General features: G+C 40.1%; 2 pseudogenes; both read left to right on the plus strand.

Annotated features, from left to right (window-relative positions):
• Positions 1-68,134: 68,134 nt before the first annotated feature.
• On the plus strand, positions 68,135-121,665 carry LOC137758481 (large ribosomal subunit protein eL15-like; annotated as a pseudogene).
• A 2,031-nt stretch (positions 121,666-123,696) lies between these two features.
• LOC137752544 (nuclear cap-binding protein subunit 2 pseudogene) lies at positions 123,697-124,101 on the plus strand (annotated as a pseudogene).
• The last annotated feature ends 8,082 nt before the right edge of the window (positions 124,102-132,183 follow it).

Consider the following 132,183-nt stretch of genomic DNA (forward strand, 5'->3'; position numbering starts at 1 on the left):
AGAGTTCAAAATGGGAAGGATAAGCAACTATACTTCCCATCTAAAATGCGTGTGGGGTGGGAGAGTGGGGTGAGCTGACATCCACACTATCAGTGCTATGGCCAAGCATCATCATGGTTTGAAATGTGCACATTGCCCGTTAGTGTACAATGTTGCAAGGTGCAAATTCCCAAATGTAGCCAATGTGGGAATCTGGGCTTCAATCTGACATGTTAGCATGTAGTTGGAGTATCTCCAATCTCCATAACTTCTTACCCTGACATCTTTCATCACACTCATTAAGGAAGAGGAGGAGAGTACATGTGGTCACCAGATTCATTTTTATTTCTGAAAGAAAGCCGCATCCTTTAATTACCCCTTACCATCTTATTGCTCCAATTTTTACTGCAACTTTGAAATAATTCTTATTTGACATAGGCTTTTTAATCAAGAATAAACAAGACCACACACCCTCCTGATGGATACATTAAAAACATATGTCTATTGTGATAAATACCCTCATGGAAAAACAAGTTTTAGTTAAAAACGAAGAACCAAACTTAGTGATGGAACCAGGCTCAACTGTAGCCCATTTATCACCTTTTCTAAGGTTGCCCCTCTTTGGAAATTGAACCCCTAATGTGCTGAATAAGATGTGTGAGTGTGCTTTCTGTCAGAATATCACAGTTTGGCCTAGAGGGTTCAGAGTATGATTCAGATCTCTAATTTACCATACTCTAAGAGTGAGAACCATAGAAGGAGAGAAGAGAAGAGAAACTGAGTTGTGACATAAAACTTGTAAAATTTAGGACATGACAAGCAAGTCTGAAGCTAGGTATCATTGACCATTTTAACCATTCATCTGAAAATTTTCAAGCTTCACCAGATGGTATTGAAGAGCAGTTGGATAAAAAAAAAATTCTAGATACTGAGTGGAGAATTTCAATGTCTGACATTAAATTATCAACATGTGAAATATGTCTAAAACAATAGGAAGATTGATATCTATTGGGCATAGTCCACACATATATTTGTACAAAAGCATACAAGGGAGAGCTATGTGAGATCCAACAGCACAGATTAAGGACACAGAAGAACCTAAAATACAAGAAGCAAAAAGGAAGAAAAGAAGAGGGAAAAAAACAAGAAAAAAGAAAAATAATGGAAGACAGAAAAATAGCAGGACTAAAAGGGGAATCACAACAGTTACAAGAGAGAATAAAGATCAATCGATGAGTTTGAAAACAATGTTTTGTGACTCTAACAAGGTTGCAGAGTTTTCATCAGAGTTCTGGTTGAGAATTTGTGTTTTGTTTTGTTCGTCTCTTCAGACGTTATCAAAGATTGACGAGATCCCAGACTTCTAGGCCAAGTAACTGAAAATTAATGAGGCCATGGATTGGCATGGAGAACTCAAATTGTAAGAAAGCCAGTTAGAAGGGGAAGAAGAGCGTGACATCGCAAAGTGACATGGTTGGCAGCCGTGGGAACTGTGAGCTGGAAGAATAATTTGAAGGCATAAATCTTCACAAAGAGAGAATTTTTGCAGTTATGAGAATTAATAAGTGCACCAGAGCCCACACTCAGTAAATATTTGCTAGAATAAACTGAATGAAAAGAAATGGGTAAAAAATAAACAAGGGCAGGGAGCTAAGAACAGGGCCTTCGAAGATGCCCTCAGCTATGAAATGAATCAACCGAAGAGACCTAGAAACAATCACAAAAGAGGAAGGAGGCAAAAAGGGAAGGCACTGTGTCAGGGAAGCCAGAATTAAGGAGTATTTTTTAAAAGACATGGTCACTAGTGTCAAATGAAAAGAAGCGATGAAACTGGGTTAGATCTATTGGGAGGAAATATGTTTCAAAATGTCTCTGGAAGGGATATGATCCTTAAATTTTTCTGAAAATTTTAAGGGCTGAGGCTTACAAGTTGAGGTAATTTATGGTAACAAAAATCAACAACTATGCAAATTAAGCTAAAGCCAATTTCAGCTAAGAAAAAATTTTTTAAGCTATTGAGAAAGGGACAATGGAAAAAAAGGAAAGAAAAAGCTCCCTCTAATGGAAAAAAAAATCATCTGGGCTTTGATAAACTTAATGACATCATGCTACTGCATAACATTTATTCTTGTTCAGCTTTCTCAGAAGTAAATAAAGCAGCATTTCCCCCAAAGTACAGGGAGATTAAGACCTTCCCTGTGAATATTTAGAAGTAGTTTATTATTTAAAAGTAGTTTTACAAAATGCCAGGAGTCTTACCCTGGGATTCTTGGATGATGGGCTTCAGAAAGTCTATGACCCTCCCCCCGGATACTGCATTCCATTCCTGCTACTTGTGTAGAAGAGGGTCTAAAGCTTCCATCAGAGTCTTAAAGAACTTGTTACCCTGTAAAAGTTAAGAACCACTGTTCTAGAGAAAGTAATACTTTGGGCCACTGGGGGAAAAGGTTTAAAGGCATTTTGATGGCAAGTTGGGCTGACATCTGCACATTCTCATTCATCCTCACCACTTTCCCTTCCATCTCCATGGAAGTATTGCTCTCCTCTTGGGCTTTCTCTTTGCTTTAAATCTCACCTCCTGTCTGTTTCTTCTCAGTCTCCTTTGCCCCATAAATATTGTAGTTCCCAGGACTCCATGTCCCGTCCCTTTCTCTTCTTACTTTATATATCCTATCTGGTTGATCTGTATTCTATCTGGCTCTAACAAATTTCTACAGGATGGTCATAAAGTCTGGAAACATAGGTGGATACAGAAGAAATGATTTACTGATACTGTATTATAAAACATGACAAAATATTATTATCTCGGTTTTCAGAATTTATGGTCACCTTGTATATATTTATGGTTTCTAAATCAATCTCAAGCCAAGTAGTCTTTCTTGAGCTGGATGTGATTTTCAGACTGTGGACCATCTATGGAACATCTCCACTTGGCATCCCCCAGACCCTTCTCACATAACATGTTCAACATCACCTCCCCTTGCATTCCCCATTTTAGGGGATGGTATCCTCCCTCCTTACTCAACTCCCAAAGCAGGAACCTGGGAGTTACCCTCTGTCACTCCCAGGTTTCTGAGAGTTATACTCAGCAGCACCCTCCTCTTTACTACTTCTCTTTCCAACGGATCACCAATCCTGTCTATTCTATTCACAGACACTTTTCATATCTTCCACCACCCCTATCTATCGGTCTATCTCTACCGATATTGTCTTAGTTTAAGCACTTATCATTTCTTGCCTCAACTATTATAGTAGAGCCTCTTCGTGGTCTTCTTACTCCTAATCTCACCTCCTTGCAACAAATTCCTCCTCCAAAGAAACTTTCTAAGATGCAAATGTGATTGTGATAATCCACTACTTCAAACTCTCCCATAGCTCTAATTGTTGAACAGTATCACTCAAACTCCTTGGCCTGGAATACACAGCCTTCATCTTCTACCTTTTCCCCCTCATTTCTTTGGTGCTAGAGCCATGCCCACTAACTTGACCTTCCCCAAACATGTCTTCATCCTTCTCCTTGATTCGCACCAGTGATGAGCTTCTATTTCTCCTTCAAGGCTCAGCTCAAGATTCCCTAGAACTATCCCTTCCCCCACCACTATCGCCACCTCTCAGAATTTCAACTTCTTTTTTCTGTGCTCTGGGAGCGACTTACATCATTATCATAATATATTACAATTGTTTGTTTAAAATCTCTTCCCTACCAAACTAGGAGCTCCCAGGGACCGTTTCTTTATTAATCTTTGTATCCCTAGCACCTAGCATTCCATAATTATGTGTTCAGTGGAAGAGGGAAATATACTGCTTAGAACCGGAAAAGAATTTGTATTTTGTGATGGGCAAAGGGCCTCATGTAACAAATACTAGCTCCTGACCCAGATTAGGCATGTAAGGTTTAACTGGTCTAGAACCATAGAGACCATAATGAGACAGGACTTAGAACCGAGCACAGGTAATGAAGAAAAAGACCACCTTTGGGGAGTGAGAGGAAGTCCGGACTGGTCAGCTTTTCAGAGTATCCAAAAGGATAACAAACACCTGATTTCTTTAAGAAAGAAGTCCATCAGGGGATGAGTTGTCATCAAGATCTAACAGAGTGGCTGGCAGTGGGAGAGTCCACAGCAATGCCTGAATCAGGCCATATTTTGAGATTCTGATTGAGGGTAACCAGCTGTAAGAGGTCATTGAGCAGGAAGTAGTGCCCAGCCGGAGGGAAGAACTGGCAAGGAGGATCTGGGCCGGGCTGGGACTCTCAGCAGGTTATCAGGACTGGAAACCAGGCACAGGGAAACAAGGTAAATTTTGCTTCAGTATCAAGGTTAAGGGGAGTTTGGTGTCAGGGACACAGCTAAACTAGGAGCAAAGCCAAAAGCAGAGTTCCAGCAAGTGATTGAGGCTGTCATGGGAGTATTGAGTTAGAGCCCCTGAAAGTCCCACCAAGGACAGGATTGATGGAGGGTTGGAGAAAGAGCGGAGTGAGGCTAAGATGTTGTCTCAGCCTGAGGAGAAGCACAGTGGCAGGGAGTCAGGCAGGCCCTGACGATGTCTGAGGGACACTGCACCCAGGAAACTTGAACATCCTCTTAGAAATGCACTCCCAATTTTATTTCTTCTAATAAGATACTTTTCTGTTGGCACTTTTCCCATTAAAACCTTAGCTATTCCAAGGACACATGGGTTTTTCTCCTTCAGAGTAAGATACGTAAAGATAAGTAAAATCAGGCTAAAAAAGTTTGCTTTTCACATCTTAGTTTTAAAACTGAGAAACAAAATTCTGATAAAACAGGATCACTGGATTCTTTCAAAAAGCATAAAATCAAACTCTGTTAGAGCAGAACCGAGCACCCTTTATTCAGTTATTTTACACTCCAGGGTTGGGCAGTGGCGATTCAGGCCACTATAGACAACAAGGGGAGGTCATCTGGAGGTCAAGGAGGTGAGCCTAGAGTCTCCCACTTTATATGTTGAGGTTCAGATCAGATTATATTTGAAAAACCAAAAAGAGTTTTGAGGCTGGATTAAAGTTTTTAAGTGACCCATCAGATATAACTTTCTTCTTTTATAGATGAAGAAATTGAGGCCTAGAGAAATTCAACAAAATTCTAAAACCATGCTCTGAGGACTTCCCTGGTGGCGCAGTGGTTAAGAATCTGCCTGCCAATGCAGGGGACATGGGTTCGAGCCCTGGGCAGGGAAGATCCCACATGCCGCAGAGTAACTAAGCCCATGCACCACAACTACTGAGCCTGCGCTCTAGAGCCCGCGAGCCACAGCTACTGAAGCCCGCACACCTAGAGCCCGTGCTCCGCAACAAGAGAAGCCACCACAATGAGAAGCCCACGCACCGCAACAAAGACCCAACACAGCCACAAATAAATAAATAAATAAATAAATTTTTTAAAATAAGTAATAAATAAATAAAGCCATGCTCTGGTTGTGGTGGACATCTGATGACACAGTGGAGACTAGTAAAAAGCTCTTCACACATTTTCCAGTAGCTTCCAGTCTACAACAGAGAGTCAATGTCGTACTGCACATGTTCAGGAAACCGACAATGTGGTATAAATTTTAAACAAAGACATGACTGGAAAGGTATATACATCTATACTGATCAAAGTCAATATTTTCAGCTTACACAATAAAAAAAAAATCTCAAATACAAAATGACAGTGGTCCTATCTTTATAAAATTTAAAGAACGGTTTGAGCTGAGCAGACCAGTGAGGGTGCAGTCAAGAAAACAAAAGCAATTCTGTATCTCTCAAACAAAAGGAAATTGCTATAGAGATTAGTTACTAGGATAATGGAAAAGCTGAGAATCCAAACAAAGGAGAGCGAGACTTCACCAAGACAAACAAACCAGGAAGATACCACCACTCCTTGGGCTGCAGGGTCAACAGTGGGAGGGGGTGTTCCCAGAGTCCATCCAATGGGAGCTGGGCCAGGGAGGGGGTTTCCAGGAAGGGATGGGCCCACAGAGGGAGAAGCTTCCCATGGGGCCTAAAATCCTGGAGCAGATTTGGTTGCTACTCCTTCCACAAAAGCACAAAAGACTTTCTTTCAGGATAAGGGAAAGTCAAGTTCAATTACAAAGTGACTCTTCCCAACCTCACCTCATCTCTCTTTTTCTGGTTTTTGCTTGCAATCTGATTCATCTTCCTCACCCCCAGAGACACCTGTGAGAGGAGAGTTTTCCAGCCCACTCTCCAAAGGAAGGAAGCAATCCAACAATGCTGATCTGAGCCAATGGCCCGTATCCTTTGGGGTTAGGAATAATGGCATGAGGAGTGAGCCATCACAAGACAAAGTGACCCAGAGAAACGTGCTTCCTGAGCATAATGAAAACACAAAGGTTAAAGATGATGACTAACTGCATTTGAATCGCCTTCCAAGTTCTACTTAGCTTAATTAACCCTTTTCTTCATTCTCTGACATAAAGTGGACTCTTAAAGGAACACTTTAAACCTACACAGTCAATCGCCTCCTTCAAGCTGGCAAAAGCATGATCCAGAAAGACAGGAAACAGAGATGTCAACTCTGCTTTACCACTGACATGTTTCTGGAAACCAACCATTTTTCATATCTGTTTCTTGAGACCTGAGGGGAATCCTAGAGAAGTTCTCTGGTCTAAGTTAGTTGATGGAATATGCAACAAGGGATCATGGATCCCCATTTTTGAGGTCACCCTGACCTGTGGAGGATTTTCAGCATTCTGGAACCTGATTCATTCCAGCGCATTGCTTTGTTATGGTGTCAGCTGTCAGTGGGCCAGGTGACAGGAGTCAAGCCACCTCTGAGCCAGCCAAGGCTGAGGTCACAGAAGCAGATGTTGGATTCTAAATTTGCTCCCTCTTCCTTCCAGTTCACACTCCCACCTGGACACCCAGCCCACCTCTAATCCATCCCACTTCCCTTATTCACTCATCAATTCATTTAGTAAACATTCACTGATCACCTAGTATTATGTGCTAGGCACTGGGAGCAGAGCAGAGAATAAAATAGGCAAAAATCCCCATCATCATGGAGCTTATATTCTAATCTGCATTGATAAACAAATAAGTTAAAATATATAGTTTGTCCAACAATGATATGGGATTGTAAAAAATAAGAATAATAAAGTAGGGAAAGGTCATTTATCTTCCAGGGTGGGAGCATCAAAATTTATAAAAAGAGGTCCAAGGAAGACCTTTATGTAAGAATGACCTTTGAGCAAAAATCTGAAATGAGAGTGCGAGTGCTATAAATATTTTAGGAAAGAGCATTTCAGTCAGAGGAAACAGCAAGTGCAAGGGTCCTGAAGCTGGACCATGCCTGCTGACATGCTCTAGGAACAGCAAGAAGCCCGTTGGAGTCAGAGTGGAATGAGTATAGGGGAGAAATAGGAGTAGGAGACGAGCTCAGAAATGAGAGAGAAATGACATTTTGCAGGACTTTGTGGGCTTTTTGAAGAACTCTGACATTTACTCTAATTTAGATGGAAAACCAGCGGAGCAGAAGAGTGACATGCTCTAACTTGCTTTTTCATAAGGATCGTTCTGTCTGTAGGACAGAGGATAAAATGTAGGGGACACAATGGCAAAAGCAAGGAAACCAATTGCATTAATCCAGGGGCAAAGGTGGAGGCAGTAATAGTTGGATTCTGAATATATTTAGACATATTTTTAAGATCCTACAAAGGATGGATTTGTGGCTATTCATCCTCTTTACTTGAGACTTTGGGTTAAGTCTAAGATTTCCATTAATCTAGGATACTGGAACTGCAAAGCTTGGGTCAGTACCTGGCACTGAACGTAAAGAGGGAAGTACAATGAGGAGGAAAGGAAATAAGAGGTTAATATTGGTTAGGACGAGAAACAACAACATCAATACATTGAGATCCTAATGTGGTTAAGTTTCTATATTAAGAGGTTTATAGATGTTATCTCATTTAATCCTTAAAATAACCATATGAAAATAGAATTTTTATCCTCTTAGGAAGAAGTGATACCTCGGGAAGGCTTAATAACTTTGCCTAAGTCACACGACTAATACAAGGCCAAGCTAGAAACTGAGCCCAGCTCACTTTCTCTGAAGTCTGTGGTATTTCCTCTACACTACAGTTATTCATTCACTCAACAAATATGTATTGGGTGCAGCTGCATAAGACACAGAGATGAGCAAGATAAGGTACCTGGTCTCAATAAACTTCTAATTGGAAATATGACACTGTGCTTAGAAGATTATTGCTGGGAAATACAGCTCTTTCATTCGTTCATTCTACAAATATTTATTGAGGACCTATTCAGATCTGACATAAAAAAAGTCATTTTCTTTTGTTGTTGTTGTTGTTTTTCTCTTTTACTTTTTAAAAAAATCTTATTGGAGTAGAGTTGATTTACAATGTTGTGTTATTTTCAGGTGTACAGCAAAGTGAATCAGTTATACATATACACATATATTCACTCTTCTTTAGATTCTTTTCCTATATAGGCCATTACAGAGTATTGAGTAGAGTTCCCTGTGCTATACAGTAGGTCCTTATTAGTTATCTATTTTATATATAGTAGTGTGTATGTGTCAATCCCAATCTTCCAATTTTTCCCTCCTCCCCCCCTTACACCCTGGTAACCATAAGTTTGTTTTCTACATCTGTAATGCTATTTCTGTTTTCTAGATAAGTTCATTTGTACCCTAAAAAAGTCATTCTCTTTTGAAGCTTATATTTTGATGGGAGGATCCAGACAATAAACAAATAAAAATGTACATCCTCTCAGGTGAGGATGCATATTATGGAGAGAAATAAAGTCAGGCTACACAGCTGTCACTATCCTATGCGGGTTGCTCCGGGATACTGTCTCTGCTAAATCACATTTAAGCAAAGACCTGGCTGGGTTTGTCTGTTCATTGTTCCATCACACAAGTTGATCAAAAGAATCCTAGCTTGCTTCTGTGTGCCTATTAAGCAATGCAGCAGATGACAAAAAAAAAATAAATAAACATTAAGAGCTACTTTTATGCAGGTGAGAGTTATCCAGGAAAGTACCAATAGCAGACACCCCAAAAAGGGACACTGATAGGTGGTACACATCACTCAGCTTGACAAAGTCATGAATCTGATGGTAGAATCAACAAAAGGGAACTCAAAATCTAAAGGCCAGCAAAAGCAAAATAGCCCCAAGAGAGTTACGGCAGCTGACTCTACATTTCTATACATGGATATATTGCTTGTCACAGCAATAGCTACACATATTAGGATTGAAATTCTAAGTGGATGAAAAAGAGCAACAGAAGATAAACTGATCGAGGGAAACAGAGCTAAGTTAAGGCTTCATAAATCTACAGTGTTTAGGACTGCTGAAAGATAAAATGATCAGAAACGTCCACCTGGGGATTCCGAGAGAAAAAAAAATAGCTAGATTTGCTGAAAGGCCCAGTAAATGTTTGGAGAATTGAATCCCTACAGAACTTCGTGTATAACTTGGGATGAAGTTATACTTGGGTTCTCGATTCAAATACCAGCAGCATGGGAATCGCCTGAAAGCTTGATAGAAATGCAGAATAGCAGGTCAACCCCAGACCTCCTGAATCAGAATCAACAATTTAATAAAGACCCCAAGTGGTTTGTCTGCACATTAAAGTTTGAAAAGCTCTAATGTGGGCTTCTGTTGCCCTTAAAACTGTCACTGATGAAGTCGGTAAAAGGAAAGGAAATGGTGGCCGGCTCACCACCAGGCTATGGTAGAGAGTGCACAGACACCTAAACTCTCTTCTTAGATTTCAACCAAAAAAACCAGGAAGCCCCTTAGTTTGTTAGGCAAATGAAGATTGGTGAAGGAGGAATTTGGACCAACGGTATGAGCCCTTAATTAAGAGCAGTCCCAGACTCGCTACCAACTAAAGCAACGGAAATTATAGTCAAAGAGCGACGATTCAATTTTGGTAACTGGAATTTCCAGTTGCGTGGAAAATACGAACTTTTAGAGGATTTCACAAACATTAACCTTTCTGCAAAGTCTTCAGTGGCCACGAATCGCACTTGCTTGCAGAGCACTGAATTCTAACCATTTCCTATAGTGAACCTCAGCCCAACAGGCCTGACCAAGTCCACCAGGAGCAGAATCCAGGAATTCTGTATTCTAAGACAAACCAACACATGTGCTCTTGCTGTTCTGAAAGTGCTTTCTGGAGAGACCTCTTCCTTCTGCACCACAGTATTGAGCAAGGGGTGGGGAAAAGTCATATCATTATCCCATATATTCTTTTCATCCAACCACAATTACAGGGAGCCTTGCAGCATGTTACACAAACCTGTCATCAAGGTTGAAGCGGAAAAATTCAAGTCACACAACAGTAAGAATGGGCCTGTGCAGTCACTTAAGCAAGGAAGTTCAACCTCAAACCAACTTGCTTAAGGCTCTTGCACCAGCCATGCTAACTGCAGTGACACTGCAGAGTGTGAACTCACATCAACGCTGATGACCTGCAAAGAGACCAGGAAAAAAATATTCTTAAAGCACTGAATAGTGTTAACTTCACGCCAGGTGCTGTGTTAAGGACATTTTATGCATTTTTACATTTGATCTTCAAATGTAGTACTCTCAAAGATTATCTGTGTTATTTATATATCATTCTATTATCGTCTATATTATTACTGTATGCTATCATGATTATCTCTATTATTATTATATTATTATTATCTATAGTATTTCTAGTAAGTATAGAAATAGGATTCAAACTCTGACCACTTGGTTCCGAAGCCTTACACTTCTCTACTAAAGGGCTAGACTTCCTATTATTTTCTGCCCAGTCTCCCAACATAAAGTATAATGATGGTAGAAGTTATGAAACAGCTTTATTTACCATCTACTTAAAGGGGACCTTCTTGCCTGACTAAGTGCCTATGTGCAAAGGAACTTGATAAGTATACCTCTTCTGAGTACCTACTAAGCACGGGGAGTCGCTGTAATTGAGGTGAAAAACTCAGACTGTTCATGCTGATTTGGACTTCACAGGGGCCAGTGTAGACCATTTAGCACAACCTGTACCAAAAATGAAGTAAAGCCATCTCCCTGCCCACAGCCACTTAGCTGGTGGACTCAAGCTCCAACTGTTCCCATCTCAAGGCAGAGACAGGGGAGCATTGGCTCTGATTTGGAGGACCTTTCTGCATGAGAGGATGGGAAGGCACCAAGAGAAGAATCAAGGTTGTCCCAGTAGACAGAGCAGTCACCTGAAGGAGCAGGCATTCAGCCTCAGAAAGTCTCTCCAATCCTAGAAAATCCTACCGCACAGTTACTACGGCCCAGGGAAGGGTCGGGGTGGTCCACTCGCTTCCCTGGAGGTTAGCAGCCAGACCTAGTCCAGGCTTCCAGGAATGCTCCAAGGGGCTGTGGCAGATTTATGTGTCAGCAGGAAGCCAGCTTGCCACCCAGACACTGCTGTTGGAACCGGATAGAACTTGGCGTCTGACTGGTCGAGCCACCAAGCACACCTTGCCAGTGACTGCAGATGCTGGCTGCAGTGGGGAACAGGAGAGTGCAAGAAAATACTACGTGGGTGTATTTGCAGCTTAGGGCAGAGGGTATACCACTGTGCCAGGGTGTGTTGTCATCGTGTTGCTATATGGAAGAGCAGGGGTATGATATCGTGAGCCCATTTTAAGCACCGACGCATCATCAGGGTTGAGGGAGGCCTTTCTCATGATGGTTCTCAGTCAGGAGAACTTTATCACTGAGCACACACGTGCACAGCCCCCAAATTAATATATTTTAGAATCAGCAGAAAAGTTACTCTATGACTTTAAGGAGGACGTCCATGCAGGATCGCGGGGGAAGGATAAAGCATTAGGTTGTTATGGAAAGAAAAGATGGTGTCTTTTATCACCCAGCTGAAACAGCGCTTCCCTCCTGGCTGGGAATTTGCAGTTTTACACCAAGCAGAGCAGCATGTGGCAGAGGAAGAGGTAGCAGGGAGATACAGGAGTCTAAATAGAGCACAGTGTAGGTTTTTGGAGTCTCCAGGATGAAGAAAAGTTACTAGAAAACTATTATTAAAGAGAACAGGGAGTTCATAAGCAGAGGTTCATTCCCAAATAAAGCCAGTAAAAGGAAAGAAGACAGGGGAAAAATATCTTTCAATTCAGTAAGTTGAAAAAGAAGATAAAGGCTAAGTTTCATGTAAGAAAATGTCTGCTCTTCAAAAGCTGGCTGTTTGTAATTGCATACAAGAAGTCATCTATTTGTCAAGGAAGGTTTCTGGCCTCCACTCTGCTACCAATGTACCATGGAACGTGGTCTCACAGCCTCTTAAACCAGAGATTCTCCACCAACTCAGAGAAACTAACCATGCTTCTGGGCCCAGCATCATCCATGCCTGAAGACAACATGACTGCCAGGAGAGGGTACCTAAGCCTCTCCAGGGCATGATTAGCTGCCCTTCCCCAGAACAATAAATACTATGGAGATGTTAGGAGACAATATCATTACATTTAATTCACCAGTGTTCACTGAGCTGTGTACATGGCCAGCACTGCACACTAACCAGCTAACCAGCTAACCAGCACCAGAAATGTGCACAGGTTAATTCATCCATTCCGCAGATAATTATTAAGCACTTATACAATGTAAAACATTGTATTAGGTACCAACTATTAGGTATAAAATAAGTTAAAAGGATGTCTTGTACAACACAGGGAATGTAGCCAATATTTTACAATAACTATAAATAGAGTATAACTTTTAAAAATTGTGAATCACTATATTGTAAACGTGTAGCTTAAATAATATTGTATAGCAACCATACTTCAATTTTTTTTTAAGTTTTTAAGTTAATAAAAAATAAAACATCGTGTTAGGTGCTGAGAAGAATATCTGTCCCATATCCTCAAGATGCTAACTTCCTAGTAGGGAATCTTAAGAAATATACACAAATCACTATGACTCACAGTAAGTAGACTGTGAAAAGGACCAAATGGCATTAGCTGGATTTTTTGACTGCTTGCCTTATAAAGACATTATTCTTTTTAAAGTTGATTTCGCCGGTTAAAAAGCTAAAGAATTTCTGAGTGGTTGGCAGGGCAGGTTTAGTAGTTAGTTCTGTGGGAATCCTATCATTTAGAAACCAAGGACGAGGACTGAATGTAGGACAGGGGTAAAAGGAGCTCAAGCTCTAAAAAAAGGCTTTGCACTCACTTAGCTGGAAATTATCCTCTTTATTCTTGGGCTAGAAGAGTCACCATGGGTGCTGAAGAGTTTTCACAACAATTGCGTAACAATGGTCAGTTCCATAAACACTAGGAAGCTTCGCTATTTGTCCTAGTTCTTCATCTTTTGCGTATACACTGACAAAACTATATTTCAGTTGCATCCACACACAAAAAAAGTTGAGGTAAGATAATATTACCAAAGATTTCCAGCTCCTTGTGCAAATGAGACCAAGTTTTTCCTGCAGCAGTATATCATTAACTTGCCAACATCCAAGCTGAGAGGTGTGTGATGTTTTGAATCAAACTTCAAAGGTCAAGGGTAAGCAGGGACCTAGAATTACTATTGCATCTAAAATTATTTTACAGCCTTCAAAAGAACATGGAAAAAATGACTGCAGTTCTCAAAATTATATACTGCCTTTGGGGAAAACATACATGTGAGTCTTGGGGAGTGCATAGGTAATGTAAGCAGGGCTGGGCCATTTTCCACATCGTAGTCAGTGCCAGACAGGAGGTTGGGCACCGTCTTAGAGTCCCCACCTGTTGTCTGAAATTAGTGTGTGAGTGTTCATCATTTTCTCCCACAAATAGACACCCCTTCCCATTTTTTCCATTACCTCCTTGTTCCCTAAGTTTGCAATCCTGAGTCATTTTTCACTCTTCCTGTTCTCACGTCATTTATTCACTTACTTGGCAATTCCCTAATGACTATCTGTACCATATCAGACCCTGTGCTGGGTGTCAGGACTGTAATGGTCTCTGCCCTCCTAGACCCACAGTCCAGTCAGCCTAATGATACACAGTCCAGTATGCTAACAGGTAAACAAGCAATTACAATAGAGCAGTGTTTCTAAAAGTGTGGGCTCAACCAACTTCTACTAAACCAGAGCCTTCAGTCTGAGTTCTGGAAGTATGCATTTAAGAAATACTGGAGGTGATTTCTGTGCCTACCAAAATTTGGAGGGTCATTCAGTATGGAAGAGTTTGTGCTCACATAGGAAGCCACTGTGCTAGGCAGGGGGATGAAGAGATACAGAGTGGTAGATGGAAGAGAGGGTTGTCGGGAGAGATTTTCTGCAGAGAGCGATGTCTACATTGAGGTCTCAAGTATGCAAAATAATTACCCCTATTTAGGCGGAAGAGGTGGAGGGTAGGTACAAAACGAAGGAATACCCCAGGAAGAGGCATTCTTTACAAACCCCAGAAGTGTTCAGGGTGACTGGAACAGTGAGTTCAAGGTCAGCAGGAAGGAGAGATGGATTGAAAAGGTAAGCAGGAAGCAGACTGTAAAGAAGTACATAACATGATTGTGGAATTTGGACCTTATGTTGAAGGCATTGAGGAACTGTTGAAGGATTTTTAAGGAGAGGGGTCCGTGGGAGGAGAGAATTAAATGAGCAGAGTGATTCCTTTTCCCAATTACCATGGGTTCTTGCTACTCTTAGAGAGAAGCACCTTCAAGGTGGAGGTTCTTTTTCCACCATCTCTTCTAAATGTGTCCCTCTCTTTCCACTTATGCAGACACAACCCTATTCTAACATTTCAAATCCCCTCCTGTCTGGATTATGGCCACGTCTTTCAAAGTGTTTGCCTTGTCATTGTGCCCAATCTTTCCTGTTGAATACACTCTCAAAATGACCTCGGCCATTAATTTCATCATGTACTAAGCTGCTCAAGAATCTTCTTTTCTTATCTGTGACTAAACTTCTCATCCTAACACTCAAGGCCTGTCACCATCTACTCTTCCCACCTTTGCACCCCCCCAGCACTTAGGATCTTCATGCTTTCCCAATACTTCAGGCACAGTGAAAAGGAATAGCTGTACCACCTGGTACCCGTTGTTGAACACATTTATTCTTGAAAATTAACTCCCAATTACATCACATATTCAAGTCTACTATCTTTAATCATGGAGTGAAAGACTCTTATTTCTTATCAAAGGACTGTCAGGCAACAGCAAACTAGGTAGGAAAGATTTTTGTGAGAGCAAATCTTCTCTCTGATTTCCTGACCTTGTATGTGGTATAAAAAATTGCCTAGTGAAGCACAATCTAAGCCGTAGTGGTAGGATATGACACTTTGTATTTAGTGTCTGTTCTGCACCATGCCCCCCGTGTCATTTTGCATTTCATAATTTACAGAGGTTTTTGTTTTTTTTTTTCATGAACCATCAGGCTTTATGTTCTGTTGTATTTTAAGTAGTTACTAAAAGGCTTTCTCCCATTTCTGGAACACCAGGGCATCATTTGGAACATTTCATTGCAGTATTGGGGATTGACATGCCGCAATACTAAATTCCCTCCTGACCCTCCCCCTGGCAGAAAGGAATTCAGAATCTATTCTTGATAGGGGTGCCAATGTCTCTTTCCCAATCTCTGGACCAGTGCCCCAGTGAGCCTCCCACCCCACTTCAATGTGATGAAGCCTGCTATTACCCCTCCTCCTCATCCCACCCACTGGAATAGGTGAGTGGTTTATCCAGTCCAGTTTCAAATGAATTCAGGTATCAAGACTTCTGCCACTTCGCTTGGCATATTTATGGAAGTTGTGTAAGAAATATTTTTCCTGACTTCTAGGTTGAGTTTTCCTTTCTCAGTTTCATCAAGTTAGTCATCTAAAAGTTAGTCACTTGTGAGTCATAAATTATGTCTTTCATAGAATAAGTCAAAGAACAGACAGAAGAAGAGAGAGAGAAAGAGATTGAGAGAGACAGAGAGAGGAAGAGAGGATGGAAGAAAAGGAGTGAAAAGTTCTTTCATTTTAAGATAAAAAGAATAACATTTTCATAATTAGCTTTATTGATGCCCGGTATCATGGAGTCCTTTTTTCTTTTAACAGCTTTAATGAGATACAATTCACATTCCATGCAATTCACCATGTAAAGTGTACAACTCAACAGTTTGTTGTATATTCACAGGGTTGTGCAACCATAATCTAATTTTAGAACATTCTCATACCTCCAATCCCCCATCCACTGGCCACCACTAATCTACTTTTGTCTCTATAGTTTTGTCTATTTGGTGTATTTTACATAAATGGAATTATACAATAGGTGATATTTCACGAGTGATTTCTTTCACTTAGCATAATGTTTTCAAGTTTCATCCATATTTAGCCTGCATCACTATCTCAATTATTTTTATTGCCAAATAATGTTTCACTGTATCTATATACCACATTTTATTTATCTGTTCATCAACTGATGAACACTTGTGTTTTTTTCACTTTGAGCTATTATAAAATATGCTGCTATGAATATTGTTTACAAGTTTTTTTGTGGATGTATGTTTTTAATTCTCTAAAGTATATACCTATAAGTGGAATTGCTGAGTCATATGCTAACTCTATATTTAACATTTAAGGAAGTGCCAAACTGTTTCCACAGCAGCTGCACCATTTTACCTTTCTACTAACAATGTGTGAGAACTCCAATTTCTCCATATCCTCACCAACAGTTATTATCTTTTTTATTATAGCCATCTGAGTGAGTCAAAGAAGTAACTCATTATGATTTTTTTTTTCATCCTAGAATTTATCCCTGCCTCATTTCTTTTTTTTTTAAATTTTGGGTTTGTTTATTTATTTATTTATTTATTTATTTATTTATTTATGGCTGTGTTGGGTCTTCGTTTCTGTGCGAGGGCTTTCTCTAGTTGCGGCAAGTGAGGGCCACTCCTCATCGCGGTGCGGTGCGCGGGCCTCTCATTATCGTGGCCTCTCTTGTTGCGGAGCACAGGCTCCAGAGGCGCAGGCTCAGTAATTGTGGCTCACAGGCCTAGTTGCTCCACGGCATGTGGGATCTTCCCAGACCAGGGCTCGAACCGGTGTCCCCTGCATTGGCAGGCAGATTCTCAACCACTGCGCCACCAGGGAAGCCCCTCATTATGATTTTGATTTTAATTTCCTTGATAACTAATGATGTTGAGCATCTTTTCATGTGCTCACTGCCAAGTTGTATATCTTCTTTGGAGAAATATCTATTTGGATCCTTTGCTCATTTTTTAATAGAGTTATTTGCCTTTTTATAATTTAATTGTAAGAATGCTTTATATATCCTGGATGCCAGTCCATCATCAGATATATGACTTGCAAATATTTTCTCCCATTCTGTGGATTGTCTTTTAATTTTCTTGATAGCATTGTTTGGAACACAAAAGTTTTAATCTTAATGTAGTTCAATTTATCTATTTTTTTCTTTAGTTGCTTTTTGTGTCACATCTTAAAAACCATTGCCTAACTCAAGGTCATGAAGATTTACTTCTGTGTTTTCTTCTAATAGTTTTACAGTTTTAGCTCTTAAATTCTGTCATTTTGAGTTAATTTTTGTATATGGTATGAGGTAGGCATCCAGCTTCATTCTTTTGCATGTGGATATCCAGATGTGTCAGTGTTATTTGCTGAAATGACTATTATTTCCCCATCAAATTGTCTTGGCACCTTATCAAAGATCATTTGACCATAAATGTAAGGGCATATTTCTGGACTCTCAATTCGATCCCATTGATCTATATGTCTATCCAGTACCACACTGTCTAGGTTATTATACTTTAGAGCAAGTTTTGAAATTGGAAAGTGTGAGTTCTCCAGTTTTGCTCTCTTTTTTTCAAGATCGTTTTGGTTATTCAGGGTCTCTTGCATTTCCATATGAATTTTAGGATCAGCTTATCAATTTCTGCCTAAAAAAAAAAGCGAGCTACCATTTTGATACAAACTGCATTGAATCTGTAGACCAGTTGATAAGCTGATCCCTGTTCTTCTGTTTTTTGAAAGTGTTTGTGAAGGATTTGTGTTAATTATTCTTTAAATGTTTGGTAGAATTCACCAATAAAGCCATCTGGTTCGGGGCTTTTCTTTGTGGGAAGTTTTTTTTTTGTTACTAATTCAATCTCCTTACTTATTATAGGTTTATTCAAATTTCTATTTCTTCTTGAGGCAGGTTCAGTAACTTGTGTCTTTCAGGAAGTCTGTCCATTTCATCTAAATGATCTAGTTTGTTGGCATTCGGTTGTTCATAGTATTCTTTTACACCCTCCTCATTTCTGTAAAGTCAGTGCTTTCCCTCTTTTGTTCCTGATTTCAGTAATTTGAGTCTTCTCTCTTTTTTTCCTTAGCCAATCAATCTAAATGTTTATCACTTTTGTGGATCTTTTTGAACATCCAACTTTTGCTTTCATTGATTTTTCTGTTGTTTTTCTATTCTAACTTATTTCCACTCAACCTTTGTTATTTCCTTTCTTCTGCTTACTTTAGATTCAGTTTGCTCTTCTTTTTTAGGTTTCTTAAGGGAGCAGTTAGATTACTGACTTGAAATTTTTTTTTTTTAATATAGACATTTACAGGTATAAATCTTCCCTGAGCACTGTGTTAGCTGCATACTATAAGATTTGCTTTCATTCTGCTGTTTTCACTTTTATTTATTTCAAGGTATTTTCTGATTTCTCTTGAGATTTCTTTTTTGGCCCCATTGATTATTTAGGAGTAACTTGTTTAATTTCCACATATTGGTGAATTTTCCAAGTTCCCTTCTGTTATGGATTCCTGATTTAATTCCATGACAGTCCTTTTATTTTATTTATTTTTTTTAACTCATTTGCATTTTATTTATTTATTTATTTATTTTTGGCTGTGTTGGGTCTTCGTTTCTGTGTGAGGGCTTTCTCTAGTTGCGGCAAGCAGGGGCCACTCTTCATCGCGGTGCACGGGCCTCTCACTATCGTGGCCTCTCTTGTTGCGGAGCACAAGCTCCAGATGCACAGGCTCAGTAGTTGTGGCTCACGGGCCTAGTTGCTCCGCGGCATATGGGATCTTCCCAGACCAGGGCTTGAACCCGTGTCCCCTGCATCAGCAGGCAGATTCTCAACCACTGCGCCACCAGGGAAGCCCCCAGTCCTTTTATTTTTAAGTACTTCAAGGTGTCCAGACAAAATTACTCTTGTTGCAATGCAATTCCATTCTAAATGTAAAAACAAACGAAAAAGCCTGTACCCAAATAAGCTTCAACAAAGCAGTTTAAGGAATGAACTCTGGAAGGAGGAAAAATGTAATAAGCATCCTGGTGATTTTTTTTTCAGTGAATCTAACTCTTATTATTTATTTTAAAATTAAAAAGAGATTTAAAAAAATACCTTCAAGAATTTCACAGGGAACATCTAATTTAGAGAACTGGCAAATATCAGTGTGAACAAAGAAATCATAGATTTTTAGATAGAGAAAAAGTGGGGTGGGGGACTAAAAAATATGAGTCGTTTCTCCAATCTAGTTTTAAGTGATTTCAAATAACAAGACGTCTACCACTTCCCTTGGCAAATTTGTAGAACTTGTATAAGAAATATTTTCTTGACATTCAGGCTGAGTTTTCCTTTTCTCAATTTCATCATGTCAGGCATAGCTGTGCCTCTGTACACCACCCCAAACAATTCCTCTCCTTATTTAGTTCGAGTTTCATCTCCTCAAGGACCTACAGAAGGCTATTATATCCCCTCTTTTCATTCTTATTCCAAGTCAAACATATTTAGGCCTCTTAATCTGTCTTCTTAAGCCAGCTATTCTACTTTTGAATTTATGTTCTTTGAATTTAGTCCAGTACATTCACTCTTTCTAATTCATAGGGACCCTGAACTGTGTATGAGTCATAAGGACTCACACTTCATGTCACATAAGCAACTGTCCACTTCTGTGCCCCTGGCATTTTATTTGAGGTATGAAGCCCAAAATAGTACTTAAAAATAAAAATTAAGACGTTTGCTTTCCATTACCAACCACAGGTGGTTTTCAGTCTCACTGCTTTCCAAGTACTGAACCACCATCCAGTTGGATGTCTGTCATTTGGATTATTTTTTCCCTCTTTCAGGAGGCAGAAATAAGCAAGTTCTTTCCCTGGCTCTCTCAACATTCTCAACAGTTCATCTGCTCTGCTTCAACCATTCACAGCTAAGGCCTGCCAAGTTTACAAGTGCACAAGTTCTTTCAGAGTCCTGCTAGTGTACTCTGGCTATTTCTGAAACCCTGGGGCTAATCTATAACTTTATATGCCTCCCAGTGCCTTGGCAGATTCCCAAGCACAAACCTAAGTCTGATTATTTTGTATGCTTTTAAAAATCTAACTAAAAGTATAAGATCTTCTCTATCTAATTTTTAGAATTGCATTCTCTAAAAGGTTCAATGGCTCCTGGATTCCAATGGTATGTAAGTTCTAGTACAAGAAAGTACTAGTACACAGTACTTGCACAGGATATAAGATTCACACATGCACACTCTTAAGACTATTGATCACTGAGCGTTTTGTACTGGTTTCCACCTACTGATTTTTATGAGCAAAATGCACTGACTCCTTATTCATTTGAAGTCCACTAATTGAGGAAGTGATGTTGCCAGGGCTGAAATTTATCTTTGCCCTAGGGATAAAGATTCCCTAAGCAAATACACACTATGTGGGCAGGATTGGTATGTTTGGCACGTCTAAAGGAATAATGGTGCCTGAGAACTGTAACATACAAAGTATTGGGTATTTTCTCCATGAGTGTGTCTTATGTGTTCATTAAAGCAGGCTTGGTAGCATCCTTACTTGAAAGAGTATGTTAAAAAATTAATTTGAGTTACATATGGAACAGAGAAGACTGAATTTCTTTTCAAATGGGAATTCAGGTCTTTTTAACTTCCCACAGCACTGGAAAAATTATATGTGTGTCATTCATTTAGGCCCCAACCACAGATGCAAAGCCAGGATCCCAGAATGGAATCCATCTCCTGCCATACTGGTTTACTTTCATCTGACATTGTGCCTTTAGTGGTCACTCCATTGCTCAAAAATTACTCTAGAGGTGTTATCATTGTGTGACTTCTTTCAGATAATGTATTTGTCAGATTGTAAGCTCCTAAGAGCAGCTATTGGGTCTATGCATCCTCACACAAAGCATTTTATATAATATGTCCCCCAGAAAGTAAATTAATGTACGGGCAAGATTTGAATGCCTCAAACCAAAGAAGTAAATAATAGAAATGTCAGACATTCTGGGTGACCTTTTGAAATGAGTGGGACTTTTCATTTATTTTAAATTATACCATGAAGACTTTTTATGTGCTCTCCCAACAGGTAGGGTTTCACACAGCAGTGTCTAAGAAAATATGGAGCCAGACATTGGCTCAGATGACTGGACCTAAAGAACAAACATTTCCTGACAAAAAGAGAAAGTAGAACCAGCAGCAAGACTATACTCTCAACCCAATAAGTCGTCAGATAAATGCCAAACCCAGATACACAACCAATATTCTAGAACTAGAAGGGACCTCATAGAGTACTTTGCTCAATCCCTTTATTTCCTAGATCCAGATATTGAGACCAAGAAAGATTAAGGGACTTGCCCAAGAGCACAAAAGTAGTGCTAATGCCAAAACTAAAAAACACTTTTCCTGTCCCCCAATCCTTTGCTTCTCCAGCTATATCCAAGGTTCATTATTTATACTGCCAGTTGAGTGGATGACCTTCCATATAAACCTAAAGACTCAACAGTAACTCAGATTTTTTTAAGTTTGAATAGCAAAACCATTTGTTCATATCTAACTCACAGGAAGCCTAAACCTTATGCTTTACAAAACATCATTTGCTTCTTTCTCATGCCAGGTGTCACAGTTAATTGCTCTTCAAGATATCCTCTAAGATTTTTGCTTTAAAATGGTCATTATACTACCACAGAGCAAAAAATATGTAAAATAACTTAACTCCCCTGACTAGGATGGTGAGTAGGATAACAGGTTGTCTATGAAGGAATACCACTCAGTGAGCCAATTCAACTGTTTATATAAGTGGAGGAACACACAAAGCTTCCCGGGTACAGAACTGTCTGCTGTGTCTTGGGGAGCCCAGAGGACCTGCAAGAGAACAGTTACTATTGCTCCTGGCCACAATCTCATTTGGATGCTATGTCTGTACAGCAGGCAAAACAAAAGGCCAAAAGTAGACTCCAGAAGAGAACAGCAGACCCTAATGATACAATTTCTCACATTGCTAATGAGCAATAGCAGGTTTTTCCTCTCTTTTCTTAAACCCCAAGGTTTCTTACATTTCCTAGAACTTTGCCAAGGTGTGGGTATGCATGTTGGTGTCAACTATAAGGAACATACATTAGAAGCCAACATGGTAGGCCCTACAAAAAATTGTGAGATGCTTTCCCACACCTTGCCAGCTCCTCAACACTTTCTTCTTTCTCTAGGCTTCTATTCCCTCCAAAAGTATCTTGTGTCTTGGGGATCCTGATAAAGGCTTATGGCAGGGATGGTAAATACATGATAATGTGTGCCTCTACTCCTTGCCTGCCGTGCCTCTGGCAGACATTGCTAATCATGATTCTTTCCCCAGTGCATGTGACCTCCTAGTTTATCTCAATACAGAATTCCCAACGATCATTCCTAATCAAACATAGCGCACAAGAGAAAAATTCTTGAACCCCAAAAGTCTCCAATGACTCAACAGACTTGGACAATAATATGCAAAATAACAAGCTGCAAGGTTGACATTTCTCCCCTTAAATCATCCTCAGTGGAGAGGCAGCCTTTGTTTGCCAAGATAAATAAGAAAGCTTTAGAAAATTCTGTACCCTAGATCTAGAGACACTGCAACAATTAGACTTAACACTTGGAGGTTCTAGGGCTCAACAGTCTCACTATGCATTCCCATAACGCAGTAGTTCTCAAACTTCAGCAGCCATCAGAATCTCCTGGAGGACTTGATAAAACACAGAATGCTGGGTCCCACCCTCATAGCTCCTGATTCAATTGTCCTGGGGAAGAGCCCAAGAATTTGCAGAAATCAATTCCCAGATGATACTGACACTGCTGGTCAAGGGACCACACTTTGAGAACCACTGTTGTAATCCTTTGTCCTGGAGATTCCATCCTTATCCTTATCCCTAACCCCACTCACCTGAACCCACATTTCTAAGATCACAGAGGTCTAAAAAAAACAACTCCAATGATCTTCTCTCCATCTCTCTTCTCCCTGACTTCCCAGCAGTATTTGTTTTGATACCCACTCCTCTCTTATCTGCCTTAATGCTGAACCACCCAGAGTTTCCTCCTAAATATATTACTGAATAAATTTTCAGTATCTCCTTACACCCAGAGAAATCTAGACTTGGTCCTTAGTTCTTTTCTCTTTCTGAACATACTTTATCTCACATTAAATCCAGTTTAATCTGCATCTCCCAAATACATGCCTTCATTTCATCTTTGCATTCCCAGCACACGGTACAGTGACAAATCTTCCATTCAACATGATCCACAAGACAGAGGAATCTACCTTTACAGTCTTGCCTTATCCCATTCCCCCAAATGAATTATGTATTGATAGTTGTACTTACTACAAGTTTTCTTTCTTTGTTTCCAAACTTGTGGGTTCCATTCATCCTGTGCCTCCGCCTGAAAGGCCCTAGTATAGCTCCTTGTTCAAAACCTATTCAACCACCAAGACCCAATTATGTGCTGCCACCTTTATGAAGTCTTCCCTGATTACCCCAATTAGACAAGCCCTCTCCCTTTCCTGAACTCTTCTCATGAGCACCTATCCCATGCAGCCTCTGTTACTTTCCTGTATGCAAACTCTCTCCCTCCTATTCTGAGGTAAGCCCTCTAACAGCAAGGCATATCTTGGTGATCACATGGTCTCCTATTTTCCAAAACAATCCTGATTGCAAGTATCTTATGCAATTATCTTCCTCAGTATGCTCATATCCGTCACACTATGTATTCTAATTTTTGGTTCAGAGTGTATGTTTCCCAAAAAAAAATAACCCATGATTTATTCTGGGACATTATTATACTTCTCCTCGTGTAAGAGTCACCCAGAAATATCACAAATATTCCCTTAATAACAGTCTAATTCTTTCCACATTAAAACTACCTATTCTATGTCACAAAGACCTTTTATCACCTCCAAGGAGAGAGTGCCCACCCCAGTTACCTCCAGCTAAAGGTGTTAAAGATTTAAACTGCACATTGAGCCCCAGCTAGATCCTGAGCCAGTTCTAACCCCCCAGTATGAAGGTCTATCAGCAGCCCCACTCCCACCAGTATGTAGGGCCTAGGATTAGATATGCTGTTGCCAGCATAATATCCTGTGCCCCTGAAGGGAGCCACTGGGTCCCACAAGTCTGCTGACTGCAGTCTCCTTCCCAGGCACTGCTGAAACTCTACCCGATCCATGTGACTTTGTTTCTTCCCCAGTTCCCAGTTTGCATTCTAGTTCTTTATGCTTGAGCCTCGTCTTGACTGGGTGACTACAGCTGATCTAGCCTTTACCAGGCACCTCTCCACAGAGGCCCAGACCCTGTCACTCTTCCTCCAGGCCTCCATATAGGCCCTCCTTCATAAGGGTGCTAGCTTCTAACTACAAGTATGCTGCTTCTCAGGGATCTCTGCCATTGATATTTACTCACCAAATTAGAGTCTACCCAGCATTTCTGAGGACTCAGATGAAGTGACTTGGGCAGCTTCAGGGCCACGCTGTTGCGGCTAATGATAACGGTCCACATGACACTGCCCTTCCAAGAGCCCCAAGGCCTGGATGGCTGCCAGGGACTCATTTCCCATGTCATCATCTGGCCCTGGGTCACTGCTTCTCATGGGGCTCCCCCTTCATAAACGTGTGGGATTGAGAAAGGCCTCACTAATGCTACTCCTGGCTGCCATATGCTCTTCCCATGGGGTACATGAGTTTGGGCCTTAGCTCAAACCCTCTGAGCTAAACTTAACTCACTGACTCATCCCCTCCAGTTCTAGCCTACCATCTCGTGAGGAATGAGACACACCACAAGTAACAGAAGGCGAGCTCTCCTCGAGAGTTTCCTCCTGCCAGACTCATCCTCTTGTCAAGGTGATGTAGCTCTCCCCATGACCCTACTCTCCTCCCAACTAGTTTTAGAAAACTGGAAGGATTGGGCTGACCAAGGGGAAAATCTTGGTCCTACCTTCTTGGGGGACCTCAAGGCCTGAGAATTCTTGCCCTGAAACTCTCACCGACCCTCCAGGTACCAGTTATTGAATCCCTACCAATGACCATCAACCCTGCCGAGGGTTGGACCAGATGACTGAACAGATATAGGGAGGATGGTTTTGGTCTTCAGTTCAGAATTCTTATGTTTATACACTAGATTTGCATGATTTTCAGATTCTCCCAGAGACAACTTCAACAGCTGCTCAAAATAATGGAACTCTTAATGCAAGTTTAGTGCACATAGAAAGCAAAGACATGCTCACTCTATAATCACCAGGAGTGACATTCAAATTCAATACCTGGCAGCCATTCATTAATCTGACTGCTTGCCAACAACACCCTTAAAAGAATAAAACCTCAGAATACATGAGGTTTTACCATGTTGCTAGAATACACTGCTCTTGTATCTAGCAAATCTTTTTCCATTCTGCTGCCAATGAAAATAAGCCATCTGCTGACCCAAAACTGTCAATAGGAAGTTCTAGATGGAGAACACTAGTTGTCAACCTTCTCAACCTTCTACTTATATTTATGACTTGTTATTGTCCAACTACTCTTTCATTTGGTTTAATATAATTAGGCAAACACTGATTTGAAGGCTATTGCATTACAGAGGCTGCTTCCGATGCTGTAATAATTAATAATAGTAGAGATTTAAGAATTTACAAAGCACTTTTTCATTTAATTATATATACCTAATTACCACATAGATCAGATCAGTAAAAACTAGAAGTCTTGCTTCTCACCTCCTTCCACCCAGCAAGCTATTTTAGTTCCCTCTCAAGTCAGCTCTCTACCAAAAAATGGAAATGAGAAAACTCAGTGGCCCAGGGATTTCTGACAACCAGTTTTTATAACCAATTTATCTAACTGCTCCATTTGTCCCAATACAGGCCCCCAAGGCTTCTACTCCCAACCCACCACCTCTGAATAAACAAATTAATTTATTAAAATTTCCCTCAAATAAAAATGCCTTGAATCATGACTCTCACTAAATTTGAGAGCTAGCTTTAATGTTGGCATTAAACAAAATAAATAGAGTAAAATTTTGTTTCTATACTCTCACTATTTGGACTATTAGTCATGAGCAACCCATACAAACAATTGGAAACAATTTCAAATTGACCTTTCCTACTCCTATCACCTCCATGTAAGTCATCCATGACTTCCGGTCATCCTACACACTTTGTACTGACAAACATTTGCAAATGGAGAATAGGATGACTTGGGTAATTTTTCATTAAAGTAGTAATATTTTTATTAAGTGCTGATTGTCTAAGTTAGCAACCAAAGTTAAATCCACAGGGTATAAAAAGTTTTGTTTACAAAAAAAAAAAGAGAGCGAGAAAAATCTTTGCCCACGTCATTCTTCTACAATGCATCTGAATAATAGCTGAGCTATAAATATAAGATGCAAGAATGACTAATTCTGTTTTGATTCCATCTCTTCAATGACAAAGGAAATCCCTCTGTACAGACATTAAGCTAAATCAGAACAGCTGGATTTGTGGAATTTTATCTAGAACATCTACATCAAACAAGAGTGCCAACCTTGAAGATGGACAAATAATTCCCAAAGGAACCCAGTTTTATAACTATCAACTCGGGGACTTGTGATTTGAAAGAAAAAAAAATACAGCATTCCTTTAAGAGAATACTCACTTAAAATCGTCACTGCTAATAAAATGCAAGAGAAATTTACCCCCAATTACTTTATCCTAGAAAAATCTTTCTGTCGTTTGTGACTGAGACCATATGCATCATTTATAGTTAGATCTTTCTTTTAGAAACTTAGTTATATCTTCAGAAATTTGTCAGCTAAATTAGGCCCCTAGCCACATAGAGAGAAGTATTCTGGCAATGCACTGGGAAGGGAATGAATGAAAGACTGGATTGAATTTTCCATGGAAGCCGACAATTAAAATTGTTTTCTTTGGTATATCCCTTTCTGTCAGTTGTTTTTGAGCCCTCTAAGAGAAGAAAAAAGTTAAGAAGCCTGATTCAGTCATTTCCAAATCTCACTTCCAGTTTCCATCTTATTAAAGACATGACAACTTTAATGTGTATAACATAAACAGAATCATAAAAGGGAAAGAATTAGAACAGTCTGGAAGAGTCAGTGTCCAAGGCAAGAAAATGCCACAGCTGATTTGCTCCTTTTATTTTTGTTGTCCTTTCTCCTTGTTTACTGCGAGGAGAAATTCTCCGTCCCTCTACTGCTGATTCCTCACCCTCCGTTACAATCGCTGAGAATTCCAATTTCACGAAGTTATTACAATACAGCCACAAATAATCCATCTTGTCAAGTCCATCTTCGGGACTGAAGATAAAGTTGGAGCTGAGTTGCTACACACATCTGGAGAAGGTTCGTTACTTGTAATCGTGAGCCGCTCTGTTAATGCACCCATGAGAAAGGGGCTGACAGGCTGCATATTTCTGCAGACTGTTCCCAGAAAGAACCAATTTCCTGACTTCCATGTGGTGTCAATAATGGAGGCATGAGATGGAGCAGTGCTTATGGAATATTGAATCTGCTTACAGGACCAGCAAGAAGCAAATTCAGACCACCTGTGAGAGGGAGCCTTGCCGTGGGTACCCCTTCTTTGGCACACACATGGCACATGTGAATGATATGCTCTAATGGATGTATTTGGGCTTATTTGACACAAAACTTCCTGACAGTAGTACCAGAGAGAGAGGGAAAGAAAGAGAGACTGAGAGAGCGAAAGAGAAAGAAAGAGAGGCAATAAAACACATTTCTGTACATTTAGAATTGAAACAGTTCAAATCACTGACATTATTAAATTTACTATCATAAGCAGCCAAAGTTCATCTTATTCATCAGGAAAAAAGTGACTGATGTTTCATGGCATTAGTATTAGATCATTTTGGTTCTTGCCAATAAAAACAAAGCATTAGTGTTTCAGTGTTTTAATATCATGATTTAATTCTCTCAATGATATTAGGACCAAGAAGCTCAACCAACGTGAAGACCCCATCAAAATTCTTGAGTCAAAACTATGGTTCTAAAATGAGTTCACCATCCTGACCTCCCATTTCACAGCATATATTTTATGCTTGTGACTTTCCAAATATGGATTCTTAACATTGCAAATGTAAAGTTTTATATCACTAACTTGTGTTTCAAGGGTCTGCCTAAGTAAATAGAAAAACATCTGGGCTCTTTTTGCTGGCAAAAGCAAGAGATATTTGACCTCAGATCAGATTCTGAGACTTGAACGTTAACTTGGTCTTTCCACAGAATGTCTCTAATTTTCCACAACTCTCTGCTGAAAGGGTTCAGCCCAGTACTTTGAGGGGAAGGACAGGACTAAGCACGTGTCCCAGTAAGACTTATGTCCCAGTTGGCTTCCCTTACCCCCAAGCTTTACCCACAGGTCTAACCCATTCTTGTCTAAACAAAGGGATACGATTCTAAGGCAAGAACAAACTTTCAAGGTCTCATCCAGCCAGAGGGAGTCTAGCTCACGACCTCCCCACACAGGACGATGTGCAGGATACTGCTTCAGCCGTGAATCTGTCAGAGCTTTCAGTCTGTCCTATCAGCAGTTCCAGGGCACCATCTGCAATTCTAGTCTGAGATTTCCTTGCCTTCAAACAAACCGCCTGCCTAGGACTCCCTAGCGTCCAGAGCTACCCCTGTCTGCAGAGTGGCACCTGGGCCTCAGCTCCATTCCCGACTTGACACTGCCCTCCACAAACAGAACAGGCCCTGCATACAGCGACAGAGTGGAGACTATCCACGCGCAAGAGAACAAGCAGTATGGCCACCTGTCCTGGCACAGCTCTGGGCAGCACCATTCTCACTGTTCCCCAGGTGAATGGCACACCTGGACCCCCAACGTCAATGAAAGGATGCCCCCTGCAGTCATGCAGCATGGCAGCCCTTGGACTCTAGTCTAATTCTTCTTGAAATTTTAATTGAAATGCAAGAATGACAAACCTAAATCCTGATCAGCTTTTGACTAAATCTTTGATCAAAATTAACCTTTTTCTTTTATCTTTTTTAATTGGAAGTTTAAACTTTTATGTTGGACATAAACAATTGTGTATCTTAAAAATATTCTGGCAAAAATACAGTTATTGAACAAGTATAAGAACCAAGGCCTCTTTCAAAAGTCATCCTCTTCACAAGTTCAAGCTTTCTTAGAATTTTAGACTTTTAGACATGGAAGATTATATATTAATGTGTCCACCCAAAGACTTATACACGAATGTTCATAGCTGCGTTATTATTCGCAATAGCCAAAAAAGTGGAAACAATCCAAATGTACGCAGACTGATGAGTGAATAGATAAGATGTGGTATGCCCATACAATGGACTACTATTTCTACAACAAAAAAAAAACAAAGTAACAATCCATGCTACAACATGGATGAACCTCAGAGACATTGTACTCAATGAAGGAAGCTGAACATGAAAGACTGCATACTGTATGACTCTATTTATATAAAATGTTTAGAAAACACAAGTCTATAGAAACAGAAAGTAGATAAATGGTTGCCCAGCGTTGAGTGGGAAGAGAGTTTAACTATAAATGGGCACATCTTTTTGAGGTGATGAAAATGTTCCAAATTTGGATTGTGGTGATACTTGCCCAACTCTGTAAATTTACTTTAAAAATCACTGAACTGCGACTTCCCTCGTGGTGCAGTGGTTGAGAATCCACCTGCCAAAACAGGGGACACGGGTTCGAGCCCTGGTCTGGGAAGATACCACATGCCGCGGAGCAACTAAGCCCGTGCGCTACAACTACTGAGACTGCACTCTAGAGCCCACGAGCCATAGCTACTGACCCCACGTGCCACAGCTACTGAAGCCTGTGTGCCTAGAGCCCGTGCTCTGCAACAAAGAGAAGCCACTGCAATGAGAAGCCCGTGCACTACAATGAAGAGTAGCCCCCGCTGGCCACAGCTAGAGAAAGCCCGCGTGCAGCAGCGAAGACCCAACACAGCCAAAAATAAAATAAATAAACTTATTTTTAAAAAAATCACAGAACTGTACACTTTAAAGAAACAGTTGTATAAAAACAATAATGGCTGACTTACTCTGTATTCAAGAACTCTAATAAGTTCTTATATACAATTTCTTATTTAATCTTCACAACAACGTGTTGAATAGGTACTAGTATTAGTCCCATTTTACAGATGAGAACACTGAGGCTTAGAATCATTAAATCATTCTCTGAGTCACACAGCTAGTAAATGGTGGAATGAGGACTCCAGTCTAGACTACCTGACTCAAGAGTTTAACCACTATGCCAGAGCATCCCAAAAGTTGTTCTTCAGCGTACTGGTATGCCCTGAATTTGTTAGAGGTGTGGGAAAATAGGGATTCTCGCCACTCTCTGGTATAATCAGAAAGACCTAGAGCAGGCAGAAGCCCAGGCCAGTCTGTTTAGGCTATAAGTAGCCTCAGCAGTTTACCCTAAGTGCCATGTAAATGTGTTTATTTCGAATACGTGTCATAACTCAAAACCCCACTGCAGTTTAGAATCACATTCTCTTATATTGCAGCTGTTCACACTCCCTGCAAGCAGAAAAAATAATTGGCCAGGGTCACAGTTGGGGGTCGTGACAGACCTGTATCTGACCTCCTGAAAGGACCTCCTGTCCTTTCCCTGGAGCACAGTGCCTCCTATGTCATGATAGAATATTTGACTAGATGACATGACAGCAATTGCTCTTAAAGGCAAAATAATTTTAGATTAAAAAGCTTCATTTTCAAGAACATGAAAATATAGAAGAACCCTGGCTTTACCCTTAACTGCTCTCTCGCCCACACGCCTGACTGATAATCAAGCTCCAGCTCTCTTGTTTTCTAAACACCTATTGATTCCATCCATTTTTCTCCATCTGCACTGCTGTTACTCAGCATCTCTCACCTGGATTATGCAATGGTGATGTACTGGTCTCCATGCAAACAGTCTGGCCCTAAGCCTTGATTCTCTAGGCTGTACCCTAAGTGGTTTTCCTAAAGTATGGAGCATATCATGTCACTCCTCTCCTTAAAACATGTCAGTGGCTCCACTGATCACAGGGTGAAGTCCAAACTCCTTCATATGGACCCCTTTCACCTGCATACTCTTCCTACAGCCAGAATAGACTATATTTAGCTCCTCAAAGTGTAGTGTGTAGACAGTGGGCCTTTGCACATGCTGTTCCCATGGCCTTACCTGAGGTTCATAGGTTTGCCTAAATAAACAGGGAAAAAAATCTGGACTCCATTTTCTGGCAAAATTAATTTTTTTCTGCTACCAAAGGAATGGCCTCAACCCCCTCTCACCTCTTCACCTGGATAACTCCTAGTCATCCTACAAAGCTCCAGCTCAGAACACCCTCCAGGACTCCTTCCCCTACCTCCGCCACTCCCAGCCCCAAGCCTGAGTTAGAAGTTACACCTTGTGGCCTTTTCATATCTCCTCATCATCTGTCTCACCTTCTAGTCCGCAACTCTGGGAAAGCAGATCGATCTGTGGTCTGCTTTGTGCTTGGATATATCCCTGGTGTCTGGCACACAGCACACTGAAGGAAGTCTACATATTTTAAATGGATGAAAGAATGACAAAAATAAAAACCATCATAGTGCAAAACTGGATTAACTTTTTCTTAAGTTTAGTGCATCACACCTACAATCCATTCATGGGCTTTTGTCCTTCAGCTGCCCTTTTTGTGGGAAAACAGTGGGGTACAAAACATCTAGACAGTTTGTCTGCCAAGCTGGCACATTGAGAGAACACACTGCCCCAGCAGCTCAGGCTCCTTGATGGGATGAGAGAAGATAACGGCAATTTTTAAACAACATACAATTAACTTGACTGGTTTGATATCTTAGCATCTATTGTGTTCACTGGAAAATAGCAAAATGCAAAAATTGATCCACCCTAAATGTAGCTCTTAGAAAATGTGTTTATGCATGAATGGGTAAGGACTGGCAGAGACAATGGAAAAATGAAAATAGCTTTGTCAGGGTTATAAGATCTTAGATGATGTTTTTATTCTTCTGTTAGTTTACCTTTATTGTTATCATACTATCATTTGTGCTAATGAGTACATATATATATATATATATATATATATAAACATTAAGCAATGTCTATATACCAACTTAAACATTGGGTCTGATGTCAAATCAATAAACATAATAAACAGAGCTAGTTGCTCTATTTGATTTCCAGTAATAGTGCTCCCATGGGACCCATGATATAAATTTACTTGAGAATTTGCAGGAATCATAATAATATAGCCAACATGCTTTGACCACTTAGTATGTCCAGGCTCTTTATCTTATTATTATCTTCTTTATCTTACTATCTTATTTGAGCTTTGTCCTATTATCTTCATTTTACAAAAGGGAAAAACTCAGTTTAAAGAAGTTAAGTAACTTGCTTGTAAGTTAAAAGCTACAGTGATTGTTGATTTTATGTGTCAATTTGGCTAGACCATGGTGACCAGTTGTTTGGTCAAACACTAGTCTAGATGTTGCTTTGCGGTATTTTTAAAATTAACATTTATAATCAGTTAACTTTAGGTAAAGCAGATTACCCCTCCATAACATGGGTGGGCCTCATCCAATCAGTTGAAGGCCTTAAAAGCAAAGACTGAGGTTTACTGAAGAAGAAAGAATTCTTCCTCTAGACTAAAACATAGAAATTCTGCCTGAGTTTCCAGCCTTCTGATTCAAGACTGCAACAACTCTTACCTGAATCTCCAGCCTGCCAGCCTGCCCTACAGATTTCAAATTTGCCAGTCCCCCCAATTATATGAATCAATTCCTTAAAGTAAAACTCTTGATCATTAGATATATATAGATATAGAGACTGGTATTCTGATTAGGGATAGAGATAGAGATAGGTAGAAATAGGGACAGAGACAGAAACAGAGATACAGATATCCTACTGGTTCTGTTTCTCTGGACAAGCCTAATACTGCTAGTAATTAGTGTTACCAGGATTTGAACCCTGTAAAGCCACTGCTTGTAACCATTACAAAAATAAGATAATTACCAAGTGGCTTCTATGCTCGTCTACAGAGTGGCCACCTGGCAGGAGAAGTACAGGCCAGCCGTGCTATGTGCACTGTTGAACAGCAGAAAGCTCAGCTGGCCTTCCCGTGGCCTCCCTAAGCACAACAGTGCTTCCCTGTGGCTTTTCCCTGGGTTCCTAATCCCCTTCCAGTACCCTTCTTTACAAGGGATAAGGACTGTGGAGGAACTCTGCATGTCATCGCCCTGAGACCTCAGTCATCCACACTTTTCTCCTCTTGTCTTCTCAATAGATTGTCTTACTCAAAAGCCCTAGGTCTCAAACACAACAGTGAGACAGAAACACCACCTGTGGCCCTCAGAAAATATATGCCATTGAGGACGAAAAGAGGAAAGAGAATTAATTAAATCGCTGCAGGGAAGATTTAGATTCCTGTCATTAAAAAAGAATTTTGTAAAAAAATTTTCAAAATGTGCAGTTCCATCACATAACAAAAAAAAAAAAAAGAATTTTGCGAAGAAAAAGTATTGCTGAGTAAAATCATGAATGTTCCTACCCTGGGGGGAAAAAAGCAAAAAAACTGAAGAACTCAGGGCTATTTTTTAAATGGCTTCCTGAGACATTTCAGGTGTGGCTCATCATCACAGCACAAAGATGTAGGTGACGTCTTTGCAAGGTTCGTTTCAGCCCTCCGGCACTGCGGGGGGAGCCGGCGCCGCGGTCGCCTGCGAGCATGCGCAGGCCGACCCCCCACCCCCACCCCCACCCCCACCCCCCACCGCCGCTCCCAGCCCCGTGGGCGCGGGCCGGGCTCAGGGCACCTCTTCCCGTGATTTCAGAGCAGCACTCGCACTTTGAGAGTCCTGGCGCTTAGCAAGCTTCCTGCTGAGCTGTAAAGTCTTTCCAGACAAATCCCTCTGTTTACAGAGATTCCAGAGCAGCAGGGAACATCTCAGAATACCAGTCTGGACGTGGAAATTCTCGGGATCTGTGCTAAACTGCTCTCCACACCTGCCCTCGCCCTCAGCGCCCCCTTCCTTCCACACCCACGCTTCCGCTTCCTTCTCTGCATCTGCTGCGGTTTCCTTCACACTGAATCATTCTGGGGTGTTAGTAGTAAAGTCCTTTTAAAATCAAGTTAAGCCAGAGGGAGTGAAGTGGAAAGAAAGCAATTATTTGAGGAATAAATGAAAGAGAAAGGAGAAAGAAGAGAAAGCAAGTGGGGAAAAGAAACGAAGTTTGGGTAGGAACCGTGGTCGAGAGCCTTGTCTCAGTGTCTTATGAAGACGGAGTCAGAAATGACCTATCATAATAAACTGGTGGTTCCACAGACCAGGTAGGCAGCTCAGGTGTGTTACCTGATCCACCTGTACCCTTCACTGGAACGCAAACATTTTCTTAACCAGACATAGGGGATTGAATTGAGAGTCAAGAGACAGGTTTGAGACTTGACTTCACTACTTCCCAGTCACTTAACTTCTCTGGGCTCTAGATCCTTAAAATGGGAATAATAACACCTCCTTCATATAAATCCAGGGCTGATAGGATAAAGTGACATAATGTATGTGGAAATCCCTTTTAGCTTATACAAATATAAGGTGTTTTTACTAAGTTCAATAAACAGCAAGTGTTTCTTATTCGTTGTTCTTTCTGCTTTGCAACCCCTAGAAAATCTTTCACAGAAAAACTGCCTTCCAGCCAGCATAACTGGTTTATTTTTAAAACACATACAAGAGCTCTAAAACGGAAAAGAAAATCTAAAATTTGCCATTCGGTAGGGTTTCCAAGGCAGCATTCAGCAATCCAAAGTCATTCTAGAAGCTCTGTTCAGATATATCAGCAATAGCCAAGCTCTTTAGAAGAGGTCAGGATATATGAAATTCAAAAGTGGCAAATAGTCTTTCTAATACTTTTTGTTTAGAGAGATTAGGAGAAAATTTCACCCCACTTACTATTATCCATGTCTCAGCCAGTTCTCCTTAGTCACAACTTTTCCTCCTTAGATCTTTATGCAAATGTATCAACTGTTCTCAATGAGCTTTAAACAACATGTCAAGTGAATTTTTATATAACCAGGTAACCCAGGATGAGGCTAGACTCCCAAGTTTCAGAACCTTGACGAGAAGAAACTGAAAAGAACGTTGCCAGGGCTGTTCATATCCCACATGTGGTGTTATTTAAGACCAAATAACCTGAACTTTGGAGCATGTGCTTATGTCAAACTGTTATATGTCAGACCACGCCCCTATGGGTGGGGTGGGGTTTCCCCTGAAGGGAATGGATGTTAGCACTGTCAGTCTTCTGGGACAAGGGTCAGTACTGGGTCAGGGAATGAGGGCTTGGACAAGCAGTCCAGAGAATGAAGTCAGGGGAAAATTTTCTCCTCTCTCTGCATCCAGAAGTTGGTTTGGTCAGCATTCTGGGGCAGGGAGTTGCCTGGAACTGTTCCAGTGATAGGCATTGAGCCATACCAGGGCACGGTGGAGGCAGACGGAGAGACGGGCAGTAAGGGTCTATGATATTCTAATATCCCCAAATCAACAGGTTTTGCTGAAGGTTACCATTTGGATTCTACTGAGTTACTTTCCAACCATGAAATGACTTGGATTAGGGAGAGGTGTGGCCCTGTCCCTGAGTCTCATCTGGCCAGTGATGTAACCTTCACCATCAGGAGTCAGCCTTGCTGCATGGGGCCGAGATCTCTCGAGGATCCTCAGAGCTGACGGCCGCACCAAAAACAACCACCTGGAGCCACCTTCCAGATCAACCAGCCTCCAGGCCTGGATGTGACATAAGATTCACCTGGGTACTTGTTAAATCACAGAGTAAGCATCCAAGATTCTGCATTTCTGGAAAGCTCCCAGGTGGTGGGAATGCTATTAGTCCTCACACCAACACCTGGAAGCAGAGAGGACAACCGGGACTAAAGGTAAGACCCCATTCCACACGCCCAAGGCTCTCGTTCACATTCAGGGAGAGGGGCCCCAGGGGAAGGCTACCTGGGGTCCTTGTTGATTAGGGAAATAGTAACTCTAACTCGCCGTATCTTGCAGAACAAATGTAAGGGCGAAGAGTTTGCATCCTCAAGCTGGTGAACAATGGGCATAACTACCCTTATGAAAGCAGAGTGTGAAAATGATCATCTTTTAATGCTCAGTTGCTGGAGTGTAGTAAGGCTGGTCTAGGAAAAACTCGCTGTGTTTTCATTTACACTCACACAACTACCACACTCACAACATCTCTGACACCCGCAGACGGGTGGGCTTTGCACACCAAGCAGTTCTGACGTTAACTACGTGGAGTTTGTGCAGACCCTACAGGTTAAGGGCTCAGTCCCACAGGAATGAACTTTTCAAGGTATTCCAGGCAAAGTCTGCAGCAAGCAAAAAAATCCCTGAGGAAGGGAAGGCTCTGTTGTATTTGAGAAAGAGAGGCAAGGATGGTTGAAGAAACAGAAGCCGGAGCACTCACGGCCTGGAATCTTGTGAGGTGTGTGTGTGTGTGGAAGAGATGATGTTGGGTAGGGGTCGGCAAGCTTTTTCTGTAAAGGACCAAGAAACAAAATCAAGGATATTATGTAACAAGAGAGGGAAGAGTTCCACAAATTTTTTATTGATGAAATTCAAAGTATAATAATTGAGAATAATTTTTGTAACGGGTCTAATGAGAAGAATAGAATTATTTGGGGGAGGATAACATTTTGCTTAATTTGGGTTCAAAATGTGTGTTTCGTATCGAAATCGGTTGATATGTTCATGTTAGTGCTGACCTGTAATAAGATTTTACATATTTCATCTTTGAAAATGTCTTTCACGAAGATAGATACTGACAAATATTGATATCAATCCATGAGCATATGATTTTCATTGAGCATTTTCATCACTCAGAAGGCATTTATGGAATTGTATTAGAGTCTTCTCTTGATATTTGACGTGCCATTGCGGATTAATCACTCCCAATTGAAGTTTAGGTGGAAGCTCCTCAATTGCACAGTTAAATAGATTTCAGAATATGGAAATTTCCTCCACACTTACATGGAGGTCTGACAAATGCTGCTGGAACTGCAGTTTGAGTTCAGAAAATATATCTGCGGCAAATTTGTGTGGGAATGGAGATCTTATTTTAGCTTTTGATGGCATGAAAAGTGTATCTGAGCCTGACGTTACTTTTTTTTTTTTTAACTTTATTGAAGTATAGCTGATTTACAATGTTTAATTTTTACTGTAAACAAAGTGACTCAGTTATACATGTGTATACATATATATATGTATATATATATGCTTTTTCATATTCTTTTCCATTATGGTTTATCACAGGATAGTGAATATTGTTCCCTGTGCTACACAGTAAAACCTTGTTGTTTACCATTCTGTATATAGTAGTTTGCATCTGCTAATCCCAAACTCCCAATCCTTCCTTCCCCAAATCCCCTCTCCCCTTGGTAACCATAAGTTTGTTTTCTATGTCTGTGAGTCTATTTCTGTTTTGTAAATAAGTTCATTTGTATCATATTTTAGATTCTGCATATAAGTGATATCATATAATATGTCTTTCTCTGTCTGACTTACTTAGTGTCATAATCTCTTGGTCCATCCATGTTGCTGCGAATGGCATTATTTCATTCTTTTTAATGGCTGAGTAATATTCTATTGTCTATATTACCACATCTTCTTTATCCATTCATCTGTCGATGGACATTTAGATTGTTTCCATGTCTTGGCTATTGTGAATAGTGCTGCTATGAACATAGGGGTGCATGTATCTTTTCGAATTATAGTTTTGTCTGGGTATATGCCCAGGAATGGGATTGCTGGATCATATGGCAACTCTATTTTTAGTTTTTTGAGGAACCTCCATACCGTTTTCCATAGTGGCTGCACCAATTTACATTCCCACCAACAGTGTAAGAGGGTTCCCTTTTCCCCACACCCTCTCCAGCACTTATTATTTGTAGACTTTTTAATGATGGCCATTCTGACAGGTGTGAAGTGGTACCTCATTGTTGTTTTGATTTGTATTTCTCTAGTAATTAGCAATGCTGAGCATCTTTTCATGTGCCTGTTGTCCATCTGTATGTCTTCTTTGGAGAAATGTCTGTGTAGGTCTTCTGCCCATTTTTCGACTGGGTTGTTTGTTTTTTTGTTATTGAATTGTAGGAGCTGTTTGTATATTTTGGAAATTAAGCCCTTGTCAATCGCATCATTTGCAAATATTTTCTCCCAGTCCATAGGGCGTCTTTTTGTTTTGTTTATGGTTTTCCTTTGCTGTGCAAAAGCTTGTAAGTTTGATTAGGTCCCATTTGTGTATTTTAGCTTTTATTTCTATTGCCTTGGGAGACTGACCTAAGAACACATTGGTACGATTTAGAGCTTGACATTTCTTGTGAGTCAAACAACATTAGTTGTCATCACAATGACTTTTCCAAAGAAAAGTTTCTGTGTATAAGTTTCACAGGTAAGCACTGTTTTGTACTGTACATTTAGGTTGAATTAATTAAACACTATCACGTCTGCAACAAAATTTCCAAAGCCATTCAACATTCGAAAATAGTGGTTGAAGATGGTTCTTCTCCATCTCGTTCAGAAAATTTCAATTGCAATTTGAAAAATTACAGTGAAACTGTGCCACTGCTAAGCCATTGAACTGCTGTGTGGTAGGGCAAGTCAAGATATTCAGCTTTTAATTCTAACAAAAATTCAGAGAACCAACATCCAGGGTAGTACCCCCAAAACATTCCAACATTTAGTCACCAGGTTGAGAAGGAAAAGCCAGCAAAAGAGATTTAGTAGAGCAGGCAGTGGTAGGAGGAAAACCAGAAGAGAGAAGAGTGTTAAAGTTAAAAGTTGCTGGCTGAACTGATAGATGAACTGACACAAAGTATCTATTGCTAATGACCTTGCAAGTGCAGTTTCCATTTTGTGGTAGGAAAGAAGCCAGATTAAAGTGAGCAAAACAATGAGTGGAAAATAGGAAGGGCAGAAATTGCAGTTGAGATGTTTTTCTGTGAAGGGGGCAGAGAAATGGAGCCACAGGTAGAGGAGGTCATGATGGCAAGAAAGAAGTTTCTGGTTCATTTTCTTATTTGTGGTTTTTTTTAATCTGCATCCTTTAACAAGAAATCATAAAGCCTCATAACATACCAGACTACTTAAAATGTGAAAGTGACCACAATTAAACTCCACGGACCAGGCATCCATGAAGCAGGAGGTATTCCACATATGTGGCTTTGCCAGACAACTGATTTATCCCATTAAGCATCAAATCATTTTGAAATTTTTAATGCATTTTTGTGTAAATCTTACTAAAATATACTAACCAAATCTCTACTTGTGGAATTATATTACGGCCAGCAATTACATTCTGGACTACATGGTGTAATGATGTCCTCTCAAGGACAATCAAAGTCCTTGAGAATATTTTGCTACTTCACAAGATGATCCCCGATGATTAGAGATTTTTAATTTGCTTCTCCCTCACTTTATCAGATGTTCCTAACAGTTGTAGATGCAAGAGAACGCCAGGCCCAGTGGATCTCCACATGACTGTATAATAGAATTACCTGGTGGGGAGTGAGGGCAGGGGGCTTTTAAAAACCTCTGCCTAAACACCAGAGATTCTCATCCACGCAGTGTGCGCTAGGGCCTGGGCATTAGAGATCGTTAAATTCTGCAGATGGCTCTAAGCTAATGCAACTAGGGCTGAAAACCATTGACATGGCCCAAACTTTTCCTTTTAAAACTTTTCATTTTAAAATAAGGAAACATATCCACAGAGGTTGGGTAAACTAAGATCACTTAATTTCCAGTCGTCAGTGTACTGTGCCTCTTTAAAAGACCCCCGACCCCAGCTTTTGTACAGGCTGGGAAATTTCTTCATCCACTGGAACATTTGTTGAGTTCTTGATATGTGCTAGAACCTGGTGATGGCCCCTGGAGACAAAGGTGAATAGATACAGTGTTTTGTTGTGAGTAGTTCAGAGTTGATTGGGTTAAACTGCAAAAATAAAATTATAGTTAAATATGTGAAAATAATCATTTATACAGTGGAGTATAGACTAGCGAGTGACTAAAGACTGTCTAAAATAAAATAAAATTAGTTCTGGGTGAGAGCCTGAATAAAGAGGATGAGCTTTAGTGGGAACACATAATTCCTAGAGAAACCACAACATAATAGGCAGTAATCAGCCTGTTCCATTGCATACTAACCAATCCCGAACTAGACTTGCCTAAGTCAACTGATTCCTTTTTCTTGTGAAATGTTGAGGCTTTAACTTTTTATAAACCCTGGCTTTGCCTTTGTTCAAGGAGGCAATCTTCACAGAGGCTGTTCTGCCTTGTGCATACCAGGAAATCCTCAGTGCTTTAAACGATTGTCTCTGATTATCTTTGACCCATCTGTTTTATATGCTTATGTGGTTCTCATTTTCAAGGTCTTCACTTGGGTTTTACATGCTTATTGTCACTTCACAAGTAACTTCTGGATAAGATAGCTACAGATAGGGAAAGAGTACTTAACTTGAACTTTATAGTGTACTCAGTGCATGCCAGAAATGTTCCAAGTGCTTTGCATGTACTAATTTATTTATTTATTAAGTGTCTCTATGAGGTAGGTACTATTGGTACCATTCCCATTTTAGAGAAAAGTAAACTGAAGCAAGTAAGGTTGAGCAACTTTTTCAAAGTCTCCTAGTTGGTAAGAGGAGGTGGGCTTCAAACCCAGGCATTGGACGTCAGAGACCGCATGCTTTACCATGCTCCTATAATGCTTCTGTACTGAGCACTTTACAAGAAATGTACAGATCCCATAGGAAGGCAATAACAAAGCTTAACTGAGGGACATAAAAGAATACTGATTACACTGAAAACCATACTATTTTCCTAGACGGGAGTACTGAATACTCAATGCCAATTTTTCTTCCTTCCCACCTCTACCAGATTAATTTATAAATTGAATGAAATTCTAATTAAGATGTCAGAGTTTTCTAGAACCAAGCAAAAATTATTCTTTTAAATATAAAAGTTAACATATGAAAAAAATATTCAAAGAGAAGAGTAACAAGAAACAAACTGCTCTGCCAGATAATGTGCTGTGTTATAAAGGTATCATAATTAAGAAAGAATGATAGCAGGAGAAGAATAGCCACTATATCAAGGGAAAAAGACACCCAGAAATCGATTCAGGCAGGTATGTGGTATATGATAAAGGCTGCATTTCAAATCTGTGGCAAAATAGTTTATTTTAATAAATATTGCTAATATAAATTGGTAAACTATTTGGGATAAGAACTAAGATGGATCCTTACCTTATACCTAATAAAAAAAAAAATCCTAGATGGTCTTTTAAATGTGAAAAAAGGAAGCCACAACAAAGCTAGAAAAGAATATAAGTGAGTCTGGGGGGAGGCTTGCTTGCTTGTTTATTTTTGGAATCACGGGTTGGGAAAGACTTTCAATCATGATACAGAAAGAGGTGTTTGGTAGATTTGGATCATTAGATGTGGGTAGAAAGATTTCCTCAAATAAAATTTTACCAGATGCTTAATTATAAAACAGATAAGTGCAAAGATATTTTGATTGACACTAGGAGGACTGGGGAGCCCCCTCCCTGAGTGCAGTGCCTAGAGCATCTCTGCAGAACTCTGGGGGCAGAACAGAATCCTCTTAGACACTTGATTAAAATGCAGATTCCTGGGTCCCACGCCATACTACTGAAGTAGAATCACTGGAGCTAGGACTCAGAACTCTGCATTTTAACAAAACCCCCAATTAATATTCATGCACACTAAAGTTTGAGGGTCACTATACTGCCCTGAGCTCAGGGGAGCCACGTTGGACAAGGAGAACAGCAATCTAGATCAAAGAATTAACATAACTTCATGAGAAAGGGGGTCCTTACAGTCCTTAAAAGTCCTCTTGGAGCACGTTCTGGGGAGAGGAGAGCCTGGCGGCCAGAAGTAGGTAGCTGAGACAGAGAAGTTGAGCGCTAACTGAAGAGCATGTCTGTGGAGAGTGAGTCTCCAAAAAAAAGCCATAATGTGGTATTTAACAGCTGTATCCTAGAAGCTGAGGAGAAACTGAAACAGAAAAGCTGGTAATAAGCAGTATAAATTGAAGTAGCCAGAATACTGGAAACAGTAAACCAAGTGGCAGATGAACTGACCTAAACTTCAGTTAAAAAAAAAAAACAAAAAAAAACCCTAGTTGTGCTTAATCACCTTGCATACTTTATAAGATTTGCTTCAAATAGATTCTCTTGCACGTTTTCACTTTTTAATATTTGTTATCTTTATAACTTCAAAATATTTCCAAATAATTCCAAAATGTCAAAATCTGTTCATTGTAAAAAGTTAACCATACTCAAATATTTTAATGCAAAGTGGACATCCGCCATAATGCCCTCAGAGAAAATCCCCATGAAGTTTGTGTACTTTTCTGATTATTTTTCTGTGTACAAATTATGTATTTTATTATACTTATTACAATTTCATAAAAAAGGGAACATACTATAAAACTGTTAGATAATTTGCTTTTTTAACTTAACAATACTTCGTGGACATCTTTCCATGTCAACACATAGCAGTTACACCTTGAAGGGACTCAGACCTTCCCACTTTGGAATAAGGATTATTTTGAGCTGAGGGCAATTGAGGAATAGCAAGCACAGGAGTTGCTCTCTGCCCACCCCTGTCTGCCTAAAGCAGGGCATAAATTTCCCTTTCTAAAGGTGACATAAATTTCCCTTGTGAAGGTGTCCCCCTCCCTCATACCAAAAAGAGAACAACGTTTACCACAGTAGGTGGTACCAAGATGAGTTTGCATAAACAAAGCTTACTAAATAAACCTTATTCACCATTAGTTTCCCCCATGTATTTACCTCCCCACAAGTTACTACCCCTAGGAGCCCAAACCCCTTTTCCTTTTTCTAGTCACTTTTCCACAGTGTATCAGATCTAACTGCCTCTTGGGTTTTCACTTTTTTTCTATGGGGACCCAGTGCATGTAAAATTAAAAATAATCTTTGAATACCTTTTCTCTCGTTAAACTGTCTTTTGTCACTTTAATTCACAAGCCTCAGTAATTGAACCTAAGAAGGTAGAGGAAAAGATTTTATTCCTTCCCCACAACTTCATTTCTTTAAATAGCCACACGGTATTATGCATTTTGCAATTTCAAAGTAGAAATTGAGGTTGATTTATGCTCAATTTTTCTGATAAAACAAAGTGTGTTTATCTCAGTTGTATTCAAGTTTGCACATACTATCTCTGCTTAAAATAATTTACTGAGGCCTCACTAACCATACTTTACTGGAAGCTTCCAGCAATAAAGGCAAAGTACCTAAGGGCAACTGAAGAGCTTTTAGAATGTGAATATTCTTCCTTTGGATATTGGATAATTATTTCTCAATGATAAGAGAAAGTGTACTTTTTCATGGCAGAAATTGACCAAGTAAAACAATGAAAACGGAAAAACGGAACCACTCAAGGATAAATGTTTTCAGAATTTCAAGACTTTTGATTCCACAAGGAATAATAATCACCATCATGTATTGATCATCTATTAAATGCCAGATGCATTATATGGGTTGCTTCATTTAATCACCATGATAACCCCCATGAGACTACTCTTATTATCCCTAAAATGTGGAATTTCTTAACTCTGATACCATTCCCGTTCAACAGTCCACATTCTTAAAATACTAAAAGGCTGATTGAGTCTGCTTCCCCTTATAGGATTTCTGCATACCTAACAGAGGTCTGGAATTTATGTCTAAATCTCCTCTGAAGTCAATAAATACATGCAAAATCAAGAAAGATCATCTTCAACTAAATTAAGATCTTACAGAACTGCATAAAACTTTCAAGGCAGACTCTTAATAAGTAGTTTCTTCATGACACAATGGAATGCCTTTCTGTGGGAACTGCTCATATCATTAGAAGTGTCCAGCTTCCTCTTCTAAGCTAATACTGCCCTTCCTTTGGCCTGTGCTCAGAGAAATGACAGGATGGGGTCAGGGGGACAGGTATGCAATCCTTGGCCAGGTGATCTCTGACCCAAAGGCAGTTAATCCATGGGGGAGTTAATAAGCATAGCCTGACTTAGCCTGGCACATGAAGATGAGCCAGTTTCCCTCTTAAGATTTTGAACTTATTCAAATACTGAAAGATTGAGGCTGTTAGCAAGAGAAGATGAAGCTAAATGTTCATGAGTAACAGAGAGACTAAAGGATGCAGCAGGGTCATGAAAAAGCCTAAGAAAGTAACAGGATGAAGTTAAGGAAAAAGGAGGGGGCTTCAGCATAAAGGACAAACCCTAAGTCTAAAAGGTAGCATAACACCTGGGCTGCCATCCATCTCCTGCCCCCTGGGCTGTGGAGAGGATCAGAATATGCTACCCCAAAACCTGCTGCATTGACATGGGGATTATTTGAAGCTGAGGGCAGTTGAGAAACAGCACGCACACACACACACACACACACACACACACGCGCACACACACACACACACACACACACACACACACACACACACAAAAACCACCCAAAAGCTTTCTACCCTCCCCCTGTTTGCCTAAAACTGAGTAGAAATTTCACTTTGTGAATGGGCTCCCCCTCCCCTCTCTTGTACCTGGAAGGGCAAAACTCTTAATCACCAGAGACTCTAGACTCTTATCAGCCCAGAGACAGCACTGAGAGGAATCTACATAAGAAACCTTACTAAACAACTCTTATATTCCATTAGTTTCCCCCATATGTTTACCTTCCCATAGTTTGTCACCCCTGAGAGCCTAAACCCCTTTTCCTTCATCTTATCCCTTTTCCACAATTTTACTGCTCTTTGTTAAAATGGTATATAAGCTCCTGTGTCTAACCATCCCTGAGTGAAATACTCATCACTGAGTTTCTCCTGCATGTATGTACGCTGCATGTGTAAATAAATTCAGTTTTCTTTTCTCCCATTAATCCATCTTTTGTCAGTTTGGCTTGCAGGGGCCCAGTTACTGAACCTCCAAGGGGAGAGGAAGTTTTTTTACTCTCCTACAGCTGCAGTCTGAGGCATTTGGGGCCTTAGTGCAGGGAAACAGTAGTGGAGCCCTAACACTGAGTTCTAGGAGAGGCACCCACAACAGAGGCACCAGGGCAAATGAGCACTAAAGCAGAACTCTTGTTTAAATCAGCATCATCCCACCCCCTACCCAATTCTTGAGCTCGACAAGAGGCATAAATAAAGTTCTATGTTATAGTAGGATCTTTATTACTTCCTAATCTGGATTTACATAGCTATTTGAAATAACTAGACACAACTATTGTACCAATGTGTACTGACATGTCTAAGTTAGAGACAGTAAACAAAGTTATAGGCTATAAAATTTTAGCCAAATGTCACCTACCTATAAATATTTTACTTAAGTACCCAGTGAATCTTTGGCCAAAATGAGAGGGTTACCTAATGTACCTACCATGTCTGCTTACAATATGACCTTCCTATCACCTGAATCTCTCTGAGAAATTTTAGACTTCAAACACAGGTTTAACATATATCTATTAATATATCTGTTAAAAGCAAGTGGTAGAGTTCTACCTAACTTTGCTCTTACCTTTTCTTTACCTCTTAGATACTCACAAATCTGCTGAGCTTTATATGTTTATGTCCTGGGAACATAAACCTGCCTTCTGAGTTCTCACGAGGGGCTGTTAGCACTGCAATTAAAAAAGAAGAAGAAAAATTCCATAGTATATATCTCCAACCCCAGGAATTTTGTTTAGTTATTCAAAAGACATTTATTGAGTTCCTGCTCTGTGCTTTCTATATGAGGCAAGGTGACACATCAGAGTTTCATACACTACCCTAAGTTTTCAAAACATCTACCTGAAATATACTCCATCCCAAGGGTATATTATAATCTCTGTAGAGGAAAGAGCTGAATATATATATTTCTGAAACAAGTCTTTAGGGGATTCTGATATACTTACCCTCACTCCCAATTTTACTCTCTGTTATTGGATAAAACTACTATGTAGACATAGGATTCAATCATAAAATTATGTGGTTATTTTGAGACTGTAAATTTAAAATGTGATTAATGAAACATCACTAAAAATAATACATCTTTTTAAGGCCTTTATTATCATCATTTTATTATGCTAAGGATGTATATAGCTTACATACAGGCAGACCTCATTTTATTGCACTTTATTGTGCTTCACAGATACTGCCTTTCTTATAAATTGAAGGTTTGTGGCAACCCTGCATCAAGCAGGTCTGTTGGCAACATTTCTGGAGCAGCTATTCCTCACTTGGTGTCTCTGTGTCACCTTCTTGTAATTCATATAATATTTCAAACTTTTTCATTATTAGATTTGTTATGGTGATCTGTGACTAATGATCTTTGATGTTACTGTTATAATTGTTTGGGGGCATTAGGAACATTGTCGTCTTAAGAAATTGACACAGCTACTGCGACCTTCAGCAGCCACTGCCCTGATCAGTCAGCAGCCGTCAACATCAGGGCAGGCAAAAGCAAATCTCCGCCAGCAAAAAGATTATGACTTGCTGAAAACTCAGATGAGGTTTAGCACTTTTTTTTTTTTTTTGGTAATTCTTTATTTTATTTATTTATTTTTGGCTGTGTTGGGTCTTCGTTTCTGTGCGAGGGCTTTCTCTAGTTGCGGCAAGCGGGGGCCACTCTTCATCGCGGTGCGCGGGCCTCTCACTATCGCGGCCTCTCTTGTTGCGGAGCACAGGCTCCAGACGCGCAGGCTCAGTAATTGTGGCTCACGGGCCCAGCCGCTCCACGGCATGTGGGATCTTCCCAGACCAGGGCTCGAACCCGTGTCCCCTGCATTAGCAGGCAGACTCTCAATCACTGCGCCACCAGGGAAGCCCGCTACTTGATTCTTTATTGTAGGAAGCCGCCCGGAGCACTGTACATTGTTGAGCAGCATCTGCAGCCTCTACCCACTAGACGCCCGTCCCATCCCACTCCTCCGTTATGACAACCAAAAATGTCTCCAGACACTACCAAATGCCCTGGGAGACCAAATTGTCCCCATTAAGAACCACTGCTTTAGGCCAAAGGCAATGCTTACAGATGGATACAGCTGTGAGCCATCAGCTGCCAATGCCCCCAGCAGTTAGGGGACCGGAGCCTCAGTCCTGAGGGGGGGGGGCATCTGGGGGATGCATCACAGTTTTCACTACAGTGATGACAAGATCACACAAGTGGAGACGATGCTGGAGCTCCAGCCTCCCAGTCCAGTGCTCTTTCCTCCGGAAGGTTATTTATAATTTATACACTTGAAAAGCAAGAATAACTGATCTGGTCTAATCTTGATGACGAGCTTAGGAAGGAGTCAAAGGAAAGGGCCCAGAGACTCTGAACTGCTATTGAAACCCATTAACTGAGCAAAACTACAAGGAAGGCCCAAGGACTTGCATTTCCAGAAATAGATGCAGGAAGAGGAACAGGAGAATAAGAGAAGACCCGTTGGAATTGGGCCGCATTCCAGCATCACGAAGCTCCAGAGCTGACTCTTCCCCACTTCCTCTTGCCCGTCCTTTCCTGGAAGCAGTGCTCTCCTAGCCTGTGAGCAACCTAACATTTCACCCACCTCTCAGACAAAGCCCTGCGGCCCCATCACTCACTTCCCTGTTCCTTGCTTCTCCCACCAGCCTCTCAGCTTGTCTGACCTGCTGGTTCCTGCCTTCAGCTTCTCAGGCCCACTGAGCACCCCGTTTCCCGGAGACTCTCACAGCCTGGAGCCATATTCCTCTGGGGCAGCCATGGGATAAGAGACCAGTTGGGAGGAGAGGGAGGTGGGCACAGAGCTTGTTCTTTCTTTGCCTTGAGAAGCAGCTGGTTTCCCCCACTAACTAGATATTGAATGGACTAGCCTGACACCCCCAATCCCCACCCCCGTAAAAAAAAAAAACCCCTTGGTGAAATCAAAATGACGACAGCAGGATTTTTTTTTTTAATTCTGAGCAGAAAAACATGAGAATGAGAAGAAAAAAAGGAAAAGTTAGTGTGAAACATTCCCCAAGAGCCACCTGTTGGCTTTTTTCCAGAATGAGGGAAGGGTAGTCGTAACTACATTTTAATGAGCTGTCCCATCCAAGGATCCTGCTGCTTCCCAGGAGCTCTGAAGCCAAATTCTGCATCTTAGACTTGGACCTGTTTCTTCAAAACCTATTGCTGACTTGTTCCTTCAAACCAGTGTTGCTAGGCCAAATCCAGTGTTAGAAGACACTGGTGAAGATATGACTAGACGATTCACAACAGACAAGAAGACTATGTTGTTCTTCTTAGACACTCTGTCCTTTTCAGACATTTTCCTTTACAACTATAACTAAATTTTACTGAGCACTTAGTGTGAATCATTTCAAAGCCTATGCCCTTGACATGCATTATGTTGTCTATACACATAAAGCAAAACCCTTATTCCCCATTGCAATGGACTGAATGTTTGCATTTCCCCAAAATTCATTTGTTAAAATCTTAACCCCCAATGTGACGGTACTAGAAGGCGGGGCCTTGGAGAGGTAATTAGGTCATAAGGTGGAAGCCTCATGAATGAGATTAGTGCCCTTATAAAAGAGACCCCAGAGAGCTCTCCCTCTTTCTGCCCTGTGAGGATACAATGAGAAGACGGCAGTCTGCAACCCAGAAGAGGGTCCTCACCAGGACCTGACATGCTGGCACCCTAATCTTGGACTTCCAGCCTCTAGAACTGTGAGAAATAAATTTCTGTTGTGTATAAGCCACCCAGTTTATGGTACTTTGTCATAGCGGCCCAAAATGACTAAGATACCCCTTTTACAGATGAGGAAACTAAGGCATAGAGTCCAAGGTCACTTACCAGAGCATGATGCAGATGGGACTTGAACTCAGGAAGTGTGACTTTGGAGCTCTGCTAACCATTGTGTGGTCCAGCCCCCCTTGGCTCCTCTCCTCCTGACTGCACTTCTGTTGTGTCAGAATGGAGATAGATGGGATGTGGGCGTACCGACATCAAAACTGGCCTTAACCTCCCAGCAAGAGTTAGACACAAAACTAACCACACAGATGCTTTCTTGCCAGCCAAAATTTGCCAAATACCAAGCAATTTTGTACATCAGACTCAGAAGGCAGCAAGCCCAGGGAGATAATCTACAAAATTTGCTTTTAAAAGGGCTGGAACAGGAGCAAAAGGGGTTTGCTCTCCCTGAATCACCCACAGAAAGATCCAGCACCATGGGAATTTTCCCAATTTGAGTGATTCTTTTTGAAATAGGAATGTAAAACTACCTTCAGTTTGCTCTTTTGCCAGGCCAAAATTACTTCCTTTCTATAAACACTCTAAAAATATTGACTGTCTGCCCCATAACCAAGTTAGTGTTTGCTTTAATTTATGGTATTCCAAGTTGAAAGAGTACTCAAGTCAGAGTCAGAAAATCTGACTCTGACAAACCCTGGCAGTTCAGACCAAGCTACACATTTCAACTCTCTGGGCCATAACAGCTTCATCCACAAGTGGCGACCACACGGGCACAAGGGGGAAGTCGGCATGACATGGAGGTAGAGGGAACAGCCTTCACAGTCAGCCTCAGGTTAGGTTCCTGACTTTACCACTTACTAGGATGTGACATTTAACTTGACCTTTAACATCCCTAGGTCTCAATTTTCTCATTTTTAAAATAGGGATAATTATAGTGCCAATCTCTGGTGGTGGTGTCATAATTAAATAAGATACACATGTAAAGCTCTTAACACAGAGCCTGGAATAGAGCACTCAAAACCTTCACCGTTATTTTTTTATAATCATCATTATTGCCACATGACTTTCCAGAATTACCGTTAAGTGTTAAATAAATTGAGGAAAAGAAAAATACTTTAAAATTATGAAGCACTATGGAAATGAAAGTTATTTTTCTGTCTATTGGTTTACACTCTCAAATTCTACCTGCTTTTCTTTGAAATTATGAAATATTTAAATGCTAGTTTTCCAAGAAAAAAAATGGTTACTTTCATTTTCCTTTGCTGTGATTTCTAAAACTTGGCCTTGTATCCATCTAAAATGGAACTCTTTCCAACTTGCCTCTTTTGCTACCAAATTTTCTGTTGTTAAGAAAACTAACATAAAATTTTAGAATTTAATAGTGCAAAATAGTCTTCCTTATTAGTTAGAGTAATCCTAGCTGCTGTAAGAGGTAAACCCAGAAATCTCAGTGGTTAAAACATTTGTTTATTTATGTGAGTTTATGTCATGTATAAAATAAAGCAGGTATTCCTGTTCAGTGTGCAGGGGTACATGTGGAGTGGAAGGGCGTGGGAAGCGGGGGTCTCTGCTCTACACAAGAGTTTTTCAGAAACTTGGGCTTCAGAAGCTCTGCCATCTTCAGTACAGGGCTCCCAAGTCACCTTGGGCATCAAGATCCAGTGCGTAGACAGGGAGAGAGAGGATAGAGAAAATACACATGCTTTTTAACCATGCCAATTTGAAAGTGACCTATGTCACTTCCACTCATGTTGCATTGGACACATCGCCCCACCCCGATACAAAGTGGTCTAGGAAATATAGCTGGACCATGGCTGAGCAGCCGCTCCTAGCAACTGTGGACAGCTCACCATCTCTGCCCCACCCTCCCAATGGCGGTCATGGTCATAGAATCAGATGTTTCATTTCTTTGCCCTTGGTCCAATGCTTTTACCACACCAATAAATAGTAAGCCCTAGAGTTCAAGTCTCTTAGGCAATAAAGTTGATAAACAACCTCAGACCTGAACAATTCACGACCTGAAGTTTGATCTCATTGTTCACCCCATTTTCTCCATGTGCTAATCAATGGAGAAAAGACCCTATATGAATTTAGAGTTTGTCATCAATTACTATTTAACTAGTCCACATCTTAATAGCCTAATATCTTATTTGAGAAAAATAAGTAAAACATTTAGAACGGTGTCAGATGTATGATAAATGCTCACCAACAAGTAGTTATTATAATTTTTCTCCTCGTCACTGGTGAAAATATGAGGTGAAAGAAGATTAACAGAGTGAAGAGTAGGAGCCAGTGGTACCACAGTGCTCTGAGACCACATAGTTTCACATCTAACTGAATGACTCTAACTCCTAGCCACTGTGGGCTAGAATATACCCTGTCCCTTCCTCAGACCTGGTCACTGAGACCTTATCCCTCTCTCTCCTCTGTATAACCCTGATGTGGATTTCATGGTATGAAGTAAAATTCAGAATTTTTTCATACCTTCTGTATTTTTCCATTGAGCTATATAATAGATTCTGACCTTACTCCCTCTGCCTCTTAAGCTTTTCCAAAGGAAAATTGGGTTGATTTTTTTTCTTTTATGGTTTAATACATGACTACATGGAACAGCCTTTGGGGTGCAAATCATTATTTGTCTTATTGCCATGGTGTTTATCATTTCTTCATAAACACTCTGAATAACACTGTCTGCTCCAAGGAAAGAAAGTTTTTTCCCTTCCTTCTTAAAGCCTTCATCTTTTTATCCAATATTTTCTTTATCTTCTTCAACATGATTTCAACTCTGAAAATTAAAGTCTTTAAGGGAAATATCAAAAAGGAAAACTGAATTCATATGCAGCAGAACTGGATTGAGCTTGGACTTGGCAAGAAATAAACATGACAGGAAGTTAATAAAACTGCTTACCGCTTTTTTTTTTTATTCTCACAAGTAGAAATGATTCAGGTGATTCATCTACTAAGAAGTGTTCCAGTAGCAGTACTTACTTTATTAAGAGATTAAGCCTACTGTATTTTAGTAATTAATTAAAAGACTAATTCCTAAGAGACATTTCCATTGTAGGTCTGAGAGGGAAGGAATCCATAACAGGTTTCCACTTCAGTTTTTTTTACATCTTCCATTTAGACTTAGGCAGCCAATTTGATGGGGCAGCAGAATTGAGTTTTCTTAAGTACAGAGCAGTATTTACCTGTCTCATTGCTTTTGCTTATTGTTAGGCGTTCCTAATGTGCTAGGGACTTTCTGGATCAATTATTACAAAATCCCTGTTCTCTGCAGTTTTTGAAATAATAAGGCAATGTCCATAGAATTGATCTAGATGTTCATGGTGAGGATACCATTCTTAACAAACCACCACAAGATGTGCAAGGAAGATCGAAGCACGACCCCTGGAGGGATGGTTTCAGATTTGCACATGGAAATTACCATTGTAGGAACAACCAGAAAGTAACCAAAACTTTCACCTATATTAGGAAAAGTTCCCTGATATGTAAAGCAGATTCACTAGCAATCCTAAGATGTCAAGCTCACCTTGAAAACTGTAAAGCAAATCAGTACAAAATACCCACCAGTGCCACAGGAATATGCAGCATACTGTTAGAATTATATCAGTTCATTCGGATGTCAAGAACCACATATCATCATATCCCAGGGAACTGCAAGAAATTTTCTTAAATTGGAAAAAGATACAGAGTCCTCGTTACCACAGATACCGCAACAATCTGCAAATTGAGGGCTGTGTTTGCCAGACTTGCATTCCCTGCTGGTATCATCTGTTTGACAATGGATCACCCTCTCCTAAGTAATTTGCTGAATCAGCGAACGCCAGGCCAAAGGAATTCCAACTGGTGCACTTAAGTGTGCGGTTCCAGGACAGAGCAACGTGGTGCCCACGTGGCTCTCACTCCCCAAGGCAGGGCCTGAGGTATGGGGTTGTTTAGTAATGTGTTGGGGTCCACATGTACACACTACGACTAAAATGTACCGTCCTTTATTTTCCATGATCAATCTCAAACTACTCCTGCAGTTTCATTCCCTGATTCCTTGGGGTTGGTGGTGGAGTGGTGGTGGTGTTGGAAAAAGGAGAAGGCAAAGAGAGGATTTTTAATTTAAAAGATGCTGTGATCAACTCAATTTCTTTGGGCTCAATAGCTTTTCTAAGTCTGAACACCCTAACAGAATGGATTCTTCATGCCTTAAGAGGATTTCCCTCACCCTGTCCCATCCACATCAAGGTGATATCTTGGGGCAGGGCTAAACTTAAATATCCTCATGGGGCTGGATAAAGGATCCCCTAATACACACATTGCCCTCTGCTCGGTGTCTTAGCCCCAGCGGCTCTGGGCCTGGGTTCTGTCTGCACTCTTGCTGCTGTGCGGGGAGCCTCAGATGCTGTGACTCTGGACCTGGACTCTCAGCGTGCCGGGAAGTGGTACCTAGGGTACCACTCCTAGGGTGCTTGCTCACAGGCCCCCTCTCAGCTCTCCCTGGTGCCATGGCTTCCCTGAGGTATGGCTGCCACTCTTGCTCTGTCCCCACCCTGGGAAGGCTGCCTGCTGTCCTCACCTGCAAAGTCCCTTTTCCTTTGCTCCAGTCGTCCAGTTGGCAAAGGTTACCAGCAAGCACTTTCAGTTCCTTGCCACATGCCTCAGGAGGAGGCGGGGGCACAACGGAAGGACATCAGAACATCTGTGTCCCTATGTGCCACCTACAAGCCATAGAGAACAGGGGGCTTGGTCTCGGACCTCCTTCTGCCTGAGCATGCCGTAGTGCCATCACTACTCTACTACACTTGCCATGAGGATGCAGGGGGAGCCCTAACGTGTAAGCTCCTCTTAAAGTTATAAATGGGAAGCCGAGCACAGGTAACCTCTGCTTCTAGCTATTCCCTCAACTATCTGATGCTTCTCCTTCTTTCCAACAGGCTTCCCCAGGCTGAGGCCTAGGGCAGCATCTTCACTCCATTCTCCATCCTTTTACAACTCCTTCCTCCCTATAGAAGAAGGCTTTCCACTTTCTCTTCCTATTTGGCAGGAACATCCCTTACATACCATCAACTGTCTCCTCTACACTTTGACATAGTCTACCAAGCTAGGCTATTCATAGTTTAAGGGAGTATTTGGAATTTAGAAAACACTGCTCTCCTGATAAAGCCAAGGTTTAAAGATTCGTTGTGTTACTGTGGGCTCAAAATTTCTCATATTGGAAGTCAAAGGCTGAATATGGACTTGTTTTTAACTCTTTGCATTCCCGACTTAACAATCTGAATTTTTCCTAAGGTAATGGATACCTCTGGCGGAATAAGGGTGAGATCGAAAACAAGGAAGTGTGAAAAGGAAAAGAACTTGCAATTATTTCAAACTAACATCCTTCCTTCCCATCCACTTTTCTCATCCTCCCTTCCAATTCCCTATTTCATTTCTTCCCCTTCCCTTCTGTGTGCAGAGACCTCAGCATGCAAGGAAGAGTCAGTGAGGCGTGCAGCCGCTTGTCCAGCAACCTGGGAATCTAGACAGTGAGGAGGAGAGGGCAAGTGGGGGTGGATGGAGTGCGTGGAGATTGGTTATTGCGATCAGATAAGTCAGTTGATTGAACAGATAAATATATTGAGGGTAATAAGAGCCATATTTCTTTTTTTTTTTTTTCTTTTAAGTGAAAACAGATCCTAATTTAATGAAAAAGGTTTTTTTGGTTACCTACTTTTTTTTTTAACATCATTATTGGAGTATAATTGCTTTACAATGGTGTGTTTGTTTCTGCTGTATAACAAAGTGAATCAGCTATACTTATACATATATCTGCATATCTCCTCCCTCTTGCATCTCCCTCCCACCCTCCCTATCCCACCCCTTTAGGTGGTCACAAAGCACTGGAGCTGATCTCCCTGTGCTATGCGGCTGCTTCCCACTAGCTATCTATTTTACATTTGGTAGTGTATATATGTCCATGCCACTCTCTCACTTCGTCCCAGCTTACCTTTCCACCTCCCCGTGTTCTCAAGTTGAGCCATGTTTCTTAATGTCTGGGAAGAAATTTTTAAATATGGGAAGGAGGAAGGCTAAAATGAATCCTGAGGCATAAGATTGGAATTGGAAGTATAGGTATGAATTAATGAATTTTGATTGATTGATAGAACGATAATTGATAGATGGAGAAATTGTCAAAGATGTATATGTCTGATGAGTTTTTTTTTCATTGTAAAGTCTCAGTTTAATTTTATGAAAACAGAATATCCAAAATATCATGATACAAGAGTTAACTGCCCTGTCCTGAGCACCTTACCCGCTTCAAGTCTGATGACTTTTGATGGGTCAACTAACTACACCTGACTACAGTCAGAGAAGTCCCTTTCTAGCATGTTTCTGGCTAGGATGGGTTGCAAGGAATATTCTCTCAGGAAAACTGGAAGACAGAAGGGAAGAAGAGCCATTTTGTAGCTTGCACACATCTTTTCCCAGTTAGTCAATCAAACACTAATATAAGTGCTGCTGTGAAGGAATTTTGCAAAATGTGATTAAAGTCCCTCCTCAGTTGCCTTTAAGTCCATCGAAAAGGAGAATATCCAGGGAAGACCTGAGTTAATCAGTTGGAAGACTCTTAAAAGAGGGCTTAGGATATTACTAAGTGAAAGAAGCCAATCTGAAAAGGCTAATACTGTATGATTCCAACTATATGGCATTCTGGAAAAGGCAAAACTATGGAGCTGGTAAATGGATCCATGGTTGCCAGAGGTGGGGTTTGGAAAGAGATGAAAAGACCAAGCACAGAGGATTTTGGGGGCAGTGAAACCCTGCTGTATCATACTGCAATGTTGGATCCATGTCATTACACATTTGCCCAAACCCATAGAATATACACCAGTAAGGGTGAACCCTAATGTAAACTATGGACTCTGGGTGATAGTGATGTGTGAATGTAGGTTCATCAGTTGTAACAAATGGACCACTCTAGTGCCGAATGTGGGGAACGTTACACATGTGTGGGAATAGGGGTATATGGGAACTCTCTGTACTTTCCACTCAATTTTGCTTTGAGCCTAAAAATGCTCTAAAAAAAGTTTGTTAATTTTAAAAGTTTATTAATTAAGGTCTGTCTTGATACAAAAAAGCACATAGCCTGCAATTGTCCTCCCTTCCCCCTGGATCTTCCTTCTAGACGGCTTGCTGCCTGTGGACAAAAAGCTTCAAGTCCATGCCATCTGGTGTCCAGCCTGCTTGCGATATTCTCTTTCTGACTGATTGCCCTTCAGATTTGCTTAGCCAGCTCCCAACAATTGCATAAGGCAATTCCTTGTATGTGTGTGTATATATGTATAATCTATTTACCTACCTATCCATCTAATTTATATATTCCTCATATATAGATTTTATATATATACACACAGAATATATACGTATATATGTATATATTCCCAAATTATCTTTGTAGTTAGTAATTAAATGAGAAATGCAGAACTTTGGTGAGTTCTTCAAAGATAAACAAGATATTATTCTTTTTTTAAAGTATATTATTTTTCGCATTATGTCACAAGTGTAGTATTGTTTTAATTAATTAATTTTTTATTTTTGGCTGTGTTGGGTCTTCGTTGCTGCGCACAGGCTTTCTCTAGTCATGGCGACGGGGGGCTACTCTTTGTTGCGGTGCGCGGGCTCTAGGCGCGCGGGCTTCAGTAGTTGTGGCGCGCGGGCTTCAGTAGTTGTGGCTCGCAGGCTCTAGAGCGCAGGCTCAGTAGTTGTGGCGCACGGGCTTAGTTGCTCCACGGCATGTGGATCTTCCTGGACCAGGGATCAAATCCGTGTCCCCTCCATTGGCAGGCGGATTCTTAACCACTGCCCCAACCAGGGAAGTTCCACAAGTATAGTATTGAGAGTGAAATGACCTATAGCCCTATATGAATCAAATGCTGATTTCCCAGACTTAAAAAAAAGAAGTTTGCTGATAACAGAGTGTATCAGTTTTCTATTGCTGGCTAACACTTTGCCACAAACTTATTAGCTAAAAACAACACCCATTTATTATCTCAGTTTCTGAGCCTGAGATCTGGGTACATTTCATGAGGCTGAATTCAAGGTGTGACTGGCTCTGCATCCTCATCTGGGGCGCAAGGTCCTCTTCAGGCTCATCCAAGTTGTTGACAGGAAGTTCCCTACTTTCTTGCCGGCTGCTGGCCAGAGCCACTCTCATCTCCTGGAGGCTGCTCCCTGGGAGGGTCCTGACCATGTGGACTCCATGGGTAGTTCACAACCTGCTTCCTCCAGCCATCAGGGGAAGGTCTCGATGCTCTATCTTCATTTCAGGGCACATCTGATTAGTTCAGACCTACACAGGATAATCTCCCTTTTGATTAACTCAACCTCAACTGATTAGAAACCTAATCACAAGGGTGATATCCTATCATATTCACAGGTCTCCCCCACACTCAAGGGGAGGGTATTGTACAAAAGTGTGGTCTTTAGGGGTCATCGGAGAATTCTGCCTTCCACACAGAATCAGCTACCTGCCAGGCCATGAGTCTCACAGTGGGTCAAGATGACTTACTAGAGAGAAAAATCCAAAGCAGAACCATTTTGTCATTGTTATTCAGCCATGACACACCACAGTATTCAAGTGCCTTGCACTTCTGGTTAATTCCTGAATATCCCCTGATACTTTTTTACTTCTTCCTGGTCATGTAAATCAAAAGAGCTGACAATAATTGTTTTCTAAAAGGACTGAAAGGGGTTTTGTTCCTCACCATCTCACTTGGTGTCCATAAGTGAAGGCTGCATTAAGAAGGACCTTGAGGAGAGATGATAAATGAGAGGAAGGGGTTTAAAAAGAGTTTACTTCGGGGCTTCCTTGGTGGTCCAGTGGCTAAGACTCTGCGCTCCCAATGCAGGGAGCCCGGGTTTGATCCCTGGTCAGGGAACTAGAACGCACATGCCACAACTAAGGGTTCACACGCCGCAACTAAAAGATCCCACTTGTGGCAAAAAAGATCCCGCGTGCTGCAACTAAGATCCAGTGCAGCCAAATAAATAAATAAATATTTTTTAAAAAAAGAGTTTACTTCTACCAGACATCTAAAATCACTGACTGCCCACTACCAGCCCAGTTTAAGATTTAGATTCTGGTTAAGACTGTGGTGCAGGACTTGAAACTATAAAAATAACACTTGCCTTCAGGTTGGATCAAGTGATAGAGTTGGCTTTTCTGACATTCATGCCTCAGGAGTCTTGAGTCAGGGCATCACAGTGCACTGCCTGATTCTTCAATCTTCCAAGATCCACCACTTTTAAAACACTCTACCCTCTTCTAATTGACTACACTTAGACCCACCCAGAACAGTGGGAGCCCATGTGCATGATTCCCGTGCCATTGCTTCCCTCTCATCCAGCTATATGGCTTTGCCATTAAGACTAGCATCACAGGACCCCAAGGAGAAAACCAAAAGTTTGAGAAGATATGGGGAAAAGTGATGGGAAGATGCAGAACAAGTAACAATCAAGCCTGAAAACAGTCCAATCCCCACAGCCATGCCACAGTTCTTTGGCACAGTTTCAGGCATTCCCTTTCTTAACACCCACTCCCCACATCCTCACCACCATTTTCCAAATAAAGACTAGGGAATGACACCCACTCCTACCTAGAGAACAATTTCAGTTTGTTCTGCTATGTAAAGCAGACTACCCAAGAAGATAGTTTGATACTTGACTCTATGAAGTGGCCTGTGCTTTGGGTGGTTTAGGATTTTTTTTTTTTTCTCAAAAAATAATGAGGAGAGAACAGCTGTTACAAATAACAAGAGAGGGAAAGCAATACATCACTTTGAATGGCTTGGACTTCCCAGCCCAGTTTTCCTTGAGATAATCTAACCTGGCTAGATCCTAGATATGGAATCTGAACACCCAACATTTTTAAAAGTTGCTCAGTTTTTGAAATAACTTGAACCCTCAGTAGAGTAGCAGAAAGAACTGTGGTGCCCTGGGATTAAACCAGCCAAAGAAGAGTCCAAGAATCAAAGTCTCCCTGGCATTAGCCACTAAAAATGAATGCTCCAACACCCAAGGAAATTGGGTTTTCTCCTGCAAAGGCCATGGCCTCTCCCTCACGACCCTCTGCTGAGGTTTGTCTGTAGTGAGAGATTCTCCAGACAAACATCCAGTCAGCAGTTTAGGACACAGTGTAAAGAAATCTCATGACAAAACACTGAATGTGATGAGTATTTTTAAAGTATAAAGATCAGCCATAATTTGTTTTCTGAGCTGAGCCACAGCGCCTTTCTTTGCCATTTTGGTCACTGGCAATGTAAGATTCTTCCTGGATGGTTTCTCCAAGACTTATTCTTGAGCTCAGACTTGATCAGACTACTGCAATCCTGAGCCATAATGATGCCATTTGTGTTGTTAAGGTAACACTAACTGCCTAACAGATAAACCCTGAAATCTTTGTTCCATATGGTCATTCAGGAACCAGACTAACAAAGGATCTTTCATCGTCAACATACGGTTTCCAAGGTCACACTGGCCACTGACATATAGCCTGCAGAGGGAGAAAGCGTGAAGGCAGATCACCTAGGAAGTGTTTATGGGCCCACGTGGAAGTGATGTACATGACTTCACCTGGCATTCCATTGGCCAGAACTTGGTCACATGGTCCCACTTGAATGCAAGGGTGGTTGGGAAATGTAGTCCCTGTTTGGGCAGCCACTTCCCAGAAACAATTTCCTATGGAAAAGAAGCATGAAGCATTTGTGGACAGCAACCCAGATCTGCTACAATGAAGATAATAGTTTTGGTGGCGGCAGCAGCTACCGTTTATTATGTACCAGGCACCTGCTAAGTGCTTAACAAATAATTTCTCATTGAATCCTCAGAATAACCCTATGAAATACCTTTCGTCATCCCATGTTTAAAGAGGCCCATGTTAAACCTGAGGCTCAGAAAAAAATAAGTTACTTGCCTCAAATCACATGACCAGCCAGGGAGAAGCAAGGACCCAAATCCCAGAACACCTGACCAGAAAGTCTATGTTCTCAAGTACTAACCCTATATTGCTTCCCTTAAATTTAGCTATAGTTATTTGATTAGTTTTTCCCTCTTTGAGTTGTCTTATTGCCAGAGAAGTTCTCACTCTTCACAAAACTTGGAACTCCCCATGAGCTGGTGAATTATCTAGGATCTATAAAATTCCTTTGTACATTTAAGCTAATTCTTCCTTTTCATTTAATGATCACTGGATCTCTCAGTCACCAAACTCCTCTTGAACCGGGCTTTCTCATTTCTTGGTTGCACAGCTCCAGGGAGCTGGCCTCACACCCTAGTCCTTCCTAATGAACTTGCCTCAAGTCATTAAATGTACTTTTGTTGCCCTTGGAGTTCACCCAACAAGAAGGTTTCTCCAGAAGTGCCCTGTTACTTTTCATACTCCCCTTCCCAACTCTCAGATGTCACAAATCTCTCCAACTCACTGTTTCCCTGAAACTCTTGTTTTTAGGCTTGGTTTTGCAATCCACTGCTTTTGTTCCTCCCTCAAGAAATGACACCTTCAATATTTAATTTTAAAATTGCTCTGGTCCAATTTAGGGCCAGATAGCTTTCATGTTGAAGAAGAGGCTAGAGTCAAATCAGGGAAAAAATTAATAACAGAGAGGGCTGCAAATGTCTTCAGTTTGGTGGATTTGATTTTTATTGTGAGGTAGTTCAACCAGACAATCTCAAGTATTTTCTGACATAAATTCAATGGAAGTTTCAGCCTTGCCTTTTGGAGTGTTTAAAAAAAAAAAAAAGGTTTTATATTTTTGGTTGTTTATTATAATAAAAGCCATTTCTCAGTTTGCTATAGCCTTGTGGATCTCAGGATGCCAGCCCCATTGGTTTTGAAAGCTAGATGTTTTGGGGGCTCATCTCTCAGGTGCAGATCTTAAAAACTGGGTTGCCTGATGTGAGGCTCAAGCCGTTCACTCCTCAAGGAGAAGATCCAGGTTTTGAGTTCCCTCCTGATTGAAGGTCACAGCACTGAGGATGGGATTTATTGTGTCTCAGCCTCTCCTACCTGCACTGATGTAATTTTTTCGCATATGCCCAATGTGTAGAAGTCATTTTTAGGTTTTCATCAGAAATTGTTCCATATGGAGCTGTAGATTTGGAGTGTCCATGAGAGAAGGTGAGTTTAGGATCTTCCTCCTTCAATCATCATCTTGAATTGGAGCCTCCTAAAAGCCTGGTTCGTCTGTTTCCTCTCAGAACTTTAACTCACATTGCCAGAGAAGTTTTCAGATCCTCACCTGAGAACTTGGAACTCTCCAAGCAGCAAAGCTTTTCTTTTTTTTCTATGACCTACAAAATCCCATTTTACTTTTTCTCTTTTTTTCTCCTCTTTTAGTTAAGAATGACTTTTCTATAGAAACATTTAATATGCCATGTCACCTTCCCTTTTAGTGAGCTAACACTCGAATGGTAAGTGATACTGATACTAGAAAGTCTCATCATACTGTTTGCTTCTTCAAGAATCTTCATGAACTTACCAATTGCAAACACATAATGGGATGTATATGTCCTTTCTTCCCTTGACAACCAAGAGCCTATTTCCCAGAACCAGCTGTAGCACCTAGTATGTCCCCATAGTAATCACACCCACAGCAGTGTTCCTGACCAGAATCAGAATCAAGCTTGGTCCCTGAATCAGCCCTACTCCCTTCCCATCTTTTATGGAGGAATCAGAGAAAAATTACCCTGGGCCAAAAAGACTCCCCAAAACTATTACTTCCCTTTGCCAAAAGCCCCAAGCCACCATTGTCATTTTAAGTACTTAGGAAAACTTGTAGGGGACATTCAGTTAAATGTGGCAGATTGAATGTATATATTGACCTCCACTGTCTGCCAAATGCCACAAAAACTATAGTGAGGAGAGAACAAAACAGGTAAACCTGCAAGGAAGAAGACAATACGAGAAATTAGAATAATTAAATTTTGGAAGCTGAAAAGCAAATGGACTGGTAACAACTGACTTAGCAGACCTGAGAAAAAGAAAACCTATAAAAAGCCAGAAGCAGGCTGATCTGGACGACAGAAGGCTCGAGAACAGGAGACACCTCGCACCTCTCAAAGGAGGAATCAGCACAAGCCTGAAAGCAAAGTCTCCATAGCACAGCATCTCTGTTATTTACTGCTGCATTAAAACCTACCCCACACTTAGTGGTTTAAAACAGTCATTTTGCTTCGCTCACAGTTTTATGGGTCAGGAATTAAGGAAGGGCTCAGCTGACCGTGTCATCTCTGACCCTTACAGTATCAGCTGAGGTAGCTGAAGCGGGAGGATCCACTGCCAAGATGGCTCCATCATTTACATTCTGGCACCTAAGTGATCCTTGGCCTCTCTCTTACTCTTGCTCTCACTCGTGTCTGTGTGTGTGTGTGTGTGTGTGTGTCTGTCTGTCTGTCTGTCTCTCTGTCCGTCCGTCCGTCTGTCTGTCTGTCTGTCTCTCTGTCTCTGTCTTTCTTCCCAAGGAGTCTCATTCTCCAGAGTCTGCCCATGGCTTGGGCTTCTCAGGGCAGAGCTGTACTTCGTACATAGAGAGTAGCTTCCAGACACAGCAAGCAGAGCTGCCAGGCTAGTTAAAGACCAAGCCCAGAGCTCGCCCAGCATCACTTCCACTTATTCTATTGATCAGAGCAGTCCCGAGGCCTAACAGGTTCAGGGGAGTGAAAACAGGGGCTCAGCTCTTGATGAGAGGCAGTAAGGTCACACTGGGAAAAGATGAGTCCAAGGGGAAAAAAAACCCTACAGATGCTGTCATTTGGGAACCCCAATGAAGAAGCCCATTCCAGTCACTCGACAGTTCAGGCTACCTCTCCGTAAGCCCCTCCCCCCGACGCAGAGCTTACAATCAGCTTTTTTTTTTGACAGTCAGTGTCACATGCTTCAATATGAGCTAGTAACCATGGATATCACATATTTGAGGAAAGCTACTAACATGAGAGAGTGAAATCAAAAAGAAATTAGGACTTTGAGACTATATATATATATATATATAATATATATATATATAAAATCCATGGAGACAAACTTTGTGTCCATTAAAGTTAAAAAAAAAAAAGATGCTCTTTTTTTAAAAAGTTAATTTTCCTCAAAGTCAAGAAGCTATAAGTTTCAAAACTAAAATAATTCTACCAAGACATATAACAATACTGTTCAGAAGCAAACATTTTCATCTCTTTTAGCTATATTTATGACAGTTACCTCCATATTTCTAACTAATATGATTATACCAATATTTCCTGATATTTCTATTTTAGATATCATTTATTGGCCTCCTTATATGAAAGAGAGGATCTAGCTCTTTTATGTGAAACTAGACATGTGTGTTATAGGAAACTGTATCATCGAATTTTGTAGTGGAGAATGGTTTGTTCATTTAATGCTGTAATGCACTGGTATAACAGGACTTTTTGATCCATCCTAGGGCATGGATGCTGCTGGGGGAAGTTTAGCAGGGCTGTGCCACCTAGGTTGCAGTTTGCACCGAAGAATGTACGTAGGAACAGAGGGGTCTTTTGAAAGAGAAAAGAAATAGAGATTCCAATCCCTTCACTCTGAGGCTTAAAGCGATTAAAATCTCTCTAGGGTACCCAAATGGCTCCTTATTGAAGCTAGAGGGCAGTAAAGGACACCAAGCTCCCTGAAAAAAAAAAAAATCTATGAAAGCAGGAAGTTCAACTGCGAATCGGAAGGCTAAATGGGCTATCAGAGCTCAACCCCGCTCACCAAACATCTACCCTGGTGGCAGCTCATTTCTACCCCGAATCCTGACCCTCCTCCCCTGGGGCAGCCGATGTTTTTACTATACTTCCTGAACTTTTCAGGACTGACTCAAGAACTGAGCACCAGTAGATCACACTCTAGGCAGCTGAGAAAGACAAGGGCAAGTTGACACCAGTCCTAGATTTGGGGTAAGAGGGAAATATATATTTTTAAAGGATGGAGGGAGTTGGGGGGACAGGGAGGAAAGTATCTCAGAGAAAAAATCCTGCTACTTTCAAAGGGCTCAGTACACATAGCCATGCTTTCCCAGAAATTGTTCTTTTGGTCTCAAAACTCCAGGGGCAGGATAAATGATCCCTCCAAGCACTCTGAAGGCAGAAAGCAGAGGAATCATTGAGATCTTTGACCATGAAACTCAAAGAGAAAATAATGGAAGGAAAAGCCCAAGATCAGGTTGAAGATTAGAGTCAGTCCTTTGAGGTTAGAGTCTCTAAACAGCAGTAGGAAGATTTTACCAGTCCTTAACTGAGTGGGGCTGGCGACAGGTAATTAAGTATGAATACTCCCAACACTAATTAGTTCTAGTAACCCCTCATTAATTATTAAGTGTAAAGTACATAATTCACTCATTGTAATTTGATATCTTTTTAACAAATTGGAAGTTTTCACCATCCCTTCTAAAAGAATCCTTTTGACTATTGCTAACATGGAAACTCCTGAGATAGACAGGCTGAATCGACCATCTGTGACATCTTCTTGCTGGTGGGTGGAAATAAGCACATGCCCCATCAGCCCACCGATTACCCAAATACCAAATATACAGGCGGCCTTGGGAATGGAGCCTTGAATATTGCCAGAAGTATAACCTAGGACGTTCTGTTACAAGCAGCAGGAACCAGGTCTGGCTAACTTAAGGCCAAAAGAGATTTGTGGGGACGATGTGGTAAGAGCTCAGAGAACTGTGAGAACAGACGGACAATCAGGCCTCAGGAAGAACAGACACCTGGGAGATCCTGCAGGCGCTCCTGGGCTTCTCTGTGTGGTACTTCCCACGGATGACCACGCCGCCCACTCTGCCTGCAGGAGCTGCAGATTCCAGACGGGGTTGGGGGCAGGAATCTGACTGGCAGCTGAGCCACATGGCGAGGGATTGGGGGAGGGCTGTTAGCAGAAAAGAGGAGAGGTGTTGGGCGCACAGAAAGAGTAGCCCCTGTACCAAACAACCGAAGTCTCATTCTTTCTGAAATACTTCACTTTTAATATTCTAGATTTAGTCCCCAAGTAGAGAGTCAACCAATGTTAAATGGCTGACGTCTGAATTACACAGTAGTTTTCTCAAAGAGAAAAACTAATGTAGCCGTTCAGTGCATAGACTTTGGAGTCAGACAACCTGGGTCTGAATCCCAGCTTGGCCCTCACTAGCTGTGTGACCTTGGATGTTTTCTAAATGATCGGTGTCTCTAGCCACCCTCGACCTTTCTGAGCTTCGGTTTCTTCATCAGTAAAACGGGGAGAATGTTTACCTGTGTAAGTTAGGATGCCCTTGGTGATGAATCATAAAACCCAAATAAATAAGAGAATTTATTGTCTTGTATTACTGAAAAGTCCAGCGGTAGAGAGGACTTCAGTGACTCAACGATTTCATAAAATACCCACTTCTTTCCATTGTCTTCTCTGTTCTTTGGAGAATCCACATCATTCCAAGGCTGGATGCAATCTGATAGCACGATGGCTGCCAGATGCTTCTGGAATTTAATGTTTTCTCATTTATATTCAATAAATAGGGGAGTCTCTTCCCAAGCCATCTAACAAAAATCCTGGGCTTTCCTTTAATTGGACCATCTTTGTCCGTATGCCACCAGTCACTTTGGCAAAACGGATGGATCTGAGAAGCAAAACATAATGGGAGAGGGACAGAGAGAATGCTGAGGGGACAACCACAACCCCCAAATCCATCATATTATATCCTAAAGTTAATCTGAGGATTCAATGTATATAAAGTGCTCAGTAGGTGCCTTGCAGATAAGTGTCAAATAAGTGTGTGTGTGTGTGTGTGTGTGTAGTGGAAAATCAAGAGATAGAGACAGAACTCAAGATAGAGATATAATCTTCCAACTAAGACCTAAAGAAGCCTTAAAAACCTTAAAAGTTTTTTTAAATAAATTTATTTATTTTTATTTATTTATTTTTGGCCACGATGGGTCTTCGTCGCTGTGCGTGGGCTTTCTCTAGTTGCGGCGAGCGGGGGCTACTCTTCGTTGCAGTGCATGGGCTTCTCATTGTGGTGGCTTCTCCTGTTGCGGAGCATGGGCTCTGGGCATGCAGGCTTCAGTAGTTGTGGCACACGGGCTCAGTAGTTGTGGCTCGCGGGCTCTAGAGCGCAGGCTCTTTAGTTGTGGCGCACGGGCTTAGTTGCTCCACGGCATGTGGGATCTTCCCAGACCAGGGCTCAAACCTGTGTCCCCTGCATTGGCAGGTGGATTCTTAACCACTGCACCACCAGGGAGGTCCCAAACCTTAAAAGTTATAGGACCAACATATACAGTATTAACCCTTAAAATAAATGTAAGAAAATCTAATAAAGCTAATTTTTCTCAAGATGATCATTTGGATCAGGTTTTTCATATATCAAATGTTGAATTATTTCTGAAACACTTTGGGTACTGTGCTCGAGAACAGCTTAATCTGCCTACTTGATAACCTAACATAATGTATATGTGTGGGTATATAGAAGAATGGAAAGATAGATAGATGAAAGATAGATACATAAATTGATAGAGGATACATTTTAACTGCTCATGTATGTATTTCAAAGCCTATTTAAATGCAGATACAAGATTAATTTGTTAGAATGTTGTCTACGTGCTGAAAGTGCCTCAAAAATGACTCATCTTCTTCTGAAGGCAGATTACAGAATTCTAAAAGTGGAAGAGACAACTGAAATCATTATGCCAATCACTTTCCAGATGAGGGAATTTAGACTAAAGAGATCCCTTAGCCAGAACCACGTAGTTGGTGAGTAGCAGAATGAAACCAGACCTCCAATAAACTGACATGCAGCAAAGCTCTATCCACAATAGGATCTCACATCCCTTGAGAATATTAGATTTCTTAGCAAACAAGAGCTTCATAAACGGTACAAAGGTAGACTTCCTCTCAATCTGCCACAAGCAAATAATGACTATTTTGGAATTAGTAAAACTCAGATAATGTAGACATTGTCACCCAAGGTAGGACAGGCAACTTGGAAGAAATTTTACTTGATACAAGTTTCCCAGGTCTGAGAAACATGTGGGATGTATTATTATTGGTGTTGTTGCTTGTCAGTAATACTGAGAAATGGAACATTAATCAGCAAGGGACAAATTATGCTATCATTTTTTTCCCTAAAAGGTAAATAGTTAACATGTAAATCGTGTCTACAAGAACTTTCCATTTTTCACCGTCCTACCCATAAGTTGGCTCTCTAAGTGAGGACCCAGCTTTAAAATGGCTCTGAAATGAAAGACTAATCTAGATATGAAATATTCCATGGAGCAAATGCAATATCCCACTTTTCTTGAGTGCTCTATTATTCTCATTTCCAGATGGCCACAAAAAGCTTTGGGAAAGTGGACCAGGTACAGAAACTAGTCAAAGAAAACAAGAGTAGAGGATAAAATTTGGATAAGCCTGTCACCAATTTTAGCTTCTAAGCACAGCACCAAAACTTTAATATTCAACAACTTAAGCAGACCTTCTCAACAACTTAAGTTGACTTCAACAAATCCTACTTCAGTTGACTTGCCACAGAACGAGGGAGGGATCTCACAGAGAAGAACCTCTTCTATAGCCATACTCTACCAGCTTAGGTCTGAGATCCTAATATCAAACCTAAAAATCAACAGAAAAGAATTCGTGTGCTTCTGGAGCCTTTTTTTTTTTTCAGGACAAGATGCTTTACTTCTACCCAAGCAAGGTGGCAGTATCCACTGAATGTTGCCTTGCACGTTCCTTGTCGTCAGCCTGCCCTTTAGCAGAACACTGAATGCCCTTTTTCTGCTGTAAGACAGATACTGAATCGCCGCATTATACTGTCTGACCCTGCGGGGCCAGGGTACAATATCATAATGTCAAACTGGGTCTGAAAAGAACTTTGTGTGGGATGAGACAAGACTCTAAAGATAGCAGAGCTACTGAATCACTTAGGGTGATGACCACAAATAGTAGTGCACTCAACTCGCTGGGGAAAGCTGGTGTCAGAAGCCCCTGGTAAATCTCTGGGCTAATTATGGTGGGTGGGAGGTGGACCTTGGAAGCAAGTCATACTTAACCCAGAGATCAGGAAGCCTAAGGGAAGAAACCCAAGTTGTAAACCCTAATAAATAAAATTTTAAATTCACTGACAATAAAAGCATGCTATCGTATGACAGGTAGTTCTCCTTAGAAGCAGGTGCATTGCAATTTTTTTTTTTAATATTAAATCTTCATAGAGTTACACGATAGATGGCAGCCTGGAAATACGCTGATGTGTCCTGGCAGAATTTCAGACATAATGATTTTTTTCTCTTTGTAAACCTTCCATCAGTGGGAAGGCAAGCCCTGCCAAAACTGAGGAACCCAAGCTGGAGGCAGCGAGACTCCATCACGCAGACCGTGGCGACCGGCCAGGACTCCAAAGCCAAATCGGAAACAACCACGCTGAGTTCATTAAAACAACGGAATGATCAAAGGCGTGCAAGCCTTCACAAAGGCAAAAATTAATCTGTTTAATACTTGGCTAAGTTCTCATCTGTTGAAGTAAATTTGAAACGAAATTCATCAAACGCCCCCTCTTCCTGTGGAAAAATCCTTTGAGTTCCTTAGAATGTCCAGAAGGTGGCAGAAGTGTTCTTTGTTTCAGTTCATGGGACCCAGCAGCCGTTCCATCCCCAAAATTAAAGTGAAAATGTGTATCTGGGTATAATACATTGAATGTAAATACACATTTGCAGGATATCATGATATCATGTTTATATTGAAACATGAATAAGCCAAACCTCAGGTGGCGGTATCTTTTTGAGGGAGGAAATGTCCTAGGGAAATGGTAAGTTAAAAAAAAAAAAATCGTGGCCATCAAGGAAGTGGCCAATGGAAGGACTTACAGCCCAACACTAGGACCATATTCCTGTACCTCTCCTGGCCTTCGTGAGCCTCACTATTCCCCGGACCTACCCCTCGTTTCCCTTCCCTTCATTAATCCTTAAAGACTTCTACACACTTCCAAGTCATCAGAAACCCGTAGCCTCACCATTAAGTTGATGAAGCTGTAAGATGTACAGGGAAATTTTCCTTCTGTGAAGACTCCTACCCTCCCCTCAGCCTGCCTCCGTGTGGAAGTCAACCTCCGTAACCAGAGGTTTACCAACTGCCCTAAATGTTATGAATATTGATTCCTGTTGGATAAACTGAAGCTGGTGTAGGATCTCAATACCTCAATTTCCTGGGCAGACAAAATGTAAAAATATTAATACAGTCCATCAGGAGTAACAAAACTCATTAAAAATTCATAGAAATTCATGAAAAGTCTTTTGCTGTTTATTTCATGAGCTGAAAACATTTATTCCAACCAGATCAAGGGAGGGGAAAAAAATGTTTTCTATGGCTCCAATTTCACAGACTCTAGTATGAAATGAATCAATAGTAGCTAGGAGGAGTGAAATCAAAGATTTCCTTTTCAACAGTAATAAATCCAGTCAAACCCTATTTGGTATGGCACTTGACATGGCTTGTAAATTCTGAAGTTACTCAATTATGTATTTAAATAGTAATCCCTTACAAAATTAATAGGAAGTGCTGAATTAGGACAAATGGCCTCCAATGGGATCCAGATGCGTAAGCCTAGACTAGGTAGAAAGTGTGAAAAATTAAGAACTATACTGATTCTCTCTCTGAGTTTCTTGGAGGAACCAGAGTTCTTCAAGCATGGAATGTAAATACTTGGGAAGCATGTGTTACGGAGCAGCCGGAGTCCCAGCTGTGTTTATACTCAGATTCCAAAATATCTGGGCCTGGAAGGAGAACTGGTAGCGTGAGGAGGGACACGGGAGCCTGCTGGGACAGACTGATTTCAAGGGGAAGGAGAGAAGCTGTTTCAAGACAGATGAACGGTGTGACTGTTGACAGAGCATGGTGCCTGCCTGTCACTCAGCCCCCCTCCTGGACTTGCATCTGATTCCCAAGGGGGTGGAGAAAATGCTGAAACATGGCGACATTGTTGGTCTCTTTCGCAGTGGTGGCTGTGTGGCAACAAGAAGGGCAGCAGTGCATCATTAAAAAATCTACAGAGAACAAATGCTGGAGAGGGTGTGGAGGAAAGGGGACCCTCCTGCACTATTGGTGGGAATGTAAATTGATACAGTCACTATGGAGAACAGTATGGAGGTTCCTCAAAAAACTAAAAATAGAGTTGCCATATGATCCAGCAACCCCACTCCTGGGCATATACGCAGACAAAACTATAATTCGAAAAGATACATGCACCCCTATGTTCATAGCAGCACTATTCACAATAGCCAAGACATGGAAACAACCTAAATGTCCATCGACAGAGGAATGGATAAAGAAGATGTGGTATATGTATACAATGGAATACTATTCAGCCAAAAAAAAGAACAAAATAATGCCATTTACAGCAACATGCGTGGACCAAGAGATTATCATACTAAGTGAAGTGAGTCAGACAGAGAAAGACAAACATCATATGATATCACTTATATGCAGAATCTAAAATATGATACAAATGAACTTATTTACAAAACAGAAATAGACCCACAGACATAGAGAGCAGACTTGTGGTTGCCAAGGGGGGAGGGGATTGGAGGAGGGAGGAATTGGAAGTTTGGATTTAGCAGATGCAAATTAGTATCTATAAGATGGATAAACAGCAAAGTCCTACTGTATAGCACAGGAAACTATACTCAATATCCTGTGATAAACCATAATGGAAAAGAATATGTAAAAGATGGTATACATACGTATAACCGAATCACTTTTCTGTACAGCAGAAATTAATACATTGTAAATCAACTATACTTCAATAAAATAAATTTTTTAAAAAAAGGGCAACAGTGGCCTTGGGCAGTGTCAGGGCTGACACCACCACCCTCAGTCTGAGGGTCGGCAGTACCCACAGGGACACCGTGCCTTCGGAGTAGGAGGGGAACCTGTGGCACCACTGCTGCCGTTGCCATTGCTGGGAAAGAGCCATCATCACTATTCCAGTGACCCAGTGTAGCAAGAAGAGAATAGCAGACCTCATGTTGTGACCAGAGACTTAGTCCTCAGAGAACTTGAATACCACAGGCCGAAAAATGACCCCTCCAAAGATGCCTGTGAATACATTACCTTACATAGTAAAAGAGACTTTGCAGATGTGATTAAGGATCTTGAGATGGAAAGATTATCCTGGATTATTTGGGTGGGCCCAATGTAATCACAAGGGTACTTGAGAGAGGAAGGCAGGAGAGTCAGAATCAGAGAAGATGTGACAACAGAAGTAGAGGTCATAGAGAGAGATCTGAAGGTGCCACACTGCTGGCTTTAAAGATGGAGAATGGGACCCCCCAAGCCAAGGAATGCAGGTAGCCTTTAGAAGCTAGAAAAAGGCAAGGAAACTGGTTCTCCCTTAGAGCCTCTGGAGGGAGTATGGCCCTGCTGACCCGTTTTAGACTTCTGACCTCCAGAACTATAAGAAAATAAATGTATGTGGATTAACTGTGTGGTAATTTGTTACAGCAGCAATAGGAAATAATACACTGGTGACACACTCCTTTAAGAGCTTTCAGAATCATTTGTGAGAATAAGGAGGTTCAGATACCCACAGAACAAGGAGAAGCAGAGCCAGAATGTTTGGGGGTCTTTCTCATTCCATCTGTGTGAATAGTGGATGCAGGTTAGGGTAGGGTAGACTAGGTCCACAGGTTTGCTTTACACTCCAAATTTTCTCAGCAGAACACTTCATCTTAGATCTCACCTGGAATCTTCATTCAAATCATCAGCATCTGTCTTCTGCCACACTTAAGATTCCAGACCAAAACATGCATTACTTTGCTCTCTTCCCTTCCCTTTAAGAAGTTCTGAGAGGAAAGTCGTGCCGTGTGTCCCTCAAAAGATACCGCTTATATCCATAAATGAGTTCCAAAGTCATTTGAAACCCTGGGACCAAAGCCCATCCCTATATTTTGGATACTAACAATGTAGCATTTCTCAACCAGTTGCTCTAGATTTTAGCTCAACCCTTAAAAGCATTCTGCTGATGAGACATTCTAGAAATGTCTTCAGAGGTTTGTTCTAAGACTACAGAGGAAATCCAACCCACCCACCTGAGGCTCAAGACTCTTCAGCCAGGTCATCATCATTAAAGATGGAGGACTATTTTTCAGGGCCCAGAAAAGCATTTGAGTTGGCTGTACTCATTCAGTACTTTCTGCCAAATGAACCAGTTGTTTCTTCCCAAAATACAAATGTGTCCTAGATCTGAAAAATATATACAGTCCTCTTATTAGTAGCCATTACAGTATATTTTACTAATATCCAACTCTATTATCTCTCATAACAATAGAGACCAGGGAACACACAAGAGATTGCAATTGACAAATGATTTCCAAACTTCATTTTATCATTCATAAAATTGATCTTAATTCTTATACAAGAGCTATCAACAAGAAGGAAAAAAAATTATTAGCTTGTTCAAATTCCTTTTATTATTTTCCCTGACCATCTTTTGGCAAAACTGTTAGATAATACAAAAATAAATAATGGTAGGGCAAAAGCAAAGTAAACATTTGACCATGACTTTCAAGGACTGGAAACAACCTGCTCTGTGGTTCATCCCAGCTGTATTTATCCTCTGAACAAGTTAGACAACCTTGGACGAGTCATAATCTCTTTGAATTTCTTTCTCCTCCATACTTGAGGTTTGTTTTAATATTGAACATTTAATTTACCTGCCAGGTAAATTGTTTACCATTTCTTCTTCACATTTTCAAGTTGAAATTGGCACTGGAGGAAAATGCTTCCCATTTATAGTGTGGGCTCAAGGAACTCCACTGGGGAGACAAGTGCCCTAGTTTGAGAAGCATGGGCCATTATATCTGTTACCATGCCTGCTACCTCTAAAACCACAGGTACCCATATGCCGTATATTCCCATCTGCATTGCTTTGGTTCACTTCATTTGTTCATCTTCTACTTTCTTCACCATTTGGAAGTGCCCTCTTCTTCCACCAATTTCCCCACCTTTGAAGGCCAGCTTATGTCCCACCTCCTCCAGAAAGCCTTCCCTGATCACAGCTGTTCAAAGAAATCCCTCTCTCCTTCAAATTCATGGCACTCATTCTATGTAGCATTCAGTTGGAATATAAATTTATCTTCCTTGTGATGCCTTTTACTGTTACTTAACTCTTAAGTTATTTCCCTTGTTTTTTTACACCTCTGGTCTTCCAGAGATCAGAGACCATGGAAGCTATTGTTTTGTAGTCCCTACAACACCTAGATCTGTGCCTTGCACATGAAAAGTACTCATTCATTTATTATTTATCCATTCAACATTTATGTATTAAACTATGTGCCGGGACTTCCCTGGTGGTCCAGTGGTTAAGAATCCACCTTCCAATGCAGGGGATGCGGGTTAGATCCCCGGTCGGGGAAATAAGATCCCACATGCCATGGGGCAACTAAGCCCATGTGCCACAACTACTGAGCTCACGCTCCACAACTAGAGAGCCTGTGTGCCGCAAATATTGAGCCCACGTGCTCTAGAGCCTGTGCACCACAACTAGAGAACCCATGTGCTGCAACTACTGAGCCTGCACACCACAACTAGAGAGAAGCCCGAGCGCCACAACAAAAGATCCTGCATGGAGGGGGCTACTCTAAGGGGTCTAGGCCAGAGATGGGTTTAAATGCAGTTTCTGGTTCATCAGGTCTGGGGCCAGGCCTGGGAATCTGCATTTTCACCATTTCCCAGATAAGGCTGGAGCTCTGGCCAGATGTCTGGGCAGGAGAGCCACTAATATTCTCCCTGATCCACACATCTTAACCCCAGTCATCCCACCAGAGAAAAATCGGTTCTAATATTCATCATGCTAATTAATTAGTGTGTCTAGGATTGACTGGTGATTTAAATAAATAAATAAATAAATAAAGATCCTATATGCCGCAACAATGACCCCATGTGCCACAACTAAGACCAGATGCAGCCAAAATAAATAAAATAAATTTTTTAAAAAAGAAAGCAACCATTAAAGTTTCTTTAAAAATTTTTTTAAAAAAATAAACTATGTGCCAATGAATGAGAAGCAAAATAACTCATGTGATCTAAAAACTGAATAATTCAATTCTTAACTCAGAATTTATCCTTCTCATTTCAGATTTACTCTTTGTTAACATTATAGGGTAATTTCTCTGTTGGCAAATTTAAACTGCAAATATTCTAAACAGATTTCAAATATGGGATGGTTGTACATGTTCTTGTAATGACAATTGACACAAAGTGCTTCAGGTTAACTAAGTGCCTAGTTGAACAGATTTTGTAGATTTATAAACTGCAGAAATTGCCAAGACTAACAGGGAGAAAATAACACTCCCTACAAGTAATTGGTAAACTGTATGTTAAATGACAACATACTTGCTTTTATTTAATCACATTTTGTCTTTATGGAACATAAGTGTATGCTTGTTCAATTCCTTCAGGGGCAATAAAATAGATGCCCTTGCTCCACTTTGTAACCAGAATTAATGGCTACCTGCCATTTCTACCATAAATCTCGAGTTTCAAGTATTGTAAGTACATAAAAATCATATTAAACTAAAATTTACCATCAAAATTATTAAATCAGATTCTAGTGATTCCATTTTAATAAATATCAAGGTGGATTACATTGATTAAATAAATTGTATACCTAAGGCCAGAAGTCCCAAAATAGTCCAAAGAGTTTTTCCCATATTTTGTCTCATAAACTACATAAAATAGCCTCCATTTCAAAAATAAACGTATTTATGTCATTTTATGAACTGCTGCCTTTTGCAATTTCACCCATGTAGAAGCTGGCAAATTATTTCACTTTAGAATGAAACTGTGTGAGGGTTCTGAGCTGTCAGTGTAATTGGAGAAACTTGATCAAGTGCCACCTGGTGGTCAGATGAATATTTTTCCTACCATAGTGAAGGAGAGTTTTGGTGAGAAGCTAGTCAAATATATTTTTAGTAATTACCAAAAATAAATCATTATAATCACTAATACTTTTTAAAAATATTTATTTATTTATTTGGCTGCATCAGGTCTTAGTTGTGGCACGTGGGACCTATCATTGCAGCTCAAGGGCTTCTCTCCAGTTGTGGCACACAGGCTCCAGGGAGCATGGGCTCAGTAGTTGTGGCACGCTGGCTCTCTATTTGTGGTGCATGGGCTCTAGAGCATGCAGGCTCAGTAGTTGCAGCACACTGGCTTAGCTGCCCTGTGGCACGTGGGACCCTAGTTCCCCCGCCAGGGATAGAACCCACATCCCCTGCACTGGAAGGCAGACTCTTAACCACTGGACCGCCAGGGAAGTCCCATAATCACTAATACTTTATCAACCTTTAATTTTGTGGAGTATTGAGCTACTGGAGGAAATATTCAAATCAGATTGATACTGGTTCAAATCTCAGCTCTAGCAATTTTTGTTACCAGTTTACCTTGGGCCAGTAACTCAAACTCTCTAGGGCTCAGTTTTCTCATGCATGTCATAAAGTTGATGTAAGGAATAAGTAAGAAAAGACATAAAGGGAATAACATAATGCCTTGGATATAATAGGTATCAATAAGTGGTACCAACAATTGCTATCATCATTTTATCAGCAAAATGTAACTATTGAATCCTTATTATATATCATATATATATACATTCTTTACTTACATTATCTCAGTTAATCCCCACAAGAACTCTATCAAATTGGTATTATTATCTATCAGTTTAAAAATTAGGAAGCTCACAATAAGTTAAATGATTGACGCAGCATCCTAAGTGGAGAACAGCCAGGATTCAAACTTGACTGTCCCGTACCAACGCCGTGAGCCTCAACATTATGCTTATACTGCTATTACTGTGATGAATAATGATCATGATGGTAATGCTGATCATGATAAAAAATATTTCATGGGATTCCCCTCAGAAAAATACCTTTTCCTTGCACAAAGGTCATTTGAAATGTCAGGAGAACATTTCTGTCTTTTTTCTCCCAGTGTACAAAAAACATGGTGAAAAGCTACCCATTCTATCGAGGATGATAACTCTATTTCTTTGACAAATATTATCACCTCCTGATCTTTCCCCTCAGGGGGATATCTGAGATGCCTCATACACTTTTCTATTAGAACTTTTTAGCAATAGAATTCATTTAGATAAGCATTTGTTTTCAAGTCACTTTGTTTCCAAGAACTACCCAGAGGAACTCAATGTTCTGCGCTCTATTTGCCTCCTTGTAATTAAAATAAAATATAATAAAATAAAATTTTTTGAGATATTGTATTTAACATTTTGTTACAAAATAATATCTACCCATTGTTACAATTTTAGGAAACGATAAATAACCCCAAAAAAGATAAACATTAACCGTAATCATACCATGCAGGAAACATTATTAATATTCGTGCTACATGTCCTTTAGACCTTCTTTCTCTTTGCAAATACATTTTTTAAATGGGATCATGCTATACACCCTGTTTTAAACCTCAATTTTCATTTAATATCAATTGTTAAGAACTTGCTCTGCCATATGTGAGTGCCAGCCAACCTCCATCTTTCTAATCCAGAAAACATTGTTACTTAGGTGACTTAGAAGCCCCTCAAGCATTTTAAGTTAGAGACTGAATAGTTCTGTCTGAAGGCACAGATTGAAAACTTGTGAAATCCAACCTCAACTTTGCTATATACAACTTTCTTCCTTGTCTTTAAAACATTCCTTTATTCCATCAAGTATTATTCATTCAATTAAAAGATAAATTAAACACCAGTTAGGACAAGATCCTGTGCCAGGCACGTAGGGGGCACCAATATGAATCAGATACATCATTGTGGCCTGTTGGGGGAGCCAGGTGCTATGCTAAGTACTTCATGAATATCAAAGGCGTGCTGTCTGGAGTGAGGCTGGGATATAAATGTGTTTCAGGTCTATAGAAGTAAGGCTAGGCAGTTCTTCTTCCCCATATCTGTTGCATTCTCCAGTTTTTAATGGAAGCTGAGAAGTTTCCTGGGGGGAAAGTTAAAAACCACAAGCTGGGCTTCTGAAATACAAGAACATGTGGGAACCAAGAAGTAGAGCAAGAAGATCCAAGAGAATCAAATTGAAAAGTTTTCCCCTTTAGGGCTTCTGAAAGAAAATCATCATAAAGGAAGCCAGACTCCACCACAGGGCCAACACACAGAAGGGGGCACTGGTTTCAAGATGCAGAAGTGGCCTGTTACTGTCTCGTCAACCTGCCCTCACAGTCCTGTGGCTGGGTCAGGGTGCACCTCGGGTGAGAGCCTACAGAGCTCGCACCAGATTATGCAGTGATCAGGGCCCACCGAGCTTTAGTGCAAGACCCATCGAACAGAGCGTGACACTCTCTGGGGAGAGACTGTGTCCCTGCATGGACAGCAGAGGTAGAACCATCATCACAACACTGAGCACATTGCCAGCCCTGGTGGCTGGGGTCATTGGTAGAGAGCTACATCCCAGAGAGCAGTAGTAACAGCCGCTGTGGTGGCAGCACCTGGCTCAGAGTGACAAACACAAGGACAGCCACAGCTTAGTAAATGTGAGATACTGTCCTGGGGACTCAGGAACATGCAGGTGGGCAGACAGCCTGTGCAGGCATGCAGCTGGAGGCTAAAGAGGTTGCTCAAGCGCTGTGAACTTAAATGCCTGTGGGCCAAACCAGTAACCTAAACGAGCCATGTGGACTGAGCAGTGCCCGCGGTGAATGGGCCAGCACATGTCCTGTCCAGCAAGGGCCAATGCTCCTCAGCTCCAGCTGATGGAAGCTGGGCCCACCCAAGGGAAATGCTGGCCATATCGGCAACAGCATCAGGGTGGGAAGAACTTGGACACGGCTGAAATACGAGAGGTGTTTACCCAGAAGCAATGTAGCCAGACTAGAGGAACACAATCACCTCCCTGGTGAGCCAAAGCCATAGCCGAGGGAAAAGGGGTGAAGCATCAATTTTCAAAGAAGAGGCAAGAAACAGCATATCGGCATACCAGATGTGATGAGATATTCACCAGTGTCTCTTCTGCGTCTAATTATTGTCTTGTGACCATTGCCCGGAGGGATCAGAGAACACAAGACCTCCAAGGGCTCAATGAGAAGTGGAACTAGAGGGTAAAGGTATCAAACTCTTGGGTTTTGAGTACAAAACACAGAGCAAGCAGCCAATGGAGAGGGTAGGAGCAGCTGATCTGCAATTGCGCAGTTGTGAGTAGCCGTTGAAGCCACACCCATCAGCGGAGAGGGGTGTTCAGCTTAAGATGAAGCACGGACAGCATGTAGCACTACCTTCACATGGTATAAAATAAAGGAGCAACCAAATACCCACACTCAAAATATATCCCTGAGGAATCTGATACTGCACCGGATATTCCAAGGCTTCAAGTCGCTGATTAACATCTTTTTTTTTTTTAATTTTTATTGGAGTATAGTTGATTTACAATGTTGTGTTAGTTTCAGGTGTACAGTAAAGTGATTCAGTTATACATATACATACATCCACTCTTTTTTAGACTCTTTTCCCATATAGGCCATTACAGAATATTGAGTAGAGTTCCCTGTGCTATACAGTAGGTCCTTATTAGTCATCTATTTTATATAGAGTAGTGTGTATATGTCAGTCCCAATCTTCCAATTTATCCCTCCCCCTCTTATCCCTTGGTAACCATAAGTTTGTTTTCTACATCTGTAACTCTGTTTCCACTTTGTAGATAAGTTCATTTGTACCCTTTTTTTAGATCCCACATATAAGCAATATCATGATATTTGTCTGTCTTTGTCTGACTTACTTCACTCAGTATGACAATCTCTAGGTGCATCCATGCTGATTAACGTCTTCAGTTTGGTACCTCTAAAACTATAGTTTGTCATGAAATACTGGCTTCATTCCCCACCAAGAGCTTAGTGACACATGCTTTCCCTAAGGAACCAGGAGTTGCCTGTCGAGGTTCTGGAACAAGGGGATAAGTGATGAGAGATGTCAGGGTCTCAGTGTGGGCCATGACCACAGCACCATGGGAGGGCAGCTCACTTTGGGGTGCTGCATCTGGGTTTAAAACCTGCTGGCTAAGCTGAAGAAGGGCAGGAGGAAAAATAACAAGGTAGATAGGACTTTCCAATTAAATCCAGGGGAGGTTTGGATAACTCAGCACATTTATAGCTAACAGCAGTGTAAGCTATCCAAATTCCCTGGACATGACTTTAGTACATCACAGATAGCTCACTTAGTGCCCACCCATGCAGCCCTCATAGATTAGTGCAATGGTCAGCAGCAGGTAGGGTGGGCACCGTGGAACAAAGATCACAAGCAGGCCATGCACCTTCCCTTTGTCTGTGCCTCTTCTGTTATTCTGCCATTTGATCCAATTTTGTCCTCTCAAATTTTTTGAATGCTACCAAATGATTATTTTCCATTAGAATAAATAGACCTATGATTATTTCATTGATTCAAATGCACAGTGAACATTAGAGCAACTCAGGGAGCATAAATCTCAGATAGATGTGGGGTCATGCACCGGAGCTAACCACGTTGACCAGTAGAACAACCATGGCAAAGGCCAAGAAGTTAAGACATTAGGCAAATAAACCTCTAATTAACATCAATTGTAAGCAATACATTGATATTTCAGGAAGATATCTCCATAGAGATCATGCTGTGATGACCTCATGTTGTTCCAGATTTAGTCAGCACTTCCATTTCTAAGCAGGCATCTGATTTGAAACAGTATCAGAAACTGTAGAAATGATGACCCATTGGCCTAGTAATTTCCCCCCAAGGAATTTAACTTGAGCAGACAGCAGAATCACCCAGAGAGCTTGTTAAAACCAGATTCCAAGGCCCCATCACCACCAATTCCAATTCAGTAGGCCTGAGAATTTGCATTTCAAATAAGCTCTCTGGTGATGCTAATGTGCCTTTCTGCAGATCACATTTTGAGAACGTTTTTAAAGGATCTGCCAATCTCTTTTACTTTTGCCCTACATGTTGCCTTCAGAATCTAATGCTAGTATAGTACTAGGTTCTAAAGATGAGGTATAAAGTAAGTGCCCAGAACATGCCAGGCCAAAACAGGGCCATTATCATATATTGGACAATAAAATTAAACCATGTACACAGCAACAGTCAGCTCTACCCACCACCAGAGCCTCCCATCAAGCCTCTTAGATAGCCTCAACCACCAGAGGGCAGACAGCAGAAGCAAGAAAAACTACAATCCTGCAGCCTGTGGACCAAAAACCACAGTTACAGAAAGATAGACAAGATGAAAAGGCAGAGGGCTATGTACCAGATGAAGGAACAAGAAAAAACCCCAGAAAAACAACTAAATGAAGTGGAGATAGGCAACCTTCCAGAGAAAGAATTCAGAATAATGATAGTGAAGATGATCCAGGACCTTGGAATAAGAATGGAGGCAAAGATTGAGAAGATGCAAGAAATGATTAACAAAGACCTAGAAGAATTAAAGAACAAACAAACAGAGATGACCAATACAATAACTGAAATGAAAACTACACTAGAAGGAATCAATAGCAGAATAACTGAGGCAGAAGAACGGATAAGTGACCTGGAAGACAGAATGGTGGAATTCACTGCTGCGGAACAGACTAAAGAAAAAAGAATGAAAAGAAATGAAGACAGCCTAAGACACCTCTGGGACAACATTAAACGCAACAACATTCGCATTATAGGGGTCCCAGAAGGAGAAGAGAGAGAGAAAGGACCAGAGAAAATATTTGAAGAGATTATAGTCGAAAACTTCCTTAACATGGGAAAGGAAATAGCCACCCAAGTCCAGGAAGCGCAGAGAGTCCCATACAGGATAAACCCAAGGAGAAACACGCCGAGACACATAGTAATCAAATTGGTAAAAATTAAAGACAAAGAAAAATTATTGAAAGCGCAAGGGAAAAACGACAAATAACATACAAGGGAACTCCCATAAGGTTAACAGCTGATTTCTCAGCAGAAACTCTGCAAGCCAGAAGGGAGTGGCATGATATACTTAAAGTGATGAAAGGGAAGAACCTACAACCAAGATTACTCTACCCGGCAAGGATCTCATTTAGATTTGATGGAGAAATCAAAAGCTTTAGAGACAAGCAAAAGCTAAGAGAATTCAGCACCACCAAACCAGCTCTACAACAAATGCTAAAGGAACTTCTCTAAGTGGGAAACACAAGAGAAGAAAAGGACCTACAAAAACAAACCCAAAACAATTAAGAAAATGGTCATAGGAACATACATATCGATAATTACCTTAAACGTGAATGGATTAAATGCCCCAACCAAAAGACATAGACTGGCTGAATGGATACAAAAACAAGACCCATATATATGCTGTCTACAAGAGACCCACTTTAGACCTAGGGACACATACAGACTGAAAGTGAGGGGATGGAAAAAGATATTCCATGCAAATGGAAATCAAAAGAAAGCTGGAGTAGCTATACTCATATCAGATAAAATAGACTTTAAAATAAAGAATGTTACAAGAGACAAGGAAGGACACTATATAATGATCAAGGGATCAATCCAAGAAGAAGATATAACAATTATAAATATATATGCACCCAACATAGGAGCACCTCAATACATAAGGCAACTGCTAACAACTATAAAAGAGGAAATTGACAGTAACACAATCATAGTGGGGGACTTTAACACCTCACTTACACCAATGGACAGATCATCCAAAATGAAAATAAATAAGGAAACAGAAGCTTTAAATGACACAATAGACCAGATAGATTTAATTGATATATATAGGACATTGCATCCAAATACAGCAGATTACACGTTCTTCTCAAGTGCGCACGGAACATTCTCCAGGATAGGTCACATCTTGGGTCACAAATCAAGCCCCAGTAAATTTAAGAAAATTGAAATCATATCAAGCATCTTTTCTGACCACAACGCTATGAGATTAGAAATGAATTACAGGGAAAAAAACGTAAAAAAGACAAACACATGGAGGCTAAACAATACGTTACTAAATAACCAAGAGATCACTGAAGAAATCAAAGAGGAAATCAAAAAATACCTAGAGACAAATGACAATGAAGACACGACGACCCAAAGCCTATGGGATGCAGCGAAAGCAGTTCTAAGAGGGAAGTTTATAGCTATACAAGCCTACCTAAAGAAACAAGAAAAATCTCAAGTAAACAATCTAACCTTACACCTAAAGAAACTAGAGAAAGAAGAACAAACAAAACCCAAAGTTAGCAGAAGGAAAGAAATCATAAAGATCAGAGCAGAAATAAATGAAATAGAAACAAAGAAAACAATAGCAAAGATCAATAAAACTAAAAGTTGGTTCTTTGAGAAGATAAACAAAATTGATAAGCCATTAGCCAGACTCATCAAGAAAAAGAGGGAGAGGACTCAAATCAATAAAATCAGAAATGAAAAAGGAGAAGTTACAACAGACACCGCAGAAATACAAAGCATCCTAAGAGACTACTACAAGCAACTTTATGCCAATAAAATGGACAACCTGGAAGAAATGGACAAATTTTTAGAAAGGTATAAACTTCCAAGACTGAACCAGGAAGAAACAGAAAATATGAACAGACCAATCACAAGTAATGAAATTGAAACTGTGATTAAAAATCTTCCAACAAACAAAAGTCCAGGACCAGATGGCTTCACAGGTGAATTCTATCAAACATTTAGAGAAGAGCTAACACCTATCCTTCTCAAACTCTTCCAAAAAATTGCAGAGGAAGGAACACTCCCAAGCTCGTTCTATGAGGCCACCATCAGCCTGATACCAAAACCAGACAAAGATACTACAAAAAAAGAAAATTACAGACCAATATCACTGATGAATATAGATGCAAAAATCCTCAACAAAATACTAGCAAACAGAATCCAACAACACATTAAAAGGATCATACACCACGATGAAGTGGGATTTATCCCAGGGATGCAAGGATTCTTCAATATATGCAAATCAATCAATGTGATACACCATATTAACAAATTGAAGAATAAAAACCATATGATCATCTCAATAGATGCAGAAAAAGCTTTTGACAAAATTCAACACCCATTTCTGATAAAAACTCTCCAGAAAGTGGGCATAGAGGGAACCTACCTCAACATCATAAAGGCCATATATGACAAACCCACAGCAAACATCATTCTCAATGGTGAAAAACTGAAAGCATTTCCTCTAAGATCAGGAACGAGACAAGGATGTCCACTCTCACCACTATTATTCAACATAGCTCTGGAAGTCCTAGCCGTGGCAATCAGAGAAGAAAAAGAAATAAAAGGAATACAAATTGGAAAAGAAGAAGTAAAACTGTCACTGTTTGCGGATGACATGATACTATACATAGAGAATCCTAAAACTGCCACCAGAAAACTGCTAGAGCTAATTAATGAGTATGGTAAAGTTGCAGGATACAAAATGAATGCACGGAAATCTCTTGCATTCCTATACACTAATGATGAAAAATCTGAAAGAGAAATTATGGAAACACTCCCATTTACCATTGCAACAAAAAGAATAAAATACCTAGGAATAAACCTACCTAGGGAGACAAAAGACCTGTATGCAGAAAACTATAAGACACTGATGAAAGAAATTAAAGATGATACCAACAGATGGAGAGATATACCATGTTCTTGGATTGGAAGAATCAACATTGTGAAAATGAGTATACTACCCAAAGCAATCTACAGATTCAATGCAATCCCTATCAAATTACCAATGGCATTTTTTACGGAGCTAGAACAAATCATCTTAAAATTTGTATGGAGACACAAAAGACCCCGAATAGCCAAAGCAGTCTTGAGGCAAAAAAATGGAGCTGGAGGAATCAGACTCCCTGACTTCAGACTCTACTACAAAGCTACAGTAATCAAGACAATATGGTACTGGCACAAAAACAGAAACATAGATCAATGGAACAAGATAGAAAGCCCAGAGATTAACCCACGCACCTATGGTCAACTAATCTATGACAAAGGAGGCAAAGATATACAATGGAGAAAAGACAGTCTCTTCAATAAGTGGTGCTGGGAAAACTGGACAGCTACATGTAAAAGAATGAAATTAGAATACTCCCTAACACCATACACAAAAATAAACTCAAAATGGATTAGAGACCTAAATATAAGACTGGACACTATAAAACTCTTAGAGGAAAACATAGGAAGAACACTCTTTGACATAAATCACAGCAAGATCTTTTTTGATCCACAACCTAGAGTAATGGAAATAAAAACAAAAATAAACAAATGGGACCTAATGAAACTTCAAAGCTTTTGCACAGCAAAGGAAACCATAAACAAGACGAAAAGACAACCCTCGGAATGGGAGAAAATATTTGCAAACAAATCAACGGACAAAGGATTAATCTCAAAAAAAAAATAAAAAGAAAAAAAAAAAAGAAAAAAAATTTAAAAAAAATAAAATTATACCATGTAGTATATAACAACATAGAACAGTATATTACCCTAAATAGTTATATAGAAGTCCCTGTCTTTCAGAGAGCTCTGGGTACTTCCTGTGTCTTCTTTTTACTGAATATATAAGAATTATAAAAATGTATTTGGTAAAGAAGGAATTTATAAAAACAATTGATTTCCAATTCAACAGCCTGTGACTGCTCAGACCATGAGACTAACCACTGTGCTTTTCATTATCTAGTGCAATTAAGTGACTTAAGAGAAAAATTTAATGGTGTCATTACATCTGATAGGATGCAAACAATTAAGGTTTATGTTTGATAGGATATATACAAAAAAGGTACTTTATTTTCAATGTATCAAAATAATTGGATCATGTCATTAAAATCAAAGAGGAAATTTAATTCAGGAAAGCAGGGACATTTTGATCTTGAAACACAAAGACAGTGTTTGTCCATTATCTAATGAAAGCTAGCTATTGCTGTAGAATTTTATTGCCAAATTTTTACTCCAAAAACAAGCACCATAATTACAGCATTGGAAATACACATTGTATATTCCATTAATTCTGATGCTCAAGCTTGTGTGTGAAGAAGAAAATGTTATTTGGCAGCAAGAAACTACTCTCTGAAATTTTAGTTTAAAATGTAAGAATTCAGGAAACTTATTTAGATGAAATTTATAGAGAACAGCTGAAGGAAACAACAAATTGCCTTAAAAGGATGTTTTCATAACTGTGGTTAACTTTTGACCTATTCTCAATGCAGGATACCCTCCCTAAATGCAAGGAGAGCATTTCCCAAAATATTTTCTGAAAATTCCATTTAAAGATCTTGAATCTTTAAATCCTAAGGGTTTTCTATATTTTTTCTTACAAATGAAATATGTAAACCAATTAGTAGATATTAAGGAATATAAATTCTGTTATGTTGAGGAGAAATTATAATCCATATTTTGTGTTTCGTGTTTGCATTTTTATACACCTAAGCAACTTTACAACATAAACCTAAATTTTAAACATTAAACTCTACTTACTGGCAGTTCAAATATTTTTCTGACCTTATGCTAGTAGACACACTCATTTAATAAATATTTACTGGGTATGTACCATACGTAAGTAAGGCTTATAAAAAAAAAAAAAATACAGATATAAAATCCGCCCTAAAGGAAAAAGCAAATTGCTTTAAAGGGAGGTTTTCACAACTATGGAATTTAACATATGAACTATTTTTAATGTAGAATACCCTCCCTTTATGTAAAAGAGAGGCTCTAGCACAGAGCTTTCCAAAGTATTCTGAAAATTTCACTACCATATAAGTTTCAGAAACACTGACTCTCATTTGTAGAGTTATAAGTTATTCTGGTATATGATAGAAAGTGCCAAGGATCATAAACACTAAAAAATATGACTTTGAGTGGGAGGGAGTGGGAGGCTGCCGCAGGGGAGGTGCCGCGGGCAGCCGGGGCGCCTGGCTTGGCCATAACCCGGTCCAGAGCCCGGTGGGACCGCGAGGGCCCATGGCCGGGCCGGCTCCGTTACCTCTGACTTTTGAGGATGTGACCATTTATTTCTCCGAGCAAGAATGGCAGAATCTAGAGGCATGGCAAAAGGAGCTTTACAAGCAAGTAATGAGAACCAATTATGAGATTCTCGTTTCTCTAGCGAAGACCCAATTAAAGTAATTGAATCTATAGAGAAAGAAAAATAATCTTGTGTCATGAACACTGTGCCACCCAAAAAGAATGTTCCAAGCATCAAGATCAAATGGACATGGACTTCCATGGTGGCGCAGTGGTTAAGATTCCGACTGCCAATGCAGAGGACACGGGTTCGAGCTCTGGCCAGGGAAGATCCCACATGCCCTGGAGCAACTAATCCCGTGCACCACAACTGCTGAGCCTGCGCTCTAGAACCCATGAGCCACAACTACTGAGCCCACACGCCACAGCTACTGAAGCCCATGCACCTAGAGCGCATGCTCCATAAAAGGAGAAGCCACCGCAATGAGAAGCCCGTGCACCACAGTGAAGAGTAGCCCCTGGTCAACGCAACTAGAGAAAGCCCACGTGCAGCAATGAAGACCCAACAAAAGATCAAATGGATGTGAAGTGGTGTATCAATGTGGGTTTGGTTTGCATTTCCTTAACGACTAATCATGTTGAGCATCTTTTCATTTGTGTATCTTCTTTGGAGAAATGTCTATTCAAATACTTTGCCCATTTTTAAAGTGGGCTATTTGTCTTTATATTGTTGGGTTATAAGTGTTCTCTATTTGTTCTGAATACTGAACCCTTATCAGATATATGATTTGCAGATATTTTTTCCATTTCTTGGGTTGTCTGTTCCCTTTTTGATGGCGTCCTTTGAAGCACAAAAGTTTTAAGTTTTGATGAATTCTGGTTTATTTTTTCTTTTGTTGCTTGAGCTTTTGTTGTCACATCTAAGAAGCCATTGCCTAATCCAGAGTCACAAAGATCTACTCTTATGTTTTCTTCTAAGAGTTTTATAGTTTTAGTGCATATATTTAGGTCTTTGATCCTTTTTTTTCCTTCTTTGATCCATTTTGAGTTGATTTTTTTACACTGTGTGATATAGGGATCCAGCCTCTTTTGCATATGGATATCCAGTTGTCCCTACACCATTTGTTGAAAAGACTATTCTTTCCCCCATTGAATTATCTTGGCACCCTTTTGGAAAACCAATTAACCATATATGTCAGAGTTTATTTCGAGATTCTCGATTCTGTTTCATGGATCTATATGTCTAGCCTTATGCCAGTACCACGCTCTTTTAATTACCATTGCTTTAGGATCAGTTTGTCAATTTCTGCCCAAAAAAAGGGCAGATGGGGTTTGGGGAATATTGTCATCTTAACAGTACTAAGTCTTCCAATTCATGAACATGGGATATCATTTCATTTATTTAGTACTTTTCTTTTAGGACTTTTAAAATTACTTTCAACAATATTTTATGATTTTTATTGTGCAAGTCTTATGTTTCTTTTATTAAATTTATTCCTAAGTATTTTACTCTTTTTGATATTCTTGTAAATGAACTTGTTTTCTTAATTTATTTTTTGAAAAATAGTTTTATTTTAAAAGATGCTGAGAGTTCAACCCAGATGAAGACTGAGAATAGGTGTATGGATTTTTTAAAATTAATTTTTATTGGAGTATAGCTGCTTTACAATGTTGTGTTAGTTTCTGCCATACAGCAAAGTGAATCAGTTATACCTATACATGTATCCCCTCTTTTTTAGATTTCCTTCCCATTTAGGTCACCACAGAGCCCTGAGTAGAGTTCCCTGTGTTATACAGTAGGTTCTCATTAGTTATCTATTTTATATATAGTAGTGTATATATGTCAATCTCATTCTCCCAATTCATCTCACCCCTCCTTCCCCCCTTGGTATCCATACTTTTGTTCTCTACATCTGTGTCTCTATTTCTGCTTTGCAAATAAGTTCATCTGTACCATTTTTCTAGATTCCACATATAAGCGATATTATATGATATTTGTTTTAGGTGTGTGGATTTAAATAAAACATAGGGATTCCTTTTTCAAAAAAAATAAAATTAAAAAAGTAAAAAACATGACTTTTATAGAGTTGACTCCTTCATTTTGCCTCACTTTCCACCAACCAATCTATCACTAAATCATGTGGTTTCTACTTAAATGTGTATCTCCAGTCAGTTTGTGAAAAGACACCATGCAATAATAACCAAAGGATTTACATCATATAGTATATGTCCTCTGACTTCATTAGATTAAATTATAACTCAGTAAGATAACTAGAAAGATAACTAGAAAATCTCCAAATGTGTAGAAATTAAGTAACATACTTCTAAATAACCAATGAGTTAAACAGGAAATCATGGGTAAAATAAGAAAATGTTTTGATCAGAATAAAATGAAAACATGGCACATCAAAACTTGTGGAATGCAGCTAATGCAGTGTTCAGGGGAAATTTTATAGCTCTAAACACATTTATGAGAAAAGAAAGAAGGTTGAAAATCTATAATATAGCTGCCAAATCAAGAAAAAGAATAACAAATTAAATCCAAAGTATAAAGAAGTAAATAATAAAATAAGAGCAAAACTCAGGGAAAGAGGAAATATATGTGTAATAGAGACAATCAACAAAGACAAAAGTTGGTTCTTTGAAAAGAGTAATTAAATCAATAAACTGCTAGCAAGACTGATCAAGTAAAGAAAAAACACAAATTACAGATAAAAGAAATGGAAAGTAAACATCACTAATAAATCTATAGACTAAAAAGATAATGAGGCTATTATGAACATTTTGGTGTCAATAATTAAATAATAATTAATAATTTCATCTGAAAAATCAAATGAAATGGACAAGTTCCTTGGAAAACAAAACTTACCAAAATTGACACAAGAAGAAATAGAAAATCTGAATAGTCTTGTATCTATTTTAAAAATTAAATCCATAATTAAAACTCTTCCAACAACAAAACTCCTAGATTTAATAGCTTTGCTGGTGAATTTTCCGAATATGCCCAGAGCCACACAACCCTGTCTCATCCTCTATCCTCCTTCTGCCTCAGTGCTCAGATCCTCACCATCATGCTCTGCTTTGAGACCAGGGGGACCAATGCCACCATTTCCAACATCCCTGTGTATGTTAGTTGCCATCTGAAGCCCAATGTCATCTCCCAACACCCTCATCTCCACACAGCTCTGTACATTTCTTAAATGAATCCATTTCTAATGCTTCTCCAACTTTCAAAAACCTTCAGCTGTGCCCTCTGGAACTTAGCTCACCATCAACTACACCACCCATAAATACAACCTCTTATCTGAATAATCCCTTCACTTTGTTGCTCTAATTGAAACTGGTTCTTACCTGAGGACACATTTTTCCCTCTCAGATGGTGGCTGTTTTCTTTCCCACAGTCCTTGTATCTGGGTCTAGAGTATGAATAGAGCACTAACTATACTGGAGTCTAATAGTCTAGATCTATACTGGGGTATAGGTAGAGGAGCCCTGCTTGGTCACACCTTCTCCTCTTACCTTAAATTCCTTCCCTCTCTACATAACTAATTTATGACCTTACTACTATTTCAGTGAGAAACTATTTCAGTGAGAAACTTCACTATGAGAACTTCTATATAATTTCACCACTACATCTTCCCACAGCTATACTCTGGCCTTCCTCCTGTTACTATGGGTGGATTATACATGCTCCTAGCTAGCCAACACTAAGGTCACCAGGTCAGATCCCCTTTCACCTACTCAAGGGCATCACACTAGGAAATGTTCCCTCTCACTCCTAAATCATCGAATGTTTTCTCATTACTGGATCATTCCCATAAATATGCTACAATATCTCCCATCATAAAAAGAAAAAAATTGACCCCACTTCCCCCTCTAGTTACCATCCCATTTCTGTGCCCTCCTTTCCATGAAAATTTCTTGAAGAAGTTATCTATACTCACTGTCTCCACCTTCTCTCCTTTCATTCTCTCTTCAAACCACCCCAGCCAGGAGTTTGTCCCCACCATTCCAAAGCAACTGCTTTTGTCAAGGTCATCAGTGATCGCAAGTCTAATGGCCAATTCTCATACCTCATTTTATTCAACCTCACAACAACATTTGATCCGTTGATCTCTAGCTGCTTTCTCCTCTTGGTTTCTTTTTTTTTTTTTAAATCTTGTGTTGCTTTTTCTTTCAAATCTTATGTGGCCAATTTACTAGTTTTTATTTATTTATTTATTTATTTTTGGCTGTGTTGGGTCTTCGTCTCTGCGTGAGGGCTTTCTCCAGTTGTGGCAAGCGGGGGCCACTCTTCATCGCGGTGCGCGGGCCTCTCACTATCGCGGCCTCTCCTGTTGCGGAGCACAGGCTCCAGACGCGCAGGCTCAGCAATTGTGGCTCACGGGCTCAGTTGCTCCGCGGCATGTGGGATCTTCCCAGACCAGGGCTCGAACCCGTGTCCCCTGCATTGGCAGGCAGATTCTCAACCACTGCGCCACCAGGGAAGCCCCTCCTCTTGGTTTCTAGGACACCACTCTCTCTCTTGGTTCTCCTCCTACCTCACTGATGGCTGTGTATCAGTTTCCATTGCTGGAAACTTCCTCTCTTTGACCTCTAGCCATTAGAATTCCCCAGAATCAGCCTTGGACCTCTTTTCTTCTCTACTTATACTCATCCCTTAATGATCTCACATAATTCCATAACCTCATGTTATGTAACTATTGAAAATTCTTACATTTTCTCTCAATCCCTGGCTTTTACCTTGAATTCCTAGCTTGCACAGGATCATGTTAGGTCCTAGAGGACATTCTCAACCCACAGCGAGTGAGTTGAAACCAGAGGCACAACAAAGGGTAAGAGGTGGAACAGGGACACCAGAGTTCCAATAACTGGAAGACTTCACATTTTCCTTCAAGGGAATATGTTATAACATAAATGGTTTAACATTTAGCAATTGTTAGATCTATAACTCTGAAATATGAAATTATTTGTATGATGTGTAGAAAAAAAGGCAGACCAGATACAGATTATAAATTCTGAAGGAAAACATTCTGAAAAGGTCAGACCTAATTAGGTAGTTTTATTGTTCTACCTAATTTCAAATAATTTAGCTGACAGTATCAAAGACAAGGAGTCTTCTAAGCAATTAAAATGGAATAAGTTTGCCTGGACAAATGTCATTTAAAAAAACAAAGCAGTAGGGGAAAAGGTAGATTTCTCAAAGCAGTTAGCTTTCAATCGATATGAAAAAGTAACAAATAGAACCAAGTAATAATATATATCTTCTGATGATAAACAATAATAACTTCCAAAATGATATATACAAAATAGGTCTGTGATTAGTGGTCCACACTTAAGAAAAAAGAAGATTTTAAGGGAACAGTTAAATTAAAAGAGTATGTAAAGCTCAAATATATAAAATATCCAGAGCCTCATAGACACCGGAGATCAATGGAGGAATGAGAGGAAAACAGAGACCTAAGTGGAGTAAAGATTGTCTTGCAAGAGGATGGAGAGAAGTGTGTGATAACCTCCCATATCCTATTGTCTGACTGGCTTGTTCATCTGCAGCAAGTGTGACAAGTGGTTTCACAAGTCCCATCCCTTGTCCTGTTAACCAGAGGAGAATATTCTGATGAGCTCCCACAGGAAGCAGAGGATATATTTGTACTACCTCCAGTTGATCAAGCCTGGAACTAACTCCAGTTGGAACTCAACATAATATTAGAGGTTGCAGACTTTGAGGGATTGCTATCAACTGCAAGTATATAGAGGCGCAGCAGGACTGAGAACTGTTGTGTACTTATCCTTTTTTTTTTTTTTTTTTGAGTCCTTCAAATGATACCCAAAATGTATTGCTTCTTACAATGGCAGAGTAGGCCATTTTTAAAACAACCCCCTTGCAAAGAACAAGTAGAAAAGTTAGATGAAGTTTTTTTTTTTAAATCTATTGAAAGGTTCTGGAGATCTCTCTAAATGGAGAAGATTATAAAATCAAAAGAGAAAGGAAGCCAAGAGAGAGTAGTATAGCATTTAAAGATGCTTTTTCAAATTTTCTAATTCCAAAAACAGCATCTGAGAGTCTGAGTAGCTGAATAAAAACTTTGTAGGGACTCACTGAGAACCCCAGAATTGGTGTAAAGATTATTTTAAGCAGAAAACATTTGAGACTCAACAGATGCAGAAAGAAGCTTCCTTCGAGCTTCACTTATCTGACTAAAGCAGAAACTTCTCAGAAATGAGGCTGTTATAAATTCCCTTTTCAGGGTAGGTCTATTTCCAGGAGAGAGACTAAGAGTGAACCTACCATAAATCTCCTCTCCAGGGAGATTCATGGCTATGACAGAAAGACCACTTGCACCTGCATAAACAAACATTGCAAACCTTCTTAGCTTTCGTTTATTCTCCTAAAAACCCATTTGTCTTTCCTAAAGAAACCTATTTGTTCTTTATAGAGGAGGCTTTTCTCCCCACTCCCTTTCTCCTACTATGTTAGGTGTATAAGCCCCAAGTTCTAACCACCCACTTGAGTTAGTCACCACTGGGCACTCCTGCATGTATGCACGTTACACACATAAGTAAACTTTTTCTCCTGCTAATCTACCTTTTGTCAGTTTAATTTGCACGCGCCCAGGACATTAACATAAGAGAGCAGAGGAAAAGTTCCTCTCAACACAAACTTCAATAAACTAATGGGGCCAGGAGGACAAAAGAGGAGGCTCAGTTTCTCCAAGGAAGAGAAGTTCTAGTAAGTACAACAGGTTTTCAAGAGTGACACCAAAGAACTATACTCCAGGTTAAGAATGAACACATAAACAGACCAGTCCTCACAGGAACTGAAAACCTTATTTGAATCATTCAGTCCTGGTTAGTGTCGTGAACTGGGGTTGATTGCTGGTGCCATGGCTAGCTGAATGCCAGAAGCAAAAGTTAATCCTCTCTAGAGTAAGATATCATCACATAGCATCTGAAATTATCTTTACACAGTTTTCATATTCAATGTTTGACACTCATGTTTGTGTGAGTTTGTATATAAAAGGCATACAAAAATACAACATGATTGAAACCCAAGAGGGGAAAAAGGCAGATAAAAGAAACAGACTTCAGAGAGCGGGGAGAGCAGAAAACAGGGAGTGATTGCTAACTGATACAAGATTCCTTTGGGGGGAAGATGAAAATGTCTTAAAGTTAGACTGTGGCGACAGCTATTCAACACTGTAAATATACTGAAAACTATTTAATTATACATTTTAAACAGGTTGATTTTATAGCATATAAATTATATCTCAATAAAGCTCTTTCTATATTCATTAATTAATTAATGGGGGAAGGATATGACTGTGAGAATTTTGGCTCAGGACCCTGGAATCGGGGAGACATCATAAACTGAGATGGAGGAATCTGTGAGTGGAGCCAGTCTAGGGGAATGAAGATCAGGAGGTCAGCTTTGGGCATGCTGAGTTTGAGATGCCTGTTTTACATCCAGTGTAGATATCAAGTAGAGAGTTTGAACAGATGAGTCTAGAGTTTGGAAGAGCGATCTGGGCTAGAGATAAAAATTTTGGAGTTCTAATATATAGACACAGTTTAAAGCTGTGAGACAGGTGGAGATCACCAACGGAGTAAGTACAGCTAAAGAAGAGAAGAGGTCAAGAATTTAGCGCTGGGAGAAAAAGAAAAAAAGACGAAAAGAAAGGAAAGGAAAGGGGAGGGGAGAGAAGGAGAGGGAAGGGAAGGGATGAGAAGGGGAGGGAAGGGAAGAACGGTGGAAAAGCAATAAAGAAGAAAGAGAAGGAGCAACCAGTGAGTGTTCAATGTCTTGGTAGCCAAATAAAGAAAGTTTATCAAGGAGTAGGGAATCATCAACTGACAGGCCAATAAGCTGAGGAGTCACAACACTGGATTTAGCAATGCGGTGGCCACTAATGACATAAAAAACGCTTTCTGTGGAGAGCTAAGAGAGAAGGACTGATCGGACTGAGTTTAAGGAAAAAATTAATGAAGACAATTAGGAAATTTTTAGAATAAATAATTTTTTAAAGATATTGTGGAAAAGAGAAGCAAAGAAATGGGTATATAGCTAACAGAAGAGTAGGATCAAGAAATGAACTTATCCTTTCTTCAATGTCTGGTCTTAAAATTTCAGTTGATGGTAAAATTGTAATTTCACTACCACAAAAACCAGACCCACAGATAAGGAAAGTATCAGGTACAAACTTTAAAATAATGATGACTAATATATTAAGGGAATTAAAACATAAGATTGATCATTTTAACAGTTAAATCCAACTATTTTTAAAGAACTGGGAAATTCTACAACTGAAAAAATACAATAAATGAAATTAAGATCTCAGCAGATGGATTTTTAAGGTTAGTTCAAATATAGGGGTTCCATGTCTGTTAACAGCCAAGTAAATTTCTCTTGTACCAACCATTTCAGAAATAACAACTCTAGACGAATAATAAAACAACTATCTGCAGGCACTGGAGAGGGACCAAAAGCAGGCAGGTTCTGAAGGGGAGTCAGCACTTGGAGGAAGGACCTGGCACTGAGTGTTCCCCCATTTTACCATTTCTAGCTGGAGGAAAGGTACCAGTCAGATCCCTGCAGGATTTTTTTAAAAACCTCACCATCTTTCTGGCGTGAGGAGCCAGAGCACAGAATTTAGAGCAGCCACAGCAGCTGTGAAGTGAGGAGGGAATCCCAGACAGGGAGCGGAGAGGGGAGTCCCAAGTCCTGCTTTAACTTCCTGCTTTCCCTGTGTTATCAGCGTGTATTCCTAAACCTAGAAATTCCAAAAGTGACTGTGCTTGTCTCAGGGGGCTAGAGACACCTGTAGATTGTATTGGGCTCGGACAAGGAACCCTGAACAGAAGTAGTAGGTGGTGCCGAGGGCAGAGAAGCAGGCAGCCTTATCTTTGCTGCCACTGGGAGGAAAGGAAGAGGACCACCAGGGAATCCTCGGCATCTGCGCAGGAGTAAGCATCCCACAGGAGGTCCCCAGCACCCGTCCCCCAACTCCTACAGTATTCAGTCTCCAACTCCTTCTGCATCCTCTGTTTTACTCCAGTTGGAGACTTGCCTTCACAGCATTAACAACCTCTATGACCTGGAGTATAAAGATTCCCATTCCAATTGCAGGGAAGAATGAAGGTTGCCGGCATCCACTAATATGAAGCTTAAAGAGTTTGATGTTTTATCAGTTGAGGGTTGAAAAATGTAGTGCATACCATTGTCTTTTCTCCTCCACTACATATATTGATGTTCCCACCTTTGTTAACTTATATGGTGGAAATAAAACTTTTCCACGCCAAATCATGTTCTGACTCACATAAGAGTTCATAATAATAAATAATGACTATGTGCTTCACACCTGTTAACTCAGTTCGTGTTCATAACAACGCTGTGATGTAGGTAGTATTCTTATCTTCATGTTACATATGACAGAACTGAGGCATAGAGAGATTAATTTATACAAGTTCAAATTACAAATTCCTAGCAAGTAGGTAGTCTGGATTCACACCTGGGCTCCAGAATCCATGCCCTTAATCACTATACATGCAGCTTCTCATGGGTTCACAAGAACCTTCACCAAAAATATAAAATGCAAGAGTACATTTTTATTCCAATGGGCATCAAAAGATTATAGATTTTTTTTTCATTTTTCACAATTTTGCCCATTGATCAATACCTGCATTTTGTATAATCCTATGCTAGGTTAGAAAAGTAGAAAGCTAGAAAAGAGGTGAGAAACACAAAAGAAAGGGCTAGAATTGAAAAGGCAGCCCATGAGTTGTATGAGTCTAGTTTTTATCCAGATAAATAAAGAACTATGGAATATTAATACATAGGGACTTCACAGCATCAAGAGACATTTTGAACAGGCTGAACCTAAACATATCAAAGAACAGTGTTTCCATGAAAAATATATTAGGATTGGCCAATACAGCCTAAATTTTTATAATTAAACTTTTTGGTACCTCAGATATACCTGTAAGACAAAGGTAGGTATTAAAGCATAATTTTGCCTCATTTATTTGTATAAATGTATATCTTTATTTGTATAAATATTTGTACCTTGTCGATTCATTTGGTACACTTTTTGGCCAAAAATCCTGAGGAAAGAAGTATTTACAGATTGTCACAGAACATACGGGGACTTGAAAACAGTCTGTTAACCGAAAGACTTTTGATTGGTCATGTGGTAATAGTTGGGTTTGATGCGCAGAAGACTTTTCATTAGTGAATTGATTCTTAGCTAAATCCACTGAAAGCCACGCTTACTGTGGCTGAGGACCTTAATCAAGCACCACCTGGCAACCAAATGCATCACCATCCCCAGGACTACTCAGAAAAGCTTCTCCCCTGGGCTTACCCGTGATTCTTCCTAGACCAGGGGATACCTGGCCTTTCAGAAAGTAACGTCCTAGTATATGGTTCTCCTTCCTTCTGTCATGGCTTCCCAATCTCAGCTCAGTTCTGTCTAATTCCACTTAACACACACTTACTGATATTTACAATGCACCAGATGCAGCTAAACACCAGGGATGCAAAGATGGAGAAAGTATGGCTCTTGCTCTCAGGGATTTTACAATCAATAGGAAAGACAAGTATCTAGAGATGACTTTAATTCAGAGTGGTAAGTGACCAGATACAAAGATATTCACAGTGTGGGAGCCCAGGGGAGGGGCCTTTAGCCAGTCTGGGGTTTAGGAATGGCTTCTGGGAGAAGCTGCGTATTAAAGGATAAAGGAAAGAACAGAAGCAAGGGCTCCAGCAGGAGGAGCAGCGTGGTGTCCTGAGAAACCAGGACGCCAAGGGATGAAAGAGGAAGCCGCGTAGGGAGAAAAGGGCAGGTCGTGGAGGAGGGTTTGCTTTGCTGCAGAGACGTAGGAAGCATGGGAAGGTTTTAAGCAGGGGAGAGTCACGATCAGATATGCGTGTGGAGGCTGGATCTAGAAGTGGCAAGGCCTCAGTTGGCCTGAGGCTACTCAGTAGCTGGATCTTCACGAGTGAGGGAGAGCCTGCTCTAGATAGGGTTGGGGGGCTCGAGGGCCCCTGGGTTTTATTTCAAGAGCAATAGAAATCCATGTAAGGGTTATAGCAGAGGAATGACATGACTTCCTTCCTTCTTCCTTCCTTTCAACACATATATACTAAATACCTACTACACAGACCCTACACAGATCTTCCAGTAAAGAAGATATACAGTTAAACCAGCAATTCTTTTTTGTTTGTTTTTAACCTGTGCTAAGGGTTATGATAGGAGAAGAACCTAAAAGACCTAACCTGACCTCTGATGGGTCAGGGAAAGCTTTGTCGCAGACAGGGCATTCAGACTGAGCCTTAAAAAAAGACAGAAATTGAGAGTGGTCCGGGCCACTACTATGTGAATGTCCTGGCTGTTCCTCCTCTTTTCTTCTTCAGTCTTCCTTCAGAGATGTTAACTTCCAGGTAGGATACCTAAGTCTGGCCACCATCAAGAGCACCTCAAGACTCTTTGCTGCCTAAATCTAATCATCTTCTTCTAGAATGAGTTTAATTATAGCATAAATTGTCTTCAAAAAGATTACACTATGATTTGTCATTGTTTAAAAAAAAAAAAAAACATTGCATATACAGAAAGGCAGAGAAACAAGGCAATTGAATGTAAATTTGATATTGGGATGCAAATACTTGGATAAATGATTGCAATTCTTATTTTGTTGCAAAACAACAACCAAGAGCTCTCCTGGACCTAGAAAGAAAGAAACACACCTGCCACTGTGAAACTGTTACATTATTTTACTGACTCCCTTGGGAAAGGATTGCCCATCACTTGCCAAGCATTGTGATTAAAGGCAAAAGGAAATTCCGAGTCCCTCAGTGTAGATAAAAAAGATTTCACTGCAATAAGAGGCTGTTACGATCAATTCATGCCTTCCGCAGAACTATCATTAAGGCATTGTATCATAGTCTTAATGATACATAAAATAGTAGTGCATCTTACAACAATGGCATCTTCAAGTTGATAAAATACAGTAATCCTAAAGCCAGGCTTTATTGTTGACAGAGAAAAAAGCTTTTAATTTTTTTTGCCGCCTTTAGTATTTCAAGATTCAACCTTAGTGCCCTAGATCATGAGCTTATTACGGGCTTTACTAAAACAAACTCACAATATAGAGGAAATAGAAGCCCTGTCCCTTCTTCCCAAAGGACTGTGAAAAGGAGAAAGGTATGGCTGCAGGAAGAACACATTGCAAAAATATGTATGATGACCACTCCACATCTAGTGAAAATCCTAGAGAGATTGTGTTAATATAAACCATTGGGTAATCTGGAGGGCCCCAGGGAGACCGGTTTGATTCTCTGTCTATTAGGCAGCTCTGAGCTAGGTGGAGAAATAGTGGCAGAGGTTGATACATTGATTTTTGTTCCCTGTGGGAGGCATAGCCTGAGAAGAATAGCTGGGGAAAATCAGGTGATTGGGAAGCTCATTTTGGGAGGAGGGTTTCCTGAGTCTCTTGGAATGTAATTAATTAACTGTGCCCAATAGCTCGGAGTCAGCCAGGCATTTCCCAACCATTCAGTGAGGAAACATAGATCAGGGTATAACTCTCTGCCTGGTGTGGAGTAAGCACCATATGATCATGATGTTAATAACCAGGCCACTGGGCTTTCCATATGACAATTTACTTAACTAACACTCTAGGGAGAGAGAGTTAAGTTGTATCAGATGTTTTTTCCCAAAACAAAGAGAGGTGCAACTCACGCCCTTGGGAAGTACTATGCCTGCATCAAACTCAAGCGCCTGGTTCTCTTCCCCCAGACTTCCCCAGCTGTCTGTCTTCTCAGCTCCTCACTGAGACTAGGGTTGAGCCCACCAGACCAGCCCCAGCAGGGAACACAACTTAAACTCGGGTATGATTCTTTGCTCCCAGAAGTTGGAAATCAAAGTCACCGGAAAAGTCCAGCGGCCTGGCTATTAACATCATCATCGTATGGTGCTTACTCCACACCAGGCAGAGAGTTATACCCTGATCTATGTTTCCTCACTGAATGGTTGGGAAATGCCTGGCTGACTCCGAGGTATTGGGCACAGTTAATTAATTACATGCCAAGAGACTCAGGAAACCCTCCTCCCAAAATGAGCTTCCCAATCACCTGATTTTCCCCAGCTATCCTTCTCAGGCTATGCCTCCCACAGGGAACAAAAATCAATGTATCAGCCTCTGCCACTATTTCTCCACCTAGCTCAGAGCTGCCTAATAGACAGAGAATCAAACCGGTCTCCCTGGGGCCCTCCAGATTACCCAGCGGTTTATACTAACACAACTTCCTGTGCTGGAATGAATCAGAACTACAGCTTCAGGGTGCTAACTCTGGGGATGAAGACCAGGGTTACTAAAAGGCCTCACATATCCTGAGTTGTCTGCCCATATGGTTAGAATGTGCCCCAGACATGGGGCACCACAATGTTTTAGATAAGAAACGCTCAGCAGGATCTAAAAATAATTAATTTATTACGTAACTGATAGCCCCAAACTAAAATAATTAAGTATATGCATTGCTTAGAAATTACTGTGGTAAGTAAATTTTATTGATTTATATAACATTAATTATGGATCATTCCAAGCAATTTGCATAGGTGGGTTTATTTTCTTCTTGTACGCACATTAATTTTTCAGCTCAACGATGTTAATGCATTTCATTTAAATAAATTTTTGTTGTTCTTCTTTTATTCTGAAAGATTGTGCTCCGGAGAGAAAATTTGAATAAAAGTAGATTTATGCCTTATTCATTGTAGTGGTTACCATTTCAAGGTACCACTTTCTGTATTAGTTGTAGTAACAACAGCTATACCAAATAACTCCAAAATGTATACTAACTTAACACGTGAGAATTTGTTTCCCACTCCTCTCCATTCTAAGCAGTAGTGTGGGAGTGGAGAGGAGGCTCTGCTCCACACGGTCATTCAGGGTCCCAGGCTGTTGTAGGTCTGCCATCTTCACCAAGGTCCTCCAGGACACAGACATCCAGGAGAAGAGAGAGAAGGAGATTTCAGAGGTGTTTTGGAACAGGCCCCAGAATAGGGGACATCATAGATGCCCTCATTCCTCTGGCAAGAATCCACTCACTGGCCACACCTAGCTGCAAGGGAGATTAAGAAAGGTAGTTTATCTGGGGTTTCAGGAGGAAAACCACATGGTTTGGTAAATAGCTAGCCAATCTCTGCCTCACCCTTTGATCTAATAATGTCATTCCTGGAATCTATCCTAAATAATCAATCCAAAATATACAAAATTTTACACAAAGGAGTCTTATAATAGTGAAAAAAAACTGGAAGCATACAATATATACAAAAATAATTTAATTAAATTCTACTTCAGTCATTTGATACACTGAATTTCATGCATTTTTAAAGTGGTATTATTGAGACTATATAGAAACACTTGGAAATGCTTAAACTACAAATAGGATGAAGTCAAAGCGGAGCCCAAAATTTTATATACTTGTTACAACTATATTAACTGTTCACAGGACAATAAAAGATTGTAGAAAAAGCACTAATAATTTTTACAGTTATAATGATCATTTAGAGCGTGCCTAAGATGGGCTAGGCAAAGCACTACCAGCATTTGTATGTATTATCTCTAATGCTAACCACCCTGTCAGATAGGTATTACCTGCAGCAGACTGAGTTAGTTGCTAACAGCTCTCAGCCAAGAAGACAGGGCTCCACCCCATTCCCACCCTCAATCACTGGTTGATGGGTCCAGAGATGACCCAATTCTGGCCATGAGACATGTCAGCCAGAGACCTTTTGGAAAAGAGTTTCTTCCCACATAAAAGTAGAATCTTCTGAGGAGAGAGTCCTATTGCCCCCCCATGTCTTGCCTTTCTGCTCTGAATATAATTATGTGAGGCATTATTTATTTATTTATTTTTGGCCACGCCCCATGGCTTGCTGGATCTTAGTTCCCCAAGCAGGGAATCCTGAGGCGTTATTTCTGAGCTAAGGTGGCCATCTTGGGACCATCACTTGACCAGCCTAATAATGAAAATACTTTGGATGTCAAAGAAAAAAAACAGAAAGTAGAGCTTGGACCCTTGATGACATTGTTGAGATGCTGCCTCAGTCCTGCAGAACTGACCTTCAGACTTCTTTTTAAGGGATATAATTTAATGTCTTTACTACTTAAGCCACATATGGTTGGGTGTTCTGTACGTTTAGCTGAAGATATTCCCGAGTGATACTTCATCCTTCCTTTACAGGCCTCACAGCCAGCTAGTAAGAAGCAGAACTGGGATATAAAGCAGGTTGCTCTGGCTCCAAGGTCCAAGAACTCTCTACTCCACCACCATATGGTGAAATCAAAGCATTCTCCCCTGGCTCCTTTTCCTTCAAGTTATCTCATATACATGTACACACACAGCAGCCATAGCCAACAAAATCCCTTTCCCTCTCTCTCCTCGTTACCCTCGGATGCCTATCAGCTTCCCTCATTAACTTGACAGATGGTGTTTTCCGCTGCAGGTGTTTCCGAAATGTCTGTCAATACTATTCCTTTTTGGCATGTCTCTTGATACAGTGATCTTGGAGGTAGATGTTTGAGAAAGGAATGATATCCCCCAAAACATCTTTTTCTGGCCTTGTTTCTGACTGGTTTTGTCAGGTTCAACAGACTGTACTTGAACCTTCACTTTATTCAATGTATTCAATCACTATATACCTTTGGTTTTGAAACTACACTTTCTCCAATGCTGTCCTTTATTTCCCATGTGCTATCTATCCTCCAGCTGTTTGCTCAAAAAAGAAAACAATCTGAAAGAAATCTAAAATGGTAACAAGTACATAGTTGAAATACTATCTGTACTGCCAAAATCACCTTCAGACAGATTCCTACCCACTTTGTGTCTCTGTAGCACATTTTTCACTTTTTTCTGCTTCCTTTATGCACTTTTCTGCTTTTTTATGACTTCATAAAATGAACTTCCTCCCTCTGGCTACTGGTTTCTCTGGCACAGGTCTCCTTTGTTCCCATTTAATTTCTACTCCCTTTTAACTAGAACACAAGAAGCCAGAACATCATGTAGAGAGGACATTAACTTGCTCACCTGGAAAAAGGGACATTTTGTTGTTTACACCCAATGTCTTAACCTCAGAGAGATGCTTGGGAGGGCCCCACCTGTGATGATCTTTCAGATTAAGAATTGTGTTGGATATTTTGGATGCATGCAATCAAATACTGTGTAACAAGCTTCTGTAGATCCTTTGCCACCACCTATTGTAGCGGAGAATGCCTGATAAAGTTGAATTCCCCAGATATAAAAACATGTCCCACTCCCGAGAAGGGCAAACAAATGATCTGCAAAAGGGAAATTGCATCTATGAACACTCTTTCCTCTAAATTCAGAGAATTAACATGCACCTCAAGTCCAAGTCTAAAATTGTAAAGTAGAAAGACACAATTTAAATTTTTACCTTATTTACTACTCAGTGAAACCAAATCATAGAGAATGAAAGAGAAAAACTCAACTCTTGCAAGTTGAAGTAAAGCACTTCAGAGAGAGTCAATAGAAAAGAATTCAGTCTAAGTATTTGGACACACAGCTTTTAGTTTCTCCTCTGTTACTAACAAGCTGTGTGTCCTTAGGCAAAATACTTACTCTTTCTGAACAGTCTTGGTTTTCTTATAGGTCAAATGACAGTAGCGATGATAACATATTTATTCTGAGCTTCATGGTTACGAGGTCCTTCTACATATTTTGATACAACAACCCTGGGAAGTGGGTTAGACAAATCCCCATTTTAGAGATAAGGAACCAAGACTCAGGGAGTTTAAATGATTTGGCTGAAGTTCATACAGTTGCTAAATATAAGATGATATACAAATATAGGTCTTCTAAGTCTAAAATCAATGGTCTTTCTGCTAAGCCCTATTGAGCAGAAAGATACCTATGATGCTATGATCAAAATTCCAAGAAAGTAAGGTTAAATTATTTGTGTGTATGTAGAGAGATTAAGTCCTTGGTTTTCATTTTCTTTTTGTTACCTATATCATTCTTAGGACAAAGGCCATAGAAGTGAAGTGAGAATAAGCCAACCTTCAGAAATAGGAGAAGGGGCTATGTAATTACATAGGAAGAAGAGAAAGAGAGACAGTAATGACAAGTTCGGGACATGATGGAAGGAGTTGTTGAATACTTCCAAATAAGGATTTTTATAAGCCAAGGAATCATTTTGATTCCAATAAATCAGTCTACTTTTTCTCCCTTGGGTACTTTGATTAAAGGATTGTTTAATTGTTTTTTATCCACTATTCATCACGGGCATCTTTATCATCTCAAAAGAAAATCCTGCTGTGAATTAAACTGTGCAGCATAATCAGCTACTATTACAAATATGTTTCCCCCTTAAGTCATCATCCTCTTGGGATATACAAAAGTAATAAAATGAAATAAGTTAGTGTGCTTTATTGCTCCCCGATCTAAACTGTTGCCCATTCTGAAAAAGAGAAGGAACCAGTATATAAGATTTCCAAGAGTTGAGGGATGAGGGATTAGAATCTCAGAGTTACGGGGGAGGGGAACTTATATTAATTTTTTCCTTTGTGAATTTATTTAATCTTTTTATATGTAAATTTTCTAAAATGAATTTGGGGCAGTTTAGGGTAAAAGACACCTATTAAGCCACTACAATTGAAATAAAAACAGCTTTTTTTTTTTTTTTTTGGCCTCACCGTGTGGCTTGTGGGATCCTAGTTCCCCAACCAGAAATTGAACCCGTGTCCCCTGCAGTGGAAACGTGGAGTCTTAACCACTGGACCACCAGGGAAGTCCAATAAAAATAGCTTTTATTTTTCTCTCCATCTTAATTTTCAAGGAGTAAAGGTATCTCACTTCAAAAGCAAATAATAGTAGAAACATATATTGCATCCTAAATACAAATTTTATAACCCCAGAAATTTATTACTAGTTTAACTGTCTACTGGTATCATTGAATGAGGTGAGCAATATAAAGCAGTTAAAGATTTTGCTTCTCTGATACCATCATTGTTGTCATCAATTTTATGAAAAGTGTTAAGTGCCTAATTACAAAAGTCAATATACTTAAAGATTATAGTTTTTAAAAAGTTGAATAGACTTGGTCCCTATCATCATGGAAGCAGAATATATCACATGAGAAGCAGAACAGGAACATTAAACCAAGCCTTGACTGGACGGCAGGGTCAAATGGGATGAAGGCATCTCTTTTATGACCATCAGGGAAGGCTTTGTGGATGAGTTTTGTCTTCAGGGGCTTTGGAATAAGGGAGACAGGATGACTAACTAGTTGCAGAATAGAGAGTGTTTATTAAATGGCATTGCACTGGAGGTAGCAGTGGTTGAACTAGTCTAATGGTCAGTCAGTCTGACATTGGTTGGCAGCCAGTGGAATAAGCATCTTATTGCTGGTGGGGAGAGAAGATGGGGAGTAGCCATGGAAAGTCTGCCTACCAAAATGCTTCAGAGGACTTAGCCCAGACTCTGAAGAGATGGCTCTGCCCGTATACATAAATCTCAGGGTGAAAGGAAGGACAGCACAATTATAGTGATTTAATCAAGATAGACAACCAAATTCAGATAACTTAATGATGGACAAGTATTTGCCAACATTTTCCTCTACACATGTATATTAGCCAATTTTAATCCCGTTTGCGAAAATTGTGAAAGTCGTGAAATGTGAAAATGTGAATTTCAATTGTGAAAATGGTATAAGTCATTCCAATTATCAGAATGCTGATAATGACGTATAATGGTGTAAGTCATTCTAAATATCAGAATGCTGTAAGAATAAAAGGAATAAAGTATTAATAATAAAATGTCAAGTAGAACATTTGCCATAATCAGAGTTAGCAATGTAACATGAAGATCTACTTCATGTTTTCAATTCAGTAATGTAGGATTTAGTTTCTTCCAATTTTCATTATCAGATTTAGAGACTAAATAGCTACTTCTTAATTTTGTTTATTCAAAATACAGAAATCTCTGAGGAGAAAGAAATGAACTAACATTTTTCTATAGAAGCAAAAGTGAGAAAAGATAGTAATTCTATAAAATCTAAGGAAATGTTGATATTTATGATTATTACTATGAAAAGTTTCATTATTTCAGAATTCTTAGTCAAATCTGATAAAATCCCTCTAACTCCCTCTCTCTGACCACTATTCTTCCAGTTCTTCACTCCTTCAATCCGACCTCACTACTTCCTACCTCCCAGGGAGAGCTCCAATCCCACCATACCCACTCCCTTGATCTAATTTATCAGCTTTCCACTTCCATAAACAGCCCAGACAGACCCAATGGTTCCTCAGTTCTATCATGCTATTGACAGAATTCTCAGACCCCTTTTTCTTCACCTAGAGATCAATCCAATTATCTACTGTGTATGTTCCTACATATGGCAGCCAGGTGGATTGCTGCCAGAGTGAATGACTGATCTCCCACTGCAGACACTATTCTGTGTCAGACGTTATTAGGCTCAGGAAATATAGAAGTGACTAAAGTGCCTGTCTCTCTCTCTAGAGACAGACCAATAAACCAAAAATTATATGAGACTGAAATGAGATACCATTACACATCCTACCAGAATGGCTAAATGTTAAAAGTCTCATAGCACCTAATGCTAGTGAAGATGTGAGGCAACACATTTTTGGTAGGATTATAAAATGGTAAAACCACTTTAGGGAAAATCTGGCAGTTTGTTTTAAAACTAAATATAAATATTCTATGACCATAAATTCCAATCCTAACATTTACCCAAAAGAATTGAAGACATATATCCCAAAAAAACTTGTACAAGAATATTCACAGTAGCTTTATCCATAATAGTCAGAAACTAGAAACAGCCCAAGTGAGCATCTGTTGGATAATGGATTTTTTAAAAACTGTGATATATCCATACAATGGAATATCAGTAATACTTTTTAAAATGATACATACAACAAAATGTATGATACATGTATGAATCATACATGAATTCATACATGTATGAATCATACATGAATCATACATGAATGATACATGTATGAATCTCAAAAATATGCTGAATGAGAGAAGTCTTACACAAAAGCATATATACTGTATGATTCCTTTTATATAAAGTTCTATAACACGGAGAACTAGCTGGAAGAAAATCAGAATAGTCATTGCCTCTGAGAGAAGAGGGAGCAGAGATTTCCTGAGCAGGATCATGAGTGAACTTTCCAGAGTAATGGTAATGGTCTGTATGTAGGAAGGGTTTAGGTTGCTCACGTGTATGTATTTAGTGGATCTCATGGGACACTTAAGATGTGTGCATTTCATTGTATGTAAATTTTACCTGACATTTAAAAAACAAAGAACTGCAGACAAACACAGAAGTCCACGTGCTATGTATGAACTCTGAATGATACGTATTCTGAGTTATTTGGAAGGAAGTATATTGATATCTGCAACTTACTTGGAAATGCGTTTTTTAAAAAGATGGATTGATGGGTAGACGGAGTGGTGACAAAGTAAGCACAGTAAAATGTTAATTGTAAAATCATGCAAACTTCTTTCAGCTTTTCTGTCTGCTTGAAAATTTCCATGATTAAATGTTGGGGAAAATTATATGAGAGTACAGAAGATATGTAAGGTACAGAGAGGCGGACAGAAAGGTATTTCACTCTAGGTGTGGAGGAGAATGGAGCTACGTCAGAGATAATGTCAATGAGAAGGTGACGTCTGAGATGTGCTAAATGAATAGTATTTCACCAGGCAGGAAAAGCCTGTCTGGTTGGCTGCAAGCAGCCTGATCTTACTGGAGCACGGGTAAGCATGTAAGGAAGAGGGATCAGGGGTCGGGATAAAGCGGTAAGCAGAGGCCAAATCATAGAAAGTTGTGTGTACTATGCTAAGGTTTATCCTGTTATGGGTGGGGAATTATTGTAGGCTTTAAACATAGTTTGTGGCGCGATAAACCTTGCACTTTAAGAAAGTTCACTCTGAAAATAGCGTGAAAGAGAAATGTCCAACTATGAGACTGGGGGCAGGAAAAAGAGGACAAAGCCTGCTGCAGTAGCTTTGATAAGGGGTAAGAGCAGCCTGACTTAAGACAATGGAAGTGCAGGTGGTGAGGAAGCATTGGATTTGGAAACTGTTTAAGATGTAAGATTGACAGGAGATAAAATTGAGGGAGTTGGTGATTGAGTTGATGTGTGGGGTGAGAGAAAGAAGAGTTGAGAATGATCCTAAAGGTCCTGAGTGAATAATGGTAAAATATAAGGGGTGGGAGAAGCAAGTTTTAGGAGAGAATATGCATTCAAATGGGGACGTGTTTATTCTCTAATGCCTATATGGAATGTCCAGGTGGACCTGTTCAGGAGGTTATTGAACATAAAGCCTGGGCCTCAGTAAGGAAATCAACATTGGATTGATTGATTTCCTTATTTTCTTTTTATCATCTACTCACATCTAACTCATTCCAAAGAGGATTTTGGAGATAACAACCAATACATAGTTAAAGCCATCAAACTGGATGTGATCTGGTGTATGACTAGCCTCTTACAGACTGCAAAGGGAAAAATCAATCGTTACGTTCGACAGCCACTCACATACAGTTTGTGTTTTCTCCCCATGGGGATACAGTCTTCTGTGCATCCATGATGTAATAGAAAGAACACTAAACAAGGAGTTTGGAAACATGGTCTCTGGTTCCAGCTTCCCCGTTAGCAGTGTGACTCTGAGCAACTAATTTAAGCCCTCAGAGGCCTCCGATGTGAGACAGCTGAATTACTTGATCTCTGTGATCCCTTCCAGCTCTCAAGTGGGAATTTTCTTTGAGCTCCATTTCATGGGTTATTATCCAGACCCTTGTCCTCTCTCAGTGACCTTCACTTGGCCTCCAAGGTACTAATTAGCACTTCAACTTGAGAAGGAGAGAAAGAAAGGTTAAAAAAAAAGTATGTGCTCTTTCCCGGATATTATGATAAGAAAATATTAAAAAGGGGAAAACTGATATCACTAAAATTGACGAGGTTTGGGTTTATACAGACTCTCCCTACCCCATAACGTCATAGACAATGTAAATCCAGGTCCCCAACAAGAAAGACCATTTAAAGTAAGTTCATTTAAAGATAAATGAGGAAGTCCATATACTGTGGTTTTCCCATGCATTTCTATAGAAATCACAATGTTTTCAGTATAATAAAAAGAGTGTTCAGCCAACTTCAGAGTTTGATTTTCAAAACAGAAAACAATCAAACTATCATACAACCAAACACAAAGTTCTCTTTCTAAATGTGATGAATAATCACAATCATAAAATTGAAATGCCTTATGACCAAATGACCCGAAAAGAGAAAGACAATAAAGATACATGGAACAAAATGTTGAGCAAAACTGTTGCGAAATTCCAAGTACAGTCAACACGCTATGTTCAAGCCATGAAAAACCTCATGGTACACTGTGAGTGAGCTTTATTCTGGTTTGGGGACACACTTTTCCAATGGCCTTCAGTGCTCCTTCCCATCTCCTCTGTCTGGAAAATGCTTACAGCCACTGTTTTCAAACTTAAGTGTGTATCAAATCCAATGGAGGGCTTATTAAAACACGAACTGCTGGTCCCTACCCTCAGAGTTTGTGATTCATTACATCTGCGAAGGGCCCAAGAACTAGCATTTCTAACAAGTCCCCAAGTGAGGCCGACACTGCTGGTCCAGTAACCATACTTTAAAAACCACTGGCCTTACCTACTTCTATTTCAGAAACCCAGCTCAAATCCCAGTCCCTGCGTGAAAGTGGGGTGGAGTGGGAAGGGGTCTTACTTTCCAGTTTTTCTTCCCAGAAGACTATAGACAATTCTGTCTTACAGCTAGATTACAGCTCTAGTCCTGAATCTGCTCCCATGTCTCTACCCTACCCCGACCCTGGTCCTTCAAAAGTTCCTGGAAAGGAAGGCCCAAATCTTATTCATACTTTTATGTTTCCCAGTAGGTAGAGCAGTGTTTGTCCTCATCAGATACTTAAAAAATGGACCAAATAATAATATTAAATTAATAAATGGATGAACAAAAGAATGACTATGAAATCACTTTTACAGTCAAAGTGCCATGCAAAAAACATACCGCAGATGAATCTCCTCAAGATCTAGTTAAAATGCAGATTCTGATGCAGAAGGTTTGAGGTGGGGCCTGAGAGTCTGAATTTTAAAAGTTCTAAGTCAGGCTAATACCATTCACAGACCACACTTTAGGTTGCAAGAGATTGTAACAGTAGATCCCAACCTTGACTGTACATTAGGACACCTGTGGACCTTTGACAACATAGTGTCTGGTCTACTTCCCAGACCAATTAAGTCAGAATCTCTGGGTGTGGGTCCCAGGCGTCAGTGTCTTTTCAAAACTCCTCAGTTATTTTAATATACAGCCAGAGCTGAGAGCAGTTGCTATCTACCGTAATCACATATGGTATAGTCACCTTACCTTAAAATCCAAACTTATGTGATCCAAATCATGGAAGTTTTATATTATTTATGATTATACTGATATTACCAAATATATAATTTTGTTCTCTTTAAATCACTTAACATAAAATCATATTGTTATCTGGCAGATGTTATCTAAACCCAGCTAGAAAAGAAATTTCTGACGGCTTTTAAAATAAAGTTTTATTTAATGTTTACTTAATGTTTCTCAAACCACCATATTTTAAAAGATCAGTAACTATTTTAGACAATTATAATTATAATATATATTTTTCTTAGGAACAGGGTAATGTACCCCTAAAGAAAGTGCCTTCAACATTCATACATGCCAAATGTCAGATTTCAGGGCATCTGGCCCTGAAATACTGGCTTCCAGAAAGGACCATTGTTTTCACAGTCTGTCTTAAAGAAGCAGAGTCTCTAAGGAGCCCACGAGCCACAACTCAGGAGCCTACCCGGTGCAACCAAATAAATAAATAAATATTAAAAAAAAAAAAAAGCAGAGTCAGGCTTTTTTTTTTTAATCCATTTTAAGAAAAATTATCAAATAAAAATCCATAGGTATACAGAAGATATATAAGAGAGTGTTCTTTCACACTACAGAAGAAAGATCTTAATACACACTTTCAACTATTAAGCCACCAGAGTGCCTTTAAAATAGAATCCAATCTGCAAGTCAACTTCTACCAACTTTTCATAAACACATCTGTGCCACAATGTAAGGAATGCCTCTATGATTGACTTTGATCTTGGTGTTTAAAAAAGCAGCCCAGATACTACTAAACTTTCCAGAGTTGGGGTGATCTGTTTTGATATTCTTCTAGAAATGGGCTACATAATCCATCCGAGGTCCCTGCCACCCAGGCTCCAAGCAGCAAGTTCAGAGTCTTTCCTGGCTAGGATGTGTGTTAAACTGTCATACACAGTACTAGGTAGAGATACTTGGCAGTGCTGCAGATTCTAGTGTTCTGTACCTGATTCTCAGGATAAGAAAGAGAAGCTCAATTATGCATATGGGCAAACCAAAGCTGAGTTCAGGGAATTTGGCCTCTTCCAGGCCTCTTATACTTTAAGAATAAAAGATTAGAATGAAAAGACTTGAAACACTTATAGTTGAAGCTCTTTTTATTAGGTACAACTCTTATGATGTTCCTTTTCTGATAATCTTAAATATCCAGTCAATTGTAATCATCAAAGACATATTTGAAACAGCATGACTTGCATATAAGTATGAGTAAGCATGGTGCCAAGTTCAATAAATTGTGCTGTTATAAAACAACCACCTGACAGAAAGGAGACATGCCAGAAATAAGCCAAAAGCTGTCTACACAAATTTCCTCCTGTACTGAAATTCTTATTCTTGTGGCTGAATTCAAAACAAAAAGGTGCTTTGAACACATTAAGGAAAAGCATTATGAAATCTCAGATCTGACTTTTATTTTCTTCCAATTAATTCAATGCCTTAAAATCCGATTTCCAGTTTTATTTATTTTTTGAAACTCTTCTAAGATCATCAATGGCATCTCACAAAAAAGAGAAAAGTTGCCAGAAATCTGAAGAATACCGTTCTTTCATTCCTGATTTTCAACAAAGGGCAGAATATGAGTTTTATAAAACCAAAGAGGTAAGGTAAGCCCACCACTGATTCTAGAAAAAAATTCTAGAATCAATTATTTTAAAGATATTAAGATAGCACAGGGAACTATATTCAGTAACCTATGATAAATTATGATGGAAAAGAATATGAAAAAGAATGTATATATATATGTATAACTGAATAACTGCTGTACAGCAGAAATTAACACGTTGTAAATGAACTACAATACTTTTTTTTTTTTTTTTTTTTTTGGCTGCGTTGTGTCTTCGTTGCTGTGCACGGGTTTTCTCTAGTTGTGGCAAGCATGGGCTACTCTTCGTTGTGGTGCGCGAGCTTCTCATTGCGGTGGCTTCTCTTGTTGCAGAGCATGGGCTCTAGAGTGCAGGCTCAGTAGTTGTGGTGCACAGGCTTAGTTGCTCTGCGGCATGGGGGATCTTCCCGGACCAGGGCTCAAACCCATGTCCCCTGCATTGGCAGGCAGATTCTTAACCACTGTGCCACCAGGGAAGTACTCAGTAAAATTTTTTAAAAATATTAAACACTTAAAGAGGAAGTTGTGATCACTAGGAACTACCCTGAATTCAAGAACACTCATGACAATTTTTTTTTTTTCCTAAGATTAGTGGTGTGGTAGGAATCACAGACCTGCTATAGATATTATAAATCTGCATTTCAGCAATCATGATACCCTTTCGAACAAGATGGATAAATGTCAACCGCTTTAAAGCATAAGTAGAGCCAAACCCAAAGAATGCTGAGTTATGAATCAAAGTCGCTCTAGAGAGAAATTTCCAAAAGCATTCCGTAGAGCTTTATCCTTGTTGCTAAACTAGTTCATGCTTTTATTGGCAACTTGAATGAGGGTATTTGTGGCCCAATGATCAAACTTTCAGGCAACTTGAAGATGGAAAAGAGCAATAATGGTAAATGACTGAATAGATCACAAAAAGATTACAACTGCCTGCGCCAACTGGCCAAGCGTAATTCGATTAAATTTAACAGGGTAAACATAAAGTTCCTTGATCCAGTTCAGCTACTACCTCCAGGACCAGAACGGGAAAGCATATATTTCTCAGGGTCGATGGATGGGAGAAAACACCAGGAGGTTGCTCAGCACAGAGCCTGCCACAGAGATAAGTCCCCCAAAATGCTAATTATTATTATCATCCTGATTACTCATTATTAGTTACTTTAGTTCATGAGGCTCTGCCAAGAAAATAAATCTCTCTTTTAAAACAAGTTTCAGACAATTGAAAAACAGAGTCACATCCTTCATTCTGTGCCATGTTTCCACTCTGGTGAATGTACGAATGGATGACCTCTTGCCTCACTTCCTGTATTGGGGGAGAAGAGAGGTGCCAATCATGTACTTTGTATCTGTATTAATATGTTAATAATTTGGCCTCGCACAAGCCCTTTACTTGGACTTTCCTGAACTGCCTGCCATATAGTTTTTCCTAAGCAAATCTGAGAAACATTTATAAACATAATAGCTACCATTTATTCAGTGTTTCCGGTGTACCTATCACTCAGCAAGGTATCCATTGGTAGATTGTCTCTAAACCTCACCAAAACCCAATGGGGTAGGTATTATTCCATTTTATGCACAAGGAAACTGCAACTCAGAGGATCATAGAGACTTGTGTTCAAAGAATCAGTGGTCAAGTCCCTCAGTCACCATCTCTCTCCTCCTTGAGGCCAGATAATTGTCCTCAAATATTTTAGCCATCCTGCAATCGTAGCCCCCCCTCCAAGCCCCAAACCACCAAATCCCCGGGCCATTCCTAACCTTAGTAGAATATTGCACACGTGCATTTCACACTCAGCGCGGAGCAGTCATAGCTTCACCTGGTCACTGAGGATCAGCCAATCACAGTTGTGGGAAGGCATCCACGATTCTGAAAGAATTCTTCATTAAAGTCCCAATTCTCATCTCTCTGGACTCACAGAGGCCATTCCTTATTGAGAGTGACCCCCCTTCACCATGGTCACACTAGGACTTGAGAACTAAGGCCCTCCCCTCCTGCAGCTTCTCTCTTCCAAAACTTAAATGACCCCATAAGGGAGAATACACTTCCGGCTAAAAGCTGCCTTTGAGCCCCCAAGCCACCTCATTGTAAGAACAACACCCTTAAGGGGTCGATTTAATTGAGTTATATAGTAAGTGTCATGATAACGTCACCGAGTCCAAGCTCACTCTGCTCCCGCAGGACAGACCAATAAATCAGGAGACGAGGTGCTGAGGCAAGGAATACGACTTTATTCCGAAAGCCGGCAGACCAAGAAGATGACAGACTAGTGTCTCCAAAAAACCATCTTATCGGGGTTTGGATGCCAGTTTCTTTTATAGAACAGAGAGGGGGAGGAGATGAGGAAGTAAAGTAAAAAGGCCATAAGTTTTGCAAATGTCCCCTGGAATGGCCAGCCTCAGGGAGGAGATGTGTTAATTTCTTCTTTCTTGCAGCCATCCACAGGTGGACAAGGTCAGGGTGCTTCCCTGAACAAAGGCACTTTGGTTTAACATTCAGGCAGAGGGCGGTGTTCCCCAAGGCAGGTCACTGTGTATAGACAGTATCCTTTTAGTGAACAAAAGCAAAGGAAAGCAAAGGTTAAAGTGAAAGAAACAGATCCAACATGTAGTCAGATTTGGCTCTTCCCTGTTACAATAATATGTAGTGGAAGATCCATTTTCAGCAGGTGATTCCATTTAGGAAGTAATTAAAGAAGATGTTAAAGACCTCTCCATCACTGCAGTGTCACAAATTGCTTATCCATCTCACGGGGACATCTGTGACGCAGGGACATCTCACGTGAGAAACCAGAGGTAAAGCAGGCAGGATTCCAGGCTGATAAATCAAAGTCAGAATCCCAAGTGTCCAGCATTCTGGGTTCACCTTTTCTGTAACATCTAAATGCGCTGGCTAAAACCCTCATTCTAAATACTACACAATCCAGAATTGTAACAGGGAAGAGCCAATTTCGACTCCATGTTGGATCTGTTTCTATGACTTTAACCTTTGCTTTTCATTGCTTTTGTTATTATAATCATACATAATGGCCTGCCTCAGGGAACCCTGTCCCTCTGCCTGAATGTTAAACTAAAGTGCCTTTGTTCAGCTCACAGTTAGACAATCTGACCCTGCCCACCTGTGAAAGGCTGCAGAAAAGAAGAAATTAACTCGTCCCCTCCCGATGCTGGCCATTCCAGGAGATGTTTTGCAAGACTGATGGCCCTTTTTACCTTACTTCCTCACCACCTCTCCCTCTCTATTCTGCCTTTTTACTTTACTCCCTCTTTGACGGTATAAAAGAAACTGGCATCCAGACCCCGATACGTTGGTTTTTTGGGGACCCTAGTCCACCACCTTAGTCTGCCGGCTTTCCGAATAAAGTCGTATTCCTTGCCTCAGCACTTCATCCCCCGATTTATTGGCCTGTTGTGCAACGAGCAGAGTGAGGTTGGACTCGGTAACAGAATCTCTGGTGGGATTTTCATTCATTACAACATTTTTTTATTGAGTGACTATTGTGTGTCGAGCTCTATTCTAGACACTAGAGATAAAGCAAGAAAAACACAGATTTAAAAAAAAGTCCTGTCCTCATGGAGCTTACATTCTTTGTGTGTGCTGGGAGTAGGGAAGTTGGGGATGGGGTGGGCTTATCTGGTGAGTCCATTCTGAAGCCTGTAGCCCCCTGTATCCTGGTAGCTGCTGCCATCTCTCTCTGCCGTGGTGGGCAATACCACCCCCACTTTCTTCACTCTCCACAGAGTACCACTAATACAAGCTGGTGTATAATAGGTTTTTGTCGGGGGTGAAGGGTAAAAGAAGATGATTGCATTAGTGAAACGCAAGAAACAACTTAAAATGGAATATTAAATATTGCTGATCTAAAAAGCCACTACCCATTCTCCCTGGTGGGCTGTTTCTTGCTGGCCATATTCTCCCTCAGGCTCTGGCTTATTGCCGTCTTCTCCCACCTCTCTCCCAAGATCCTTTTCCCAGCCCCTGGTTCTCCTAGATGCCAGCCTCTGACCCTCAATTTCCTTTTACTTTTCTCATGCAAAGCAATTCACCCACAGCTTCTGGACTATGCCCTGGGGTGAGGTGGATGGAGAGAGAGGGGCTTCACCTTTCCCATCCAAAAAGTCAGCCAAGATATTTTTTAAAACAAAGAGCCATCTTTCCTGTTTTGAATCATGCCACCCCCGTACTATGTGAAGGCAGCTGCAGTCTGTTCTAGTTTCAATAGAATTTTTTTTTCTCATTGCCGTCAGCCAGCAATTGTGGGAAAACAGTATGCAGAATGAATTGCTAAAGACTACCAGTAAAGTGGAATTTTAAGCACTCTCATTAACAAAGCCTTTGGAAAATGTCATTAAAGATTCCAAACAAGTAAGCAATCAATCCCAGTAAACTCAATATAGAACAAGTAGAAAGTGAGAGCCTTTCAAAAAAAATAAAGCTGGATCACTACCTCACGTATTACATTAAAATGACTTTCAAATATATCAAAGATTCAAACAGAAAAAAGGGTCCACAAAAATAATAGAACATGATTGACGTTTCAAAAAACAATATTTGGGGAGTAGAAAAGACTTTGTAAGTATGATATTGAATCTAGAAAAAAAAAAAGAAAAAAGTTAGCAATCTGACTGAATATAAATATTAAACTTCCACAAAGCAAAATTACCATAAATCAAGTCCAAAAAAAGTGTGAGAAAACGTTTAATACAAAAAACAGATTAGAGAATAAATTCCTCAATAGACAAAGAACTCAAATGTCATCGAAATGAACAACAGACATTTTAAAGGTAGGCAAAGGATATGAACAAACAGCAACACACACACGGTCACTAAAGATATGAAAGTATGTTCAACTTTGCTCCTACTTAAATAAATAAACATTTTGAAAAGGATATTGTTTTCCACCTAGCAGATTGGCAAATACATCAAAATTTACAATACCAAGTGGTGGTAACAATAAGAGGAAACACTCATTTTCATATATGCTAATGTGTAATGTAAATCGGTGCAAACTTTTTGATAGATACTTAGGTAATATCTGACTCAAATTCTACCTTGGGAATTTTTCCTCAGATGTATGTAAAATGATGTTTTCGTGCAGCATTGTCTATCATGACAACACAACTATAACAGTGTAAATGCCTATCATAGGAGTGGTTATTTCAATTATAGTGCATTCATACAATAAAATACTGTGCCACCATATTAAAGAATGAAGATAGTTATATCATAGACATATTATTATGGAAAGAAGTAGTAATACCATTTGTATAAAGATGTATACATAGCACTTTTGAATCTCAATTCAAAAATTGAAGAGTACCCAAAAAGTGTAACTTTATTTCTTTTGAGCTGTATATAATGTCTATATTGAATTCCTATTCAACCAAATGGCAAAAACCTAATCGTAACCGATTTGATGTCCCACTTTCCTGAAGGTTGTTATTGTTGTTTTTAGCTCTGCAAAGGGTTACTTTTAAGTTCTGGGGGAGCTTACAGCTTGGCAAGACCTTCAACAGACAAAGACATCTGTTCCCTTGAATGGTCATCTATCCACATTGGCTTCCACGAGTCATCTTTTTTCCATCTGGTCTACCATGATCAGTTCACCAAGGACTAATATTTAACTGGTACCCACCCGTAAAGGTAGGACAATGTTTTAACCAATTTTTAAAATATTGAAAAACTTCTAATTGGTAAACAGACACTGCTTTAAGCACTCTCCTTCACCCACTAGACCTGGCCACCTTCCCTCTCCTCTACCCAAGGAGCCTTCCTTACCTCCTCCACAATCCAACAGCTAAAGGGTTATTGTCAGGCACAGCCAGAGCTTCCAGGAGCCTGCTCTAGGGACACAGCCAGTATGTCTTCAGACTGGCAAGTATGCTATGCCTGCTGCTAAATATTGTCAAATGCTGACTCCCTCAAAACACTGCCGAAATAGTCTGTTCATAAAGCAAAGCTGAGTTTATTGCTTACTGTAGTAAAAGGAAAGCACTACACTGACAGAGTCTTAGTTGTATTTTGAAGTGGAAAGGCAAAGTTGGAATGTTTATGAGGTTTGGGGTTTTGGTTTAAGGCAAGTCTTCAAATAAGGGGATGGTTTAATTAATATTGGGGAAGGATGATGATATAATAGTTTAGGATTGGTGTATACAGCAAGGTAAGGGGTTTTTTTTAAGTTTTATTTTTATTTATTTATTTTATTTGTTTATTATTTTTGATTGCGCTGGGTCTTCGTTGCTGCGTGCGGACTTTCTCTAGTTGCAGCGAGTGGGGGCTACTCTTCGTTGCGGTGCGCGGGCTTCTTATTGCAGTAGCTTCTCTTGTTGCGGAGCACGGGCTCTAGGCGTGCGGGCTTCAGTAGTTGTGGCATGTGGGATCTCAGTAGTTGTGGCTCGTGGGCTCTAGAGCACGGGTTCAGTAGTTGTGGCACACGGGCTTAGTTGCTCCATGGCATGTGGGATCTTCCCGGACCAGGACTCGAACCCGTATCCCCTGCATTGGCAGGTGGATTCTTAACCACTGTGCCACCAGGGAAGCCCAAGGTAAGGGTTCTGAGGCAAGGGTTTTAAAGAGTCTTGGAGAATAAATCATCATTTGATGTTATGTATTAAACACTTAGATGTTTATTTAAATGGGTTTTTAGGGAAGTTCTTAAAATGGGAAATACAGGTATTTGCAGTTTTTATCTTCTTGGTTAAGAGTTTCCTGAAATAATAAATATAGATGAAGACAATTAAATAGTTAAGTTACATTAATGTAGAAGACATACTGTTTATACACAGATAGTTTCATTTCTCATTGTTATGGTCATTCATAAGCCTGAGCTGAAGGGTAGGCCCTTAACATCTGGGAGTATGATCAACCCAGATGTTCACTACTCCGAGTTGTCATGACTGAGTATCATGTTTCTTAAGGTTTCTTTTCAACCTCCTTAAGTGTAAAGTTTTTCTATTTGTTCTTTGGATGGTCATTTGTTGGATCATTTGATGGATCAGTGACTACACAATGGGACTTCGACTAAGAATACCACTCATCTGAACACCACAGCACAAACAAATACTAAGAGAAGGATTTATGATCAGAGTTTGTAGTCCACTTTTCAGCCAGGATCCAATATTACCCAAATTAAACTAAGAAAAAAGATCTCATCTCCAATATGAAGAGTCTATAGAACCAGGTATGGAATATTAGCCAAATTGCCTAATTTCATAATGTCTTTGTTTGCTTCCTAGAGCTTTTTAACAATATTAAAGATCCCAAAGAGGTCTGCAGGAATATAAATACAACAATACAACATTTTTTCCAAAACCAGCAGAAGATACCATTCAAGAGGCCAATATTGTATCTAAAATGCTCTATTCTGAACCAATGCCTGTCCAATTTCATGAACCTCTTGGATGAGATCTATAGCCTTGGTAGACCTCTGGGCCACAAGATTTCCCTACTTTCTATACTTCTTATGAAATATGAAGGGAAGATGCTGAAAGAAGAAATCAGTCCAGAATTCCCCTTGGGCAGTTAGGGTTTCAATTCTCCAATCAAAACCAAAGTTTTCTCCTTGATTTACATTATCTAATAACGTCTTGTTCTGAGAGGGAAACGAATAGGCCAAAATGGGCTCTGTGTGAGGACAGGAACTATCAGTTTACCAACATAACAAGTTCCCATTTAGTTTGCAAGGAGTGTCTAGTAGCCCTTTCTATACTAATCCAATACCAGTCTTAAAGGGTCCCCTTAGATCTGTTTTTAGTCAAGATACCCCCTAAGGCATTGTCACATAGTGTTGTAATATTTTGGCTCCATGAATCAAGAATGATCCAGGGCCAGGCAATGAAATTTGCAAGTAGCAAGATCATTAGCAAAGGGACATCCCTGGTGGCACAGTGGTCAAGAGTCTGCCTGCCAATGCAGAGGACACAGGTTCGATCCCTGGTCCAGGAAGATCCCACACGCTGCAGAGCAACTAAGCCCGTGCACCACAACTACTGAGCCTGCGTGCCCCAACTACTGATGCCCGCACGCCCTAGAGCCCGTGTGCCACAACTACTGAGCCCACATGCTGCAACTACTGAAGCCTGCGTGCCTAGAGCCCGTGCTCCACAACAAGAGAAGCCACCGCAATGAGAAGCCCGTGCACCGCAACAAAGAGTAGCCCCCGCTCTCCACAACTAGAGAAAGCCCGCGCACAGCAACAAAGACCCAACGCAGCCAAAAATAAATAAATAAATAAATAAATTTTTTTTTTTAAATTGAGGCTTTATAGGGAACATAGATAAAGGTAGCCTTATATCAGCAAAAGAGGCAATAAGATAGCTATAAAAACAAAAATCAAAAGAATACAGGTTAAAACATGACAATATATGGTCTTGTTCAGTGGATCTTGGGTAGAAGCTGTCTATGTCTCATGTAGTCTTCTGTTTTATCTGGAAGTCTTGGATGAATGGTGTCTCTTTCCAAAGACTTTCTACTTTGGAGGGTTCTTAAGAATCTTCAGTTTGAGTTCTCCCGCAGTGACTTTATTGCAGTGATTCAAGGATGGTTTATGCCTCTTTAATTAAGAGGCATGAATCCAAGGAACAATGCTTTGGAATATCACTACCATTCTAGTTAGCTAATAGGGTCTTTTCCACCAGGGTTCAAGAGCTGTCTTTCTGTTATATTTCTTCCAAAGGCCAGATCTTCAAGTTTTAGGTCATAAAAGGAATATTTAGATGTTTAGGAAAGGCTACTCATAGTTGCTGATAAGACTGTGTGTACTATATGAATTCCCTGCATGTCTACTTGGTCATGTCTATTTGCGATAAGATGGACTCTAAAATTGGGGGAAATATTCCTAGATGCATGGCTGGCCTGTTAGTAATCCATGAGAAGAGAGTCAGTGAAATTCAGAAGAAAAACTGAGTTCATTGTCATTAAAGTCAATAGCAATGTCTTAGGACATAAAAATACAGGAGTCTCTAAGACCTTTGCTAATAGAGTTTTGGAATTCGATTTGTATTTTCTGCCACTCCTGAAGATTGTACATAACATAGAACAGTGAAGTTTCTGTTTAAGTTGCAGGCTTTGCAACGTTCTTAAATAATAGTCTCAGGAAGGGGAATGGGATTAGAGACATAGGTTGGAATTCCCCAGGTCAGAAACAAAATCAAATAAGTTTGTTTGCTATTGTTGGAGCCATAGCTCTCTGACAAGGAAAAGATTCAATCTACCCTGAGAATAAGCAAACAGGAGTTTGCCTCTGTCTAGAATGTAGAAAGCTGGAAAGAGTTTCACTCCCATCCTAACAACAAGAAAATGCCAGATAATGATATTTCTTAAACCCATTCAAGACCTGAGGTCATAATGCAACCAAAAAGACTGAAACCCAAAAAAAGACATACCCTTCCAAGAAGAGATGGGACAAGAGCACTGACTCACATATGGCAGAGTACTGGGGGAAAAAAAGACACTAGGTGCCATAGATGCCTGTAGGAAGAATCCAGCTAATATTTACAATGAACACTAAAGTTGGAGTGTGGACTACCATGAGAGGATAAAGCCGTAAGAGCAGTAGACACAAATGGAGTTCACACATACTCACAAGATCTTCTCCATGAACCTCCACCAGCTGCTGACAAGAATGATTGAAGCAGAGCAGGAAACTGGCAAATCCTCCTTCAGTGAGGCATGAATGAAGAGAAGTGGCCACCACTATGCAAACCCTTGGGACTTCCCTGGTGGTCCAGTGGTTAAGACTCTGAGCTTCTACTGCAGGGAGTGAGGGTTTGATCCCTGCTGGGGGAACTAAGATTCCACATGCTGTGTGGTGTGGACAAAAAAAAAAAGTGCAAACCTTATCCAGTCCCTATTCCCCTATGGATGAAGAGACTTAAGATATTGGAAGAGCAGAGAGAATCCTGTAATATCCAGGGCACTGGTGATGACCCATTGCAACTGGGGAAAATGTAAAGGAAAAAACCCTCTACTGCTGAGAGTGGAGCAAGAAACAGTCCTGTGCCCAGATCACTAAAGATCTCCTAGGATTAACAGAAGGGCAGAAACTCTCTCCTATACAATATCCACCAAGGTCTGGCGGCAGCCATCAGGTGAGCCGAGATAGGCGCTTACAAGTACATACAGGAGCTATGGAGGAAGAAGCAGTCAGACATGATGTGCTTTCCGCTCAGGGTGCGTGCTGGCAGTTACTGCCAGCTCTCTGCACTGCACCAGGCCCCCCTGCTGCCCCCCACACCGGGCCCAAAGAGTCACGCAGGCTGGGGTACAAGGCCAAGCAAGGTTATGTCATATACTGGATTCGCGTGTGCTGCAGTGGCCGCAAACGCCCAGTTCCTAAGGGTGCCACCTACGGCACGCCTGTCCACCATGGTGTCAACCAGCTGAAGTTTGCTCGAAGCCTTCAGTCTGCTGCTGAGGAGTGAGCTGGACGCCACTGTAGGGCCCTGAGGGTCCTGAATTCTTACTGGGTTGGTGAAGAGTCTACGTACAGATTCTTTGAGGTTATCCTCACTGATCCATTCCATAAAGATATCAGAAGAAACCCTGACCCCCAGTGGATCACCAAACCAGTCCACAAGCACAGGGAGTTACGGGGACTGACATGCGCAAGCAGAAAGAGCCGCAGGTTCCACCACACTATCCGTGGTTCTCGCTGCACAGCTTGGAGAAGAAGCAATACTCTCCAGCTCCACCGCTACCACTAATATAAGTAATGTTTGTAAAATTCTTACCTAATAAACAGTTTAGGACATTCGTGTCTACTTAAAAGTGTTTTTTAACTTGTCTGTTTAACTAGTTGTCTGCAGATTGACTCATTGAATGCACTGTCAAATTATGAAAGTTAAAGTGCAATCATGTTTGAAGACTTTAAGTGATGGTATATCTTGTTTCTAATAAGGGAAATGCCTGTGTTTTTGCTTTATTAGGGAGTTGATATGCCCGTGTTTAAAATGCTGTTTGGTACAATCGGTGTAAAATAAATTCTGTAAAAGAGTGCAGAAACTAGTCACGTAGATTTGTTGGTGCATGTGATGAAACCTACAGCTTTACTGGGTGATGCAATGCTCTGCTGGTTTACTCTGAAGTGGCTGTTTTATGGAGTTTGGCAAGGACAAACTTTTTAAATTGGATTTTCCTTGGAATTGTGAAGGATGTCCTGATCCTTTATCATGATCATATGCAGAAAAATAATGAAAGTTGACTAGGGCCCACATTTTTAGACTTAATCTAATATTCCATTTGTGTAACTGTTGCTTCTGAAAGGTGAAAAGTAATGCCACCGTTTTTAAGAGAATTGAATAAACCTGTTGCAAGAGGGTTCTCTTACAAATGAAACAGATCCTAGTTAACCTAAATTAAATTGCCTTAGCCTCAATGGTACCTCTGAAATTCACATAAAAGGTGAGAGCCCCTGGTTCAATCCCATGACTCTGGGATCTGTAGAATACTTAACTTCATGCAAAATAGCCATGGTATTTACACAGGTGTATCTTGAAACTAATGGAAATTGAACACTAGATAAATGAGAAGGGAGTTATTAGCCCTAAGGTTTGTAAGCTAGTGATGCTAGGATTGGGAAATTGGTGTTCAACAGATACCTTTCAAGTGTGGGATGACAGAAAAAGCTTGGATCAAAATTTTAAATGTTTTATCTGTAGTATTAGTTTGTGACCATTATGAACTCTCTAAGCCACCTTAGGGGGGAAAATAGGGTTGGTTTTATTTAAAAGTAACATTGCTAAGTCTAATCAGTGTTATCTTGGGTCAAGCCACTTTATCCGTTCCCATAAGGCTACTGAGAAAAGTCATGTAGTTGGTGTCAGTACAAGTTCAATTGGTTTCCAAAAAAAAAAAAAATCCACCAAATACAAGGCAGAGTTTGACGGCCAAAGGAGATTGAGCAGGATCATTGAGAAAGCTCTACCCCAAAAGACCTAGATACACTGCCTAAGATTGAGACTGGACAAGAAAATAGAGAATCCCCTCTGTCCTCTACCATCAGGCTATTACGCACCAAGTAATAAGCTACAGCAGCCTAGCCCTTGGGGAGAGGTAAGAGCATGGAGAGAGATCACCTCTGTGGCAGTGGCACACAGGGAAAACTGAGGTAAAAAAGCTGAGGGTAGAATTGAAACATTAAGAGAAATCCATTAATACTAAGCCCTTCCTCTAAGCACAAGGTAATGCTAAAGGAAGTTGAAGTTTGTAGTGTGCTTTGAAGGTAACCACAAAGCAATAACAAAACCCAAACTCAACTCAAATCCTGACTATATTGACTCAGTCCCCTGTGCAAACAGCCTAGAACGAGAAGTGTGCCTATTTCCTGGCCTAAGTACTATTTACCTTAGTCTCTACTATATTACACAAGAAGTACATCTTTCAACAACAAAAAAATATGAAACACAAAGACTCAAATGAAAGGAACCCACTGTGTAGAGACAAAGGAATCAACAGAACAGACACAGAGATGAGACAGATGTTAGAATTACCAGAGGGGGCATTTAAAATAACTATGATTTATATCTTAAAGGCTCTAGTGGAACATTTGTGAGGTTTCAGCAAAGTGATAGAAACTCTAAGAAATAAAAACTATTAGAAATAAATTTTAAAGTCTATTTAGAATATAGATAGCAGAAACACAGACGAAGGATAGGCTCCTAAATAGACTCAACATAGTTGAGGAAAGAATCAATGAACTTGAAAATAGACCAATAGAAATTAGCTAAATGGTTTCATTATTCTTGGAGTGACGGCGCCCTCGGCCACTTCTCTGCACTATGTCAGGTGGCCTCCTGAAGGCACTGCGCAGCAACTGCTACGTCAAGCTGAGCCAGTACTGGGACCAGCACTTCTGGCGTGACAATGAAGAACAGGAAAACTTACTGAAGAAAAGCTGTACATTGTATGTTGGAAATCTTTCCTTCTATACAACTGAAGAACAAATCTATGAACTCTTCAGCAAAAGTGGTGACATAAAGAAAATCATCATGGGCCTGGATAAAATGAAGAAAACAGCATATGGGTTCTGCTTTGTGGAATACTATTCAAGAGCAGATGCAGAAAATGCCGTGCAGTACATAAATGGAACGCGTCTGGATGAACGGATCATTCGGACAGATTGGGACGCAGGCTTTAAGGAGGGCAGGCAGTATGGCCATGGCCATTCTAGGGGCCAGATATGAGATGAGTATCGTCAGGACTACGATGCTGGGAGAAGAGGCTGTGGAAAACTGGCCCAAACCTGTGAGTGGTGAGAGCCCCATCAAGAAAAACTCACTCCTTTGGCCTGTTGAATTTGACGTGCATTACCCAAGGTCTGCAAACCTTCCCATTTTTACCAAGCTTTAATCAATGTCTCTACTGAGCTGGAAGCCTCTTCATGGTTTTCCTCTTAAAAATTATTAAAGGACAGAATCCAAAAGAATGCCTTTAATTCTATAGTCTTAGCATCTTGGTCGTGTGTCAGATTACCAGAATAATTTACCAGGTCAAAAATTGTGTTCCTTAGCAACAGACTTGATGTATAATATTGACCTATCAGCCAAAAACACACTTCTTTTAGGAAGATTGGAAAAAAAAAATTTAAGTGTTTAGCATGTTTACATCTAAGTAGGTCTACCTTGGAGCCTGGAATTACTATTTTTAAAATTTTAAGTTTGCATGAGATAAGTTTAATAAGTGGAGTTTTGCTATGTAATGTAGCTTTGCTCTAAATTAGGAATAGATGTTTGATAACTGAATTTTTTTCTATGTTGAATTTTAATCTCGAAAGGAAAACTTAAGAGTCAAGGGAACTTCCTAAATAGTTGGTGCAAAAGTAAGCCTTAGACAGTCGCAGGGGACACCACCTCTTATATGCTTTATCTATCAGGAAATTAGGTCAGGACTTGAAGGGTATTTACTAAACACATTTTTCAAAATATGTGTTTCAGCTAACACTAAAAAAACCAAGGGTCTGTATTACAGGGAACCTCAACTACTCTAAGGGCGGGGGGACGCTGTCAGTAGGAAATGGGGAGGAAATATCAGGAGATGTGAGTTAAAGCATTGCCTTGACATGAAGGTTGCTGTGAGAGCCATCAGATCTATTTTTTTCATTTTCAAACTGATCTTGGGAATTGAGTGGGTCTTTTTGTTTTTTGTTTTGTTTTTTAAAAAGAACTTAAAGATCAAGAGAATGCTTAACAAAAACAAAATCAGAAATGCTTCCCTGGGGAAATGTTTTGGCTAATTGTCATACTGAAGTCTGTCTTGTTTTTTCCCTAACTGTGCTAAGTTTCAGAGCCTGGATAGTGAGCTGGTGGTCTCTACAGAGAAGGGAGTCTAGAGGATTTATTTTGCATTTGTAAGGCAAGAGAGAATTTCTCTAATATTATGTGAACTATTGCTCATCTTAAACTGGTAGTCTAGTATAATTTTCCCTGATATAAGTGAAATTTTTTCATCTAGCAACAAAGTATCTCCTAATTTCCAGTAGCTTGTGAAGTTGGGGCTGAAGTATCTCAATGTGAACATCTTTCAAGTTACAGTAAGTGTATGTTTTCTCAAATTTAAACTGGCTATTTGAACTTTAAAAAATATCTCTAAATTAGTTGTAAGTATTTAGGAAAATATTTGTAAATATCTAATTTAATGAGGACATATAATTCATTATTAAAATCTTTTTACACTGTAGTTTGAATTAATATATTATATATTTTGCAGTAAAACATAACTCAGATTTCTATAGGCCTTAAAACCACAGCAGTGGTTCCTATTTGAATTGTCTTCTGTAAAAGATTTCAATAAAATTGGACCAACTTAAAAAAAAAGAAAGAAATTAGCTAAATGGAACATGATGATAAAAAAAGAATTTAAAAAAAACAGAGAATTCAAGATCTGTGAGACAATAATGAATGTTTAATCTACAAATACTGGAAGCCTAGAAAGTGAAGAGGGAGAGAACAGGACAGAAGAAATACTGGAAGAGTTCATGGATGAGAAATTTCTAAAAATAAAAAAAGACATCAAACTACAGATCAAGATGATCAGAGAATCCCAAGTAGGACAAACACTGAGGAAAACAAAAACAAAAACAAAAAACTTCTGCAACCAAAGATAAAGAGAAAATCTTAAAGGCAACCAGAATAAAAAGATCTATTATATATAATGAGACAAAGACTAACATTAGCAGGCTTTTAGTCAGAAACTGTGCAAGCCAGAAAACAAGGGAAGCACTTCTTTACTGAAAGAAACTGTTGGCCAGAATTCTATACTCAACAAAAAGTATTTTTTTCAAAAATGAAGGTGAAATACTTTTTAGTTCAGCAAAAGCAGGCCAAATTCATTACCAGCACATCTGTGCTGCAAGATATGCTAAAGGAAATTCTTCAGGTAGAAGGAACATAATATCAGAGATTTAGATCTACATAAAGAAATGAAAAGTGCCAGCAATAGTTAAAATGAAGGTAAATGTAAGTTTTTGTGTTATTTTTAATCATCTAAAGATAATTAACTGTCTAAAGCAAAAATACAGAAATGTAATGTGGTTTACAACACAAGTAAAAAGTATGGCATTAGCACAAAAGATAAGAGAAGGAAACTCTCTCCTGCATAAAACCTGCCAAGGATATAAGTCAAAGTTTGACTGTCACAGGAAAGAAAGACAGGATCACTAAGAAAGTCCTGACTCTGAGAAAGAAAGACCATTCATTGGAGGAAAGGCAAAAAAATGTTCTTTTCAACAAATGATTCTGGAACAAGTGGACATCCATACGAAAAAAGAGAATTTACCATACTTCACACCATTTACAGAAATAAATCCACTGGAGAATGGATCACAAAACTAAATGCAAAACCTGAAACTATAAAGTGTCTAATGGAAAACATAAAACTTGTTATCTTGGATTCCTAAATATGACGCAAGCCACTGCCTAGGGGAAAGTATTTGTAAAACACACATCTGATAAAGGACTTATATCTAGAATATAATATTAACAATTCTCAATGTTCAATAATAAAAAGACAAAGACAAGTTTTGAATGAGTAAAAGATTTGTGTAGACACTTCACTGAACAAAAATTTTAACTGTCAAGTAAGCCCATGAAAAAATGCTCAACATTATTTGTCATGAGAAAAATGCAAATTAAAATACAAAGAGATACCACTACATAACCTATTAGAATAACTAGAAAAAAAATTTTTAACTGACAATACCAAGTGTTGACCAGGATGTGGAGCAACTGGAACTCTCATACCTTGCTGTATGAGAAGGTAAAGTCACTTTAGAAAGAAGTTTGAAAGTTTCTTACAAAGTTAAAACATGCACTTACCATTACAGCCCAGCAATACCACTCCTAAGTATTTACTCAAGAGAAATAAAACCCTATGTTCACATAAAAGCATGTATGTAAATGTTTGTAGCGGCATTATTTATAATCACCAAAAACTGTAAATAACTCTTCCTCAACTCATGAATGGATAAGCAAATTATGGTACAAGCATTCAATAAAAAGAAACTATAGATACATACAATGACACGAATGAACCTCAGAATAATTATGCTGAGTGAAAGAAGCCAGGCTTGAAGGCTACATACTTTATCTTCTGTTCATATGACATTCTGGAAAATGCAAAATTATAAGAATAGAAAACAGATCAGTGGTTTCTAGGGGCAGAGGCTAAAGGAGAGTTGCTGACAAAGGGTAATGAGGGAATCATTTCAGGCGATAGAAATGTTCTATATCTTGATTCTGGGAGTGATTACATGACTGTATGTGTTTGTCAAATCTCATAGAATTGTACGCTGAAAGAGAAGCTTTTTCTGAATGCAAATTATAGCTCAATAAATTTGACTTTTAAAAACACCTTTGCCAGTAGTTATGAGAAATCTGTTTGGAGGTGTCTATCTACTACCTTCACAATTTTACCAAGATTATGCTGGTGACAAATGAGTCATGAACCAGAAACACCCTCAGTAGTTTGACACCAATGTAGATTAAGTATAGTACCCAATTTATCCTTACTCTGGTGGATAATTTCATGAAAATTTTTTGCAAGGTCCCATTTGAGCACCTCTGTTGCTAACAAGAAGCCAGAGTGCCAGAGACTATTCTCGTGTGATTTGCATCCAGATTTCTCCTAGTATCTTTTTCTGACTCTGAAGCTAACCAGTGCCATTCTAGAATAGACTTTTTGAACCTCTGCAAAAACTTGGTCTCAGGGTTCCATATGGGCTAGGATATTAGCAAGGGCTGCCTATGAGGCATAATGATCAGCCCGAGCATTTCTTTTAGCTTCCATGTTTTCCTCCTTTGCATGAGCTTCTAGCTTTAGAGTAGCCATCTCCTTAGAGGGCATTAGATCACTCGAAAGTTCTTTAAGCTGCTGACCATTTTTAAAGGGTTTCCTACCAAAGTTAAAAACTTTTGTGGGGGCTTCCCTGGTGACGCAGTGGTTAAGAATCCGTCTGCCAATGCAGGGGACACGGGTTCGATCTCTCGTCCGGGAAGATCCCACATGCCGCGGAGCAACTAAGCCCGTGCGCCACAACTACTGAGCCCGCGTGCCTGCCTAGAGCCCGTGCTCCACAACAAGAGAAGCTACGACAATGAGAAGCCTGTGCACCGCAATGAAGAGTAGCCCGCGCTCGCCGCAACTAGAGAAAGCCCGCGCACAGCAACAAAGACCCAACACAGCCAAAAATAAAAACAAATAAATAAATTTATAAAAAAAAAAAAAAACTTTTGTGGTATCCAAAGCATTTCAAAACCATGAACTTATCCAAAATCATATCTACTCTCATTGTGTGTGTTAAATCTCCTAGCCCTAGCTATCTGACAAGCTCTGATGGGTACAATGAGTCCTGCCACCTACACAAATTTTGCCTCTGGCAAGAGGTCATATTTTGAAATGTGAAGTCACACCTGTTATAGTGCATCCAACCTGTTTCAGTTTTAAGGTATGACTTGTCAACAAATAAGATTCAGTCTGAATTTCCTGAAGTGATTTTAGTAAATCAGTTTGGGGCACAGTTCACAAGCAGAGGTTGAACATTGATGAGTTTCTCCTTCTTCAGATTATGGAAGAATAACAGAATTTTAAAAACCACACTGATGACTGGAAGAACATAGTAGGATTTCATAAGAAGTAACCCTACTTGCTGAGAGTGTTGCACGTTATCAGTGTGCAATGAAGATTATACAGCATGAGGGACCATTAGGTTAAAGGACACCCTAGATCCAAGTCAACAGAAACCTCCACTAGTTTAGCTGCTGCAGCTGTTGCCCTTAGGCAAGGCCAGCAGGTTTTGCCACTGAGTCAAGAGACTGTAGTAGCTATTGGTGTTTGATGAATGCCAAGAAGGTGAAAGAGAACTCCACGGTCTTGTTCAAGGGTTTACAGAGAAGTGGTTTGGTTACCCATTACTTAGTAAAATCATATGATGGTAAGGCAATTTCAGTAGCCAGTGAGATCCAGGAATCTTCTTAAATGTCTCTTTGTACTAGTCCAGGAAATTTTTTAACAGGTTGTAGTCTGTCAAAGGTAAGGGATTTACTGCTGGATAAGTCATGTTTTAGCTAATAACAAAATTGTAACTTTGGTGGGGGGGGGGGGAGAAATCTTACATCTTTCCAAACTAAAACAGCAAATCCATAGCCGGATTAGTCTTAGAGCACACCTCATCTTTGGAACACAACCCAAAGGTCATCCACAAATTACATGAGAACAGAACCACAAGTTGTGGTTGAGGACTTGTGAAAGGAAGAAGGATACCTCAATAAACTCCTGGGGCCTAATGGTTCAGGTATATTATTGACTTTCCCAGGAGAAGGCAAATAAGCACTGATTACTTTGATCTAAAGGGACGCTAAAGAAAGCAGAACACGGATCTATAGCTATAAAACATACAGCCTCTAAGACACCAAAGATAAAATAGTCTTTGGGTTTGCTACTATGATGTGTATAATAAGAAATCTGACTGGCCTTTGAATGCAGCTGTATTGCCCAGTGGTAGAAATAACCCACTAGTTCTGTACCTATGTAACTGTCAACCTAAATAAAGAGGTAAAATGGGGCAAGCTTGAGTTACCAGAAATTGAGTTTATTCAGGAATAGCAGAGGAATTGCAGTTTGGGGAATGCATGCTGCAGCAAGCTACAGGTAAGTCTGTTGAGGGTTTGGGGAGGACTGTATTTATTCACAGGGGTACAAAGATTGGGGAGTCCAGCCAGAGTCCAAGTAGTAAGTACGTTGGCTTGAGGATGGGGAGAGATTCTTAGTAGATGTTCATGGGTCAGGAGATAAGTCTCAGTCTTCTGTAAATCAGGCTTTTAGGAAAATCAGTCTCTCAGTTGTTAAGTTCCTTTCTTCTGATGGTGCATGCATGAGATTCTCCATTTCATATCAGGGTTCCATTTTAGATTGAAATCCTTTTACATAACCGTACCCTATATGAGTAGATGTGGCTGAAGGGTGAGGCAAGGAGGGGGGGAATTGCTAGGCTGATACTGCTGACTATGATCTAGAACAGCATAGTGGCCTAACCTAACATCCCTTCCAAATTTGGAAAAGTTTGTGTATAAATAAAGAGAAGGAGGAATCTTCTTAGCTGAGGTAAAGGAATAAACAAATGGGTTATGCAATGAGGGAAATACAATGCTACATTAACACTTCAGAAGAGGCTCAGAGCAAGAAATGATATTGTCTCTTAGCTCAATCATACCGGATGCCTGAAAAGGTGAAGCTATGTATTGTTGAGATCATTTCTGCTTTTGGAACCTGACAGGATCGAATGGAAGCCGGAAAACCTGACGACCTCACCCTGGAAGCCATTTTTGTCATGTGATAAGATGATGGACTGGACTAATTATTAATGACTAAATAGGACTGTAGTAATGTGCCAGTATCTTTTGACTTTATTTTTCAGGCTACATCTACCATATTGTACACTGGCATTGTTAGTAAGATTATAACACTGAATATAATACTGATATTGATAGTCAAATGTATTAGGAGATAAGAGTTAAAATCCTGCTGTCTCTACCCATCACTGGCTGCTCCAAATGTTAGGCGTATAAAAAGAATGATGGCCAAAGGCCAAGGGGTGGCCTGCTGTGTAATAAAGAATTTCACTGGCCTTTACCACTGGCTCCTGGGAGAGAGACTCTGAATCCTTGCAATTTCCTGAGTGATAGGAGTTTCTTTGTTATTTATAAGCCCCTTGGATCACACCTGAGTTTATGCTAAGAGATAAGATGATTCAGGATGGGGCCTGGTCACCAGAAAGACCAGCCATGTGATTAGATAGTTGGGAATTTGAACCAGCCTGACCTCAGGGGAGGAGAGGAGGACTGGGGATTGAGTTCAGTCATGTGGCCAATAATTCCATCAATCATGCCTCTGTAATGAAACCCCAATAAAAACTCTAGCTTCCTGGTTGGTGAACACATCAATGTGCTGGGAGGGTAAGGCACCCTGACCCCATAGGGAGAGGGTGGGAAACTCTGTATTTGGGACCCTCCCAGACCTCACCCCATAAGTCTCTTTACTTGGCTGGTCCTGATGTGTATCTTTTATAATAAAATTGTAATTGTAAGTATAACACTTTCCTGAGTTCTGTGAGTCATCCCAGTGAATTATCAAACCTGAAGGGGGTGATGGGAACCCCCTGGATTTGTAGCCAGTTGATCAAAAGTGCAGTGGCCTGGGGCCCTCACTTGCAACTGGAGTCTGAAGTGGAGCCGTTGTTATTGACTCTTCCCTTTAACCTGAGGGTCTGACACTAATTCTGAGTAGTTAGCACCAGAATTGAATAGTTTTGCAGCACACCACTTGGTATCAGAATAACAGTGTAGTGTGGAAAGACTATCTTGTTTATGGCCCCCAGGACCTGAATGAATTTACATCCCTGCCCACTGGGTTTTCTGACTGAGAAGATAGGAGTGGAACAAGGACAAGAACAAAGTATAATAATCCTCCCATTCATTAGCCTATGAAATTACCCAGCCCATAAAAACTAACCATGGCATATTTCAGTGCCTCTCGCCTTCTGAGGTGGCCCACATTCTTTCTGTGAGTGTGTTTCTCTCTAAATAAATCCACTTCTTACCTATCACTTTGTCTCTCACTGAATTCTTTCTGTGAGGAGACATCAAGAACCTGAGCTTCATTAAGTCCTGAGACCAGGTGTGTAATCTCAAAAGACCGTGGGTTCAAGTCTCAATCTGAGTTGCAGTTTCTAATAGGAACACCATCTATAGCGTCTGTAAATTCCTCTAATTTCC

The sequence above is a fragment of the Eschrichtius robustus genome, chromosome 1 (assembly GCF_028021215.1).
Source record: "Eschrichtius robustus isolate mEscRob2 chromosome 1, mEscRob2.pri, whole genome shotgun sequence".
NCBI lineage: Eukaryota > Metazoa > Chordata > Mammalia > Artiodactyla > Eschrichtiidae > Eschrichtius > Eschrichtius robustus.